Source organism: Manis javanica, chromosome 4 (assembly GCF_040802235.1).
Source record: "Manis javanica isolate MJ-LG chromosome 4, MJ_LKY, whole genome shotgun sequence".
Lineage (NCBI taxonomy): Eukaryota > Metazoa > Chordata > Mammalia > Pholidota > Manidae > Manis > Manis javanica.
This window is the reverse complement of record NC_133159.1, coordinates 113,884,058-114,026,908: the sequence shown is the minus strand read 5'-3', so window position 1 is coordinate 114,026,908 and position 142,851 is coordinate 113,884,058. Positions and strand designations below refer to the sequence as shown.

Sequence of the window (142,851 nt, the reverse complement as noted above, 5' to 3'; positions counted from 1 at the left end):
ACACCCTGGTGGCCAAAACATCACAAGCGCCCCCGGTTCCCATCGGGGTCTCCGCAGCCACTCCCCCATCCCCAGTCCTGGGGCCACTGAGTCCATCCACCACCTTGCTTTGCTTTGTAGTGCAAGTCAGTCAGTCAGTTTCCTCTGCAAACAGTACCGTTCAGAGGCAAATGCTCCTATTTCCTGGAACCCTTTTGGAAACTGACCATCTTAGCCGTGGGGTCAACGAGAAAGGGGCTCTGTGGAGGCCACAGGGAAGGCAGGTGGCAAACCGGCCCCTCAGGTTCCTCTCCAGCCTCCCACTGCCAAGACGCCCTCTGCTTCTTCCCCGCCCCCTGGGCAGCCCAGGCTTGGTTGCCCTCCCGGAGCCCTGGCTTCCGGAGGGATCACAGGTACAGGGGCTGAAGTTCAGAGGGGTTCCTCATTAACCGTACTCACCGTTGTTGCTTTTTTTTTTTTTTTTTTTTTTGAGAGGGCATCTCTCATACTTATTGATCAAATGGTTGTTAACAACAATAAAATTCAGTATAGGGGGGTCAATGCTCAATGTACAATCATTAATCCATCTCAAGCCTAATTCTCGTCAGTCTCCAATCTTCTGAAGCATAACAAACAAGTTCTTACATGGTGAACGAATTCTTGCACAGTGAATAAATTCTTACATGGTGAACAGTACAAGGGCAGTCATCACAGAAACTTTCGGTTTTGATCATGCATTATGACCTATAAACAATCAGGTCAAATATGAATATTCGTTTGATTTTTGTACTTGATTTATATGTTGATCCCACATTTCTCCTATTATTATTATTATTTTTATTTTTAATAAAATGCTGAAGTGGTAGGTAGATGCAAGATAAAGGTAGAAAACATAGTTTAGTGCTGTAAGAGGGCAAATGTAGATGATCAGATGATCAGGTGTGTGCCTATGGACCAAGTATTAATCCAGGCTAGACAAGGGCAGCAAGACATCCACGGATGCAGAAGATTTCTCTCAAAGCAGGGGGGGTGAGGTTCTGAGCCTCACCTCTGTTGATCCCCAAATTCTCACCTGATGGCCCCCCTGCGACTGTGCCTGTCTTAGGTTGTTCCTCCCTTGAGGAATCTTACCCATCTCTGGCTAACCAGTCATCTTCCGGGGCCATACAGGGAAATGTAAAGTTGGTAAGTGAGAGAGAAGCCATATTGTTTGCAAAGGTTAGCTTTTTACTTCTTTGCAGATTTATGCCCTGTGGCTTCTATGCCCAGCACTTGTCTCGAGGTATCTTTACCACCTGGAGGAATTATGATACTCGGTAAATTCGATATGAGGCACGAATTCTATTTAAGGGTTGTAATTAGGAAGGAAGAAGAAAAGCTATAGATGTAGCATATGAAGGAAACATGGGAGGATTGATTATTTCTTTGACATATCTTCTTGTATAGTACCTTAAGTATGTATAGGTTTTAAACTACTAACTAATTTGCACACACATATTAACATAATAGGAATACGGTGACATAAACAAAGCAAATCTATAATTACCAGCCATCTCCAGTGAAGCCAAGAAAACCATTTAGGCACCCTAGGCATTTGTGAAAATTTATCTATGATATGATGGATATTGTCCAACTGTACTTGAATCATCAGACAAATTAAAGCAGCCCATTTCTGGGATCTGTTCACATCCCATATGTTCTTTTAACCATAGATAGTCTATAGTCATGAGATTTTGGAGTGCTACAACTTGCACCCCTCCCAACTCCTGGTTGAGTTCCAACAGTACAGATCCGGTCAAATTCGTTGTCTCACTGTATGCACATGCCAGCCTAGACATCTCCCTCCTCATTCCTATGGCAAGTCCAGGAGACGGTGGGCTGGGTGCAGCCACATCCGCAGCATCGTCCGGATCCCTGTGGAGGCTTTTTGATGATCATCCCCCGGCACAAGTCCCCCAGAGAGTGCTGATGCCGGAAGCTCCTCCTCATATCGTATCTTAGTTCATTTTCTGGGTATCCAAGCTAGGCCTTGATCTTCTGCATAGCAACAAACAGACCCTTTGCCCACACTTTGACATGCCCTCTATACCACTGTGCAGAACTCATTGGAGGTCAGCACACAATAACTGCTTTTTTTTTTTTTAAGAGAAAGGAATATTATCAGAAAAAAGTACCTCCATAGCTGATCATCTGACACCCTTTAAGTGATCAACATTAAGGATATTTAAAGCATGCGTTGATCTTTGATTTACCAATAGTTTTATCCTGTTAAGGAGTAATCCCCCTTTTCTTTCTTTCTTTCTTTCTTTTTTTTTTTTTTTAATTTTTAATCTACACTTACATGAAGAATACTATGTTTACTATGCTCTCCCCTATATCAGGTCCCCCCTAACAACCACATTACGGTTACTGTCCATCAGCTTAGCAAAATGTTGTAGAGTCACTACTTGTCCTCTCTGTGTTGTGCAGCCCACCCTCCCCTTTCTCCCTCCCCCCCATGCATGCTAATCTTAATACCCCTCTTCTTCTTCCCCCCTCTTATCCCTCCCTGCCCACCCATCCTCCCCAGTTCCTTTCCCTTTGGTACCTGTTAGTCCATTTTTGGGTTCTGTAATTCCACTGCTGTTTTGTTCCTTCAGTTTTTCCTTTGTTCCTATACTCCTCAGATGAGTGAAATCATTTGGTATTTCTCTTTCTCCGCTTGGCTTATTTCACTGAGCATAATACTCTCCAGCTCCATCCATGTTGCTGCAAATGGTTGGATTTTTCCACTTCTTATGGCTGAGTAGTATTCCATTGTGTATATGTACCACATGTTCTTTATCCATTCATCTATCAATGGACATTTAGGTTGCTTCCAATTCTTGGCTATTGTAAATAGTGCTGCGATAAACATAGGAGTGCATCTGTCTTTCTCAAACTTGATTGCTGCGTTCTTAGGGTAAATTCCTAGGAGTGGAATTCCTGGGTCAAATGGTAGGTCTGTTTTGAGCATTTTGACGCACCTCCATACTGCTTTCCACAATGGTTGAACTAATTTACATTCCCACCAGCAGTGTAGGAGGGTTCCCCTTTCTCCACAGCCTCGCCAACATTTGTTGTTGTTTGTCTTTTGGATGGCAGCTATCCTTACTGGTGTGAGGTGATACCTCATTGTAGTTTTAATTTGCATTTCTCTGATAATTAGTGATGTGGAGCATCTTTTCATGTGTCTCTTGGCCATCTGTATTTCTTTTTTGGAGAACTGTCTGTTCAGTTCCTCTGCCCATTTTTTAATTGGGTTATTTGTTTTTTGTTTGTTGAGGTGTGTGAGCTCTTTATATATTCTGGACGTCAAGCCTTTATCGGATCTGTCATTTTCAAATATATTCTCCCATACTGTAGGGTTCCTTTTTGTTCTATTGATGGTGTCTTTCGCTGTACAGAAGCTTTTCAGCTTAATGTAGTCCCACTTGCTCATTTTTGCTGTTGTTTTCCTTGCCCGGGGAGATATGTTCAAGAAGAGATCACTCATGTTTATGTCTAAGAGGTTTTTGCCTATGTTTTTTTCCAAGAGTTTAATGGTTTCATGACTTACATTCAGGTCTTTGATCCATTTTGAGTTTACCTTTGTATATGGGGTTAGACAATGGTCCAGTTTCATTCTCCTACATGTAGCTGTCCAGTTTTGCCAGCACCATCTGTTGAAGAGACTGTCATTTCCCCATTGTATGTCCATGGCTCCTTTATCAAATATTAATTGACCATATATGTTTGGGTTAATTTCTGGGGTCTCTAATCTGTTCCACTGGTCTGTGGCTCTGTTCTTGTGCCAGTACCAAATTGTCTTGATTACTATGGCTTTGTAGTAGAGCTTGAAGTTGGGGAGTGAGATCCCCCCTACTTTATTCTTCTTTTTCAGGATTGCTTTGGCTATTCGGGGTCTTTGGTGTTTCCATATGAATTTTTGAATTATTTGTTCCAATTCATTGAAGAATGTTGCTGGTAATTTGAGAGGGATTGCATCAAATCTGTATATTGCTTTGGGCAGGATGGCCATTTTGACGATATTAATTCTTCCTAGCCAGGAGCATGGGATGAGTTTCCATTTATTAGTGTCCCCTTTAATTTCTCTTAAGAGTGACTTGTAGTTTTCAGAGTATAAGTCTTTCACTTCTTTGGTTAGGTTTATTCCTAGGTATTTTATTCTTTTTGATGCAATGGTGAATGGAATTGTTTTCCTGATTTCTCTTTCTATTGATTCGTTGTTAGTGTATAGGAAAGCTACAGATTTCTGTGTGTTAATTTTGTATCCTGCAACTTTGCTGTATTCCGATATCAGTTCTAGTAGTTTTGGAGTGGAGTCTTTAGGGTTTTTTATGTACAGTATCATATCATCTGCAAATAGTGACAGTTTAACTTCTTCTTTACCAATCTGGATTCCTTGTATTTCTTTGTTTTGTCTGATTGCTGTGGCTAGGACCTCCAGTACTATGTTAAATAACAGTGGGGAGAGTGGGCATCCCTGTCTGGTTCCCGATCTCAGAGGAAATGCTTTCAGCTTCTCGCTGTTCAGTATAATGCTGGCTGTGGGTTTATCATATATGGCCTTTATTATGTTGAGGTACTTGCCCTCTATTCCCATTTTGCTGAGAGTTTTTATCATGAATGGATGTTGAATTTTGTCAAATGCTTTTTCAGCATCTATGGAGATGATCATGTGGTTTTTGTCTTTCTTTTTGTTGATGTGGTGGATGATGTTGATGGATTTTCGAATGTTGTACCACCCTTGCATCCCTGGGATGAACCCCACTTGGTCATGGTGTATGATCCTTTTGATATACTGTTGAATTCTGTTTGCTAATATTTTATTGAGTATTTTTGCATCTACATTCATCAGGGATATTGGTCTGTAATTTTCTTTTTTTGTGGGGTCTTTGCCTGGTTTTGGTATTAGGGTGATGTTGGCCTCATAGAATGAGTTTGGGAGTATTCCCTCTTCTTCTATTTTGTGGAACACTTTAAGGAGAATGGGTATTATGTCTTCTCTGTGTGTCTGATAAAATTCCGAGGTAAATCCGTCCGGCCCCGGGGTTTTGTTCTTGGGTAGTTTTTTGATTACTGTTTCAATTTCTTTGCTCGTAATTGGTTTGTTTAACTTTTGTGTTTCTTCCTTGGTCAGTCTTGGGAGGTTGTATTTTTCTAGGAAGTTGTCCATTTCTTCTAGGTTTTCCAGCTTGTTGGCATATAGGTTTTCATAGTAGTCTTTAATAATTCTTTGTATTTCTGTGGATTCTGTCGTGATTTTTCCATTCTCATTTCTGATTATGTTGATTTGTGTTGACTCTCTTTTTCTCTTAATAAGTTGGGCTAGAGGCTTATCTATTTTGTTTATTTTCTCAAAGAACCAGCTCTTGGTTTCATGATTTTTGCTATTGTTTTATTCTTCTCAATTTTGTTTATTTCTTCTCTGATCTTTATTATGTCCCTCCTTCTGCTGACTTTAGGCCTCATTTGTTCTTCTTTTTCCAGTTTTAATAATTGTGATGTTAGACTATTCATTTGGGATTGTTCTTCCTTCTTCAAGTGTGCCTGGATTGCTATATACTTTCCTCTTAAGACTGCTTTTGCTGCATCCCACAAAGTTGGGGCTTAGTGTTGTTGTTGTCATTTGTTTCTATATATTCCTTGATCTCTATTTTGATTTGTTCATTGATCCATTGATTATTTAGTAGCATGTTGTTAAGCCTCCATGTGTTTGTGAGCCTTTTTGTTTTCTTTGTAGAATTTATTTCTACTTTCATACCTTTGTGGTCTGAAAAATTGGTTGGTAGAATTTCAATATTTTGGAATTTACTGAGGCTCTTTTTGTGAGCTAGTATGTGGTCTATTCTGGAGAATGTTCCATGTGCACTTGAGAAGAATGTATATCCTGTTGCTTTTGGATGTAGAGTTCTATAGATGTCTATTAGGTCCATCTGTTCTAGTGTGTTGTTCAGTGCCTGTGTGTCTTTACTTATTTTCTGCCCAGTGGATCTATCCTTTGGGGTGAGTGGTGTGTTGAAGTCTCCTACAATGAATGCATTGCAGTCTATTTCCGTCTTTAGTTCTGTTAGTATTTGCTTCACATATGCTGGTGCTCCTGTATTGGGTGCATATATATTTAGAATGGTTATATCCTCTTGTTGGACTGAGCCCTTTATCATTATGTAGTGTCCTTCTTTATCTCTTGTTACTTTCCTTGTTTTGAAGTCTATTTTGTCTGATATTAGTACTGCAACCCCTGCTTTCTTCTCACTGTTGTTTGCCTGAAATATGTTTTTCCATCCCTTGACTTTTAGTCTATGCTTATCTTTGGGTTTAAGGTGAGTTTCTTGTAAGCAGCATATAGATGGGTCTTGCTTTTTTATCCATTCTATTACTCTATGTCTTTTGATTGGTGCATTAAGTCCATTTACATTTAGGGTGACTATTGAGAGATATGTACTTATTGCCATTGCAGGCTTTAGATTAGTGGTTACCAAAGGTTCAAGGTTAGCTTCTTTAGTATCTTACTGCCTAACTTAGCTCGCTTATTGAGCTGTTATATACACTGTCTGGAAATTCTTTTCTTCTCTCCCTTCTTATTCCTCCTCCTCCATTCTTCATATGTTGTGTGTTTTGTTCTGTGCTCTTTTTAGGGGTGCTCCCATCTAGAGCAGTCCCTGTAGGATGCCCTGTAGAGGTGGTTTGTGGGAAGCAAATTCCCTCAGCTTTTGCTTGTCTGGGAATTGTTTAATCCCGCCATCATATTTAAATGATAGTCGTGCTGGATACAGTATCCTTGGTTCAAGGCCCTTCTGTTTCATTGCATTAAGTATATCATGCCATTCTCTTCTGGCCTGTAGGGTTTCTGTCAAGATGTCTGATGTTAGCCTGATGGGTTTTCCTTTATAGGTGACCTTTTTCTCTCTAGCTGCCTTTAAAACTCTTTCCTTGTCCTTGATCCTTGCCATTTTAATTACTATGTGTCTTGGTTTTGTCCTCCTTGGATCCTTTCTGTTGGGAGTTCTGTGTAATTCCATGGTCTGTTTGATTATTTCCTCCCCCAGTTTGGGGAAGTTTTCAGCAATTATTTCTTCAAAGAGACTTTCTATCCCTTTTCCTCTTTCTTCCTCTTCTGGTATCCCTATAATACGAATATTATTCCTTTTGTATTGGTCACATATTTCTCTTAGTGTTTTTTCATTCCTGGAGATCCTTTTATCTCTCTCTATGTCAGCTTCTATACGTTCCTGTTCTCTGGCTTCTATTCCTTCAATGGCCTCTTGCATCTTATCCATTCTGCTTATAAATCCTTCCAGGGATTGTTTCACTTCTGTGATCTCCTTCCTGACCTCTGTGATCTCCTTCTGGACTTCATCCCACTGCTCTTGCATTTTTCTCTGCATCTCATCCCACTGCTCTTGCATTTTTCTCTGCATCTCATCCCATTGCTCTTGCATTTTTCTCTGCATCTCCGTCAGCATGTTCATGACTTTTATTTTGAATTCTTTTTCAGGAGGACTGGTTAGGTCTGTCTCCCTCTCAGGTGTTGTCTCTGTGATCTTTGTCTGCCTGTAGTTTTGCCTTTTCATGGTGATAGAGATAGTTTGCAGATCTGGTACAAGTGACCGCTGGAAGAGCTTCCCTTCTTGTTGGTTTGTGGCCTCCTCCTGGGAGAATAGCGATCTCTAGTGGCTTGTGCTGGGCAGCTGTGCGCAGACAGTGCTTCTGCTTCCTGCCCAGTTGCTTTGGGGTTTATCTCCGCTGTTGCTGTGGGCTTGGCCTGGCTGGGGCTGTTCCTCCAAAATGGTGGAGCCCCGTTGGAGTGGGGAGCGGCCGGGAGACTATTTATCTCCGTAAGGGGCCTCTGTGCTCCCTGCTGCCCAGGGGGTTAGAGTGCCCAGAGATCCCCAGATTCCCTGCCTCTGGTCTAAGTGACCTGTCCTGCCCCTTTAAGACTTCCAAAAAGCACTCTCCAAACCAAAACAACAACAGCAGCAATGAGAGAGGGAACAGAAAGGAAGAAAAAAAGGAAAAAACACGCGATTTTTTTTTTTTTTTTTTTTTTGTCCTCAGGTGCCGGTCCCAGGCACCCGCTCACTGGTCCTGCTGCCCTGTCTCCCTAGCACCAGGGTCCCTGTCCTTTCAAGGCTTCCAAAAAGCACCCACCCACCGGTCCCGCAGGGAAGGAACGCTCGATATTCTTTGTCCTCAGGCGCTGGTCCCAGGCACCCGCTCACCAGTCCCGCCGCCCTGCCTCCCTAGCACCGGGGTCCCTGTCCCTTTAAGGCTTCCAAAAAGCACTCGCCAAAAAGAGAGAAAAAAAGGGGAAAAACGTGCGATTTCCTCCGTCCTCAGGTGCCCGTCTCAGGCTCCCGCCCACCAGTCCCACAGGGAAAAACGTGCGATATTCTTTGTCCTCAGGCACGGGTCCCAGACACCCGCTCACCAGTCCCGCCACCCTGCCTCCCTAGCACTGGGGTCCCTCTCCCTTTTAGGCTTCCAAAAAGCACTCGCAAAAAAGAGAAAAAAAAAGGGGAAAAACGCGCGATTTCCTCTGTCCTCAAGTGCCGGTCTCAGGCACCTGCCCCCCGGTCCCGCAGGGAAAAACGTGGGATATTCTTTGTCCTCAGGCGCCGGTCCCAGGCACCCGCTCACCAGTCCTGCCACCCTGCCTCCCTAGCACTGGGGTCCCTGTCCCTTTAAAGCTTCCAAAAAGCGCTCGCCAAAAAGAGAAAAACAAAAGGGGAAAAACGCGCCATTTCCTCCGTCCTCAAGCGCCGGTCTCAGGCACCCGCCCGCCGGTCCCGCAGGGAGAAACGCGGGATATTCTTTGTCCTCAGGCGCCGGTCCCAGGCACCTGCTCACCGGTCCCGCCACCCTGCCTCCCTAGCAACAGGGGCCCGTCCCTTTAAGGCTTCCAAAAAGCACTTGCCAAAAAAAAACCGCTCCGGTTTCTTTCCACCCGCCGGGAGCCGGGGGGAGGGGCGCTCGGGTCCCGCCGGGCCGGGGCTTGTATCTTACCCCCTTCGCAAGGCGCTGGGTTCTTGCAGGTGTGGATGTGGTCTGGATGTTGTCCTGTGTCCTGTGGTCTCTATTTTAGGAAGATTTTTCTTTGGTATATTTTCATAGCTCTATGTGTTTTTGGGAGGAGATTTCCACTGCTCTACTCACGCTGCCATCCTGGCTCCGCCTCTCACCGTTGTTGCTTTTAACTGCCGATAAAGCTAACTCAGTCCTCTTCCACCTAAAATGGTCTTCTTTGGCCCCTAACTCAGGCTCTTTTAGAAGCACCTAGTTCAGAGACCGCAGTCCTGGGGGCTGATGTCCCCACTCATCCCTCAGAGGTCTCCCGCATCCTTACCGCCTGTCAGGCCCGTCTTGGGCCTCTGCCCTACCTGCTTCCCCTGCGGTGGGGTAAGGGGGTCTGCTCTCCACCCAGCCACACCTGGTGGCCCCCTGCAGCCCTCAGCCCCAGGGTCATCTTGCCCCTCCCTGGCGGTCACCCACCGAGCTCCCAGCCCCTCCACGGGCATTCGGGGACTCGGATTCTTTCCTTCCAGCGCCAGAGGGAGAGGCGGGCGGGGGTGACCTCGGCCTCATATGCTCAGCGGCTCCCCTGCTGTGTGGGACCCCCAGCCCTACATCAGCCCCCAGCCAGCTGGGGCTCCTGCTGGGATTCCTACCCTTTCCCACACCCCAGCACACACACTTCGGGGAACACTCTCAGCTCATCCCTCACTCCAACCCATGGTCAGCAGGTTGTCTTCTCTCTAGTGGGGCCTCACTCAGGGCACCTGCTCCGCATTCTTCCACCCCATGGGCTTCCTGTTTTAGAGGACACAGGCCCTACCCCTTCCTGAGGCGGGAGGCAGGTGTGCAGGGAACACTGCCAAGCGGATGATGGGGTGCTCACAGACCGTGGTGGTCTCCACCTGGCTTCTGGGAACCCCGTGGTTCTCACCTGATGCTTTCTCACGTCTGGTCTCTGCTGCAGGCAGAGTGCCTGAAAACTCACCTGCAGATGGAAGCACAGCTCCTGGGCCCAGACTCTGCTGCGCCCATGGACACCTGAGCCCTTGGGGAATTCTGGCTGGAGAACAGTGTTGCGTAGAGGTCACAAGCAAAAGCCCCAGAACACGGCTGTGGCTGTCTGGGCTAAAATCCCAGCAGCACCCCTGACGGGCATGCCCCAGGGAAAGACACCCGACCCGGTGCAGACCACAGCCCTTTCATTAAGCGAGAGCCACCATAGGGGGTGGTAGTGAGGCCACATAATGCTCCACGGCGCGGGGGACCCAACTGCGAGCTAAGGAACTGGCTTTGCTTGTGGTTGTGATTTGGAGATGGTTCCAGTATTGGAAACCAGGACCCAGAAGTTAAGAAACTATCTAAGACTTTCTGCCTAAGACCCCTGACTGACCTGGGCTCCAGCCCCAGGGCCCGGAATATTGCCAATATTTTCCAAAGGGGCAGACCTCCACTTGTGACAGGAGCTGGGGCATCTGGAGGGCAGCCGGCGAAAGCCAGGGCCCAGGCTGGCGCACCACCCCGTCTCGGGCAGGCCAAGACCAGCCACCCCACCAGGAGGCACGCTCCCTTCTCTGCTGTTCATTAATTGGCTCTGAAGCAAAGCATGCTTCTCAGGCTTTGAAGGAGTCGCCTTCATTTCACTTGGGCGTGTAACATTTGAGAAAAGGAATATCACAAAATTCTGTGGTCCTGGCCTTCGTTGTCAGCTGTTCCATGGCCCCTGGGAGCACTGCCACAGCACGCTGCTCCCGACGGCTTGTCTGGGGGGCCACCCTCTGAAGCGCTGAGCAGAGCATCTTGGCCCCGCAATCACGTTTTTCTCCTTGAAACTAACCAGATGGCTGAAGTGGCTGCTACCTCAGGGTGAGCGACTCTAGCTGAGCAGAGGGCAGATGCGGCAATTCACAGCGTTGGAGCATCTCACTGGCCTCTAAGACTTAATCAGTTTGCAAGGAAAGGCTTTAGCGGAGTCAGCCTCCCCAGGACTCGGAGCAGGGCACCCTGGCCATAGCTTTGTTAGGGGCAGACATGGCATCAGGCGCCCCCACAGGCTGGCAGATGCAAGGGAGAGGCTGTCCCCAGGGGGCTCTAGGCCTGGGTCTCCCCACCCTTGCTCCTGCCAGGGGCCCATCACTCCCTGCGTTCCACTGGGGGCCCCGAGCACAGGGAGGAGATGGCTGCAGGGGTGAGCTGGCGCAGGGGTCTCACCACTCCCAGCGACAGAGCACAGCTGGGAGCCGCTGTCCCGCTGTGGTGGAGGCACATGGGATCTCTAAGCTGACCGCAGGGAAACAGGCTGCCCCTGCAGTTCCGCCCCCGCAACACTGACACTGACACCCTGCAGGAGGGAAATCAACCCCTGCCCCACCCGGCCTCGGACACTCCCTGGGGAAGGGGAGGAGGTGGGACAGGAACAACAGCTGGGAAAATCTGCTGGTTAAGTTTGTTACCAGCAGAACAGCAGAGAACTAAGTGGCTTATTGTTTTGAGGCTGGCTGGGGCTCCTGGTCCCCTGCTGAGGCTTCTGGCAGCTGTTCATCCTCCTCCCACCCAGGCCCAGTCCAGGGGAGGATGCGGTTCCATGAGACTGGAGGCTGCAAGGCCCTGACAGTCCAGAGCTAGGGGCCCAGGGAAATCAGCCATGAGGACTCTAAGTAGGGAGGCTCTTTGAAAAGAGGGACCAGGTGCTGCAGGCCACCAACTGAACTGGAGTGAAGGCAACGAACAGGAGCCCGGAAGGGAGTGAGGCGCAGCCTCCCAGCCCTGAGATGCTGTGTCCTCCTGGGGCAGCCAGGGCCACAGGCTGGCACGGCCAGGACTCCACCCTACTTGGGCCACTGGTCACGAGTCCTTCCTTCCTGATCTGGGGTGACCAAGCCCAGGCTCAGGGTCTGAGGGCCAGGAAGCCAGGAAGCTCAGTCAGCCTAAGCCTTGGACACTGTTTTGCCCACCTGCCTGCCAGCCCTTCCTCCCACCACCCCCAGCCACCCTGCTCCAGGCTGAAAGGCCAGCCAGGAGGACCCCAGAGAGAGGACAACTGGGGGCTTGTGCAAGGACAGTAATGGGGAGGTCAGTGGGGGACGAGAGGTGACAGAGGGGAGGCCAGGCACTTTCTGAGAGCGTACGGGGTGGGAGCTGCTCAAGGCGCTGCTTCCTGCTGGGTCCAGCCCGCCCCTCTTCACAGGGCTCCTGGGGTCATAGAGGGACTTGGCTGTGGGGGGCGGTGGGGGTGCTGAGGGTCAGGGCCTGGCTTAGACCTGGGTGCAGGTGTGGGAAGGAGGCACTCAGGAGGGCTAGGGGACCAGTCAGCACAGCACAGGGCCAGACCCCAGGGCCACTATGGCCACCAGCTCCATGAAGCACCTGAGGTGACGTGGATGGTGAAGCCACGCCCTCCTCAGCCTCTCTCGTCCATGCAGGGACTACCTGAGATGTGCAGCTGGTGCTTGGGGCCAGACACCAAGAAACCTTCAGGCCAGGCTGGAAGAGGCCACAGCCTCGGGTGACACACAAACAGCATTTATTTTTCATGCCTTCAACCAATGTTCAACCCTACTAACTCTGCTGGGCCCTGAGCGGGGACAGAGGTACTGGAAACCTCTGAGCTGGTCACAGGCAGGGCCAGGGGTGGTGCCCCCAGCACGGAGCCTGTCATGGCCTGCTCCCAGTGTTTGCTGAATCCACGGGGCGCACTAGTGGGACTGACTGGGAAGGCAGAGCAGTGAGGGGCTCACCCCCAGCCCTGCGCCCTGTTCTGCACCCTCTCAGACCAGGAGCACCTCGGCCAGCCCAGGGTCCAAGGGGGCGTCCCTGAGGGGCGTGGAGGACTACTGGCACTGTGCACAACGCCCTCGGCTACCCCACTGTCTGTGGCCTCTGCCTCGGCACAGCCTGGCCACATATGTCTTATCCAGGGCCACGGGCCAGCCCTGCCCTGAGATCAGTTTAAGGCCTGGCAGGGCTGGGAAAGGGAGGAGACATGCAGTGGGCCCGGCATGTCTGAGGGGCCCCCCAGGCCCTCAGCTGGGAGCCCTGAGGTCAGGGGCCCTACAGAGGAGCTCAGAACACAGTCCAGCTCAGCGGGGCCGCTTGCTGTCCAGAATGGCCTTCCAGTTGTCGGCCCACGAGCGCAGCCTGCGGCCGGGGGGCTGCAGCTGCACATGCTGGTTGTGGCAGGCCGTGAACAGGACGTGCTCCCAGCTGGGGTTTGGCTCAGCCCCTGTGGGCAGAGAAGGAGCATTTCAGTCCTCTGTCATGAGTCCCGGAGCTTGGTCACCGGACACCAACCCCAAAGAAGCCTCAGGCCGATAAAGTAGCACCTGTCTCATGGTGGGGTGGGGGGTTCACGAGGATTAAATGACATGGCCACACACAGCACTTAAGGCAGCAAACAGTAAACACGGTGGTCACCATTGCCACCGCCACAGGAGGCTGAGCCTTGCTGACAGCCTGCCCCGCCCCCTCCCACACCCAGCCATCATGCAGTGCCCCGCGTCAGCACCACAGCTCACCAGCTAGTAGCATAGCCCTGCAAGACCCCTGAACTCTAGTCCCTCATGTCCACACGAGCAGTGGCCCTCCGTTACAGCCTGGCCCCCTGGCCGTCCTGCACAGGCCTTTCCCCTGCTCCCCATACCGGCAGACAAGGCTGAGCAGGTCTCTGGGCCCTTCACAGCCCGCACCCCCAGCGCTGTGCTCAGATTACCCCTGGGAAACGGCACGGTTTGGGAGGTCAGCGATGGGCCCACCCATGGATTCCACCCTCTGACACTGTGATTAGAGTAGAGATGAGCATGTGTCCAAGCCAGCTTCAAAGCCATTAGGGAAGAAATGTTCTGTATTTTCCCACTGAGGTGCCTGAAAGAATAGTATTTAACCCTGAAACCCCTGACAGCGGCCAAGAGGCGAGCGCCTGCCTGAGTATAGAGGCAAACCAGGGCAGAGCCAGGAGAGAAAGGGTGGGGTTCTGACTGGCGCTGTTTGAACTCTTAGCTTCAGCCATGCCTGAGGCCTCCTACCCCACTTTTCAGCAAGAGCAACTAGAAATTTCCCGTCCTTTTTAAAGCCAGCTGAAGGTTTGTTTGTTTGTTGAGAGGGAAACATCTTCAGGCAAAAGGGACAAAATTCAGCCCCCCAACCACCTTCATCTAGAGGAATTAGCTGTGCTTTCCTCTCTCAACTCTTAGGTTCAGTCTAAATTGCTTTTGGAAAAACATTGTTCTGCTGCTAAAAACAAACGTTTGGAAGCCAGAATCTTGCCCTTACTTCATAAGAGGAAGGGGAGGCTTGGAGGTGTGAAGGGGCTCATCCAAGGCACCCCCTCTTCTCGCCACCCCCAGAGGCATCCTTCAGAGACCAGATGCTCAGAAGGCCCTCGCCATCCCAACAGGGAGGAGGCTCAGCACTGGGCTCAAGGCTGGAAGCAGAGGACATACCTGGTGACTAAGTGGGGACCGCTTAGGACCAGGGCCATGGAGCCCAGCCCCGAGGGCTGTTAATCCCAGCAGCTCTCAGCCCTCTGCACTCCTCACCTGCCGCAGGCCACTTGCCTGTGATGTCTGGCCGGTCGTCTATGAGAAGGTCGGCGGATACCACAGTCTTGTCTCTGGCCAGCACAATCTGCTCCAGAAAATCAGGGCCAAAGTGCTTCTCCACCCAGGCATACTGAACAACGCACGGGAGAAGAACGCACCATCAGACCTGAGCACAGACCACAAGCTGGGGCACAGCCAGGATTCTCAGGAAAGGAGGGCCCCGCGAGGGAGACGTGATTATCCCGCTGGCAGCAGGGAGACAGTGCTCAGGGAGACAGCGTGACTTGTCTGCATCCCGCCCAGCTCCAGTCCTGCACAGCTCCCTCTGCTCAGGACAGGTGGCCTCCGCCATCCATCCAACCCCGTGCCAGGAATGCTGCCCAGGATTCCCTAGGGCATGGGCTCTGTCGGCCTCTAGGGACAAAGGAGAACGGGGACAGGGCTCACAGGTACATTGAAGTCCTATCCCCAGTGAGTCAGAGGGCTTTCTTCAGGAGGCCACACGTAAACCAAACACGCCCGGGATCAGTGAGAGTGTCCCAAGCAGACGGCGTATGAGATTCTAAGAAAGGGGAAGGCATCCGGGGAGCTGGTGGTGAACTGGGAGCCCTGGCGTAGGGAGCACTCGGCCAGGTGGGCCACGCAGACGGGGCCTCTGCCGCCACCAGCTCTCTTCCACCCCACCCCCGGTTCTCTGCGGGACGTGGTCCTGGCAGGGGTGCCCTCCCACAGCAGAGGATGGGTGCTGGCTGTGCCCTCCAGGTCCTCCTTCCTCTCCCCAGCTGACACAGCCAGGCTATGCGGACCAGGGCAGCTGAGGGAGCCTGAGGGATGGAGGTCAGCAGGCCCCCTGCAGAGCTCCAGGCTGCCCCACCCTACCGGTCTCCCAACACCTGCTGTTTGCAAACAAGCACCATAACCAAAAGACCCTGTCAGGACTGTGGACTTGAATCAGGAATGGGTTTTGAATGGGGGAATCCAATGTGCTTTTCTCAAAAGCCTCCTCTGGTCTTGGTGAGGACAACCAGAGGCCGCAGCCCAGCAGGTGTGGGCCCAGGCCTCTGAGGGAGCTCCGCGTGGCCTACCACAGCCTGGCCACACGGCTCCACCCAGGCCCTGCCCTGCACATCTCCCCATGGGCGCACCGAAGGGAAGAGCGCTCTGTTGCTGCGGATGGCTCCTTCCTGGGTGAGGGCACTGTGCTGAGCCACACAGCAGCCCCCTGGAGCCCTGCTGGGAGCAGCGAAGGCTGTCAGCTAGTGAGGCCGAGAGGAGACGCATGGGCCCCGACGCTGCAGGGCTCCCATGGGGGCTGTCCCCTCAGTTTCTGCGACCCACTTACAGGGATCTTCTTGAGGTTCCTTCCTGTGTTATGCTTTTCCCTGATGGCAGCTCTTCCGGCCACTGTTCCTTCATGTACACACGCACAGGCAGACAGGCACATGCACACACACACACGAACACACGAACACACACATGTGCACACGCCTCTCCTTCCCACCCAGCCAGCTCCTGCCTCTTCTGACGCTCTCACCCCTCCGCCTTCCCCAGCTCACATGCTGACCGACCCAGCGATGCCCACACTTGGAGCTATGTATCTGTCTATTGCTTGTTCCACATGTAGCTCCCCCCTCCACCACCACAAGTTAATTCCCTGAGGTTGGGGACCATGTCTCAATGAACACTAATTAAATGACAAAACGAAAAATACGTGAACGGGTCAGTTTCAGCTGGCGCTGCCCTTGGGAGAAGTGCTCTGGTTCTGGGCCAGCCCCACAGCTACCTGCTGATGACCGGCTGCCCCCTTTGCCCCTTTCTGGCCCAATTCTGAGTGACCTTCTCCTGAGTGACCTTCCCCAGAAGATGAAGGACCCTAAGCAAATGACTATGCTGGCCATCTTCTCAGAAAGACCCATTATAAAATAACAGGTGCCACCAGGTTCACAGAAGAGCTTAGCAAGGCCCGAGTCACCACGCACTAGCTGGGCGGATGGTGCATGAGCTGACTGCCTGCACGCCCCCCTAGTGAGGGCGAGGATGCGCCTGGCCCACTCCCAGCACTCCTCCTCCACCCATCATCTCATTCCAGCCTCACAACAACCTCTGAAGTGGCAGTATTGCCCTTATTCACAGACATGCAGCCAGTACTGACTGAGCACCACAGGGAATTGGGGAGATGCTGCATGGGACCCACACGCTAGTGGGAGGAGACACAGCACATGTAGACAGGCGACGTCAGGCAGGACCAGGCTCGGGGGCAAGAACACAAGACGCTAACAGGGCTGGCAACAGAAGGCCTCCCTGAGAAGGGACGGCTGCGTCAGGACTGTGACAGGGCAGAGCCTGGTGATAAGGGCCTGGGACTGTCCACACAGGGGGAACTTTGTTACAGCAAACATGCTACAGCAAGAACATGCTGTGGTGTTTATTGGCATGGCTGGAGGGCAGAGCGCCAGGGCAGCAGCAGGGAGAGTGGGGCGGTGGGCAGGCCAGGTCCTGTGGGCCTGCAGGCCGGGGTGGAGAGAGACAGGGCTTCATTCTAAGCCCACAGAGCATCCGTTAAAGCTGGACCCGTTCTTTCTTTAAATTTCCAGCTCACTGTGGACTGATACTTTTGTAAGGTAAGAAATCCAACCACATGCTTGGAGGCCACATCTGAACCAAATGGCCACGGAAACTCCAGTCACTCAGACCTCATTTCTGTTTCTCTTGTCTTGGCCTTAGCACCTGTCTATAGACCACAAGTACAGCAACTCCAAACAAAATTGATTTAGGAAAACGACTCAACTAGATTCAGATTTATGTTTTCAAAGGGTCACAGTGGCATATGGGTTCTGTGCAGATAAAGAAGCTGAGGTTCAGAGAGGTTCAGCAAGTGGCAGAGCCCCGTTCAATACCACCTGGGCCTCCAGAGCCCGCACCCCGGGCCCCCGCCAAGTGGCCCTCCCAGGGGCAGCCCGTGACTGTGGCTGCCGACTCTCCTAAGCGGCAGTGCTGGTAGTCGAGTCCTATCTCAGTGGGTTGCTCAGGCCCCCTGTGGTGAAAGAGGGGCACCAGTACTCCGTCACGGGACTCTATTGGGGACTGAGTGGGAATGTACATGGAAGTCCTGGCACGGCGCTCATTACATTGAAAGCTCGGTACAAGGCAGCTGGGCCAAGGGTTCTAGATTTCTGTCTATCCCTCCTCACCTGTGGTTCCGATGGTCAGTGCTGCAGGACCTCGGACAAGCCTTCTAAGACTCAGGGTCTCCACAGTGTGTCAGTAGGATAAAATAAAATAAAATCTACGTATGACATTAGAGTAATGTCTGCCACATAGTAAGAATTCAGTAAATGTTACTATAAACTTTAGTAGTCCGAGTAATATAAAAAAGCTACCTGAATCTGCAAGTTTATCAAGGTAGCAGGGTACAAGGCCAATATACAAAAATCACTTGTATTTCTATATATTTGGATATTGAAGTGAACAATACCGTTTATGATAGCACCAAAAATATGAAATAAGCTAACTGGACACTTAGAAATGATGAATGTAGTAAATTTTATGATATATGTGCTTTACCACAATCTTTAAACATTAAAAAAAATAAAGATAGGCTCTATGCAAAAAAAAAGGGATAAATTTAACAAAATATGTGCAAGATCACCAAAAACTACCAAACATTGCTGAGAGAAAATGTAAAAGATATAAATAAATGAGAATGTATGAATGCTCATGGATCAGAAGAGTCATTGTGGGTTAAGCTCCACAGAAATGATGCAATACCAATCAAATCCCTACTAGTCTTTTTGTAAAATTGACAAGCTGATTCCAAAATTTATATAGAAACACAAAGGACCTAGAATAGCCAAGACAATTTTTTAAATGAAGAAGAGAGAACACTCACAATGTTTTCAAGAGTTATAAAACTACAGTAAACAAGACAGTGTAATATGCACAGTATAGATATTTAGATAAAAGGAACAGATTATATTTAAGAAACACCCAAAGGTGCCAAGGTAATTCAACAGAGGAAGGACAGCTTTCTAACAGAAAGACAGCTGGACATCCATAGGTAAAACACACACACACACACACCCCTCTATTTTTAACTCTTACCATATATAAAAATTAACTTGATGAATTGCAACCTAAATACAAAAGCTAAAATTTTATAATGTTGCTCTTCAAAAGCCACAGTTAAGAAAATGGAGAGACAAGCCATAGACTGGGAGAAAATATGTGTCAGACACATTATCTCATAAAGGACTTGTATCAAGAATATGTAAAGAACTCTCACAACTCAACATTTAGACAAACAACCCAATGAAAACAGTCCAAAAATGTGAACACTTCATCAAAGAAGGCACACAGAGGGCAAATGCACACATAAGAGATGCTCCACACGAGGGAAATGCAAACTACAGTCACAGTGAGCCTCCCCAGGCACCCGCCTGAACAGCTGTGCCTAAAGGGCTGACAGCGCGAGGAACAAGCCAGGGCGCAAAGGGTCTGGGGCACTGCTGGGGGCCTGAGCCCAAGAGTTGCTCTCAGATTCCATCTGACAGCTGCTCAAAAAGTTAAATGCACACCTACCATAAAGCCCAGCTGTCCCACTTGAGGCATTTACCCCAGAGAAACGAAAGCATGTGTCCACCCAAAAACATGGACATGAAGGTTTACAGGGACTTCATTCACAAAGCCCAAAGTTGGAAACAATGCAAATGTCCATCAGTTGGCAAATGGATAAACAGATTGTGATGCAGCATAGGGCAGAATTCTACTCAGCCAGAAAAAGGAATAAACTACTGATAACATGCAACAATATAGATAAATCTCGAAAGCATTATGCTAAGTGAAAACCAGACACAAGCGGCTGCATACTGTATGATTCTGTTGTGTGGCATTCTGTAAAATGCAGAGCACATCAGCAGTTCACCCATACAAACAATGCCCACAGGTGGGGGAGGACTGATTGTAAAGGGACATGAAGTGTACTATTTTTTTAAATAGACTTTATTTTTTTAGAGTAGTTTTAGGTTCACAGCATATTTGAGCATAGAGTACAGAGATTCCATATACTTCCTGTCTCCAAACACGCACAACCTCCCCATTATTGACATTCTGCAACAGAGAGATGCATTTGTTACATTCAATGAATCTACACTGACATCATTATCACCCTAAATCCATCACATTAGGGTTCACTCTTCATTTTGTACATTCCATGGGTTGGGAGAAATGTGTAAGGACATGTATCCACCACTATAGTACCATTCAGAATTGTTTCACTGCTCTAAAAATTCTCTCTTCTCCACCTGTTCAGCCCTCTCTCCCACTAATCCCTGGCAACCACTGATCTTTTACTGTCACTGCAGTTTTGCCTTCTAGAATGTTATATATGTGGAATCATACAGTCTTGTAGCTTCTTCTGACTGGCTTCTTTCACTTAGTATCTGCATTTAGGTTCCTCTATGTCTTTCATGGCCTGATGGCTCATTCTTTTTAGTGCTGTATAATATTCCAGTATCTGGGTATACCACCATTTATTTATTCATTCACCTATTGAAGGGTATTTGGCTTCTGAGTTTTGCAATCATGTATGAAGCTGCTGTGCAACCTGTGTGCGGGTTTTTGAGTGGACGTATGTTTTCAACTCATTTGGATAAATACCAAGGAATGTGATTGGTGGATCACATGGTAAGAGTATATTTAGTTTTGTAAGAAACTGTCAAACTGGCTCTTTCAAAGTGGCTTTCATTTTTTTTGCACCCCAAAAAAGAGTGAAAGGGCATTCCTGTTGTCCCACAGCCTCGCCAGTGCTTGGGGCTGTCTGCCCTGGATCCTGGTCACTCTGATAGGTGTGCGGTGGTGTCTCACTGCTGTTTCAGTCTGCGGTTCCCTGATGACATCTGCTATTGAGCGTCTCTTCATGTGCTGACGTACTATCTGTGTGTCTGCTTTGGTGAGGTGGGTGCTTGTGTCATAAGACGATTTCTTAATCAGGCTGCCCATTTTCTTATTGTTGAGTTTTAAGAGTTCCTGGTACACCTTAGATAACAGTCCTCTGTCAGGTGTGCCTTGGTTGATGTTCTCATTCTCTTGACATTGTTTCTTTCAGTACATAAGTTTTTTCATTTTAATGAAGTCCAGCTTATCAATTATTTCTTTCACAGATCATGCCTTCAGTGTTGAATCTAAGAGGTCATTGTCTTATCCAAGGTCCTCTAGATTTTCTCCTATGTTATCTTCTAGGAGTTTCACAGCTTTGCATTTTTCATTTAGCTCTGTGACCTGTTTTTTGTGAGGGGTGTGAGGTCTGTGTATGGGTTCATTTTTTTGCACATGGATGTGCAGTTGTTCCAACACCATTTGTTGAAAAGACCATTTTTGCTCCATTGTGTTGCCTTTATTCCTTTGCACATATCAGTTGACTATATCTATGTGGGTCTATTTCTGGGTTCTCTATCCTCTTCCATTAATGTACTTGTCTATTCTCCCACCAGTACCACACTGTCTGGATTCCTGTAACTTTACAGTAAGTCTGAAGATGTGTAGTATGAGTCCTCTAACTTTGTTCTCCTTCAACATCATGTTGGATGTTTTGAGTCTTTTGCTTCCCCAAAAAACTTTAGAATTAGTTTGTCAATATCCACAAAATAACTTGCAGGGACTCTGATTGGGATTGCATCGAATCTATAGATGGAAAGAACTGACATCTTGACAATATTGAGCCTTTCTACCCATGAACATGGAACAGCTCACTATTTCTTTAGGTCTTCTTTGATTTCTTTCATTAGCATTTTGCAGTTTTCCTCACAACAGTAAGGATACAGTCAGCTTCATTTATTTCTTCCCTGATGCTCTTTCTCTCCTTAGGTAAATGTGAGTTTCTGGTTTATATCATTTTCCTTCTCTCTGAAGAACTTCTCTTAACATTTCTTGCAAGGCAGGTCTACTGACAATAAACTTCCTCTATTGTATGTCCAAGAGCAGCTGTATTTCCCCTTCACTTCTGAAGGATAATTTCGCAGGGTAAAAAAATGTAGATCAGTGGGTTTTTTCTCTCAATGCTTTAAATATTTCACTCTACTCTCTTCTTGCTTGCATTGTTTCTGAGAAGCTGTATATATATATAATTCTGTATATAATTATACATATATATATGTACATATACATAATTATATATATATATATATATAAATAAATATACAATAAATGTATATAATTCTTAAATTTGTTCCACTATAGGTAAGGCTTCTTTTTCCCTCTGGCCTCTTTCAAGAATCTTTATATTTTATTTTCTGCAGTCTGAATATGACATGAACAGGTGTGGGTTTTGTACTATTTTGGTTTGCCTTTATGGTACCTGGTGTTCTTTAAGCTTCCCAGATCTGTTACTTGGTGTCTGACATTAATTTGGGGGAAATTCTCATAATTATTGCTTGAAGTAGTTTTCTGTTCCTCTCTTCTCTTTCTGGCACTCCTATTATGCATATGTTATACCTTTAGTAGTTGTCCATGGCTCTTGATATTCTATTTCAGGTCTTTTTTCTTTGCTTCTCAGTTTTGGAAGTTTCTACTGAAACACCCTCAAGCACAGAGATTATTCTTCAGCTGGGTCCAGCCCACATAATGAGCCCATTAAAGGCATTCTGCATTTCACTTTACCTCTAGCATTTCTTTTTTATTCTTAGAATTTTTACCTTATCCACCTGCTTTTGTATTCTGTCTACTTTTTCCAGTAGAGCTCTCAGCATACTGATCGTGGTTGTTTTACACTCCTGGTCTGGTAATTCTAACCTTGCCATGTTTGGTTCTGATGTTCACTCTATCTCTTCAAGCTGTGTTTGCCTTTAATATTCCTTGTGAATTCACACATGGAATACGTGGAATGCAGTTTCATATGGGTAAAAGGAACTGCGGTAAACAGGCCTCCGGTTTGTGGTGGTGAGGTGGGGGAGGGGGGTAGACTCCCCCAGCCCTGTGGTTGGGTCTCAGCCTGTGGACTGAGGACTGTAGCTTCACCATTGCTTCTGATTTTCCTTCCGTAAGTGGGACAGGACAGCTAGGCAGGGTATTTCCCTCCGCCAGGCCGGCTGGGCTCTGATAACACCCCAGCAATGTAAGCTCTAGTAAAAGTTTCTCTTGAGGGCAGGCCTTATTAAGAATAGAATATTCTGGTGTACTTCAAAATTAGTTACTTTTTTCCTCCCCCTACCAGAAGTATGAGGCCATTCTTCCCTAAGTTTCACTGGGCCCCCAGGGAGCCTTTTGGGGTGATGGAAATGTTCTCTGTCTTGATTGTGGTGGGGAGTATCCTTTAAGGAGGTCAATTTCATTGATTTTAAAATATATTTTAATAAGCCTGATGCAAAAATAAAATAGTAGTAAGGGTGATTTTTAAAGGCTATTCAGATTTCTGCCAAATTGCTGAACAGAAGCTTTAATCAGTTTATTTCCATCATCCATATGTGAAAATGCTGGTTTCACCAAACATTTACCAATGCTAGTTGTTATAATTTTTAAATGCTTATCATTCTAATAGGAAAAAATCAATTTCAAGTATAATTTCTTTACAATAAAGTTAAGTAATCCATGCCCAGGTTCAGTGTAGCTTCTTGCTCTCAGAGAACATCCTATTGTGTCCACAGCCAGCTCTCTACGGGGTGTCACTGTTTCCCACCGGTGTAAGTCTTTCAAGTCACCTCCATGGCAATTGTTAACCCCGTCTGGACCTTGGTCATGTCCCAGTTTCGGTCCTCATCGTATCCCATCTGGATCACTGCAGCAGGCACCCGGGCCTTCACAGAGTTCCACCGACGACCTCCCCCAACAGGGACACGGCGGGTACTCAGAAACACAGCGGGATTTAGGATGGCTTTGCTTAAAAACCCACCAAAGGCCTTGTGGAGCTTGTGGCCTAAAGTGCGCACTCCTGGTTCCTGAAAGCCCTGCCTGCCCATTCAGCCTCATACCTCCTGACCCCAAGCCCCACCCTCCTAGGGTCCCCACTCATACCCCACTCACCCTCCAAGCTCCTTTCCATGCCTCTCTCCTGAAATCCCTCCCCTGCCATGCCTCATGACCCTGGAGTCCCTCTCCCCTGCAATGCCTCCCCTGCATCCCTATGAAGATGATAAAACGATCTCGTCTAAGCAGAAGAATAGGATTAATTTTGGAATTACCAGCCATCTGAACAGCCAGTTTTTTTTTTTTTTTTTTTGAGAGGGCATCTCTCATATTTATTGATCAAATGGTTGTTAACAACAATAAAATTCAGTATAGGGGGGTCAACGCTCAATGTACAATCATTAATCCATCTCAAGCCTAATTCTCGTCAGTCTCCAATCTTCTGAAGCATAACGAACAAGTTCTTACATGGTGAACGAATTCTTACATAGTGAATAAATTCTTACATGGTGAACAGTACAAGGGCAGTCATCACAGAAACTTTCGGTTTTGATCATGCAATATGACCTATAAACCATCAGGTCAAATATGAATATTCGTTTGATTTTTGTACTTGATTTATATGTTGATCCCACATTTCTCCTATTATTATTATTATTTTTATTTTTAATAAAATGCTGAAGTGGTAGGTAGATGCAAGATAAAGGTAGAAAACATAGTTTAGTGCTGTAAGAAGGCAAATGCAGACGATCAGATGATCAGGTGTGTGCCTATGGACTAAGTATTAATCCAGGCTAGACAAGGGCAGCAAGACATCCACGGATGCAGAAGATTTCTCTCAAAGCAGGGGGGGTGAGGTTCTGAGCCTCACCTCTGTTGATCCCCAAATTCTCACCTGATGGCCCCCCTGCGACTGTGCCTGTCTTAGGTTGTTCCTCCCTTGAGGAATCTTACCCGTCTCTGGCTAACCAGTCATCTTCCGGGGCCATACAGGGAAATGTAAAGTTGGTAAGTGAGAGAGAAGCCATATTGTTTGCAAAGGTTAGCTTTTTACTTCTTTGCAGATTTATGCCCTGTGGCTTCTATGCCCAGCACTTGTCTCGAGGTATCTTTACCACCTGGAGGAATTATGATACTCGGTAAATTCGATATGAGGCACGAATTCTATTTAAGGTTTGTAATTAGGAAGGAAGAAGAAAAGCTATAGATGTAGCATATGAGGAAACTTGGGAGGATTGATTATTTCTTTGACATATCTTCTTGTATAGTACCTTAAGTATGTATAGGTTTTAAACTACTAACTAATTTGCACACACATATTAACATAATAGGAATACGGTGACATAAACAAAGCAAATCTATAATTACCAGCCATCTCCAGTGAAGCCAAGAAAACCATTTAGGCATCCTAGGCATTTGTGAAAATTTATCTATGATATGATGGATATTGTCCAACTGTACTTGAACCATCAGACAAATTAAAGCAGCCCATTTCTGGGATCTGTTCACATCCCATATGTTCTTTTAACCATAGATAGTCTATAGTCATGAGATTTTGGGGTGCTACAACTTGCACCCCTCCCAACTCCTGGTTGAGTTCCAACAGTACAGATCCGGTCAAATTCGTTGTCTCACTGTATGCACATGCCAGCCTAGACATCTCCCTCCTCCTTCTTATGGCAAGTCCAGGAGACGGTGGGCTGGGTGCAGCCACATCCGCAGCATCGTCCGGATCCCTGTGGAGGCTTTTTGATGATCATCCCCCGGCACAAGTCCTCCAGAGAGTGCTGATGCCGGAAGTTCCTCCTCATATCGTATCTTAGTTCATTTTCTGGGTATCCAAGCTAGGCCTTGATCTTCTGCGTAGAAACAAACAGACCCTTTGCCCACACTTTGACATGCCCTCTATACCACTGTGCAGAACTCATTGGAGGTCAGCACACAGTAACTGCTTTTTTTTTTTTTTTTAATTAAGAGAAAGGAATATTATCAGAAAAGAGTACCTCCATAGCTGATCATCTGACACCCTTTAAGTGATCAACATTAAGGATATTTAAAGCATGCGTTGATCTTTGATTTACCAATAGTTTTATCCTGTTAAGGAGTAATCCCCCTTTTCTTTCTTTCTTTCTTTTTTTTTTTAAATTTTTAATCTACACTTACCTGAAGAATACTATGTTTACTATGCTCTCCCCTATATCAGGTCCCCCCTAACAACCACATTACGGTTACTGTCCATCAGCTTAGCAAAATGTGGTAGAGTCACTACTTGTCCTCTCTGTGTTGTGCAGCCCACCCTCCCCTTTCTCCCTCCCCCCCACGCATGCTAATCTTAATACCCCCCTTCTTCTTCCCCCCCCTTATCCCTCCCTGCCCACCCATCCTCCCCAGTTCCTTTCCCTTTGGTACCTGTTAGTCCATTTTTGGGTTCTGTAATTCTGCTGCTGTTTTGTTCCTTCAGTTTTTCCTTTTGAACAGCCAGTTTTTAAAGGTGTAATTCACATGACATAAAATCCACCAATTTAAAGTGTACAGTCCGGTGGTTTTTAGTATTTCCCCCTTACCTACGTATGGCCCATCTTGCTAAAGGTCCCATGTGCAATGGACAAGAACTGGTATCTGCTGGTTTTGTGTGGGGTGTTATATAAATGTCAATTCAGTCAAGCTGGCTGCCAATGCTGTTCAAGGCTTCTACATCCTGGCTTACTTTTGTCTATTTATCCTATCAGTTATTAAGGCAGGAATATTAACATCTCCAACAATTCTGAATTTGACTACTTCTCCTTGCAGTTCAGTTTTTTTTTTTTTAGTTTTTACTCAGTTTATTTAAACTGAAAGCAAGACAACAAAACCCACCCCCTGCCTCTTGCAATTACCAATCCATGCTCTATATATGAACTTGGGTTTTTATCTTATTTTGATTTTTAGATCCCACATATGCAAAAGATTATATGGTATTTGTCTTTCTCTGTCTGATTTATTTTATTTAGCATACTCCCTGGAGGTCCATCCATGTTGTTGCAGATGGCAACATTATTTACATGTTATATATGTATATATATTTCATTATATACATTCCATTATATACATGTACCAAAATTTATTTATCTATTCATCTGTCAGTAGACACTTAGGTTGTTTCTAAATCCTAGCTATTATAAATAATGCTGCAAAGAACATAGGGGTACATATATCTTTCCAAGTTAGTGTTTTTATTTCTTTGAACACCCAAAAGTAAAATTGCTGGATCATATGATGGTTCTATTTTTAATTTTATGAGGAACCTCCATACTATTTTCCATAGTGGCTGCACCAATTTACATTCCCACCAATAGTATATGAGGGTTCCCTTTCTCCACATCCTCACCAACACTTGTTATTGCTTGTTTGGTTTTTCTGCTATAAGAGCCATTACAATAGCTGTAAAGTGATGCCTCATTTTGGCTTTAATGTGCAGCTCCCTGATGACTGATGATGTGGAACATATTTCCATGTGCCTGTTGGCCATCTGTATGTCTTCTTTGGAAAAATGTCCATTCAGGTCCTGTTTTAATTGGATTATTTGTTTTTTGATACTGAGTTGTATAAGGTCTTTTGGATATTAGCTCCTTGTAAGACATGATTTGAAATTATTTTCTCCCCATCAGTAGGCTGCCTTTTCACTTTGTGGACAGCATCCTTTGCTGGGCAGAAGCTTTTTGATCTGATGCAGTCCTACTTGTGTATGTTTGCTTTTACTGCTTTTGTTTTGGTGTCAGATTAAAAAAATCACCACCAAGACCTCCACCTACATTTTGTTCTAGTAGTTTTATGGTTTCAGATGTTATATTCAAGTCTTTAATCCATTTTGAGTTAATTTCTGTGTATGGTGTAAGACAGTAATCCAGTAGTCATTCTTTTACACGTGGCTGTCCAATTTTCCCAACACCATTTACTGAAGAGACTGTCCTTTCCCCATTGTATATTCTTGACTTTTTTAATTGTAATTTAACTGAACATATATGCATGGGTTTACTTCTGGGTTCTCTATTCTGTTCTATTGATCTGTGTGTCTGTTCTTATGCCAATCATGCTGCCTTAATTACTATAGCTCTGTAATAGAGTTTGAAATCAGAGACCTTGATGCCTTCAGTTTTGTTCTTCTTTCTCAAGATTGCTTTGGCCATGCAGTCTCTTTTGTGGTTCCATACAAATTTTAGAATTATTTGTTCTATTTCTGTGAAAAATACCATTGGAATTTTGATTGGGATTGCAATGAGTCTGTAAATTGTTTAGGGTATATGGACATTTTAAAAAATTAATTCTTCCTACTTCCTACACAGAGTATCTTTCCATTTATTTGTGTCTTCTTCAATTTCCTTCACTAATGTCATGTAGTTTTCAATATACAGGTCTTCCACCTTCTTGGTTAAATTTATCCTTAGGTATTTTATTCCTTTTGATGCAATTGTAAATGGGATTGTTTTCTTAATTTCTCTTATAGTTTGTTATTAATATAAAGAAGCACAACAGATTCTTGTATATTGGTTTCATATCCTGCAACTTTGCTGTTATTAGCTCTAACAGTTTTTTGATGGAGTTTGTAGGGTTTTCTATATATAATAACATCCTGTCATCTGCAAATGGTGATAGTTTAACTTCTTGCTTTCCAATATAGATGACTTCCATTTCTTTTTTCTTGCCTAATTGCTCTGCCTAGGACTTCCAATACTATGTTGAATAAAAATGGTGAGAATGAACATTCTTATCTTGTTCCTGCTCTTGGAGGAAAATCTTCCAGCTTTTCGTCATTGAGATTGAGGTAGCTGAGGGTTTAACATATATGGCCTTTATTATGTTGAGGTACATTTCCTTTGTGCCTGCTTTATTAAGAGTTTTTATCATAAATGGGTGTTAAATTTTGTTAAATGATTTTTCTGCACCTACAATGATGATCCTATGATTTTTTATCCTTCCTTTTCTTAATGTGCTGTATTACATGGATTTATGAATGTTGCACCATCCTTCAAGCCCTGGAATGCATCCCACTTGGTGGTGCTGGATGATCTTTTCGATGTATTTTCTAATTCAGCTATTTTGTTGAGAATTTTTGCATCTGTGATCATCAGGGATACTGGTGTCCGATCTTCTTTTTCTGTGGCATCCTTGTCTTTAGTTTCAGAGTAATGCTGCCTCATAGAATGTGTTTGGAAGAGTCCTCCTCCTTCTATTTTATGAAAGAGTTTGAGAAGGGTTGGCACTGATTCTTCCTTGACTGTTTGGGAGAATTCGCCAGTGACACCATTTGTCCCAGACTTTTGTTTGCAGGGAGGTTGTTGATTACTAATACAATCCCCTTGTTTGTAATCAGTCAGTTCAGATTTTCTATTTCATCATGTTTTAGTCTTGGTAGGTTGTTTGTTTCTAGGACTTTATCCATTTCTTCTATTGTCCAATTTGCTGGTGTATAATCATTCATAGTAATCTCTTACGATCCTTTGTATTTCTGTGGTATCGGTTACAACATCTCTTTCATTTCTGACTTTGAGTCCTCTCTCTTTTCCTTAGTGTATTCTTTTTTTTTATACCACTGAGGACTGTTTCCTTTTATTCCACTTTATAGTCGCTTTTGATATATAACTCACATACTGTAAAATTCACCAATTTAAAGTTTATGATTCCATGATTTTTCAGCAATCCACTATGTTTTGCAACCATTACCTATTTAATTTCAGATATTTACAAATCTAGTGCCAAAAAGAAACCCTATGCCAATTACCATGAACAGCTAGATTTTTATAAATATGGGTTGGGCCAAAACATGCCATGAGCCTCAGCCTTAAACTACTGGGTGGCACACAAAGCGGGAGGTACAACCAGACACAGGCTTTGAGGTGCCAGAAGCACAGCTCTCCCACTGCTCCCCAAAGAACCTATGGTTTCTCTTGGCCGCAAATGGAAGTCATGTGCCTTTTAGTGTAAGTCTTACAAGAGGCCCATATGCTGGGAGCAGATGTGAAATACATGATAGAATTTAATTTTTTATCTTCTTAAATTTAAAAAAATGGACTTTTTAAATTTAAGGTTCAGGAAAGAGGCTCAGTTAAGGGGTGGAAATGTTTAACCACCATAACATTCCAAGCATCTCATTTAATCCCCCTTGTTGAAGTAATAGTAAAATGTCATGCCTTAATTTGAGGAATTTACCACAGAATTTTTTTAATCTCTACTTGGGGAAAGAATAGTAGTTTCATGCTAGTTAAGTTCCAACTTAAGGGGCCTAAGAAAAGGGAGGCAGTGCAGCACAGAGGCTCAGAGCACAGGCTCTGGAGCCAGGTGGCCTGAGCCTGACTCAACATTTCTTGCTGCTGACCTTGAGCAAGTGCCTTGACCCCTCTGCCTCGGTTTCCTCATCTGTAAAATGGGAATAATGAGACTACCTATTTCAAAGGGCTACTGTGAAGATTAAACAGGTCATTACAGGTAAAGCCCTTGCCTGCGTATACTACCAGCCCATGAGTTAGCTAGTATGGAGCAAGTTTAGGTTTAAAATGTCAGCAAGCTCCAGGCAGAAAGAAGGTCCTGATACCCTGGATGTCACCCAGCTTTGACTCCCTAGATATGATAAAGAAGTTGAGCTCATAGCAATTAGTTTTCCCTCCTTTGATTGGGTCTTGAGAAGAATCAGCTAAGGAGAAAGGCTCCCACTTCTGAAGCCAACAGCTGATGCTGCTCTGGTGGGCAGGAGTGGAGGTAGGAATTCTGTGAGAGGCCTGGTTTTGAGCACCAACCTTGGCTGCCACTGGGGCAAAATACCCAACCTCTGCAGACAATGTCCTGAGACTGGTCCCAGCCCTTCAACACTCACTCCGCCCTAGGCACAGGGCACAGGAACCATTACACCCACGTGCCCCCAACCTCAGATGGATGGCAGCAGTGCCATCTACAAGGGACGGGGGGTGCAGAGAGGGGCAGAGGAGGTGGCTAGAGCTTCTTTTCCTTTCCTGTCCTCACATGACAGAGTCAGCCCACCTTCCCCTCTGTCTTAGTTCCAGGAGAGAGGTATCAACATGACAGTGTTAGGAGACAGGACAAGCTCACAGCCCCAGCCAACCCCACATGTTTGTGTTTTTTTTGAGAGGGTATCTCTCATATTTATTGATCAAATGGTTGTTAACAACAATAAAATTCTGTATAGGGACTCAATGTACAATCATTAATCAACCCCAAGCCTAATTCTCAACAGTCTCCAATCTTCTGAAGCATAACGAACAAGTTCTTATGTGATGAACAAATTCTTACATAGTGAATAAGTTCTTACATGATGAACAGTGCAAGGGCAGTCATCACAGAAACTTTCGGTTTTGATCACGCATTATGAACTATAAACAATCAGGTCAAATATGAATATTCGTTTGATTTTTATACTTGATTTATATGTGAATCCCACATTTCTCCCTTATTATTATTATTATTATTTTTATAAAATGCTGAAGTGGTAGGTAGATGCAAGATAAAGGTAGAAAACATAGTTTAGTGCTATAAGAGGGCAAATGTAGATGATCAGGTGTGTGCCTGTAGACTAAGTATTAATCCAAGCTAGACAAGGGCAACAAAACATCCACGGATGCAGAAGATTTCTCTCAAAACAGTGGGGGTGAGGTTCTAAGCCTCACCTCTGAGCCAACCCCACATTTTAGCCAGGCCCTACAGACACCAGTGAACATAATTCACCCAGACTTCCTCAAACACACTCCCCATTTTCCCATCTTCATGTCTTCGTTCAGAGTCCTGTTCCCTGCACTGATCGACCGTACATGGCCCAGCCTGGCCCCGTTTGGGCGGTGCTCTGCCCACTGCCAGCACAGACGTAACAATATATGCTCCCTGTGGTGTGTGTCACAATCTACCTCTCCTGTGGGACCCAGGAATTCTATTTCTTGGAATTAACACTATGGACATAATCATACAAAGATTTATTTACAAGATGACAACAGCTGTGAGCAATCACATTTTCGAAGAATATTTAGTGATGAAAAAAGGCTAAAAATACATTAGGTAGAAAAAGGATACTAAACCATATGAGATTTAAGATTTGTTAAAATATGTGTACTTTATTAAAGAAATACTAGAAACTGGCATCAAAGAAGAACTACAAAAACACATCAAAATATTAACAGTATTTCTGCCACTAGGTGCTAAGATTGTAGCCAGGGGCTTATGTCACCCTTTTTCCTTTGTCATAGTCAAGGCACCCACCATCATCCAACCTTTCCTCTGGCAACAGCGCCTCATTTTTTCTCTGAAAAGCCACCCCTCCCCCTTAATGGGACATCAGTCAGGATGCCCATTCTCCCCTGGCCAAGGATCAGGCATGTGGCCCAAGCTTAGCTGGTAAGCCTCTTTCCTGGTGAATCTTGGACCGAGGAACCCACGCACCATGAATGAACAGATGCTGGCATTCTGCAGACATGTGTCTGAGTCCGTCTGCTCACTGCGGCTCTCAAGGCACATGTCTAAGGCCCTCTTCTGCACATCTTCCTTTGATTTTCTGAGCAAACCAATATCTTCAAATCAAATTCTACTTTTGTTTAAGTTAGCCAGATGTATATTAAAGTTGCTTAAGACTAAAGAGTCCTAAGTGACATCCTCCTCTTCTTCCATGTTCTGGGAGTCCGGGCCCTCTCCAGCTGAGGGCATGGGCGCCGGTGCATAGATCGGGACCGAGCCCGGGCCTGCATGATCATTAGGTCCAGCAGATGAGCTGCCTCACCTCTTTCAGCTTTTCCTCAGCTGTGAGGTCAGAAGAGTTTCTATTCCACAGGTAGCTGCTGTAAGCCTTCAAAATGATAATAAAAGGATAGTGTCTGGCAATCTTACTACACTGATGGGCAGTGACTGCAAAGGGCTATGGCTGGGGGAGGGCTCGATAATAAGGGTGAATGTAATAACCACATTGTTTTTCTTGTGAAATCTGCATAAGAGTGTACATCAATGATACCTTAAATAAATAAATAAATAATCAGATTGCCAAAAAAAAGTATAGTGCCTGGCATATTAAAGGTGCCCAAGAAATGGTAAACATTGTTACCAAAATGTGTGTGATAACTATTAAACAAATGAATCTATTCACCCAAGAGCAAGTACTTAGTGTCACAGTGACCCAGGCCCCGCACCTGGCTGGGGTCAGCGGCAGGGAGGGCAGATGTAGCCCCTTCCTCAGGGGTCTCCAGTCCAGTGGAAGAGAGAGGGAACCAGGCAGACAAAGAAACCCACTTCAGTTAGTGTTATATGGGAAGCCAGGAACTGAGAGAAGAAGCAGTGAGGTAGGGAAAGAATAGACTTCGATCTGGTCAGGAGTTAGGGTGGGAGGCCAGCTGAGCAAGGCCCAGTGGGTGAGGAGAAACCAGGCCTACAGAAGGCCCAGCACATGGAAGCACACAAAGCAAGAACACCTGGCAACTCACGAACAGGAGTATGGGGCGCCACGGACATGTAGGACCGGGGTGTGGGGTGCCACGGAGGTGGAGGACAGGGGCACACGGCACCGTGGGCGTGGAGGACCGGAGTGTAAGGCGCCACAGCGGCCGAGGACAGGAGAGCAGGACGCCATGGGTGTGCAGGACTGGGGTGTGGGGCGCCACGGGGGCGGAGGTTGGGAACATAAGAGGCAAAAGGGACAGCCAGGTGAGGCCTCGCAGCTTAGGGTGAGGAGTGTGTACTCATTGTGTATGACTATTTTTAAGTGCAGTGGGAAGCCATTAGAAGGCTTTTAACAGGGGCTGGCATCATTGACTCTGTGCAAGACTCCTCTGGCTCTGGGTGGGGCTGAAATGAACACACAGGTTAGGAGGCCACCTCAGTGGTCCTGGGATGAGATGCTAAGGGGGTGCGACAGAGAGGGAGAACCCAGATGTCAAACTCTTGGCAGGAAATACTCGCTGACGCGCTGGATCCGAGGGGTATGAGAATGGCACCACCAGGAAAGCGCCCAGACATGCAGCCTGACAGGCCGGTAGGCAGTACTGAGAGGGACAGACACAGGGTGGGGACTTCACCACCCAAGGGACACACGTCAGGTCTGAGCTGTCGGGAGCTCCGAGGCGAGTCCTGGGCTGACGGTAGGCGGGGATGGCAGGCGCAAAGGTGCTCAATGAGTCACCTTCCCCAACTTACTGCAGTATGGTCAACCACCCTCACCACCCAACTATGGCCGCAGTGGAAACACTGTGGGTCTCAAACGTAAGGGTGCACCCGGAGGGCTTGTCAAAGCACACGGGGCTGCTCCCAGAGGTTCTGGTTCAGAAGGTCTTGGGAGGGGCCAGAGAAGACCCACTCAAGTGTCCAGGACACAGGTCCCACTGGTCTGGGAACCCAGCCCTGGATCACTGTTCCACGAGGAACAGCGGACCTGGCCTCCAGTCCTGATCCCACACTCACTGATGGCAAGTAAGTCATTTAACCAAACTACCGTCCAAAGCGGAGAGGGACACCCCAGAACGGCGTGCCGTAAGCATGGAGTGAAGGGGTGGCCTCGCACATCACCATCATTATCGCGCAGCAAGTGTGAGCTCCCATGCCTTTTAAAGCACACAGAGGCCACTTACGTTGGCTGGCTTGTACATTTTGTTTCTCATGTGGAGCTGGAGAGAGGACAGGTCATGTGAAGACAGAACTCCTGCCTGAAGGTCTGTGCCAAGCCCCCTGAGCAGGGGGTCCTGGGCTCCTAATCCTGCCTTCCTGGACTTGCGAAGGCTGCTCTGACTTCCCCGGTGGGAGGTGCCAGGCCCTGAACCCACCTCTGGAGGGAATGCCTGCCTCCTGGACAACAGACCGCTCCTATGAGTTCAGCAACCACAGGTTCTCAAAGTCTAGAAAAGTCACAGTTTTACATAATTCTATTTCTTTTCAATAAAGATGATAGAGTGTACAGCAAAATGCAACTTAACTGTTTCATCTTTGTAAGAATTTTCATGTAAATAAATTCATGTGCCCTCATATTTGGGTTTGGATCGCCTCCAGACCCTCCCCTGACCTTCTCTCTCCTTGTCCCATCCTTTACAGATGACACTTCACTAATGCGAGGATGGTCAGCCTTCCCAGGGAAGCTGGCGTCTTCACCAGGCTCCATGCAGAGAATGTCACAGGATTTCAGACAAGTGTGACTGAAGGTCTTTGGGAGAGGAGACCCTGGCGCAGAGACAGGAGCGGTCACAAGAGAAGAGACAGAAACCGCCAGCAGCTGCACTGAGGGTCTGTGCCCTTCCCACTGGGCATGCTGAGCACCAGCACCCCTCACCTGCTACACGTGGGGCAAAGGTGAGAAGACACAGAGCATCAGGCCCTCTCCAAGCAAACTGTGTGTCTTACCTTCTCATAGGGACAGTACTTGTACATCTTGATGGGGGTCGTGCAGATGAAGACATCAGTGCTGCAGGAAGGGAGGCAGAGTGAGTGAACAGCTCGCACCCTCGCGGCTTCACTACCTGCTAACTGAGCAGGAAAACCAGTGCCCCGAGCTGCTCTCTATACCAGACATCTGCCCTGTCCACCGCCCTGAGCAGCCACATGTGACCCACCCCATCCCAGGCAACCAGCTCAGCGGTTGGCATCTGACGTACAGCAGTTCTACATGGCCGGACCCAAATGTCTGTCAACTGATGAATGGGTGACAAAATATGGTATATCTGTACAACGGAATGTTATTCAGCAATGAAGTACTGATTTGTGCTGCAGTGTGGATGACATGCTGAGTGAGGGAAGCCAGCCCCACAAGACCACATATTTTATGAAATGCCCAGGATAAGCAAATCCAAAGAGACAGAGAGTGGAGTGGTGGCCCGGAGCCGGACGGAGCGGGCGGGAACAGGTACGCGCCTGCCGGTGGGCACACAGCTTCTAGGAGTGCTGAGAATGCTCTGGGACTGGCTATGGCGATGGCCGCACAGCTCTGTGAATGTACTGACAGCCAGTGAATTGTACGCTTTAGGTGGGTGTATGGCAGGTGAACGGCATCTCAATGAGGCAGTTGAGGGTGAAGTCCTCAGGGCAGCACACTGTGGGTAAGGGCTGATGGATTTCAGTGGGGGTGTGCGGTGGCTAGCGGGAAGGGCTTCTGCTCACAGGACCAAACACTGCATTAGCACAAAACAAACACCACACAGTGTTCCTGCTTCCTCACAACCCTCTCCTGTGAGACCTCCTATTATACCCTGTACACCTTACTCTTTTTCTTCCCAGCACTTATCACATCTGCTCTCTAGGGGAACTATAAACTCCATAGGGCAAGGACCATGTTTTGTTCATTTCTGTATCACTGGTGTCCAGCAGTATCTAACAGTCAGTCAGTTCTCAGATATTTGTGGAAAAAATGAACTTCCAACACCCAGCTAACCAGATCAACTTAGACTCAATATTTGTTCAAGCTGCTGCATTGAGACATCTTAATACCCTGCAAAATGAGTCTGTTTTATTCAGCTAGGCTTTTACCTAAGGTCCAGTGACTATGAAACAAGCACAGCAGGGGTGAGGCAGGGAGGGAGGGAGGGAGGGAGGCGGGGTAGGGGGAGCAGAAGCAAAAGAGAAGGAGTAATGGCAGGAAGACACTTACTTTTTGAGGTTGGCCATCTGCTTCACAGCTTCCACAGCCCCTGGGAGAGGCTCGAGGTCAAAAAAGAAGTTCTCTGACTCCCATATGCTGATGGCCTTCTCCTGAGAAAATAGGCAGGTAACTTGCAGGGCATTCAGCACATTGCCCCCCTCCTCCCCCAGAGAGGATGTTGCAGCAGATAGGGCTACTGACAAGAAGAGGGTGGGCCTGCCACATTCCCTCCCCAAACACACCCAAGGACACATGAGGGTGGGGGTGCAGATAACAGGGAGCTTGTGCACATTCCAGCCCCTCCCGTTCTGCAAGGATGCAGCAGAGACCAGCTCAGGTACCAGGAGCTGTAGATTCTGAAGACTGCTCTGCTAGATGCATGGATGCAGCCATCTGAAACCAAAGGTCAGTCATCATGAACCACGTATGTGCTTGATTTTAATTGCCAGAGGCATCACAGAGGCTCTTAGGGTGGGCCAGATCATGCTGTGGCACTAGCGTCCTGAAATTCAAGAGCTGGAGGAACCCAGAGATCCTGGGAGCACAGCTGTGCCATGCAGGAGAAGGGGCTGAGAGGCAGGCAGGAGGCCAGCTGGGCAGAGTCCGGGCTTCTCACCCACATAACCAGAGCAGCTCTTTTGTCTGTTTTTTTGTGTTTAGGGTGTTAATACTTTGTTTAGAAAGAAGTATCCTGCTACTTTTAAAGCTTAAAAACCAAAAACCCAGAACCTAACATTATATATGAGAAAAATCAAGCCTTAAAATAGGGAAGGGATTTACCCAATGTCACACAACAAAAGAGTGGCATTGCTGAGGGTAGAACCCCATCTCCCACCTGCCACACTAGGCTAATATCAAGTCTGCAGAATCCCACAGCTTTCCAGGGCCAGGGTGAGGGGGAAGTGACAAGGGAGAAAGATCCCAGGGGCTGAAAAGTAAGAACCTAAGTCCCACGTGCACAGTACAGGAAGTGCCTGTGCCAGGGGAGGAGCGTGCACTCCAGAACAAGGGCTGCCACCACGTCATGGGCAGGGTGTACTGCAGTCACACTGGCAATATACTCTTCTCAGCTACACAGGGTTAGCAAATGAGTGCTTATTGCTTATGTATGTTCTCTCCTGTTTGACCCTCACATTCCACAGGGTGCAAGAATTACTATCCCCAGTTTACAGATGAGGAAATTGAGACTCATAGTTTTTCAGGGCCACTTATGGGTGACATTGCTACAACTTGAATTCAGAGTTTCTGACTCACATGGAAGCAGTGTGGAGGGGTTTCCATTCACTCTGTGGAGGAGTCAGGCCTGGCCCTTGCTGTGTGACCCTGGGTTAACTGCCTCACCTCCACAGTCAGCACCCAGTGACCCTCCCTCCCTCCTTCATTAACTGCTCTGAAGCTCCAGTCAAGGGACTTCCTCTCTGTGGGCTGTTCCTCAACTGTCCGAACAGTAGATTCTAAGTCAGTTAACATGAGCTTCGCCTCCCACCTCTGCCCTGCTTGCTTCAGAGCAATGTCAAGGTCAAAAGAATTTGGATAGCAACGTGTTTTGTAAGGTAGAAATGCTATATATGTAAGCCAGACTGGCCAGCTGGTTGTTTCTAATCAGAGATGCTAGGCCCACTTGGCCAAGGGGAGATCCAGGGATGTCCTGCTGTGAGCTTGCTGGGGATGAAGGGCATGTGTTCAGTGATTACAATGTCACTTGCTGCAGTGTTCCCAGCAGAGGACATCAGATTTACTCTCAGAGCACCCTTCTTTGTGTCCCAGGAGCTCAGTTCCTTTGCCTCTACTTAGAAAATGGTGATTCCTGCACTTAGACCCAGAGTCAGCACATCTGTACAAAGGAGTAGAAAAGCCACCGTCCTTTTCAGAGGTGGGGGTGGGCTTCATCACCTTAACACACTGCTGGGAAGAAGTGCTGATAGGAAATAAGGTGTCAATATTGTGCGCTGTTTATGAATGAACACACACACACAGCAGGGGAGTATGTTACTGAGGCTGCAAAAATTACTAAGATGTTTTCTCTGCTTTAAAGTTTTTAATTAGGTATCAGAGCTGGTAAGTCAGCACACAGAGCTCTGAGAAAGTCACCTTCTGAATGCCTGGTGTTAATGATTAGAAACGGTATTTGATTTCCTTTTTAACACCTGCCTCTCCACAAACCAAATTATGTTGAGGTAGCTTTTTAAAGTCAAGTCACTTGTTGGAGGCAGGACAGGGAACAGGACTTTCAGGTGGGGAAAGCTGACTGTGCTTGGAAGGCAGACACACTTGGGTCTGGATCCTGGCTGAGGCCTTTACTATCCATGTGACTGGGGGCATTTCCTCACCTGCAAAATGGAGACAGCAGTATCTACCTTGAGAGGATGCCGGCAACCTACAGCTGCAAAACAGGCTCTAACAGCATCATCGTCGTCACCAAATCCTCTGGCTGTCTTAAGTGGACAGCTGAGGGATGCCAGAGAACACCCAGCCTCTCTAAATTTGTGCATGGCAACATACCGTTCCTTTCAAGGAACAGTTTAAATTTACAAAGCGAGCTATTTGTCTATAAACATGCCTGGATACTTCCCCTCCATCCATCATGGACTCAGAGCAGAGCACTGGGGGAGGGGAGGTAGTGAGCCCGGCTGTTCAGCAGGGCCAGTAGAGCAAGGGTAAGCCAAGAAATCGACCCCAGCCTGCCTGGACCACTGCCTCGCTGTGTGTTGTCCAGAAAGTCAGTCAACCCCTCTGGGCCTGAAATACCAGGGGGAGAAACGCTTTCCATGGAAAAGGGCAAAAAAGAACAGTAAAGACACTCATTAAATTCATGAGGATGAAGAAATGGGAATGTGATTGTGGTAGGGATCAAAGAGGACTTTACTTGTAACGCTTATTTTATTAAAAAAAATAATAAAAAACTTGAGGCCAAATACACCAAAAATTTTAAAGTCAGCTGAGGACGGAGAGCGGTATGTTCCGCCTCAGTTCCCTGAATTTTGATAAGCCGCCCATGACGGTTAGTGAGCGCGGCGCTGCGCCCTCAGACCTCCCAAGGACCCTGCCTTACAAGCGGGGCGCCCCGCGGCTCCGGGCGAGACCCACCCAAGGTCGCGCGGGCTCCCGGCCCCGGGCTCGGCGGGGCGCGGGGCGGGAACGGCGGCGCCCGGGGGCCGGGCCGGGGGATGCTCACGCTCAGCCCGGGCTGCAGGCGGCCATACTGCTCCGACACCCAGAAGCCGCGCCGGTCCTCCAGCGCGATGAAGGGCTGGTCGGGAAAGCGCGCGCGGAACTTCCTGAGAAAGCCGCCCTCGAAGTCGGCCAGCACGCCGTCCATGTCCACCAGCACCCGCAGGGAGCGGCCGCCCGCCCGGCCCACACGCCCGCCGGACGCCCAGCGTCGCCCCGCCGGGCCCGCCGCGCCGCGCGGCCGCCGCGCACACCAGCCGCCAACCCGGATCATGGCCCCGCGCGGTCGCTCGCCCCGGACGCCGGGCGGGGAGACATAACCGCCCGGAGCCAAAAGCCTGCCGGCAGGGGCGCGCGAGGCGTGCAGGGGGCGCGGGCGCGCAGGTTCCGCCCCAGAGCGAGGTTGCGGCGCGCGCCTCCAGTGGAGGCGGGGCCCGGGGACGGGGCTTTGAGCGCCGAGCGCGGCGCCGGCTGCTCGTTCGTCTCTCCTCCCGGGCGCTGGGCCTGCGCTTCCTGCTCCCGCCGCAGCGGCGAGGAGGCAGAGCGGCGCGCGCCGGCGGATCAAGCCTCTGCCTGAGACATTCCCGAGCCCTTACTGCGTCGGGCTGTGCACAGAATAGACACGGTTCCTGTCCTTCTGGATCTTACCGTTTAAAGGGGGGGGGGGGGCAACTAAACGCGAGGAAACCGACAATATAGACAAAAATCATTGCAGGGAGTGACAGTAGTAGGACGGAACCAAAACAGGTGCTGTGCACTCGGAAAGCCCGCCTGTTTTATAGTGAGTATCTGGGGAGATCAGCAGAACAAATAAATACCTTACAGACATCACAAGGCCTTTGAAAAGGTGACTTTAAAATATATCTACGAATCCGTATAGTTACGTACTCTGGTGGAGGTTGGTGGGTTTTTTTCTTTTACAGGAAACAAAAAGCAGGCTGATGGGACGATGGAGAGATGGGGGTATTGGCGGGCGTTCAGGAAAGGCCGCTTAAAGGGGGCGATGCCGGAGCAGAGGTGTAGATGATGAGGAAGGGCGTACAGAACCCCAGGAGAGGAGTGGTGCAGGCAGCAAGGGCGGCAAGCTCACTCGTGTGGGCAGGGAGGGAGGCCTGGGAGCCGAGGCCGGCGGGACCAGTTTTCATCCTTAGAATTATTTGGTACATACTTGCTGAGCGTACCCTATGTGCTCAGCTTTGAATATCTAGCCGTGAACAAAGGCCCCACCCTTGTGAAACTGATAGTTGAGAATCTTTCTAAAAGTATAGTGAAGGCGATGTTAGGTGGTCCAAACTGAGGTCAGACACGATCAAGGGCCAGCGTGGCACAGAAGGACAAGCGCGTGAGCTGTGGCGTCCCCCTGACCCATGCCCCGACGAGGCCCAGAGTAGGCCCCTCAGTGCCCTGGAGCTCCTGGCGACTCACGGCATCTCCCGGATTCAAAGGCGGAGACCAGGTCCGATGCATCCCTGCATCCTGAGTGAATGAGTGGGTGAATGTGGTCCTTTCAATAACCTTTTCCCATTATTCTCCGACCCCCTAAGATTTCCCACTGTGCTTCTTCACCTTGATGTTCATTCTTCAGTTGCATCACATGTTTTCTTCATAACTTTATTATGAATATTTTCATAAAGAAAAATAGATTTATGCAGTGAAGATACATCACCCATGTGGGTAAAATTGTAATATTTCCAGAATATCTCGCCTGGCTTTAGTGCATTTCATATCCTCAGGGGTGGAGAGAAGTTCATCTCCGTATCAATGGGAGGTGAGGGGGAGGGCTGATTTTGCTTCTGCCAGAGCAGGAGAGATAAACGCCCCGGACTTCAGTATGTAAGCAATAAACAGATTTTAAACCTTTATTTCTCCCTTTGACTGATTCGGTTTTAAAGATATTTTGCCCCGGGATTTTCTCTCTCCAGACTTAGAACCCACCACCTGGGTTCTGAGTTAACAGTTTGCCGTATTTGCTTTTAACATACATCAGTGCATCTCTCCATTGGTCCATCTCATTCTTTGAGGCATTTCAAGGTTAACTGAAGAAAGCAACACACTATACCCCTAAACACATCAGCCGAGAGAGCTTTAAGGGCATTCAATATATCTAAAGGTAAATTTTACAAATGAAATCCACAAGCCCTAATTTTACCATTCCATGAGTTTTGACACATGTATCCCTAGCAAGGTACAGTACAATGCTGTCCCATAGAACTATCTGCAGTGATGGAAATGTTCTGTACTGTCCAGGTACAGTAGCCACTGGCCACATGTGACTATTGAGTAATTGAAGTGTGGCCATTGGAACTGTAGAAGCATATTTTCCGTTTTTATTTAATTTTAAATAATTTAACCCAAGCGACTGGTGACTAGTGTGTCAAAAAGTGCAGCCATGGAACATCTGTTTTCCCAGAAAGTTCCTTCCTGCTCCATCAGTCCCTTCTCCCACTGTTCTAATTTTTTTCACCATAGATAAGTTTTGCCTGCTCTAGAATTATAAATGGAGTCATACACTATTACTTTTTTATGACTTCTTTCATGCACATGTTTTTGAGTCATTCTTGTATGTTTGAGAAGTTTGTTTTTTTTTATTGCTGCATTCTATTTAATTGCATGAATATATCTCATTTGTCCATTCTCCCATTGGTCAAAATTGGGCTGTTTCTAGTTTGGGGCTATTGCGAATAAAGCTGCTATAAACACTCTTAGGAGTCTCCTTGTAGATGTTTTTTTTCTATTGGGTGAACACCTAAGAGTGGGATCAGTGAGTCATACAACAAGTATTTGTTTACTTTTACAAGAGACTGACGGACATTGTTCAAAGTAATTGTGCCATTTTACACACGCACAAGTGGTATATGAGGATTCTGTTTGCTGTGCATGCTCACCAGCATTTGTTGTTAGTCTTTTTAATTTTAGCCATCCTGTTGGTTGTGTAGTGATACCTCATTGGGTTCTGTTTGGCATATATCACCATGTTTTATTTTCTAATTTTTGAAGTGTAAAGAAAGTATTATGGACTTTTTATGGGCTACAGTTTAATGAGCTTTAACACATGTGTAGGTTCCTATAATTGCTACCAAATTCAGAATACAAAACAGTTCTTGTGCTGCCCAGGTGGTCAAACACTTCCTCCACCCATAACCCTTGGGAATCACTGATTTGTTTTGCATCCCTACAGATTTCCCTTTTATAGAAGGTCATAGAAATGGAAATGTATAGCATGTTATATTGTGAGACTAGCTTCTTTCACTTAAGTTAATGCCGTTGAGAAGCTGCCAAATTGTGTGTATTGGTCGTTTGTCTCTTTTTATTATTGAGCGGTAGTTCATGACATGGGTGCACCACAGTCTGTTTACCCATTCATACACTGAAGGAAATTTGACCTGTTTCCAGATACAGATGATTATGAGTACAGCTGTTATAAACATTCAGGTACATGTTTATGTGTGAGCTTACATTTTCATTTTTGGGGGTAAATATCTACGTTCCAATCAGGGGAAGTATAAGCGAACTGAGTGAGCCCCAAAGAACAAAGGGGCCGCGAAACAAAGCAAGGGGCCGATGTGTTCAGCCTGAGTTCCGCAGCAGTTTATGGAGGGGATCTTACCTGTACAAAGTTGCCCTGAGCCACAGGATGGGTATATCTCTGTGCCACTTTGGGCTGGGGACACTATAGAGGCAAGAAGGAAACGTCTACATGCAAGCGGAGGCGAGGAGGAAGGGTCTGTAGGACAGCCAGTTGTGTGCACAATGGAGCAGGGACTGACGTTCCCTTTTCTCTGGAATTTGGAACAAGGAGTCTTGTCCCAAAGAACAATGTTAATTGTTCTAAGCTGGATATCATTTAAGGAACACTTTTGTGTCCAATCCGCCTGCAATTGTCACGTGGATTTGACGCAATGGTGTTACTCTTGCTCACCGACAGTCTAGGAGTGGGATTGCTGGGCCATATAGTAAGTGTATGTTTAACTACATAAGAAAATGTCAAACTGGTTTCCAGAGTGCATGTACCATTTTCATCCCGACCAGCAATGCATGAACGTCCCCACTGCTCAGCATCCTCTCCAGAACTTGCGTTGCCAGGTTTTTGTTTGCTTGGTGGGCTGGTTTCTGTTCTTGCTGTAGTAACCATTCTAAATAACAGTGGCACTTGGTGGTTTCAGTGTGCGTTTCCCTGGCGGCCAGGGATGTTGAACCTCTTCATGGGATTATTTGTCACCCTTCTATTTTCTTTGGTGAGGTTTCTATTGAAATCTTTTGAAAAATTTTAGCGGGTTGTTTTTCTTACAGCGTATTTTAGAAGTTCTTTAAATATTCTGGATACATGTTCTTTGTCTGATATGTGACTTTAAGTATTTTCTCTCAGTCTTGTCTTTTCATTCTACTAACAGTTTCTCTCCCTGAGCAAAATTTTAATTTTGATGAAGTTTGGTTCATCTGTGCTTTGTTTTCTATGTTTTCTTTTATGAATTCCTATTTTAGTGACCAGCTAAGAACTCTTCTCCTAACTCAAGGTCACAAAGATGTTCTATGTTTTCTTCTAAAAATACATAGTTTTACAAAGATCTATGATGCATCTTGAGTTAAATTTTTTATAAGATTTGAGGTTTACGTTAGGTTTCTTTTTTTTATTAAGGTATTATTGATATACACTATTATGAATGTTTCACATGAAAAACAATGGGGTTACTACATTTCACCCATATTATCAAGTACCCCACAATACCCCACAGCAGTCACTGTCCATCAGTGTAGTAAGATGCCACAGATTCACGATTTGCCTTCTCTGTGTGACACTGTCTTCCCTGTGACCCCCCCATACCATGTGTAGTAAACATAATGCCCCTCCATCCCCTTCTCCCTTCCTCCCCAACCACCCTCCCACAACCCTCCCCTTTAGTAACCACTAGTTAGGGTTCATTTTTAATTGTGATAAAATACACATAACCTAAAACTCACCATTTTAAGCATTATTAAGTGTACAGTTTGGTGGCATTAAGTACATGCACATTGTTGTGCAACTATCACCACTATCCATCTCTAGAATTTTTTCATCTGCCCAAACTGAAACTCTATATCCCCTAAACACTAACTCCCCATGCCATTTCCCCACAGCCCTAGAAACTACCATTCTACTTTCTGTCTATGAATTTGACTGCTCTAGGTACCTCATAAATTGAATCCTACAGTATTTGTTTTTTTGTGGCTGGCTTTTTTTCACTTAGCATGTCTTCGAGATACATCCATGTTGTAAAATATGTCAGAATTTTCTTCCTTTTCATGGCTGAATAATATCCCACTGTATATCACCTTTTGTTTATCCATTCATCTGTCAATGGACACTTGGGTTGCTTGTAGCTTTTGGCTATTGTAAAATAATGCTGCTATGAATATGTATATATAAACATCTGTTGGAGACTCTGCTTACAATTTTTTAGGGTATATACCCACCAGCAATGCACAAAGTTTCAGTTTTACTACATCCTCTCCAACATTTGTTATCTTCTGACTTTTTTATTATAGCCTTCCTTACTAACAGGTGTGAAATCATTTTTGCTTTTGCATGTAGATGTCCAATTTTCAAACACTACTTGTTGGAAAGACTATCCTTTCTTCACTGAGCTGACTTTCAACTTTTGTAAAAAAAAAAAAAAATCAGTCAGCCATATTTCTGTGGGTCTATTTTAAACTCTATTGTGCTCCGTTGATCTGTGTCCTTTTCCCTATGCCAATACCAAGCTGTCTTGGTCACTCTGACTTTGTGGTCAGTCAGTCATAAAGTCAGGGTGAGTCCTATAACTTCTTTTTTTGACATATCTTGACTATTCTGGTTCCATTGTCTTTCCATATAAATTTTCAAATGACCTTCTCTATACCTGCAAAGAAAAACCCTGCTGGGTTTTATTAGAATTGCACTTAAACCCATGAACACACAATGTCTCTCCTAAATTTTCCTTGATTTCTTATATTGGCATTCTGCAGTTTTCAGTATACAGACCCTGCACAATTTTGTTAGATTTATACCAAAGTATATCAGTTTTTGGTATTTAAAATGTTTGTATTACCAAGTGTTCATTGCTACTATGTAGAAATATGATTGATTCTTGTATGGTGACCCTGTATCCTGCTAATTTTTAATTAATGAATTTTTAAATTAATGAATTTTGCTAAATTCATCAGTTTTAGGAGCTGTTTCATAGATTTCTTGAGATTTCCTGTATAGACAATTTTGCTATCAGTGAATAGGGACAGTTTCATTTATTCCTTTTTAGTCTATATGAGTTTATTTCTTTTCTTTGCCTTATTGTACTGGCTTAGATTTCCAGTATAATGTTGAATAGGAATGATGGGAATAGGCATACTTGTCTTTATCCCCATCTTATGGGGAAAGCATTCAGTCTTCACCACTAAGAATCATGTGAGCTTTCTGCAGATACTTTTTATCAGATTAAGGAATTATTTTCTATGCCTACTGTTCCGAGAGGTTTTTTTTTAAATCATGAATGGATGTTGAATACTGTTACATGCTTTTTCTGCATGTATCAATTTATGAGAGTATATGGTTTATCTTCTTTGGGCTGTTAATATGATGGATTATATTACTTTTTAAACAATGAACAACTCATGTATTCCTGGGATAAATCCCACTTAATCAAGGTACATGACATTTTTATATATTTCTGAATTCATTTTGCTAATATTCTGTTAGGGGTTTTTGTGTCTATGTTTATGAAGAATATTGGTCTGTAGTTTTCCTGGAAGTTTAGATTGTTGATTTAATAATTCTTTTCTAATATAGCCTCCAATACTACATGATTTCTTCTAAGCACTGCTTTAGCTGCATCCCACATATTTTTAAATATTGTGTTTTAATTTTCATCCTGTTCAAAATATTTTGTAATTTTCCTTGAGACTCCTACTTTGACCCATAAACTGTTTAGAAGTGTTCTTTAATGTTTAAGTATTTGAAGAGTTTCCAGTTATCTTTTTGTTCTTGATGTCTTCTTCTATTACATAGTTTAGAGAACATGCTTTTTATGACTCCAACTGTTTTTAATTTGTTAAGGCTTGTTTTATGGCCCCCAATATGATAATATGATGGTGAATGTTCCATAAGCACTTGAAAAGAATGTGTATTCTGTTATTGGGTGAAGTGTTCTATATATGTCAGTTAGAAACAGTTGTTGATGGTGTTCAGTTTTGTTATTTCCATGATTTTCTATGTATTTGTGCTACCAATTACTCACAGAGGAATATTAAAGTCTCCAACTCTAAGTATGGATTTGTCCATTTCAGTTTTTTGTCAATTTTTGCTCCATATATTTTTAGGTTCTCTTAGGTTTATACACACTGGAGATTGTTATGTCCTGTTGGTGAATCAATTCTTTCATCATTATGCAATGCCCCTCTTCATCTCTGTCAATTGTCCTTGTAGGATCACTGTGAATCTACAAATATAATAAGAATCATTAGGGAATACTATGAACAACTCTACATCATACCTGATGCTAATACAGCCATCTCCAACTTTCTTTTGATCAGTGCCTGCACAACATATCTTTTCATATCCTCTTATTTTTTATCTTTGTATTAGTTTGATGTGAGTTTCTTACAGAAAGCATATACTTGGATCTACTTTTAATTTATTCTGGCAGTCTCGCTTCTCTAAATGCTGTGTTTAAATAATTCATATTTGATGTAATTATGTGTATGATTGGGTTTATGTCTACTATTTCATTATTTGTTTTCTGTTTGTTTCCTGTTTTCACTCCTGTTTTCCATTTCCTGACTTCCTTTGGATAAGGACCCTAAATTTTCTCAAGTACTTTTAAAGTATCTCTTGACCTTTCTTAAAATTAATTTTGTTATCATTAATCTACAATTACATGAAGAAACATTGTGTTTACTAGACTCCCCCCTACCCCAAGTCCCCCCCACAAACCCCATTACAGTCACTGCCCATCAGCCTAGTAAGATGCTGTAGAATCACTACTTGTCTTCTCTGTGTTGCACAGCGCTCCGCATGCCACCCCCATGTTATACATACTAATCGTAATGCCTCCTTTCTTTTTCCCTGCCCTTATCCCTCCCTTCCCACCCATCCTCCCCAGTCCCTTTCCCTTTGCTAACTGTTAGTCCATTCTTGGGTTCTGTGATTCTGCTGCTGTTTTGTTCCTTCAGTTTTCCTTTGCTCTTATACTCCACATATGAGTGAAATCATTTGGTACTTGTCTTTCTCTGCCTGGCTAATTTCACTGAGCATAATACCCTCTAGCTCCATCCATGTTGTTGCAAATGGCAGGATTTGTTTTCTTCTTCCAGCTGAATAATATTCCATTGTGTATATATACCGCATCTTCTTTATCCATTCATCTACTGATGGACACATAGATTGCTTCCACTTGGAATTTGTAAATAGTACTGTGATAAACATAGGGGTGCATCTGCCTTTTTTCAAACTGGGCTGCTGCATTATTAGGGTAAATTCCTAGAAGTGGAATTCCTGGGTCAATAGGTATTTCTATTTTGAGCTTTTTGAGGAACCTCCATACTGCTTTCCACAATGGTTGAACTAATTTACATTCCCACCAGCAGCGTAGGAGGGTTCCCCTTTCTCCACATCCTCGCCAACATTTGTTGTTGTTGTCTTTTGGATGGTGGCAATCCTTACTGGTGTGAGGTGATATCTCATTGTGGTTTTAATTTGCATTTCTCTAATGACTAGCGATGTGGAGCATCTTTTCATGTGCCTGTTGGCCATCTGAATTTCTTCTTTGGAGAACTGTCTATTCAGCTCCTCTGCCCATTTTTTAATTGGATTATTTGCTTTTTGTTTGTTGAGGTGTGTGAGCTCTTTATATATTTTGAATGTCAACCCTTTAGTGGATCTGTCATTTATGAATATATTCTCCCATACTGTAGGGTACCTTTTTGTTCTATTGATTGTGTCCTTTGCTGTACAGAAGCTTTTTAGCTTGATATAGTCCCACTTGTTCATTTTTGCTTTTGTTTCCCTTACCCAGGGAGATATGTTCATGGAGAAGTCACTCATGTTTATGTCCATGAGATTTTTGCCTATGTTTTTTTCTAAGAGTTTTATGGTTTCATGACTTACATTCAAGTCTTTGATCCATTTCGAATTTACTTTTGTGTAAGGGGTTAGACAGTGATCCAGTTTCATTCTCTTACATGTAGCTGTCCAGTTTTGCCAGCACCATCTGTTGAAGAGACTGTCATTTCCCCATTGTGTGTCCATGGCTCCTTTATCATATTTTAATTGACCATATATGTTTGGGTTTATGTCTGGAATCTCTATTCAGTTCCACTGGTCTGTGGCTCTGTTCTTGTGCCAGTACAAAACTGTCTTGTAGTAGAGCTTGAAGTTGGGGAGCAAGATCCCCCCCACTTTATTCTTCCTTCTCGGGATTGCTTTGGCTATTTGGGGTCTTTGGTGTTTCCATATGAATTTTTTAACTATTTGTTCCAGTTCATTGAAGAATGCTGTTGGTAATTTGATAGGGATTGCATCGAATCTGTGTATTGCTTTGTGCAGGATGGCCATTTTGACAATATTAATTCTTCCTAGCCAAGAGCATGAGATGAGTTTCCATTTGTTAGTGTCCTCTTTAATTTCTCTTAAGAGTGTCTTATAGTTTTCAGGGTATAGGTCTTTCACTTCCTTGGTTAGGTTTATTCCTAAGTATTTTAGTCTTTTTGATGCAATTGTGAATGGAATTGTTTTCTTGATTTCTCTTTCTATTAGTTCATTGTTAGTGTATAGGAAAGCCACTGATTTCTGTGTGTTAATTTTGTATCATGCAACTTTGTTGAATTCCGATATTAGTTCTAGTAGTTTTGGAGTGGAGTCTTTAGGGTTTTTTATGTACAATATCATGTCATCTGCAAATAGTGACAGTTTAACTTCTTCTTTACCAATTTGGATTCTTTGTATTTCTTTGTTTTGTCTAATTGCTATGGCTAGGACCCCCAATACTATGTTGAATAACAGTGGGGAGAGTGGGCATCCGTGTCTTGTTTCCCGATTGCAGAGGAAAAGCTTTCAGCTTCTCGCTATTCAATATGATGTTGGCTGTGGGTTTATCATATATGGCCTTCATTATGTTGAGGTACTTGCCCTCTATACCCATTTTGTTGAGTTTTTATCATGAATGGATGTTGAATTTTGTCAAATGCTACTTCAGCATCTATGGAGATGGTCATGTGGTTTTTGTCTTTCTTTTTGTTTATGTGGTGGATGATGTTGATGGATTTTCGAGTGTTGTACCATCCTTGCATCCCTGGGATGAATCCCACTTGGTCATGGTGTATGATCCTTTTGATGTATTTTTGAATTTGATATGGTAATATTTTGTTGAGTATTTTTGCATGTATGTTCATCAGGGATATTGGTCTGTAATTTTCTTTTTTGGTGGGATCTTTGCCTGGATTTGGTATTAGGGTGATGTTGGCTTCATAGAATGAGTTTGGGAGTATTCCCTCCTCTTCTATTTTTTGGAAAACTTTAGGGAGAATGGGTATTATGTCTTCTCTGTATGTCTGATAAAGTTCCGAGGTAAATCCATCTGGCCTGGGGGTTTTCTTCTTGGGTAGTTTTTTGATTACCGCTTCAATTCCTTTCTTGGTAATTGGTTTGTTTAGATTTTGTGTTTCTTCCTTGGTCAGTCTTGGAAGGTTGTATTTTTCTAGGAAGTTGTCCATTTCTTCTTGGTTTTCCAGCTTGTTAGCATATAGGTTTTCATAGTAGTCTCTAATAATTCTTTGTATTTCTGTGGATCTCCATGGCCTGAGAGACTATCTCTTTTCCCAGATTGGGGAAGTTTTCAGCAACTACCTCCTCAAAGACACTTTCTATCCCTTTCTCTCTCTCTTCTTCTTCTGGTATCCCTATAATGCGAATATTGTTCCATTTAGATTGGTCACACAGTTCTCTCAATATTCTTTCATTCTTAGAGATCCTTTTTTCTCTCTGTGCCTCAGCTTTTTGTATTTCTCTTCTCTAGTTTCAATTTCATTTGTCATCTCCTCCACTGTATCCAACCTGCTTTTAATACCCTCCATTGTGCTCTTCAATGATTGGATCTCTGACCTGAATTCATTCCTGAGTTCTTGGATGTCTTTCCGTACCTCCATTTAGCATGTTGATTTTTATTTTGAACTCCCTCTCAGGAAGAGTCACGAGGTCCATATCATTTAAATCTTTCTCGGAAGTTGTATTAATAATTTTACTCTGGACAAGGTTCCTTTGGCGTTTCATGTTTGTGTTTGGCGCCCTCTAGTGTCCAGAAGCTCTATTCTGTAGATGCTCAGCCCCTGAAGCAATGTTGGGGGTCGCAGGGGAGTGGTACTTGTGCCTGGGGGTAGGAAAGAGCTGTTCCCCGCCTCTGGACTGCTGTGCCTGTCTCCACTGCCTGAGTCAGTGGGCCAGGCACACAGGTATAAGTTTTTGTCCCAGAGCAGCTGGATATGGATCCCTGCTTTCCACAAGCAGCCAGAATCCCAGTCTCCCCAGGAACTCCGCCTGTATTAACTTTCCAACCCAGTAGTCGTGCCAGTCTCATGAAAGCACCATGAAATGTAGGTTTGTGCTCCCAGAGCAGATCTCCAGAGCTAGGTATTCAGCAGTCCCAGGCCTTCCACTCCCTCCCTGCTCCATTTCTCTTCCTCCCGCCGGTGAGCTGGGGTTGGGGAGGCGCTCGGGTCCTGCAGAACCACAGCTCTGGTACGTTACCCCGTTCGCTGAGGTCTGCTCTTTTCTGCAGGTGTGTGCAGTCTGATGTGTCCTCTTTCCTGTTGCTCTCTCAGGATTAGTTATGCCAACTATATATTCTAATTGTATATGGTTTTAGGAGGAAGCCTCTGTCTCTCCTCTCACGCCACCATCCTTAATCCTTTTCTGTATCTCTTAAATTTTTTTACTACATCTCTTTGAATAGTTTTTTAGTGATTACTTTAAGGATTATAATACACATTTAACTTTTCACATACTAGTTGGAATAAATATTTTACCACCTCAAGTATTTACCTTCCCTGTCTCTGTTGTAGTTGTCCCAGTTTGCATCTACAAACACTGGAAGTCCTTTCAGAAATTTTAGTAAGTTTTCTTTCTTCTGAGCATGTCCTTGTTTCACCTTCATTCCTGAAGGATACTTTTGCTCCATGTAAAATTGTGTTGGCACAGAGAAGACAAGTAGTGATTCTACAGCATCTTACTACACACTGATGGACAGTGACTGTAATGGGGTATATGGGGAGGACTTCGTGAAGGGGGGAGTCTAGTAAACATAATGTTCCTCATGTAATTGTAGGTTAATGATACAAAAAAAAATTATGTTGGCAGTTCTTTTCTTTCAGTGCTTGGAAAAGTTTGTTTCACTATATGTCTTCTGGCCTCGTGTTTTCTGGTGAGAAGTCTGCACTCATTCTAGTCATTCTTCCCCTGTATTCAGTGCCTTGTTATTATTTGGCTGTTTACAACATTTATTTTTGTCTTTTATGTTGATGTGTTTGATGGTTTTATTATGATATGTCTGGTGGTGGATTTGTTTGAATTCATCCTACTTGGGGTTTGGTGAGCTTCTTCAAACTGTAAATCTAAATCTTTTGCAAAACTTGGGAAGTTTTCAACCATTATTTCTTCAAAAATTTTTTTCTACACTGCACTCTTTCTTCTGTCCTGGAATTCTAATGATATGAATGTTAGATCTTTTGGTATTGTTCTACAGGTCCTTGTTTTATAATTTTTTTTTCTGTCTGTTCTTTAGTTTGAACAATCATCCTCACCAATCCTTTCCTCTCTCATTTCCATTCTGTGTGTCTCATGCAGCATTCCCCCCACCCTCAGTTATTGTGTTGATTTTACAATTTCTAGGGGTTCTCTTCCCTATCTTCTATTTCTCTGCTGCAAATGTCTGTCTTCCCATTTGTTTGAAGGTGCTCACCTTATTTTTTGGGGCATAGTGATGATCGTCTTAAAGTCTGTCTAATATTCCCGACATCTGTGTCATGTCCTGGTTGGCATATGGTTGTCTTTTCCCTTGTGAGAATTTCACATTATCTGAGTCTTTAATACATTGAGTAATTATGGATTGAATCCTGAACATTTGAACATTGTATTATAGATGCGGGGTCTTACTCAAATCCTGTGGAGAATGTTGATATTTTTTTGTTTGTTTTGCTTTGTTTTAGAAGGCAATCGACCCAGTTAGCTCCAATTCACTATTTCCTACCAGCCTTTTGTGGATTATAGCTTCATTAGTTCAGTTTTCAAAGCTGTTACAGTGCAATTCAGGTCTGCCTTGTACGTGTACTACTACCCAGTGTGTCAGTCTCAGACCTGGGAAGTGGTTTACCCCATAGTTCAATTCCCAAAGCCTCTGGTGTGCAATTTAGGGTATACTTCATAGCACATTACTTGGAGCTGAGACCATGAATTCACACAGCTTTATGGAATCATGTTTTTGACATATCTGATTTCCTTAATACTTTCAGTCGCAGGGTATACACCCTGATGTAGTATTCTTCAGCTCTCTTGTGTTTGGAGTTTGTTGAGCTTCTTGAATCTGGATTTGTAGTCATCATCAAACTTAGAAGGTTTGGGCCTCTCTTCAAATATTCTGCTTCCTGACTACAGGGACTCCAACCCTATGCTGTAAATTCTGATATTGTTTCTATGTTATGTATGATTGGTGCTCCCATTGTTGGGAAAATTGAGACACATCATAATCAAATTGCTCAAAACCAATGATAAAGAGAAAATCTTAAAAGCTGCCAGAAAAATAAAGACACATTATCCACAGAGGAACAAAGGTAAGGAAGACAGCAGACTTCTTATCAGAAATAATGCAAGTGACATTAAAAAAATGTGCAAAGGACTGGAATAGACATTTCTCCAAAGAATACATATACATAGATGGCAAATGAGAACATGAAAAGATGGTCAGCATTGCTGATCATTAGGGAATTGCAAATCAATGAAATACCACTTCACACCCATTAGGATGGCTATTATAATTGTTTTATAAAAAACAGAAAATAGCAAATGTTGGTGAAGATATAAAGAAATCAAAACCCTTGTGCATGGTTGGTGGGAATGGAAAATGGTAAGTTATGGAAAATGGTATGGAAATGCATCAAGAAATTAAAAATAGAATTACTGTATAATCCTGCGATTCCATTTCTGGGCATTTACCAAAAAGAATTGAATGCAGCAGCTTTAACAGGTATTTGTACATCTATGTTCATAGCAGCATTATTCACAACCACCAAAAGGTGGAAGAACCCAAGTGTCCATCAATAGATGAATGGATAAACAAAATGCAACATATACATACAATGGAATTTTACTCAGCCTTGAAGAGGAGGGATGTTCTGACACAGGCTACAACATAGATGAACCTTGAGGACATTATGCTAAGTGAAATAAGCCAGTCACAAAAGACCACATAATGTAGGATTGCATTTACATGAAATGTGCAGTATGTAGGCAAATCTATAGAGACAGAAAAAGTAGAGAAGTCGTTATCAGGGAGGATAGAATTAGGACTAACTGCCAATAGGTGTGGGATTTCTTTTTGGGGTGATAGAAACTCTGTGGAATTAAGTAGTGGTGATGGTTGCACAACACAGTGAATATATTCAAACCCACTGAATACACTAAATATATTTTAAAATAGTGAATTTTGATATGTGAATTATGTATAGAAAATAAGTATAAGGGTAAAATAAAAGGAAATAGCCTTTTAAAATATATAAGTCTACAAGGAGAAATAGACAAATTCACAATTACTGTCAGAGATTTTAATTTCTCTGTCTTAAAAGCTCATAGAACTAGTAGACAAAAAGTGTGAAAGACTTGAACAATGCTGTCAACCAACATGACCTCACTCACGTCTGCAGAGCACTCCATGTGACGATGGCAGCAGATGCATTCTTGTCCAGCGCACATGGAACATTTACCAAGATAGGCCATATTCAGGGCCATAAATAAACCTCAACACATTTAAAAGGTTCCAAGTCCTACAAAGTAGATTCTCTGACCACAATGGAATTAAATTAGAAAATGAGGACTCAAAGATCTCTGAAAAATCCCCAAATGTTTATAAACTGAAATCACACTTAAAAATAACCCAGGGATCCCTGAAAACTACAAGATACTCTTAAGAGAAATTAAAAAGGACACTAACAAATGGAAACTCATCCCATGCTCCTGGCTAGGAAGAATTAATATTGTCAAAATGGCCATCCTGCCCAAAACAATACACAGATTTGATGCAATCCCTATCAAATTACCAACAGCATTCTTCAATGAACTGGGACAAATAGATAAAAAATTCATATGGAAACACCAAAGACCCCAAATAGCCAAAGCAATCCCGAGAAGGAAGAATAAAGTGGGGGGGATCTCGCTCTCCAACTTCAAGCTCTACTACAAAGCCACAGTAATCAAGACAGTTTTGTACTGGCACAAGAACAGAGTCACAGACCAGTGGAACTGAATAGAGTTTCCAGACATAAACCCAAACATATATGGTCAATTAAAATATGATAAAGGAGCCATGGACATACAATGGGGAAATGACAGTCTCTTCAACAGATGGTGCTGGCAAAACTGGACAGCTACATGTAAGAGAATGAAACTGGATCACTGTCTAACCCCTTACACAAAAGTAAATTCGAAATGGATCAAAGACTTGAATGTAAGTCATGAAACCATAAAACTCTTAGAAAAAAACATAGGCAAAAATCTCATGGACATAAACATGAGTGACTTCTCCATGAACATATCTCCCTGGGTAAGGGAAACAAAAGCAAAAATGAACAAGTGGGACTATATCAAGCTAAAAAGCTTCTGTACAGCAAAGGACACAATCAATAGAACAAAAAGGTACCCTACAGTATGGGAGAATATATTCATAAATGACAGATCCACTAAAGGGTTGACATTCAAAATATATAAAGAGCTCACACACCTCAACAAACAAAAAGCAAATAATCCAATTAAAAAATGGGCAGAGGAGCTGAATAGACAGTTCTCTAAAGAAGAAATTCAGATGGCCAGCAGGCACATGAAAAGATGCTCCACATTGCTAATCATCAGAGAAATGCAAATTAAAACCACAATGAGATATCATCTCACACCAGTAAGGATCGCCATCATTGAAAAGACAAACAACCATAAATGTTGATGAGGTTGTGGAGAAAGGGGAACCCTCCTACACTGCTGGTGGGAATGTAAACTAGTTCAACCATTGTGGAAAGCAGTATGGAGGTTCCTCAGAATGCTCAAAATAGAAATACCATTTGACCCAGAATTCCACTTCTAGGAATTTACCCTAAGAATGCAGCACTCCAGTTTGAAAAAGGCAGATGCACCCCTATGTTTATTGCTTGGGTTTATCACAGAACCCAAGAATGGACTAATAGTTACCAAAGGGAAAGGGACTGGGGACGATGGGAGGGAAGGGAGGGATAAGGGCGAGGAAAAAGAAAGGATGCCTTATGATTAGCATGTATATTGTGGGGGGGGCACAGGGAGAGCTGTGCAACACAGAGAAGACAAGTAGTGATCTTACAGAATCTTACTATGCAGATGGACAGTGACTGTGAAGGGGTATGTCAGGGGGACTTGGTGAAGGGGGGAGCCTAGTAATCATAATGTTCTTCATGTAATTGTAGATTAATGATACCAAAATAAAATAAAAATAACCCATGGATGAAAGAATGAATCAAAAGAAAAATTAGAAAATATCTTAATCTGAGTGAAAAGGAAATATAACATATCAGGATGCAACAAATACAAAAATTTTCAGGTTTCCATTAAAACAGTGGTACTTATTTAAACAGACATTTCACTAAAGAAAGCATATAGAAGGCCAATAAGCACATGAAAACATGTTCAATGTCATTAGTCACCAGGGATATGTAAAATAAAGTCACAATTAGATACCACTTTACATCCATGAGGACAGCTAAAATTAAAAAGACTGAACATAGCAAATGTTGACAAAGATGTGGAGAAACTGGAACTCTCATACACTTCAGATGGGAATGTAAAATTTCTCAAACACTTTAGAAAACAGCTCAGCAGTTTCTTAAAAAGTTAAATATACACCTACTGTTATTATCCAGCTATATTATTCCTGACTATGTCCCAAGAGGAAAGAAATATATTCTTATGAAGATTTGCACATGAATGGTTACAGAAGTTTTATTTATAGTAACCAAAAAGTAGAAACAACCCAGATGTGTCTATCAATGTATGACTAAAAAACAAATTATAATATGTCTGTATAACAGAATACTATTTAGCAAGAAAAAAGGAACAAACAAATGACAATTGCAAAACATGGATGAGTCTTAATTATGGTGAGCAAAATAGACCAGTCAAAACAGTATGATTCCGTTTATATAAAATTCTAATGAAAACTAGTCTATAGTGATGGAAACCTATCAGTGGTTTCCAGGGAATTGGGGATGTGGGGAGGGGAGAGATTACAAGATGACACAAGGGAACTTTTCAGGGTGATGGATATATTCACTACCTTGATTAAGGAGATAGTTTCACAGGTATGTATATAGGTCAAAACATATCCATTTTTATCAAATTTTTATCAAACTTTGTGTGAAATTTTTTGAATGTTAATTACATCTCAATTTAAAAACAAAAGTTTTACCCAAGAAATAGGGAGAAAACATGAGTGAAATGGAGATGACGTTCAGATTGCTATTCATATTCAACTTTTCCCAAATCTGCAATCAGTTCATCCCTTGAATTTTCCAGTGACATGGACTGATAAATTCCTTTTAATTAAACCAGTTTAAATTGTGCTTTCTGTCACTTGCAACTTGGAGTCCTTAATAGTACAATCCTGACCTCTGAGCAATTGGGATGCAGCCTAAAATGGGAATTGGTGTAGGTCTGAAGGAATCTGAGGCATCAGATATTTTTTTGAATTTTAAAAGTAGAAGTGGAAGGACCCAGGAATTCCCCTCCTAGAAATTTACCCTAAGAATGCAGGAGCCCAGTTTTAAAAAGACATACGCAGTCCTATGTTCATCGCAGCACTTATTTACAGTAGCCAAGAAATGGAAGCAACCTAAGTGTCCATCAGCAGATGAATGGATAAAGAAGAGGTGGTACATATACACAATGGAATATTATTCAGCCATAAGAAGAAAACAAAGCCTACCATTTTCAACAACATGGACAGAGCTAGAGGGTATTATGTTCAGTGAAATAAACCAGGCAGAGAAAGACAAGTATCAAATGATTTCACTCATCTGTGGAGTATAAGAACAAAGAAAAAACTGAAGGAACAAAACAGCAGCAGAATCACAGAATCCAAGAATGGACTAACAGTTACCAAAGGGAAAGGGACTGGTGTGGGAAGGGAGGAATAAGGGGGAAAATGGGGCATTACAATTAGCACACATAATGTAGGGGGAGTACACAGGGAAGGCTGTATAGCACAGAGAAGACAAGTAGTGATTCTATAGCATCTTACTATGCTGATGGACAGTGACGGTAATGCAGTATGTAGTGGGGACTTGATAATGGGGGGAATCTAGTAACCACGGTGTTTCTCATGTAATTGTATATTAATGATACCAAAATAAAAAAATTTTTTTAATTGGCTTTTAACTCTGAAAGAATAAAAAAGTAGAAGTGGAAGGAAAATCCTCCAGAAAACAGGTGAGTGGTCTCAAGTGTCCTTGATTCTGTCCATCTTCCCAAGAAACAAGTTTGACGTGGCTGTGGATAGAAACATGGACCTGCTGAGATGATAGGAGAAAGATAGTGAATCTGGGAATATAAGGTATTTTGAAGCCAGTAATTTACATCACTACATTGTAGAAAATGAAAACTGTTGGAAAACAGATTGCAAGATGGTATGGCATGTTTCTGTCTGGTTTCCTTTCTCTCACCCTCTCACCTCACATGGTCTGTAAATCCTTGCTCCTGTGGAGGGTTGCAGCTGTCCCACTGACTGAAATTGAGTGCTGTTTCCATCCCTGCATTTCTAGCCCAACCAATATATACAGTGAATAAAAGTTCAGGCTTTGGAGTCAAAGAGAAATAGGTTTGAATCCTAGTGCTGCCAGTAACTAGCTGTATCTTTGGCCAACTCCTTAAATCTCTCTGAGCATCAGTTTCTTCTTCTGAACAATTGGAAATAAAAATTGTATCAAATAAGGATAGGCTAGGTTAAGGTGCAGCAATCATCTACCCCAAAATCTCAGAGACTTAATAAAATTAATGTCTCACTCTTTGTAGTAGGCAGCCTTTAACCTGGCTCCTGGCCAGCCTTGCCTCCTGGGACTCACATTTGAAAAATTCCTGCTCTTGTGTATCAGCTGAACCCAGGTTACAAAAAGACTGTGATATCAGTGTTGCTTCTCTTTTCTCTCTGTCACTCACTCTCTCTCTCTCTCTGCTGTGTTGTAAGCAACAACCTCATGGAGAGCCCAGGTGGCAAGGAACTGAGAGAATCCCCAGCCAACAGCCATCAAGTGACTGAGATCCTGAAACCTGTGAGTAGCTGAATCCTTCCGAGAATCATGTGAATGAGCTTGGAAGGCAACGGCTTCCCTGTCAAGCCTTCAGATAAGACCACAGACCTGGACAATGCCTTGAGTGTATCCCTTTGAGAGACTTGAGCACAGGCACCCAGCTACGCCTGATCCACAGAAATTGTGAGATGATAAATGTTTCTGAAACTTAAATGTCAAGCCTCTAAGTTTGGGAGTCACTCGCTACGTAACTACCTGTCCAGTGTGGGTTGGGAAGGGGTGCTTGACCTACCCTAGTCAGGGTCCCAAGCTGATGGAGGCTCTATCCCAACCCTAGAAGGAAGTCCACACTGGCACTTAAAAGTACCACACCAGAATGACACATGCCACTTCTACTTGTGTTTCGTTGGCCAAATGATGTCACATAGTCATACCTAACTTTAAAGTGGGACGGCAGGAAAAGAAATGGAGTATTTGTGAATAGGTCCTTTGACTCTCGCCATAAAATCTGCCTTGAAGGACTGTTGTGGGGACACTGGTGTTAAATGCTGTATCACAATGCTTGAAGCTACAAGTAAGAGAAAACAGCACAAGGACTTAAACAATAAAAGCATAAATGTAAAGGGAATTTGTTGGCTCATATCCTTTGGCTGAAAGGTCTAGAGGCAAGATTGCTTAGGTGAGACTGAATTCAGTCACTCAACAATGCAAAAGGCTGGTTTCTTTCTGTCTCTGTTTTCTGTATTTTGCTATATTAGCTTTATCCTAATCCCTGCTCCCCTCAGTGCCCCAAGGTGGCTACCAGAAGGCCCTGTGACTGTGCACTTTCTTGCTCAACCCAGCAGGGAAGAGCAGTCACAAAAGTCCTGAGCTTTCCTCTGATGGAACCAGCCTAAGTCATATGCCCACCATGGCCTGAGGGGGATGGTGAAGTAATGTGAGGGTGGTTTCACTAGATCACCTGCTCAGATCTCCAAGTCAGGTTTCCTGGAACTGATTGGATCTCCAAACAGAAACAGAGTGTGTGGAAAGTGTTTACACTGGTATCTGACACTGCTCTTTTCTCCCTCAGTATTATCTATTACTCCTTTCTTTCAAGTGACTTCACTTGGTAAACATATTTCAGTGATAAATTTGTAAATACCTACGGGATCTGAAAATTGAAAAAGCTGGACAAATCTAAGAGATCAACAGTATTGTTATAATTAGCAGCACTCAACTGAGACATGCCAGGATCCTCCTCATTCAAGATATCTGGCAACACTGGCATTTCTCCTTTCCCAGAAACGCACCCAGCTTGTTTGGGTCTTAAGATCTTCACATACCACACTTGTTCCTCTTTCTCTGGAAATCTTGTCCCCCAGATCTCTTTTAACTCGCTCCTTTCCATCCTTCAGGTATCAGAAGCATTTCTTGACCTCCTTACACCCCATCATAATGTGATTTTCCTCATAGCATGTATTAGCTATCTGAAACTATTTTGTTTATGTGCTTGTTTATTGTTCTACTTCTCAAACCAGAACTTTATGGAAGCAAGGACTTTACTGCTTGCTCACAGATACACTCCCAGCATCTGGCACAGGGCTTGACACATATTAGACACAAAGTAAATATGTGTTCAAAGAATAAAAGAATAGATGATTAAATATAGCATCTCTACTGCTGTGAAACTGTTTGTTGTAAAGTGTCTAGAGTAATTGCCAGATTTTACAAATGACTGGCTTAAAAAATACAAATTAGAATACATTTGGTTATCCTTGTTACTGCATCTCTTTCAGTCACTTCATTCTTGAGTGGGGGAGAGAAGGGTGAAACCACTGTTAGCTGTTTTTAAATGAGTGTAATAGGTATCCAGGCTCCTCTGCATCACACACAGTCCAGATGTTCTCAAACTTCAGTGTATCTCAGAATCACCTTCAGGGCTTGCTAAAGTCAGATTTCAGGGCACCAACCTGAGTTTCTTATGCAGTAAATCTAGAGTGGGGTCCAATAATTTTCATTTCGAAGAAATTCCCAGTGAACACTGATGCTGCTGGTTGGGGAACCACCCTTGGAGCTTGGAACCACAATCTAAACAGGTAACAAATATTTAAAATATGATTAGTAGCTGTGGCTACTTTGAATTACTATAATGCTTTACTTTTCTGCAACACTTTTGACTTTCATTGAAATCCATCTACATCCATGGAAATGTGTCCTGTAAGTCAAAATGTCTATCTCACATGTTCCAAAAGATCAAAGATTGAGGACCAAATGCTATTACAGAACATTCAGGGGCATCTTCATCTTACAGTACAAGTCTAAAGTCATTCATCTAACCATGTCCTGAACTCACCAATTTATTTCTATCTCTCCTTTCACGGTACAATTATTACTATTATTATATTTCATGTCAACTATTGCAATAGCTTTGTAAATGGCTCTCTGAAGTTATTCTTGTGAAGCTAGACAATTTTTTCTAAATGTAAATCCAGTCATGCTATTTGCTTACATAAAACTCTCAGTGGCTTCCCAGTCTTCTCAGGGAAAAGCCCAGTATCTTTAACAGCTTACTTGACATGGTCCCTCTCTACCTTGCAGCCCCATCTCATACCACTCCTCTCCAATCACCATGACCTCCTGTCAGTTCCTCAGTCTCCCTTCCAACACAGGGTCTTAGCACATACTGTCCTCTCACTTAGAAAAAGTTCTTCTCCTTATCAACTTCTACTCTTTCTTCAGAGCTCAGCTTGTGTCATTTCCTCAAGAAAGCCATCTCTGTTGTTCCCAGGCTAAGTCAGTTTCCTCTATACAGGATCTTACAGAATGTTGTTGCTTCCGTCAGAGCACTACACTTATCGCGGGTCTTTGTTCATTATCTGCAAGCGAGAAGGATAATGACTGTTTTTAATCTGGTGTATCCTTAGCACCCAGCCCAGCACTTTGTAGATGCTCAATACACATACGTTGGATGAAATTTTAAAACCATGTTGTTTACTCATTTTTACTATGCACCAAATCCTGTGGTAGGCCCTGAAGGGTACGGAGATAGTAAGACAGAGGCTTGACCTCACGGGACTCCATGCCAGGTAAGCACAATGGATATGGTATGGATTCTGCAGACAAATTTCTACAACAGAGTGGCTATAGGAGAGGAACAAAGTGTTTTCGGAGTCAAGTGGAGGAGGGACAGATTGATTCCGGATGGGGAAATCAATTCATTCCACATATATATCTTGAACGAAGATAAAAGTTTTATGTGCTAAACTATAAGAATTTTTACAGAGGCCAAGTAAATTGTCCAAAGTCACACAGCTACAAAGCGGTTGGAAAAGGATTTGAACCCAGGCTGCTTACCTGGCTCAATCTACATTCTTCTGCTTCACAAGAAAAGCCTCACGGAAGAGGTAGCAATTAAGCTGTACTTGGAGAATTTGGCAAATCCTAGCAAAATGACTAACAAAATCCGAATTCCCAGTAGAATCGGGAAATTTTGTGCCCGATCATGAGTTTAGCTTTCTCGCTGCCCACCAGCCCCATTAACCAGAGAGAGGGTCGTCTCAGGTGCACAGAATAGAGGACAGAAAGCTAACTTCCGGCTCCGGCGACTAGCGGAAATGTTTCCATAGAAACAGAAACTCTTTCTCCGGTAGGTAAGATATCGCGGTGCTTGACTGGCGGAAGTGATGTAAGACGCTTTTAGGGGCCTGCAGGGGGACGACGCGGCCCCTCCTCCCAGAGCGGCTGCGTTTTCCCGCGCGAGGTGCATTTGCCGCTCGGGCCGCCGGGGGGAAACATGGCGTCTGCCCTGGAGCAGTTCGTGAACAGTGTCCGACAGCTCTCGGCTCAAGGTGAGGCTCTGGGCCGCTGGGTGGGTCCTCCGGGCGACGGGGACGGGCTCGGGGTGGCGGCGTGAGGCCGCGGCGGGACCGGGCGCGGCTGAGTTTGGGCAGCCCTCTCGCGGTCGGGCTCCGCTGCCCCAGCCGTCGGCCCGTGCACCGGGCGGCCCGTCTGCCTTCCCGCCCTGGGGCCGCCCTGACTCTCCCCGGCTCGGGCCCCTTCCATCCCGGAGCTCGGCTTGACAGTTTGGGGGCGGTGACTTCCGCTGGACACCTTCTGAGCGCCCGTTGGTTCCTCCGGCTCCCTTGTTCGCTGGGATTGGTGCAGCGTCTGGTCCGTCCCGGGCTCGCCGGGCCGCGCCGGCCTAGGCCGCGGCACGGGCGGCCGGCGAATCCTTTCTGGGTGCCTTGGCCCCGAGGCGCCTGGCGGCCCTCCGTTGCTTCATTCCGCTTGGGAGGCCTCCGCGCCTGTTTCAGTCCCGCGGAATGAGGGGGGAGCTCTCGCTAGCAGGGCTCCATTTCTGGGGGTAGAATTGTGACCATGATTACTTTGCCATTAATTTTCATGCTGTTTGGTTCATTCATCTCATCACCTGAATAGAGAGCCCTGGGCTCATAATTAGTAACTAGCTGCTGGCAGTGGAGGCCTCTCTAACCGCTCGGTTTCTTCAGCTGTGAGATAGAAATTAGTCACTACTTCACATAGAGTTGTTAGGACTGAACGAGAGAAACCATGTAAAAGCATTTGGAACAGTACCTATTAGATGGGGCGCAATAGATACAAATTACTGTTAACGGTCATTGATATAAAGTTCTAGGAACTGCTTGACCTTGGACATCGCCTTTAATCTGTTGAGTCTTAGCTCCCATTTGTAAAAATGGAGGGGTGCTGTCCACCTCACTATTGTTGTAAGGCTTAACTGATCAGGTGTGGAGTGATGCTCAATGAAATACTTCTCCCTCGTTTCCTTTATTATTAATAGAAACTAGGTTCACGGGTAAGGCAGAGACTTGCAGTCTCTGTGAGTGAAGAAACCATTCATTCATTCATTTATGCCATGAGCACTTAGTTTCTACGGATGTAGTGTGTTTAGATTTGGGTTGGGGTACTGTCTCAATCACTCCATGTGCAGAGCCACTTACTTTCCCTGGGGCAATTTCTCCTTTGCAAAATGGAACTAGGGCTGTTGAGCATCAAATGGGGTCACTTACCTAAAAGCTTCTATATTCATACTCTGTGCAAGACACTGTTTTAGGAAGAGTCTGCCAGGCAAAGATAAATATCTTACTTTAACTGCCTGTGTCTTCTCTGCCTCATGCTCACTGCATAGTAAATGTTTCCAAGTTTCTATTTTCTCTGCTTTTGTTCGGAGTTTCCTAACATGGACCTTTTTGGTGAGGGGGCATCACAATCTCCAACTTTCTCTGGAGGAAATTGTCATTGGTCATGTCTAAGGTTGGGCTCGTTTCAGATAAACCCTTAAACTTACTTCTGACTCTCTCCTCTTGGCCTGCGCTAGCTAGCCTGTGATTTCACAATGATCCAGCTTTTAAGTCTCAACTCTTCATTGGTTATTTAATTGGGGAAAAAATAATGAACTGAAATGTTTATATCTGGGTGTCTCATATTGATGGAAGTGTATTTAGAGTAGTGAGTAAGAAGAAAAAAGGGCAAATTATTTAACTGGAAGATGCTAGTCCACACCTACCAGTGATATCTAATACAATGATGATGAGTTGGCATTTCCAGTTCAACTTATGTTACTATCTTGAAAGATGATACCTAATAAGATGATGGATTTTTTAACTTCTTGTTTTGCAATGCAGGTGATAATGAGTATTTATTTTTGGCAAAATTTAAAGGTGTAGCATAGAAGTCCCAGAAGTTAAATTAATCAAAGTTCCTAGCTAGTCACTTGGATCTTAAACATTATACTACTAAAGTGTTTTTTGATAAGGAAAAAAATCACTCAGGTCTAAATAGAATAACTGACAGGTAGCTTGGAGTTCAAAATGTGAAAGAGAACTGTTGAAGGAGGAAACTTTAGAGGTTGGTATCCATGGAGTTATGTATACCATTTTCCCAGCACTATCAGTAAGGCAGCTAGTGGGGTTTGGAAGTGTGGAATGGAATGTGGCCACAGAGTCTGTCGTGAGACCTAAGGTATAGAATCTAATTATGCCAGAACTGATACTTTGGAACTCATCAAAATCAGTGAGTCTATATCAAAGTACCAGTTCCGTCCTAATTAAATCCTATACTTTAGTTATTAAAATAAAACACTGATATAGGGAAAAGATCAGTGGATCAGTTAAGAGATAAGCTAATTCACCAAGTGGCTTGTTGATTGCTCAGTGACCACTGTATTCTGAAGGTGGAGAAATGAGACTGTCCCTCCACCTGAGCTTACATTGAATTATCTACCACCACAATCCCAGAGGAGGCACAGAGAGAACAGATATGTGAAGTAGTCATGGAGAAGCAGAGGTGAAGTTAGGGTCCAGGGAAGGCCCAGGCTGACTGTTAAGTGAAGAGCTTAAGTCGGGTAGTAAAAGCTGTGGGAGAGGGGAAGTGAAGGAGGGAACACTAGCATGGGGACAGCATGTACAGAGGCATGTAGCTGAGAGAAAGTGAACGTTAATTGAATTTTCTGAGCTTGGTTTGACCAAAGAGGTATGTGAGGGAAGTAGCCGAAGTGATGCTGGGGATGCACAGGGACCGGTTACTGGCCTGAGGTATTTGGACTTCTTAAAGCCATTGGAGTAATTTGATTGAATCTTACATTTTAGAAAAATTAGACAGCTACCAATATGGAATAGGGATTGGAGGAAAGACTGAAATAGACCATTTAGAAGATTCAGGATGTCATCCAGTTAGGAAATGATGAGGATCTTAATTAAGGCAAGGGAGAGAGAAAGGAATGAAGCTGAGAGACTTAGGAAGTAAAATTATGTATTTGGTGATATTTTGGATATATAGAGAGAGGTAGGTGGTGGTGATAGTAACGTGTACATTCCTGGCATGGGATCCTGGAAGAGAATGAAGGAAAAGAAGAAAGTTTTGCAGGGGGTGCAGAGGAAATGGGAGGTTTAGTTTTGAGTCCATGGGCAGGATGTTTCATTTCTCTGGCCCTTCTGGGTCCTCATCTGCAATGTAAGAAATTATCCTGAGGTATTTATAGCTCTGACGTAGTCTGTCATTATTAGGCTTCTTATAGTTTGCTTAGTGTTATGACTGAATGATAATGTTATTCCTGTTTTCCAGGGCAAATGACTCAGCTTTGTGAACTGATCAACAAGAGTGGAGAGCTCCTTGCAAAGAACTTATCCCATTTGGACACTGTGCTTGGGGCTCTGGATGTACAAGAGCACTCCTTGGGCGTCCTTGCTGTTTTGTAAGGGGCATCATCTTTTATAGTTTTGTGCTTGCTAAAACTGACACTGTGCACTTTCTGACTTAATTTTCTGGTGTAGAAAGTAAACCATGTAAACAACATTGAACTCTTTTGTATAACTAAAGTAGTCACGTTGTAATGGTAGCATTTTATTTGACCCAGCTAAACATTGTTATAGTTTGTTCAGTTTTATCATTTTTCAACTTTTTCATGTTTATACAGATTTTGAAATTTATTTTAAAAAAATGAATGGCCCTCTCAATTTCGGAAAGCATAGTTTTGCATTTATCTGAATAGTTATATTCATATAATCTATCAGATTGTCCACATTTTCACTTGGAAAGAAGATAGGGATGAGGGACAGAAGAGGGCACAGTAGAATATACTGAGTGAAGTTACTCATGATCCAAAGCCTTTGGATTCCCTCCAAACAAGTTTAAGCTGTTTAAGACCAAATTAAATAGACCTTATTTCAGTTGGGGTTCCTTGTAACTCTGTGTACTTGACAGTAGCATTCTTTTTGCTGTTTTAGTATTTTAAGTTGGGATGTTAACGGTTGTCGTGACAAAGTCGAAATAATATAAGTAAACAGAAGAAATTGACCTAAAGTGAGGCTCTGGTTTCACTCATACTGGGATTCCTGAGACAAAGATGTGTGTCAGGAATAGACTTTAGAGAAGAAACTTCGTCAGAATGAAAGAGTCTAGAGCTGTGCTCTGCAATACAGTAGCCACTGGCCATATGTGGCTATTTAAATCTAAATTAATTGAAATTAAATAAAGTTAAAGATGCAGTTCTTGGTTGTACTGGCCACATTCCAAGTGCTCAGTAGCCGTGTAGCTACCTTTTTGGACAGCACAGATACAGAACATTTCCACCATTGCAGAAAGTTCTGTTGGATGGATGGTGCTGGCTGGTAAAGATTTTTACTCTGTTTGCTGGTTAAAGAAATGGATTGCATGCATATTTTATACACACATAAACTTACAGGTACATACATCAAGTGAGGTAACATACATGAAAGCATTTTGAGGCTTATCAGGTATTTTGCCATTCTATGTCAGTAAAAGAAACCTTGTTTCCTGTACCCTGGATTTCAGTTATGTTTTTCTAACAGCTACAGGATGTGGGCCCTGAGCTTCATATTTTTATTTATAAAATAGAAATCACAGTGCCTTACTGAACTACTGAACTATTCTGAAGCCCAAATGAGACTGACACATTTTGATAATTAGACAGTGTAATTATAGATGTAAGATGGCATTAAATTGAATAATACTATATAAATGAAAGTACAGATTGAAAGATGTAGGAGAAATTGTGATTAGGCAATAATGTCCATTTCCTTTCTCTTGAAATTAGTTTGAACAGTTCATTAAAAAAAAAAAAAAAAAAGATCTGGAAGCTCACTTGTAAGGAATGCCTGAGTGGTGGTAGCTTATGATTCCTTCCCCAAAACCTGTCTCCAACCCTCTCAGTATTTATTGTGGCATTTGAAAAGCCTATCTGCGAGGTGGCTCAGAAGAGTCAACAGAGTCTGCCCTCTTCTTCTTCTCAGCACCCCCATCCCTTCCTGTGCTGCCGATCAGCTAGTTTTTCTCCCAGATGGACTACAGAGTTGTCTGGATCCTGGCGGCAGCTTTAACCTGAACCACACTGCCACAGCCTCCAGGCAGTCCATAGCTCTCATTCTTTGTCCCCTGCGGCCTGCTGTCCTCAGAGCAGGAAAAGCAACAACTGGCTTTTAAATAAGTAAATAGTCCTGGCCTCAATGGCACTCAAAAATATTTCTTAAAATTTTTGGTTAAGAGTTTATATTCAGTTCCTTCACAAGTATTAGACGACCTAATATTGATTTTTGGCCTTTTAAATTTAATGGAATTTTCTCTTTTGAAAGTTGTTCTTTTAAGCGTATTTTTCTTAATCTCTGTTTGTGTCTGTGTTCTGTGTCTTGATTGTGCAAAGAACCAGGCCAGGAGAATCCCATAGACACTGCTTCTTAATTTTTAAATGCTGTGACTATTTAGTTTCACAGCATTGGAGGTAGGATGGATTTCTGGCCTCAGTTGCTTCTACATTTTCCCTTGTGAAATATAAGGATAAATTGATTCTTTTGTCTTTATTCCAGATTTGTGAAGTTTTCTATGCCCAGTGTTCCTGACTTCGAAACGTTATTCTCACAGATTCAGCTTTTCATCAGTACTTGTAATGGGGAGCACATTCGATATGCAACAGACACTTGTAAGCAAGTAGCATTTTGTTATTTTCTGTTGAATGTATTTTGCCTGGGTAGTTATTTCTATTTTCAATGTTTTGTCGTTATCTCTAGTTGCTGGGCTTTGCCATCAGCTAACAAATGCACTCGTGGAAAGAAAACAGGTAAGTAATGTTATCCAAGCATTTATAATTCTGTCTTGATACATCTGACTTACAGAGTGAATTATAAATATGTTAAGTTGCAGGTTGGTACTACATATCCTAACAGATACATGTGGTCGCTTCAGGGCACTCAAAGCATGTGCTAAAGACAGCCAGCCCTTACGTCAGGGAGGACTTGTGACACAGGGGGAAGTGCCTTCTGGTGCCTTCCGGGAGGCTGGCGGTGATCATGGTGGTTTTTGAAACTACCATTCCAGTGCCCTTTATGTTGTGATATGCTGGGGTTTTGTTTGTTAAAACTTTTAACTTTTAATTATGACATAATTTTATCTCTAATCAAAGTTGTAAGAGTAATATAAAGAATTCCTATATACCTTTCACCCATATTCTCCAGATGTTAATATTTTACCACACTTGCTTAAATTTTCTGTTTTTGTGAGCCATTGGAAAGTAAATTGCAGATATGATGTCCCTTACCCTAAATACTTCAGAGTGTTTTCCTAAAAATCAGGACATTCTCTTACATAACCACAATACAATGATCAAGGTCAGGGCATGAATGTTGATATAATTCTTTCACAAATCTGACCTTTTTCAGATTTTGCTAGTTGTTGCCATAATGTCCTTTATAACGAGAGAACTCTTAGATCGTGGGTTGTATTATGTTCTTATATTCCTTCATCTCCTTTAACCTCCTGGTTTTTGGTTGGTCTTTAACTTCTGTGATACTGACACAAGTTATAATTGGGTGTTTCTTTTTTTGTTTGAAATTGACCTTTAAGATGAATAATTTGAAGGAGACCAAAAACAGAAGGAACCATTTGTCATTTTGTAGGACTACTAAATAAATTATGGTTTAAAGGAGATGGTTTAAAAAAATTTACTCTTCTTTGAAAAATCTATGCAAGTTATTCAGCTATTTTATAGTCTCATCTCCTGTGCAGAAACTGACTATACCATTTGAAACTTGTTATTTGTAATCAGGGCAGGAAATGGTCCATTTGTAGCTTCTGGGGTAAGAAAATATTGTTGGAGAGAATTTACAAATAATATCTAGACTGGCTTGTCGAAAAATGCCAACATCCTTACACACAATTAAGTTTACTAAACATAGGCTCTCATCTATTGCAGATGATTTGGAAAATTGTTGTTTATTTAGATGGAAATAAAATGAGCTTTTGAGAAAGCAATGCTGCTTTTGTTAACTGCTTTTCATTGTAAAGTAAACTGTATGATTTAAACAGTGGTACTGAATTACTTTAAATATGACAAGAAAAAGGCTTAAGAAAACAGTTTCTGACTGAAGAGAGAGAGAAGTTTCCTGAAAGAGTATGGGAACCTAAGATTGTTATGTAAAGGAACCTATCAATTAGTGTTATTTTTTGTTTGTAAGTGACAACCTAAGATCCAATGTGCTGCCACCTTTGAGAACTTATCTGAAAGAGGTGTCATTTCCGACAGCCCCTGCGAGGAATCGGCATCCTTAAGCAAGCCATAGACAAGATGCAGATGAATACAAACCAGCTGACCTCAATACATGCTGACCTGTGCCAGGTAAGCAGCCAAAAAGTGAGTCACACTGAGTCAGAGATGGAAGGTTGGTTGTGTGTTTACTTAACACTGGGTAAGCTAAGTGAAGGCATTCTGGGGGAGCCTGATATGTTCTAGAAGTTGAAATGTGTAAGTACATCTGTTATCAGTAAGGGAATTTTCCTGTAGGCTACTGAATACGAACTGTGAATGGGGCTCAACTAGTAGATTTGTGATGTGAATAGAACAGATAGGGTTCTAATTAGTGTTTACAATGTTAAAAAAAACCTGAAGTCATTTTCTTTTTAAGGAATTGTGAATTTGAGAGTAAACACAGGTAACGTCTTACACCTTAAAATGTTACCCATTTAATTTTACATGGTTCAAAATCCAGAAACCAAAAGGGAGGGCACATAATGAAGTCTCCTTACCACCCTGGGCACTAGCCGCCTATCTCTTCTCTCCAAAGGAAACCAGTGTTAGGAGCTTCTTGTGTATCCTTCCAAAGCTGTTTTATGTACGTGCAAACACATATGTGTTTTTCTTTTTTTACACAATCTAGTGAAGTCTTATGTATCTTGCTATTTTCTGCTTCCTGTATCTTGGCGCAGATCGCATTATCAATGCTTTCTAGTTGAAGAAAATGCCATAATACGGGTTTAGTCAGTCCCTGTAGGGTATTTAGGTTATTGCCTTAATAAATAACTTGGCACATGGATTATTTCACATACATGATCTAGTTCACATGGAGATATGCTTGCTTTTCTTCCTGTGTTTTTTGTCTTATTTATTTATTTATTTATGTTTGTTTGTTTTTTGTCTTTTAAAAAACTTTTGTGATTGAGGTGTAACATGGATGCAGTAAAATGTACTGATCTTAAGTGTGCAGCTCTGAGTTGTACCTGTGTCTCACCCATGGCCCCATCCTCCAGGTACAGACATTGCCATGTGCCTACTTTCTTGTGTTGCATAGTTCCCTACACTTACATAAAGGATTCAGAAATTGAAAAGGAATTGAGGAAAATACTTCCATTTAATCATATCATGCTGGTCTATTTCTTTTCCACTGGTCAGCAGAGGGAATAGGACTCGCTTGTTTGTGCATCTATGAACAGAATGGGCCCTCTGTGAGCCGAGTGAGAGCTGAGCTCTAATTCATCTGTGGAGTGCCTTATCTCATCGCTGACTAATCTTTTATAAAGAAATGCTGTTTTGTTTTGAATGCTTAAGAAAATGGAGTAAAGTGTTGACATTTAAATTATTTTAATAAGATGTAAAACAAAGTACTATTTTCTTGAACTTCCTGGAATCTGTGAATTTGCTTCTTCTGCTAAATCCTGCCAAAGTGTAATTAAAATGACAATTTAAAAATTTTTCACAGCTTTGTTTGCTAGCCAAATGCTTTAAGCCTGCCCTCCCATATCTTGACGTGGACATGATGGATATCTGTAAAGAGAATGGAGCTTATGATGCAAAGCACTTTTTATGTTACTATTATTATGGAGGGATGATCTATACTGGGCTGAAGAACTTTGAAAGAGCACTCTACTTTTATGAACAGGTAATCATCTCTGTAGGTGCCCTTGAGGCTGTATGGAACCTGTGTGATCAAAGTGCACATCTGGAGTGGGTTGATCCTGGGCCTCTGAGGGTCAGGTGGCTGTCCTTCCCAAAGGCTGGCTGTCTGTGATCATGTAGGCAGTGGTAGTCTGTTCCTTCAATTGAAGAGCAGTATCTGTGGGGGGAGGTGCACTAGAGAGTGGGCTCTGACCTAGCCTGCCACTTACATCTGTCTGATTTGGGTTAAGTTCTGTAACTCTCCAGAGCCTTAGAGCTTCTTTTGCATATAGGGAAGAGGTTGAACTGAATGATCTTTGAAAGGTGGTATCTATTTATTGTAATAAGTAAAACATTTTCACTTCAAAATACAAAGGGTATTAAGGAGTCCACAGTAAAAATCCCCTCCAAGCTTTGTGTCTTTGTAATGGCCACTGGTCTGTGAGACATATGAGACACTCAGAATCTGAAAAACAGTACTGGCTAATACTTAGTATAAATTTATCAGATTTTTATAAAGTCCTATCTTATTCATAGCACATACTAAGTAATATAGGAGATGCTAAGCCTTCAAGGAGCTTGCATTTAGTTAAAACCCTGGCACGTGTACACACAGGCATGTGTGTGTGACTGAGCATTGCCTCAGTGAGTGGGGCGACAAGCATGACGAGGGGATCTGGGGAGGGTAGCCGAGGGTGCTGGGGGGCAGGAACGGGTCAGCAGAGGATGTGTCTAGTCAAATAAGGGCTTCAAAGTGACTTCTCTCTAAGAGTACACATTCAAAAAGTTTAATTCTTCAGAGAATTATAAACACGCACTTCATACCACTGAATGCATTATTGTTTACAGCCCGATAGAGTAACCAGTAAGCATACTGATGATCTAGAAATATCATGATGATGTGGGCATTAAAAAGTCAGGGAAGTATGCAGTGTACTTAGAAAAATATTTCTATCACAAATAACTAAAAACAAAACTTTTGATGTTTACAGATAGGAGCCTTTTGCCTGAAAATGTACTCGTGCCCTAATGACAAGCATTGTACAATGTTAGATTACTTCATGCAACTATGGTTTAATAATATGTGTGAAATTAATACCTTAATTTCAAAGGTGATAATATTTTTTTTTTACTGCTTTGAAAATCCCAAAAGAAGGGTCTACTTACTGAAGAAATTTCAGATCACTCAGTATTATGTAAACCAAGAAGTGAAAGGGCTCCATCTCCCCATGTGGTACACAGGTCAGCCCTGTGGTCTGCTAGAGGTCCGGTGTGATGGTGTGGGCTGGGCCTAGTGCAGTGAGGGTCACTGTCCATGTGTCCTTGTGCTTATATGAGTATTTCTGTAGAATGATCTCAAAGACGTATCTTACAGGCTCAGTGGTTTGGGTTTTGATTTGAAATATTTGGGCTGATTTGGGTATGGTACTTTCAGCTCTTAACCTCCATAAATCCAGGTGAAAGAAAATGAAAAGGCAGCCACATAATGGGAGGAAGGATTTGCAGGTCATAAACTTGACAAGGGATTTACATCTAGAATATAACAAACACCTCTTATAACTCAATAATAAAAATACTAAAATTTAAAAATGGGCAATGGATTGGAATAAACATTTCTCCAAAGAAGATAACGCACATGGCCAATAAGATACTCATCATCAGTCGTTACTGAGAAAATGCAAATCAAAACCACAACATGACGCCAATTCTCACCCATTAGGGTGACTAAAGTTAGAAAGAGACAGCTAATCTGAAGTGCTGATGATGAGAATTTGGAACCCTCATAACTGCCAGTAGGATTGTGAAATGGTGTGGTCACTTTGGAGAACAGTTTGGAATTCCTTGAAGTGTTAAACACAGTTATCACACGACCCATCAATTCCACTGCTACTAATATACCTGAGAGAAATGTGACATGTGTCCTCACAAAAATAAATGTGTGTGCTAATGTTCATAGCATCCTTATTCATAATGACTGAAAGGTGGAGACCACCCAAATGCCCAATTGAAGAATGAATAAACAAAATGCTATACATACAGTGGAATACTATTCCACCATAAAATGGAGTGAGGTACCAATATGTGCTACAACATGAATGAAAGAAGCCAATCACAAAAGACCACATATTTATGATACCATTTATATGAAATGTCCAGAATAAACAAATCCATAAGGATGTAAAGTAGATGAATGGTTGCCTGGGGCTGGAGGGAGGAGAGAATGGGACTGCTAATGGGTGTGGGTTTCTTTTTTGGATAGATGAAATTTCTGGAATTAGATAGTGGTGGTAGTTGTACAACATGGAGAATATACCAAAACCACTGAAAGGTGTACATTAAAAGGGTTATTATAGTATGTGCATCATATCAATAAAGATGTTATTTTAAAAAATAGGACACCTAATATGAGTATTGTTTTTTAGTTAAAGTAATCCACGTGGTTGATTGCTCTTTTTTGCTGCGATGTGCTCTCTACATGAAACATTCTTCTCTTGTTTAGGCTATAACTACTCCTGCCATGGCTGTCAGTCACATCATGTTGGAATCATATAAAAAGTATATTCTAGTTTCTTTGATATTACTTGGAAAAGTACAACAGCTACCGAAATACACGTCTCAAATTGTGGGTAGATTCATTAAGGTGAGTTTTCCAGTCCATACACCCTCTGATCAGGAGTGTTTCTTAGGAATCTGTTTTCAGACTTTTGTTATAGATGTCTTTAAAACTGTAGCTATAGATGGGTAAGTATAGCTGTAGATGTTTAAGCTCTCATATGGGTTGATTTTTTGTTATCTTCCTCATAATTTAGTGAAAGTACTGAAAAGGAGTACTTTTGAACTCTCAGGAGTGGATTTTTTTGAACTCTCAGTTTGCCCAAGTGCTGGGAAATCTTAGTAAAACCCTTGCATATAAAGACCACAAGTTCTCACTAAACTTTTGTGTGTTTTCCTTGAGGACCCAGCTTTGGGATCACATTAAAAAATGAATTAACTATTTAAAAATATATTTTTTAAAGACATGCTCCTGGTTTAAAATAAAATTGAGTAGTCCAAAAGCTTATGAAGTCACTGTCATTTTGACAAGTTTTACCCTGTTTCTCCTTACACAAAACTCAGAATTTGAGAATGTCAATTTGAAAATGTTTCTAATAAGATTTTTGTGCCATCTTGTTGACGACAGCCAAGTGTCCTTGGCCTAAGAGCCCTGTCATGGCTGCCTAGTCATAGACGAGGTGTGAAGGGAAGGTAGTTGAGAGAGGTCCCTCGAATCTCATGGAAGGTGGTAGGCAGGGTAGATTTAGGGTAGCCATTCTCAGATCATTTTGGAGAATCCCCAGGTTCTTCAGGTGGCTCTTGAGCTGACCTGTTTTAGAAGGAATGCTTCTATAAAGTGAGGTTTTCATGCCTGGCAGGCATCATTTTCAAGTGTTAGTATGTTTATGATACCATAAATGGTGAAAAGAACACAGACGTCAGAGCATCCAGTTTCTGCCTGTGTTCTTCATGACCGCTCTTAATCTCTTGGACCTATGTCCCAATTTCTCAGTAGTTAAAATAGAGGATAATGTATTTAAAATGCCTAAAGGGGTTCAAACTCTTAGTAGGCCCTCAGCCACTGTTTTCTTACTCCTGTCTTCCTGCTGCTTATCAGAAGTAGCTGACTGTCCCCTTGCATTTGGTGAGGCATATATGTGTGTGAGAACACGTAGGGGAGTTGAGAATGATGGATGTTTTGCCTGCCTTCTCCCAGTGTAATTTATCAGTGGAAAAAGAGCCACGGATAGAGAAGAGACATGCAGCCTTTGCTCATTATAGTGTACTTTTACCTGCTGTGCAGTTATTTGCTCTGTATTACAAAGACTTGTTTCACAAGTTACCCCGTAGTGAATTTCTGTCTTTGGTCTTAAAAACTAGGCATTTGCTTCGGGAAAATTGTAATTCATTATTAGATAACAATAAAAGGTATTGAGTGTACTGTCTACAAACACAGTACTGTGTTTTCTTTGGCTTTCTATACAAAAGGTATTCCTCTAATATTCTAATCTGACTTTTGTCTCACCTTCAAACCTTTAGCCTCTAAGCAATGCGTACCATGAGTTAGCACAAGTTTATTCAACCAACAACCCCTCAGAACTCCGAAACCTGGTGAACAAGCACAGTGAAACCTTTACTCGTGATAACAACATGGGACTGGTGAAGCAATGCTTGTCCTCTCTTTATAAGAAGAACATTCAGAGGCTAACCAAGGTGAGGCAGGTGCTGTCCTCAGATGCATCTCCTGATACCCCTGACCCCCTCTTCTTCCCTTCTCAGTGCTGAGGAGAAAAGTGAGGGCTGAAGTGCAGCAGGACACCTGTGATAAGAAGGGACCCTCGCAACTGATTTACCTAGAGTTTGACTTAGACCTTCTGGTCTTTTCAGAGCTAGAGTAGGGTATTCTAGAAGAGAAACATGTGAAGAGGAAGACCGGTAGAAGATACGGGTGCACTGGGAAGCAGAGAAAGGTAGCCTGAGAAAGGAGAACAGTTCCATGGGCAGATGGGGTGATCCCAGCCATGTAAACGGGAGTCCAGTGACCAGCCTGGGAAACTCTAAGGCTGTACTGGCCTCAGTTTGAACATCTTACTATGTCGTTATTACTCTGACATCCCCGTTTAGGCAGGATTAAATGAGCTGAATATAGTTGAACTGCAGGAGGTTAGCTAGTTACAATTTTTATTTTCAAAATGAAAATAACCTGATGGGTTTTGATTATGGGAAATAGGCTTATCAAGTGTTCAAACATTACAGAAAAGTATGAAAGAAAAATGAAATCCCAAGTGAGCTAGGAAAGCAAATGCTGCAAGTAAAAGGAAACTGACAGGGAGCAGCTTGCTTTTTTCTGTTGAGAAGTAGTCTGGTCACATGCTGCAGTTCACAGCTGGTAAGAGTGTGGGGAGTCGGTTCCTGCGTGCACCCCCTACACCGGGTCAGCATGTGAGGTGGGTGAAGAAGCAGCAAGAATAGAAGGTGTCTGCTAGGCAACATAACAGGGTGGGCCTCTGGGCCCTGGAGGAGGATGGTGAGCATGACAGGTGAGGGCCTGGAGAAGCCTGGAGAGTGGGGAGCAGGGGGTCGTCGTGGGGACAGGCAGGTCATGGGGACAGGCAGACCATGCGGGGGGAAGAGGAAGGAAGGTGAGGAGATGGTCACTGACCAAGAGAAGGGAACGCCTCCTAGACACTCGAGAGAGAGTAACTAGCTTCCTGACACCAGGTAGTCAGCAAAGAGTCTGTAAAAAGTTCATTTGTAAGAGGAAAGTGAAGGGTATGAAAGAGAAAACAACTCAAAAAGAATAAAAAACAAATGTAACCTCTCAGCCAGAGAAAAACCAACTTGACCCACAGGCACAAAAGATGAGGTTCTGAGACTCAAGGTGATCGGCAGCCTAATTTTCCCCACAAAATTTTCTGTTTGGTTCAGGTACCAGTAGAGCCACTCTAGGTGAAATCCTATCTCACCATCAAGAGGTAGCCATTGAAAAATGGCTGTACCTCATTTGTGACTAGTACTTAAGGTTTTGATAAAGGTAACTTTTTATAAAGGTAAAAGTATGTTTCAGAAAAGTATTGAATTGCAACACAAGAAAAGTGAAGAATTAGAACTTAAGAATCCAATTAGTAGGCATCACTGCAGAAGCCATCAGTTAGCTGTCTTGTGAAATAGTCAACCACAGCTCCTCACTTGGAAATAAGTCAATATCTTATACTCTGAGAAGTCAGTACAGGAAAGTGCACTTCTGGATCAGATAAAGCCAGAACAATAGTTTGACCCAACAGGAAGGGCCTCAAGACACTGGCCCGGGGCAGTGTCTCCATGGTCATCAGTGTCCTGGGTCCTGCATGGCCGACTCAGGGTTGATTGGGGTCTGCTGGACTGGTAAACACTGCATAGGGCCCCTAGGGGAGGGCCACCATAACTGCTTGTCAGCAGGACACTGTCATCAAAGGACATGTCTAGACAGAAGGTCGAATTTTTGATGGTGGCAGTTACACTTTTTGGCATCATGTCCCAATTCCAGAATAATAGAATGGGGGAAAAAATGAAAGGATTTTTCTAGCTAAACTAATCTCTCTTTTTTTTTAAAATTTTATGTTGGTATCATTAATCTACAATTACATGAAGGACATTATGTTCACTAGGCTCCCCCCTTCACCAAGTTCCCCCCACATTCCCCTTCACAGTCACTGTCCATCAACATAGTAAGATGCTGTAAAATCACTACTTGTCTTCTCTGTGTTGCACAGCCCTCCTCGTGCCCCCCGCACACTACACGTGTTAATTGTAGTGCCCTCTTTTTTTTTTCCCACCCTTATCCCTCCCTACCCACCCATCCTCCCCAGTCCCTTTCCCTTTGGTAACTGTTAGTCCATTCTTGGGTTCTGTGCTTCCGCTGCTGTTTTTGTTCCTTCAGTTTTCTTTTGTTCTTATACTCCACATATGAGTGAAATCATTTGGTACTTGTCTTTCTCCACCTGGCTTATTTCACTGAGTATAATACCCTCTAGCTCCATCCATGTTGCTGCAAATGGTAGGATCTGTTTTTTTCTTATACCACATCTTTATCCATTCATTACTGATGGACATATAGGTTGCTTCCATATCTTGACTATTATAAATAGTGCAGTGATAAACATAGGGGTGCATCTGTAAACCGGAGTGCTGCATTCTTAGGGTAAATTCCTAGAAGTGGAATTCCTGGGTCAAATGCTATTTCTATTTTTAGCATTTTGAGGAACCTCCATACTGCTTTCCACAATGGTTGAACTAATTTACATTCCCACCAGCAGTGTAGGAGGGTTCCCCTTTCTCCACAACCTCGCCAACATTTGTTCTTGTTTGTCTTTTGGATGGTAGCCATCCTTACTGGTGTGAGATGATATCTCATTGGGGTTTTAATTTGCATTTCTCTGATGACAAGCGACGTGGAGCATCTTTTCATGTGTCTGTTGGCCATCTGAATTTCTTCTTTAGAGAACTGTCTATTCAGCTCTTCTGCCCATTTTTTAATTGGATTATTTGCTTTTTGTTTGTTGAGGTGTGTGAGCTCTTTATATATTTTGGATGTCAACCCTTTGTCAGATCTGTCATTTATGAATATATTCTCCCATACTATAGGATACCTTTTTGTTGTATTGATGGTGTCCTTTGCTGTACAGAGCTTTTCAGCTTGATATAGTCCCATTTGTTCATTTTTGCTTTTGTTTCCCTTGCCTGGGGAGAAATGTTCAAGAAGAGGTCACTCATGTTTATGTCTAAGAGATTTTTGCCTCTGTTTTTTTCTAAGAGTTTTATGGTTTCATGACTTACATTCAAGTCTTTGATCCATTTCTAATTTACTTTTGTGTATGGGGTTAGACAGTGATCCAGTTTCATTCTCTTACATGTAGCTGTCCAGTTTTGCCAGCACCATCTGTGGAAGAGACTGTCATTTCCCCATTGTATGTCCATGGCCCCTTTATCAAATATTAGTTGACCATATATGTTTGGGTTAATGTTTGGAGTTTCTCTTCTGTTCCATTGGTCTGTGGCTCTGTTCTTGTGCCAGTACCAAATTGTCTTGATTACTGTGGCGTTGTAGTAGAGCTTGAAGGTGGGGAATGAGATCCCCCCGACTTTATTCTTCCTTCTCAGGATTGCTTTAGCTATTCGGGGTCTTTGGTGTTTCCATATGAATTTTTGAACTATTTGTTCCTGTTCATTGAAGAATGCTGTTGGTAATTTGATAGGGATTGCATCGAATCTGTATATTGTTTTGGGCAGGATGGCCATTTTGACGATATTAATTCTTCCTAGCCAGGAGCATGGAATGAGTTTCCATTTGTTAGTGTCCTCTTTAATTTCTCTTAAGAGTGTCTTATATTTTTCAGAGTATAGGTCTTTCACTTCCTTGGTTAGGTTTATTCCTAGGTATTTTATTCTTTTTGATGCAGTTGTGAATGGAATTATCTTCCTGATTTCTCTTTCTATTAGTTTATTGTTAGTGTATAGGAAAGCCACAGATTTCTATGTGTTCATTTTGTATCCTGCAACTTTGCTGAATTCCAATATTAGCTCTAGTAGTTTTGGAGTGTAGTCTTTAGGGTTTTTTATGTACAATATCATGTCATCTGCAAATAGTGACAGTTTAACTTCTTCTTTACCAATCTGGATTCCTTGTATTTCCTTGTTTTGTCTAATTGCCATGGCTAGGATCTCCAGTACTATGTTGAGTAACAGTGTGGAGAGTGGGCATCCGTGTCTTGTTTCCCGATCGCAGAGGAAAAGCTTTCAGCTTCTCGCTATTCAATATGATGTTGGCTGTGGGTTTATCATATATGGCCTTTATTATGTTGAGGTACTTGCCTTCTATACCCGTTTTGTTGAGAGTTTTTATCATGAATGGATGTTGAATTTTGTTGAATGCTTTTTCAGCATCTATTGAGATGATCATGTGGTTTTTGTCTTTCTTTTTGTTTATGTGGTTGATGATGTTGATGGATTTTCGAATGTTGTACCATCCTTGCATCCCTGGGGTGAATCCCACTTGGTCATGGTGTATGATCCTTTTGATGTATTTTTGAATTCGGTTTGCTAATATTTTGTTGAGTATTTTTGCAATTACGTTCATCAGGGATATTGGTCTGTAGTTTTCTTTTTTGGTGGGGTCTTTGCCTGGTTTTGGTATTAGGGTGATGTTGGCTTCATAGAATGAGTTTGGGAGTATTCCCTCTTCTTCTGTTTTTTGGAAAACTTTAAGGAGAATGGGTATTATGTCTTTGCTGTATGTCTGATAAAATTCCAAGGTAAATCCGTCTGGCCTGGGGGTTTTGTTCTTTGGTAGTTTTTTGATTACCGCTTCAATTTCGTTGCAGGTAATTGGTCTGTTTAGATTTTCTGTTTCTTTCTGGGTCAGTCTTGGAAGGTTGTATTTTTCTAGGAAGTCATCCATTTCTCCTAGGTTTCCCAGCTTGTTAGCATATAGGTTTTCATAGTACTCTCTAATTATTCTTTGTTTCTGTGGGGTCTGTCGTGATTTTTTCCTTTCTCATTTCTGATTCTGTTGATTTGTGTTGACTCTTTTCCTCTTAATAAGTCTGGCTAGAGGCTTATCTATTTTGTTTATTTTCTTGAAGAACCAGCTCTTGGTTTCATTTATTTTTGCTATTGTTTTATTCTTCTCAATTTTATTCATTTCTTCTCTGATCTTTATTATGTCCCTCCTTCTGCTGACCTTAGGCCTCATTTGTTCTTCTTTTTCCAATTTTGATAATTGTGACATTAGACCATTCATTTGGGATTGTTCTTCCTTCATTAAATATGCCTGGATTGCTATATACTGTCCTCTTAAGACTGCTTTGGCTGTATCCCACAGTAGTTGGGGCTTTGTGTTGTTGTTGTCGTTTGTTCCCATATATTGCTGGATCTCCATTTTGACTTGGTCATTGATCCATTGATTATTTAGGAGTGTGTTGTTAAGCCTCCATGTGTTTGTGAGCCTTTTTGCTTTCTTTGTACAATTTATTTCTAGTTTATGCCTTTGTGGTCTGAAAAGTTGGTTGGTAGGATTTCAATCTTCTGGAATTTACTGAGGCTCTTTTTGTGGCCTAATATGTGGTCTATTCTGGAGAATGTTCCATGTGCACTTGAGAAAAATGTGTATCCTATTGCTTTTGGATGTAGAGTTCTGTAGATGTCTTTTAGGTCCATCTGTTCTAGTGTGTTGTTCAGTGCCTCTGTGTCCTTACTTATTTTCTGTCTGGTGGATCTGTCCTTTGGTGTGAGTGGTGTGTTGAAGTCTCCCAAAATGAATGCATTGCATTCTATTTCTTCCTTTAATTGTGTTAGTATTTGTTTCACATATGTTGGTGCTCCTGTACTGGGTGCATATATATTTATAATGGTTCTATCCTCTTGTTGGACCAAGCCCTTTATCATTATGTAATGTCCTTCTGTATCTCTTGTTATCTTATTTATTTTGAACTCTAATTTGTCTGATACTAGTATTGCAACACCTGCTTTTTTCTCTCTGTTTGCATGAAATACCTTTTTCCATCCCTTGACTGTGCATGTCTTTGGATTTTAGGTAAGTCTCTTGTAAGCAGCATATGGATGGGTCTTCCTTTTTTATCCATTCTATTACTCTGTGTCTTTTGATTGGTGCATTCAGTCCATTTACTTTTAAGGTGATTATTGAAAGGTATGTACTTATTGCCATTGCAGGCTTTAAGTTTGTGGTTACCAAAGGTTCAAGGTTAGCTTCTTTACTATCTTACTGTCTAACTTAACTCACTTATTGGGCTATTATAAATACTGTCTGATGATTCTTTATTTCTCTCCCTTCTTATTCCTCCTCCTCCCTTCTTCATATGTTGGGTGTTTTGTTCTGTGCTCTTTTTAGGAGTGCTTCCATCTAGAGCAGTCCCTGTAAGATGCCCTGTAGAGGTGGTTTGTGGGAGGCAAATTCCCTCAACTTTTGCTTGTCTGGGAATTGTTTAATCCCTCCTTCATATTTAAATGATAATCGTGCTGGATACAGTATTCTTGGTTCGAGGCCCTTCTGTTTTATTGCATTAAGTATATCATGCCATTCTCTTCTGGCCTGTAGGGTTTCTATCGAGAAGTCTGATGATAGCCTGATGGGTTTTCCTTTGTAGGTAACCTTTTTTTTCTCTCTGGCTGCCTTTAGTACTCTGTCCTTGTCTTTGATCTTTGCCATTTTAATTATTATGTGTCTTGGTGTTGCCCTCCTTGGATCCCTTGTCATGGAAGTTCTGTGTACCTCTGTGGTCTGAGGCCGTTTCCTCTCCTAGTTTGGGGAAGTTTTTGGCAATTATTTCGTCAAAGACACTTTCTATCCCTTTTTCTCTCTCTTCTTCTTCTGGTACCCCTATACTGCGGATATTGTTCCATTTCAATTGGTCACACAGTTCTCTTAATATTCTTTCGTTCCTGGAGATCCTTTTATCTCTCTCTGCATCAGCTTCTCTGCATTCCTGTTCTCTGTTTTCTAGTCCATTAATGGTCTCTTGCATCTCATCCATTCTGCTTTGATGTCCTTCCAGAGCTTGTTTTATTTCTGTATTCTCCCTCCTTAGTTCTTGCATATTTCTCTGTAAGTCCATCAGCATGGTTATGACTTTTGTTTTGAATTCTTTTTCAGGAATATTGGTTAAATCTATCTCCCCAGGTTCCTTCTCAGGGGAAGATGTCGAAGATGTCTGGGTTAGTCTTGTGTGGATCAAATTTTTTTGCCTTTTCATGTTGATAGGTGCAGTGGTATGCTATTGACTGGTCTGTCAGCTGGGAGAGTCAAGACTTTTTCTACTTGCTCCTGGCCTTTCTTTACTGGGACAGCTGCGACCCCTAGTGGCTTGTGTTGGGCAATTGCATGTAGACTGGGTCTGTCTATCTTGCCGGGACTGGGTATTGAGGAAGCTCCCTTGCTCTGGGCGTGGCCAGCCTCAGGTGCTGGTCTGTTATGGCGGGGCCCCGAAAGGGTAATAGACGGGGGGCTGTTTGGCTGTTTACCTCCGTGAGGGGTCTCAGAGCTGTTGCTGAGGGGGTTGGTGTGCCCGGATTTCCCTGGAATTTCCAGCTGCTGGACTGTGACTTAGGATGCTTCCGTCCAGCTGTGGGGTCCCTGTCCGTTTAAGACTTTAAAAAAGCACTCGCTTTTCTTTGTCCCAGAGGCGCCAGCTGCAGGACCCGTTCACAGGTCTTACTGTCCTGCTTCCCTAGTTTCCAGCACCCCATGCATACACTGTGTGTCTGCTCTCTGGTGCGGATGGCTAGGGCTGGGTGTTAAGCAGTCCTGGGCTCCCTCTCCCTCCCCACTCCAACTCCTCTCCTCCTGCCAGGAGCTGGGGTGAGGGGCCTTGAGTCCCGCTGGGCTGCGGCTTGTATTTTACCCCTTTCACCAGGCGCTGGGTTCTCGCAGGTGTGGATGTAGTCTGGCTGTTGTCCTGTATCTTCTGGTCTCCCTTTTAGGGATAGTTGTATTTGTTGTATTTTCAAAAATATATATGTTTTTGGGAGGAGATTCCCACTGTCCTACTCATGCTGCCATCTTGGCTCCGCCCCACTAATGTCTTTCTTATTCAAGTTAGAAAATCAAAAGCTTTTCAAGAAGTCTCACCAGGTAGATGCATGTCAGTGTTGGTGATGTCTCATGGCCCTGCTGGCTGAAAAGCAGCTAGGGACAAGACCATCACATGGATATTAAACGTGCTCCATACCAATGTTTTCTGGATCCCTCTTGCTTTGTCTCTTTATAAGCAGACACTTTTAAATACAACTGGGATCGTATTCTGCATGCTATTTGGTACCTTGCCTTTTCTGTTGAGAATGCCTTAAACCGCTCTCCATGGCAACAGTTACCCTAGTCTGTTGAATGATGGATCATAATTTGTTCACCCAGTCCTCTACTGATTGACATTCAGGTGGAAGTTTATATTTATTTTGAAATAGGAAAATAATAATTCTATGTATTTAGAAATGTTCACTTCTAAGTCTCTATATTGTAAAGGCTATTAATATACTTATTAAAATTAATAATAATTTCATTGGTGCTAAACTAAAGTATATGTAGATTTTTTGGCCATTTGCTTATCAAGAATTTTCAAGATCAAGAGTTCTAGCATGCCCTGCTCTGAAAATGCCCTTGTGGTATAGGTGTCAACTTCCCTAATAAAGAGTTCTTTTAATTTGTTCCTGAAAGGGGACATTTTTATCAGTTCCCAGGTACAGCAGAAGTAAACACTGGTTTCTGTTGAACTCCCCATTTGTTTAGTCATGTTAGCTTTGACTTTTGATGGATGAATGCAGTATTCTCAATTTTATTTTGTTTTAATAGGTAATACATTTACCATACAAAATTTAAAAATTCAAAAATCTCCAGCCAGTTCCTATATCCCCACTACCCTTTTTCTTTCCCCAGAACCAGCCTAATGTTGCCAGTTTCTTGAGTAGTTATCTAGTCATCTAGAGATTGTTTTGCACATATAAGCACACATATGTGTGCTCTTGCACACTCTTGTAATCCTTTCCCTTTCCTTTACATGGATATTAGCATGCCATATACCCAGCTCTGCATCTTCCTTTTTTATAGTTCATGGTATGCATATTTTGGATTCTTTGAGTTCATAAAAAGTGTCCCCACTTTTTAATTTTTTTTACAACTGTATAGTAGTCCATTTATATAATTATACTATACTGTACTTAACCAGTCCTATTGATGGACATTTAGATGGTTCCCATCTTTTGTAATCACAAACAGTGCTACAGTGAATAACTTTGCAGGTGTGTCATTTCAGATGTATAGGAAAATACATGTAGGATACATTTCCAGAAGTCATTACTCCTCTGGAAAATGGATGACTAAAGCCATTGGGTTCATTCATTTCAATTGCCTTCACAACAAAAATTATTTTGTACAGTAATGAAAAGCAAATTTTCAGTGATTTAGTAGAACTCTGCACGTGTTTAATAAAATGTATTTCCTTATTTGCTTCTACCTGTGATAATTCTAAATTTCAGACCTTTTTAACCCTGTCATTACAAGACATGGCAAGTCGTGTGCAGTTATCTGGACCTCAGGAGGCAGAAAAATACGTCCTGCACATGGTAAGTATATACATACAAAGTTAATTAGTGGATATTTGTCCTTGTAAAAGTATCAGATGTTCACTATGGAAAATATAAAAAAGGAGAAATGGGGGTCATCCAAAATCAACCTCTGGACATTTGGTTTATTTCCTTGATCTATGATCTTACATCTATGATCTTATATACCATGAGTCCTGTTTGTGCTCTTAATTCATTCCATTGTCAGAGCTTTTGTAAACATTATTTAGGGTACTCATGAAATATTTCCGATACACAAAGAGGCATGAAGCAGTGCTACTCAAATGTGGTGGTCCATAACAAGGCAACAAACTTGTGCCCTCATGTAGGTCAGGGCACTGCTACATTCAGAGAGAGCCCTGTTTAGCCAGGCAGTGTACTTAGGGGCATCATTGAATGCAGTCTGACTTTGACTCCTTAACCTGTGGACCACTGTCAGTCCATGCCTATACTTCAGGTAGTTGAAGTAAAAAGGGTGCTGGAGCAGGCACCCACATGCTCAGCACCCAGCTTCAGGAATCAGCTAGTCCAGTGTACTTGAGACTCCCCACCCTCCAAATTTGGATAAGCATCATTTAAATGACTATATGGTATCCTACCAATCATTTAAATGACTATATGGTATCCCACCAAGTTGACATACCGTAATCTACCTACCTATTCAGTTATATAAATAAATGGCTCTGTCTGATCTGATCCACCAAAACACACCTCTGTCTTCAGCCCAAGTCAGGCAGATTTTCTTTCATGTAGTAAATCAACATTCTCTTTTTCTGCTGGGGATCTCCCCTGTGATTTCTATGTAAATAAAGAACACAGGATTAGGAATTATAAAACTATTTGCCTTTGTGGTACTGGAGTATTTTATTTACATAGTTCAGTTTACAAATGTTTTGAGGTTTTTTTGTTCCTTCAACCTAACCTAACCCTCAAAACACACACACAAATCCCAAACAAATAGAACCTGTCTGACTTGACCAACCTTGGAATGCCTGCTAAGAGCACCTTTCCAACCCCCTAGGAGTTATCCAGACTGAATAAGCTGCAGTGCCTGCCCCCGGGGAACTCGGTATTTAGTGGTGGGTAAGATGAAATCTATGAATTAGGTTATGACACCAACCAGGACACGTGAGCTGGAGAGAGGTTTTGAGGGGCCAGAGGAGAGGGATTGGTTTTAAATCTGGGTGACCAACCCAGACAGAGCCTGACAGGTTCTGGATCACCCCAGGGGACATTTGTCAATGTCCAAAAACATTTTTGTTGTCACAGTTGAAGGCACTACTCAGCTAGTGGGTAGAGGCCAGAGATACTGCTGAACATCCCACAACACAGAATTCCCTGGCCCAAAATGCCCTTACTGCCATTGGAAACCCTTGGAAACCCTGCTCTGGACTGTAAGATCTGTGTGTAAGGATTTTGTTTTTAATCAAGACTTTATTTTTTAGAGCAGTTAGAGGTTCATCGCAAAATTGAGGGGACAATACATAGATTTCCTGTATACTCCCTGCCTTGACACATACATAGCCTCCCCAGTTATCAACATCCCTGACCGTAGCAGGACAATTGTTGGGCCTGATGAAACTGCATTGACAGATCATCACTCAAAGTCTAGCTACACAAGGGGTACCTGGGTGTGGTTTATTCTGTCGGTCTGGACAAGTCTATGATGACATGTACCCATCACTAGGGTAGTAGTTCCGTTCATACGGAGTAGTTTCATTGCCCTAAAAACCCTCTGTGCTCTGCCTTGTCATCCCACCCCTGGCAACAACTGGTCTTTTACTGTCCCAATGGTCTGCTTGTCCCCGAATGTTGTATAGGTGGAATCACAGCGTGTAGCCTTTTCAGACTGGCTTTTTTCACTTTGTATCTGCATTTAAGTTTCCTCTGTGGCTTTTCATGGCTTGATGGCTCATTTCTTTTCGGTGCTGAATAATACCCATTGTCTGAATGTAGCACAGTTTATGCATTCACCTAGTGAAGGACATCTTTGTTCTTTCCAAATTGTGACAATAACGAATAAAGCTGCCATAAATATCCATGTGCAGGTTTTTGCATGGGCATGTTTCCATCTCCCTTGGGTAAATACCAAGGAGCTTGATTGCTGGGTCATATGGTAAAGAGTATGTTTTGCTTTTTAAGAAACCTGTCTTCCCAAGTGGCTGTACCATTTTGTATTCCCAACAGCCTGAATGAGAGCTGCTATTCCTCTACATTCTCACCAGCATTTGATGTTGTCAGTATTCCCGATTTTTGCCATTCAAATAGGTGTGTAGTGGTACCTCATTTTAATTTGCCTTTCCCTGGTGACATCATGTAGAGCATCTTTTCATAGGCTTGTTTACCATTTGTATATCTTCTTTGGTGAGTTGTCTGTTCAGGTCTTTGGCCCATTTTTAATCTGTTTTCTTATTTTTTAGTTTTAAGAATTCTTTGTGTATTTTGTGTAACAGTTGTTGTTGTTTGTATCTTTTGCAAATATTTTCTCCCTGTCTGTGGCTGGTCTTCTCATTTTTTGACATTGTCTTCTGCAGAGCAGAAATTCTTCATTTTAATGAAGTCCAGCTTATCGATTATTTATTTCATAGATTGTGCCTTTGGTATTATATCTAAAAATTCATCCTCATACCTAAGGTCATCTGGATTTTCTCTTATGTTATCTTCTAGGAGTTTTAGTGTTTTGCAATTTACATTTAGGTCTGTAAACTATCTAAATTAACTTTTGTGAGGGCTGTAAGGTCTGTGTCTGGGTTCATTTTTTTGCACGTGTATGTGCAGTTGTTCAAACACCATTTCGTGTTTTGCAGTTTACATTTAGGTCTGTAAACTATCTGAATTAACTTTTATGAGGGCTGTAAGGTCTGTGTCTGGGTTCATTTTTTTGCATGTGTATGTGCAGTCATTCAAACACCATTTTTTGTTAAGACCATCTCTGCCCCATGGTGTTACCTTTATTCCTCCTTCACCAAAGATCCAATGTGTGGGTCTAGTTTTGAGAACTCTGTATTCTGTTCCACTGATCTGTTTGTCTTCTTTTTTGCCAATAACATACTGTCTTGATTACTGTAGCTTTACAATATATTTTATAGTCAGGTATTATCAGTTCTCCCAACTTTGTTCTTCTCCTTTAATACTGTGTTGGCTATTCTAGATCTTTTACCTTTTCATGTAAATTTCAGAATCAGTTTGTCGATATGCATAAGATAATGTGGGGATTTTGACTGAGACTGTTGAAACTGTAGATCATGTTGGGAATAACAGACATCTTGATAATATTGAGCCTTCTACCATGAACATGGAACATCTCTCCATTTATTTTTTTGATTTCCTTTATCGGAGTTTTGTAGTTTTCCTCATACAGATCTTGTATATATTTTGTTAGATTTATTCCTAAGTATTTCATTTTTGAGGGGATGCTAATATAAATGGCATTGCTAATGTAAATGTTATCTCTCTCATGAGAGATAACTGTTCTGTAGTTTTCTTATAATATCTCTGCCTGTCTAGTTTGGTATTGGGATAATGCTGGCCTCAAAGAATGATTTGGAAGTGTTCCCTCTGCTTCTATCCTCTGAAAGAGATTGTAGAGATTGTTATAATTTCTTTCTTAATTGTTTGGTAGAATTCACCAGTGAACCCTTGTGGGCCTGGTCCTTTTTGTTTTTTTTTTGTTTCAGAACCTTAGTTATTTATTCAGTTTCTTTAATAATAGATTTAGGCCCATTCAGATTGTTCTAGAGACTTTTTTAATAAACATTGTATTGAAGTAAAACCTACATAGAAAAAAGTACACGTAAGTGTATAGCGAAATACATTTTAACCAAGTAAAGACATGTGTACAACCAACACCTAGATCAAGAATCAGAGTATTACCAGTACCCGGAAACATTTCTTGTGCCTGCTCCCAGCCCTACTTCTGCCTGGTGAAGTTATCATCTTGACTTCTAATATCCTATTTTAGTTGTATTTGCTTTTGAGCTTTATATAAAAAGGAAACATGTAGTATATTACTCTTTTGAGTCTGACTTTTTTACTCAGCATAATGAAATTCATGTACAGTGTTGAATGTAGTTTTAGCTCATTCATTTTCAGGGCCACGGTGCTCCACTGTGTGAATATAACCTTTCTGCTCTAATTAGATGGGTCTGTGGGTTTCTAGTTGTTTCTAATTGTTTGTGGTTTGGTGATTACAGAAGGTGCTACTTGGTGCTTGTGGGTTTACATTTTATTTGGATGTATCCCATCTGCTTTTTTTTTTTTTTAAGAGGGCATCTCTCATATTTATTGATCAAATGGTTGTTAACAACAATAAAATTCTGTATAGGGGACTCAATGCACAATCATTACTTCACCCCAAGCCTAATTCTCATCAGTCTCCAATCTTCTGAAGCATAACGAACAAGTTCTTACATGGTGAACAAACTCTTACATAGTGAGTAAGTTCTTACATGGTGAACAGTACAAGGGCAGTCATCACAGAAACTTTCGGTTTTGATCACGCATTATGAACTATAAACAATCAGGTCAAATATGAATATTCGTTTGATTTTTATACTTGATTTATATGTGAATCCCACATTTCTCCCTTATTATTATTATTATTATTATTATTTTTTTTTTTTTTTTATTTTTAAATAAAATGCTGAAGTGGTAGGTAGATGCAAGATAAAGGTAGAAAACATAGTTTAGTGCTGTAAGAAAGCAAATGTAGATGATCAGGTGCCTATAGACTAAGTATTAATCCAAGCTAGACAAGGGCAACAAAGCACCCATGGATGCAGAAGATTTCTCTCAAAACAGGGGGGGTGAGGTTCTAAGCCTCACCTCTGTTGACCCCCCAATTTCTCACCTGATGGCCCCCCTGTGACTGTGCCTGTCTTAGGTTGTTCCTCCCTTGAAGAATCTTACCCATCTCTGCCTAACCAGTCATCTTCCGGGGCCATACAGGGAAAAAGTAAAGTTGGTAATTGAGAGAGAAGCAATATTGTTTGAAAAGGTTAGCTTTTTACTTCTTTGCAGATTTATCCCCTGTGGCTTCTTAGCCCAGCATTTGTCTTGAGGTATCTTTACCACTTGGAAGAATTATGATACTCGGTAAATTTGATATGAGGCACGAATTCTATTTAAGGGTTGTAATTAGGAAGGAAGAAGAAAAGCTATAGAAGTAGCAGACAGAAGAAAACATGGGAAGATTGATTATTTCTTTGACATATCTTCTTGTAGAGTAACTTAAGCATGTATAGGTTTTAAACTACTGATTAAATTGTGCACACACATTAACATAATAGGAATACAGTTACATAAGCAAAGCAGACCTACAATTACCAGCCATCTCCAGTGAAACCAAGAAAACCAGTTAGGCACCCTAAGCATTTGTGAAAACTTATCAATGATATGATGGATATTGTCTAACTGAATTTGAATAGTTTGAGAAAAATCAGACAAATTAAAACAACCCATTCCTGGGAACTGTTCACATCCCATATGTTCTTTTAACAGTAGATAGTCTGTAGTCTCAGGATTTTGGAGCGCTGCAACTTGCACTTCTCCTAATTATTGGTTGAGTTCCAACAGTATAGATTCAGTCAAATTTGTTGTTTTACTGTATGCACAGGCCAGCTTAGATATCTCCTTCATTCCAATGGCAATTCCAGGAACCAGTGGGATGAATGCAGCTACAACTGCAACAGTGCCAGGATCTTTGTTGAAGTTTTTTGATGATCATCTTCTGGAATGACTCTTCCAGAGTATGTTGATGTTGGAAATTCTTCATATCGTATCTTAGTTCGTTTTCTGGGTAGCCAAATTAGGCTTTGATCCTCTGTGTAAACACAAACAGACCCTTTGCCCACACTTTGATATGCCCTTTATACCATTGTGAAGAACTTATTGGAGGTCACCACACAGGAACCGCCATTTTTTTTTTCTTAGAGAAAGGAATATTATCAGAAAAATATACTTCCATAGCTGATCATCTGACACCCTTTAAATGATCAAACTTAAGGATATTTAAAGCATGCAGTAATCGTTGATTTACAGTTAGTTTTATCCCATCAGGGAGTAGTACCCCTTTCCTTTTTTTTTTTTTTGTTATCATTAATCTACAATTACATGAAGAATATTATGTTTACTAGGCTCTCCCCTATACCAGGTCCCCCCTATAAACCCCTTTACAGTCACTGTCCATCAGCATAGCAGAATGCTGTAGAATCACTACTTGTCTTCTCTGTGTTGTACAGCCCTCCCCTTTCTCCCATCCACCCATTATGCATGCTAATCTTAATGCCCCCCTTCATCTCCCCCCCCCCCCGTTATCCCTCCCTACCCACCCATCCTCCCCAGTCCCTTTCTCTTTGGTACTTGTTAGTCCATTCTTGGGTTCTGTGATTCTGCTGCTGTTTTGTTCCTTCAGTTTTTCCTTTGTTCTTATACACCACAGATGAGTGAAATCATTTGGTATTTGTCTTTCTCCACTTGGCTTATTTCACTGAGCATAATACCCTCTAGCTCCATCCATGTTGTTGCAAATGGTAGGATTTGTTTTCTTCTTATGGCTGAGTAATATTCCATTGTGTATATGTACCACATCTTCTTTATCCAATCATCTACTGATGGACACTTAGGTTGCTTCCAATTCTTGGCTATTGTAAATAGTGCTGCGATAAACATAGGGGTGCATCTGTCTTTTTCAAAATTGAGTGCTGCATTCTTAGGGTAAATTCCTAGGAGTGGAATTCCTGGGTCAAATGGTAAGTTTATTTTGAGCATTTTGAGGAACCTCCATACTCCTTTCCACAATGGTTGAACTAATTTGCATTCCCACCATCAGTGTAGGAGGGTTCCCCTTTCTCCACAGCCTCGCCAACATTTGTTGTTGTTTGTCTTTTGGATGGTAGCCATCCTTACTGGTGTGAGGTGATACCTCATTGTAGTTTTAATTTCCATTTCTCTGATAATTAGCGATGTGGAGCATCTTTTCATGTGTCTCTTGGCCATCTGTATTTCTTTTTTGGAGAACTGTTCAGTTCCTCTGCCCATTTTTTAATTGGATTGTTTGTTTTTTGTTTGTTGAGGTGCGTGAGCTCTTTATATATTTTGGATGTCAAGCCTTTATCAGATCTGTCATTTTCAAATATATTCTCCCATACTGTAGGGTTCCTTTTTGTTCTATTGATGGTATCTTTTGCTGTACAGAAGCTTTTCAGCTTAATGTAGTTCCACTTGTTCATTTTTGCTGTTGTTTTCCTTGCCTGGGGAGATATGTTCAAGAAGAGGTCACTCATGTTTATGTCTAAAAGGTTTTTGCCTATGTTTTTCTCTAAGAGTTTTATGGTTTCATGACTTACATTCAGGTCTTTGATCCCTTTTGAATTTACTTTTGTGTATGGGGTTAGACAATGGTCCAGTTTCATTCTCCTACATGTAGCTGTCCAGTTTTGCCAGCACCATCTGTTGAAGAGACTGTCATTTTGCCATTGTATGTCCATGGCTCCTTTATCAAATATTAATTGACCATATATGTTTGGGTTAATGTCTGGAGTCTCTAATCTGTTCCACTGGTCTGTGGCTCTGTTCTTGTGCCAGTCCCAAATTGTCTTGATTACTATGGCTTTGTAGTAGAGCTTGAAGTTGGGGAGTGAGATCCCCCCTACTTTATTCTTCTTTCTCAGGATCGCTTTGGCTATTCAGGGTCTTTGGTGTTTCTATATGAATTTTTGAGTTATTTGTCCCAGTTCGTTGAAGAATGTCACTGGTAATTTGATAGGGATTGCATCAAATGTGTATATTGCTTTGGGCAGGATGGCGATATTTTGACGATATTAATTCTTCCTAGCCACGAGCATGGGATGAGTTTCCATTTGTTAGTGTCCCCTTTGATTTCTTTTAAGAGTGACTTGTAGTTTTCAGGGTATAGGTCTTTCACTTCTTTGGTTAGGTTTATTCCTAGGTATTTTATTCTTTTTGATGCAATTGTGAATGGAATTGTTTTCCTGATTTCTCTTTCTATTGGTTCATTGTTAGTGTATAGGAAAGCTACAGATTTCTGTGTGTTAATTTTGTATCCTGCAACTTTGCTGCATTCCGATATGAGTTCTAGTAGTTTTGGAGTGTAGTCTTTAGGGTTTTTTATGTACAATATCATGTCATCTGCAAATAGTGACAGTTTAACTTCTTCTTTCCCAATCTGGATTCCTTGTATTTCTTTGTTTTGTCTGATTGCCGTGGCTAGGACCTCCACTATGTTAAATAACAGTGGGGAGAGTGGGCATCCCTGTCTAGTTCCCGATCTCAGAGGAAAAGCTTTCAGCTTCTCGCTGTTCAGTATAATGTTGGCTGTGGGTTTATCATATATGGCCTTTATTATGTTGAGGTACTTGCCCTCTATTCCCATTTTGCTGAGAGTTTTTATCATGAATGGATGTTGAATTTTGTCAAATGCTTTTTCAGCATCTATGGAGATGATCATGTGGTTTTTGTCCTTTTTGTTGATGTGGTGGATGATATTGATGGATTTTTGAATGTTGTACCATCGTTGCATCCCTGGGATGAATCCCACTTGGTCATTGTGTATGATCCTTTTGATATCCCATCTGCTTTTTAAAGAGACACCTCTCTGTAGTCACAGAGCCTGAGAATTATGCATTCTACTTGATGTGTGTTGGGCTGGCTTCTCTCTCATTAAATAGCATGTATCCCTAACCAGGCTAGAAGGGAGAAGGCTGCTCAGTTCCACTGTAGCAAATGGACTAATAGCTGTCATCCAGTGGGACAATTTGTTCAGAATAACAAGACCTGTTTTGGACTTTTATTGGCTTTTCACTTTTTGGCTTCATGGACAGGATTTGTCTCTGAAGATCAATCAAATTCCCATTAATTCAAATAAAGAACATAGACCTTGAAACTACTTTGGAATCAGCATTGTCAGAAAAGTTTTCTTGATGGATTAGAAGATAATTTCTACTGTGATGGGACAGAAATTTGTTAGCATTTCACTTTTTAAATGCAAGGGCATGTATGTAAATTGAATCTCAGTGAAATTGATGTTTACAGATGCAAAGGAAGCACTATGCTAAGAAAGGCAGGATACACAGCGCATATTGCGTGGCTCCATTCACAGGAAACACGTTGGACAGGCAAATCCTTAAGTCGAAAGTAAATGAGTGGCTGTCAGGCTGTGGGCGTGGGGAAAGAGGGATAATTGCTTAACAGATACGGGGTTTCCTTTTGGGGTAATGAAAATGTTTTGGTTCCAGATAGTGCTGGTGGTGGCACATTGCAAATGTATGCATGCCAGTGAATTGTTCACTTTAAAATGGTTAATTTATATTATATGAATTTTACCTCAATAAAAAATGTTAGGGCAGGGATTTGTTTGTGTATGTTATTTTTGCCCCCTTAGCACCCATAATATTGCCTACACAAAGAAGTGTTTAATAAATACTTGTTGGGTAAACAGATGGCACTTAAAAATATACATTTGTTTATTAATTGCTCTTTGCTTTCCTCTGATTATATTGAATCACTGTGTAATCACATAGTGTTCAGGTCTAAACTGCTTTTCTGATCTCTTTTTTAATAGATAGAGGATGGAGAAATTTTTGCAAGTATTAATCAGAAGGATGGTATGGTCAGTTTCCACGATAACCCTGAAAAATATAATAACCCAGCCATGCTTCATAACATTGATCAGGAGGTAAATATGAGTGCCAGGTTTTGATTTTTCTGATTAATGTTTGGGGTGCTGTATTTGAAATACTGCCCCTATTCTTCAGGATAATTTTAGTTTTAAATACAGGTAGTTCCCAACTGGTTTCTAGGAACCTCTTAGTTCCTAGAAAGTTAATTTCAAAATGGGCTGCCTAAAACTCTTCCAGATTGTATGGTTATAAGTAAATGAAGGGTTAGCTTTCCCATCTAACTCACCAAAGCCTATTAACTCCTGAAACATTTGAAGGATCTTACAATTAGTGTAATTTTATCCACACCTAACCACCACATCTAATGTAGAGCCTCATGTCTGTGGTAAGGTGTACTCAGAGTTCAAGGTCAGGAGGTCGGAAATGCCTCTGGTGGGTGTGGGGGCTGCTGGGGTGGCTGGGGAGGAAAGGTGTTCCATGGTTCCCTGTCGGGGCAGTCGCGGGCCACAGAGTGGCCATCTCTGCAGCTTCTGAGGCCATGCTACTCCGGGGGCTTCTGTGGCTCTGGACAGGAGTGGGATGGTGTGGGCAGTCTGTGCCTCTCACCTCTGATTAAGGAGATGGGTTAAACCAAACATTAAATCTCAGAAACCTAAAAGCAATGCATAGTAGTGTAGTATACTTCCAACAGTCCCTTTTTTGCAATTCAAAATCCAAAAACCCTTGAAAACTGCAATTTTTCTTGGTAACTCGCTTGATGGCAAAGGTCACCTGAAATGATGTATAGTCAATATAGTCTTAACTTTGAATCACCATGTTTTGGTTTCACTGCAAAAGATACCTATGTGTTTGATTATGAGGCACTACCCTAGATCCTACTGGGATGTTAGGTAGTAAATAGTACTTGTACTGTATTCACTTTTTGAATTTAAAAATTCTGACTCCAAAACCTGTCTAGCCCTGGGGTTTCAGATCAAGGGCCTGTGAACCTGTGGCTCCCATGTCAAATGTAAAAGGATGTAGTTGGCCTAAATCCACTTACTGACCATCTTCAAACATGTCTGTCACTTAGATGCTGAAGTGCATAGAGCTGGATGAACGGCTGAAGGCTATGGACCAGGAGATCACAGTAAACCCCCAGTTTGTGCAAAAGGTGATGAGGGTTCCCCTGTTAACTAGGAGTGGGCTGGATGGAGAAGGACTTGTATTCCTACATCAGGAATGTGAACTTGATTTCAGGTTAAATGTTTAGATGCCAGTTCTTGAAAACCTTTATCACTGGGTTCACAGAGAGACTCTGAGTATTTTCAAGCCACAGCGTGAATGCACAGGGTTGTTATTAGGGGGATGATAGGATGGCCCCGGGAGTCGCCTCCTCTCCTCTGTGCACAGGGTGATGTTCTCCAGGAGGAATGGGCTGTGCTTGTTGGGGGCTGATGAGAAACCCTTGACAAGGACAGATAAAAACATACTGCCTCACTTTCTCCTTTACAGAGCATGGGATCACAAGAAGATGATTCAGGAAACAAACCATCCAGTTACTCTTGAAACCAACATCCACCCTGAGTTACAGGGGAGAAGCTGTCTCCTTGGCCAGTGGTGGTAGGAGGGCAGCAGGGAGGACCAAGCCTATTTCACCTGGACACTAAGAAATTATATTTTGTTTGACATCTTCAGTCCTATGTGCTTTCAGAAAACCATTCTCTCTGCAAAGAAAAGAAAAAAAAAATCTCAAACTTTAAAGTCTGTTATGGATTTATTTATCCTCAGATTAATGTTATTGCATTAAATCTACCTTTTTGTTTTAAATTATTTGAACATTGATGTGTCTTCTGTATCTGTATCACTTTTCCTTCCAAAAAGCTTTTAAAGAACACATTCATTGTGAACAGACACAGATTTTAGGATGTTTTGGAAGATTTAAATCTTTTTAAAAAGGCTGGGAGAATTCCTAAGGCAGAAGCTGATTTTTCAGTTAAAATTAAAGTGTGTTTTAGTGACTGACAGTGTGCCCTGTGAGCTCAAGGGGTGCTGTTGTGTTCTTCTGAACCCTGGGTGAGTGCTACATTCTCTTGTAGTCTTGAAAATGGCCTTTTTTTAGATAAATGTCAGACTTTTGCTTTTTCTTCTAGAAGCATTGTCAGCTGAGCCACACAGCTGCCTTTGAGCGCGTTCAGGGCCCCTCCACAACACTCAGGGTGTGCTGCCTGCAGGGAGTCAGCTCAGAAGGGGAAAGCTTTTGTGAAGTGTCATTGGCTTAAATTAGTTTGGTCCTTAAAACCCATTTCCATCTTGCTAACAATATTCACTTTTTAAAATGTGTTACATGTATAGTCAATCATATATTCATTATTTACAAAAAAGGAACTCTGAAACCTCATGGGTCACATAAAAAATTGTCCCCAATAGGCACTGGGGTCCATGCGGCTATGGAGGTAACTGCTCTGCTGCAGGGAAGCAGCCACCTACCTACCCTCTTGCTGGGACTAGAATGCTGCAGACCACATTTTTTTGCCAGCAGGAGGCAGACGAGGGCCAGGGAGGGAAAGGACTCCTCGCAGTCTGCTTCCTGTTGAGCTGTACAACAGCTCTTCACACTAGGAAGGGTGGTTTCTGTGGTGCAGTGAGCCCTGGGCTGAGTTTCTCACACTTCTAGCATCAGCCTGATGGCACCCGCTCAGAAGTACAGGCCCCAGGGCTCAGGCCTCCCCTACCTCCCCACACTGGTTGAGGACCTAGTTCTACTGGGCTTCTCCAACCTTCTAGATTCTGTTAATGCCAGTCTCTTCCCTGTGCCCCTCAAGCTCTAAGGGTGGTGTCTGCTTCCTGCAGTTACTACCTTGGTGAGATTTTTTTTTTCCCTTCTCCAATACCTGGTTAATGGATGTATTAAATTGTGTCTGTTATAGAAAGTGGTGAGTAGTTTTTGTAGACAGGAGTTACTTTTGAAGAACTTGGGTCCAGATCAGTGGCCTTGTTTGTCACTAGGGAGAGAATATAAGACCCCACACACACTGCCTCTGAAAGATGTTACCTATGTGTCTTGTTTTTTGTTACCAGAATCTGCAGTATAGTCTACTTGCATGAATAGTTAAGATAGCCTTAACTAGTCCTTTGAGTTAATTTGAGCAGCCAATTATTTTGTGAACATGTTTACTTATGAATCACTTTAGTGTTTTGGTGGTGCCAGAAGATGGTGAGTTTGCCTAGGGAATCAGGATGGTTTCTGTGGCCTGAGGATGTGGCCTTGGTTGGCGCTCCTTACAGTGGGCCCCCAGTTTTCTGAGGGCTTGGTAGGTGTGTCTGTCATGGTAACATCAAATGCTGATAGTACTCTGGGTTAGTGAAGATAATCCCCCTCAAGAGTTCAGTGCTTGCTTTGCATATGTGTTTCTATTTGTAATGGTACGAAAGGGACAGTGTTTAACCTTTTAGCACAGACATTCCTTTTTTTATTATCAGGCTATTATTGTTACACAATCTTATGAAGGTTTCACATGAGCAACATTGTGGTTACAACATTCACCCATATTATCAACTACCCTTCACACCCCATTGCAGTCACTGTGCATCAGCGTAGTAAGATGCTGTAGAGTCACTACTTGCCTTCTCTGTGCTGTACTGCCTTCCCCATGACAGCCCTACATTATGTTAACACAGACATTCTCAAAGGTGTGAGCTTGATCTGAGCAACCTCCAATTTAGGGTATACTGGTATAAGGTATTCTTTAAAGGAACATCTGGTTGTATGTTTTTGAAATGGCAGATGTTTCCTGAGCCAAAGAATGGTATCAATGGGCCATAAAGTGGGATTGTTCTGCCCTGTATGGATTGCACTTTCTTTGTTTAGTAAAAGGAAATCCTAAACAGTGCTAGAATATTACTGTGAAAGATACCAACTACCTTAGTAACTGAATAATGCCTGTGTAATCGAATCACAGACAATTACTTTTATAGCAAATGATTGGGCCAGAGGGGAAAGCTAAGTCTTAGGTTTTAGGTGTGCTGAGTTCTTGGTGTTCATTGGTAGACCTACCTTGTTCAAGTTCCCTCGTCTGTCTGCCAATAGTTGAGTTGTATTCTGTCTCCTGATCTTTGCTTTTCACAGATGCAGTTTGGGGTTTGTAAGTCCTAAGCTGCCAGGATGAAGTTGAAATGGTAGCCAATTTGAGAAGAAACGTTATCTATGCCTAAGTGTGAGCAGTTGCAAAAAGGCCAGAGAAAATAAATGACTGGGTAAATCAGATATTTGTGAATAGAAAAACAGTTGATGGCTACCCTTTTTACACAGTTGAATTACTTAATGATGGCCAACAAAGACAAAATCCTATCTGCCTAAAGTCAAAGGTTGAGAGCAGAGAACTTTTGTTAATTGGGAAAAGCATTTAATAAGCCTGCATCCATAATGAATTGCTAAAGTTTATTATTAGACTAAAAAACCACTTGATACTTAACAAGCAGCTAGTATTAAAGCACCAAAAGGCTATCAGTTGAATTCTAATTGGGGAAGGAGGGTTAGTTTTAAAAAGCTTCCTGAAAGTGCTATAGTAAAGAATGCTAAATTAACACTAGTGGGTTTTTTTTGTAAGAAAAATTATTAGACTACTAATAGTTCTTGCTTTGCAACTGGCTGGACGCCCTATAGGCAGAAGTGACTGTAATCGCCTAAAACTTCAAACTGAATTAGAGGATGTAGGTAAGTGCCACTCTATGAAATATCACCCACTGTTGGCTGCCTTTGAGCAAGCACCCAGCCAACCCCCCAAACTGTTAAGCACAGCTGGAAACAGAATGTTGTCTTGGTTGCTGGAAGAAAGTAAAGCCTAGATGATTATTTTATAACAGGCAATCTGTTGTAGAGCACTTAATGAGATGTTACCAAAAATATTAGATCCAATTGTTCACAAATGAGACATACCTCTGAAACTGAAAACTGATTCAGGGACATGGTGGTTTGACTTAAAAGACAAAGCCCAACTGTATTCTATAACTATGAGAGACCATATACTTGTAAGGCTACATCTGAAAACCTCTATGAGAAGTTTCACAATGAGACCTGACTTCACTTGGCTCAATGGTCTGGGTAAGTGGTATCCGTGAAGCACTCCGTAAGTGTGGATGCTCAGCTCTCAATACCTATCCAATTAAGCCTCTTGGTTTAGTAGTAGGAAGAAAGAAAAACATCAAGATATCTTTCATTCAGATGGAGCCCATTTCAGTGGTGAGCAAACATGTCAGGGCTATAAATGCCAAGCAGTTAAATCAATGGGAGTTATTGCCAGCTTCACTTTCTCACTGATAATGTGAGCAACATTTCCTGACTTCTGTCTCTTGTTAAATGCTCTTAAAAAGTTTATACTCTGTGAAAGCTCAGTTTAATAACCTACAGGACAATTTACTGGGAAAGGCATTGGCATGTAGTTACTATTTTTATTTTATTTTGGTATCATTAATCTACAATTACATGAGCATCATTAATTTAGAGTCACCCATCATCAAGTCCCCCCCACATACTCCATTAACAGTCACTGTCCATCAGCGTAGTAAGATGCTATAGAATCACTACTTGTCTTCTCTGTTGTACAGCCCTCTGCATGCCCCCACTACATTATGTCTGCTAATCATTATGCCCCTTTTCTCCCACTTATCCCTCCCTTCCCACCCATCCTCCCCAGTCCCTTTTCCTTTGGTAACTGTTAGTCCATTCTTGGGTTCTGTGAGTCTGCTGCTGTTTTGTTCCTTCAGTCTTTTTCTTTGTTCTTATACTCCACAGATGAGTGAAATCATTTGATACTTGTCTTTCTCCACCTGACTTATCTCACTGAGCATAATACCCTCTAGCTCCATCCATGTTGTAGCAAATGGTAGGATTTGTTTTCTTCTTATGGCTGAATAATATTCCATTGTGTATATGTACCACTTCTTTATCCATTCATCTACTGATGGACACTTAGGTTGCTTCCATTTCTTGGCTACTGTAAATAGTGCTGCGATAAATATAGGGGTGCATCTGTCTTTTTCAAACTGGGCTGCTGCATTCTTAGGGTAAATTCCTAGAAGTGGAATTCCTGGGTCAAATGGTATTTTTATTTTTAGTTTTTTGAGGAATCTCCATACTGCTTTTCACAATGGTTGAACTAATTTACATTCCCACCAGCAGTGTAGAGGGTTCCCCTTTCTCCACATCCTTGCCAACATGTTCATCTTTTGGATGGTGGTGATCCTTACTGGTGTGAGGTGATATCTCATTGTGGTTTTAATTTGCATTTCTCTGATGACTAGTGAGGTGGAGCATCTTTTCACGTGTCTGTTGGCCATCTGAATTTCTTCTTTGGAGAAGTGTATCTGTTCAGATCCTGTGCCCATTTTTCAATTGGATTGTTTGCTTTTTGTTTGTTGAGGTGCGTGAGCTCTTTATATATTTTGGATGTCAACCCTTTATCAGATCTGTCATTTATGAATATATTCTCCCACAGTGTAGGATGCCTTTTTGTTCTATTGATGGTGTCCTTTGCTGTACAGAAGCTTTTCAGCTTGATATAGTCCCGCTTGTTCATTTTTGCTTTTGTTTCCCTTACCCAGGGAGAGATGTTTGTAAGATAAATTCTAACTGAAATAAGCAGGCGACAAGAGGCAACAAAGGGCCAGGCAGTTTATTTGAGTGCAATCCCGGGCGAGGTTCACCAGTCTGTGTAAATACAGGCTGGAGAAGTCCTGCTCAGCAGGGCAGGCAGCGAGTTTTTAAAGAAGGTAGGGGGAGGCAGAGCTTAGATTTACAGGGGCGCCAGGATTGGCTAGCCTAAGGCACATTTTTCAGGTTGGGAAGGGGCAGCAGCCGGGGACTTTGGCACGTCATCAGTGTCCAACGTGCTCACCCCTCCCTCCGGTGCCTCCAACCTTACAGTGTTCATGAAGAAGTTGCTCATGTTTATGTCCAAGAGATTTTTTTCCTATGTTTTTATGTAGTTACTTTTAAACACTTGAAATTAGGTTAAATTGAAAAAGCACCTCCAAAAGAGATGAGGCCAGTGATGCTGGGAAAGATATCAATAGCATAAATGGAAATGGAATCCAGCTGTAGTATTTTATTGAAAGGAATCCACTTTGTATTTTATTGAAAATGGCAGTGGTTGGAATAATCTTCCTTCACTTGGGAACTTAGCCTGTCGTCATGGAAATAAGGGTAACCTGAGCAGGGTGGTGTCCTCCACTAACAGGAAATAAAAGTTACAAGACAGAAAAAAATTTTCTTGGCTTAACACCTGATCAACCAATGTTAGTTTGAAAAATACGTAGCACTATGAAAAAGGGGAAAAAGCGAGATTACCAAAAAAAAAGGAAAACCAACTTCCTGTCTTCCTGATTGAAGTGATGGAATATACAATTGGTTAGTTTTTTTAAAAATTCGCTAAATAAACAGCTGCAGTAACTGAAAATTTTTGTAAAGTTTTCTAAGTTACTTGCTTATTAGTGTGGAAGTCAGTTAATCAGATTTGTGTTCAGAATTACTGCTGGGTCCTTTTTTCAAAGTTAGTCACGTTCCGACAAATACTGGAAATTATGTTTTCTTCTAGGATTTGGAAAGGTACAAGGAGGCTGAAAATATTCCTTGCACTTTTCCACTAAGGCTTTCAAAACATTTTGCAAACTCAACAAAATTCACATATCTGAAATGTTGATGGCAAAGTAAAGACAGAATCCCACGTCAGCATACCCTTGGGTTTTGCAGTTGTTCGCTTCAGAAATTATCTTGTGATTTACTAGCCAATACACTGTCAGTGCTGCCCTGTATGAAGAACTGGATCGGTAAGAATAATTAAAGACATGAAGGCCATGCGTATCCTCATGATTTAAAAAACATAACCACCCACTTCTGTTGAGGCTTTTCTCCCCACGCCGCGGACAAGCTGCGGGAGCCGCAGCCCAGAACTCCGCGGTGTCGCCCACGGCCGAGGTAGCGCCCTGGGGTCGCAGCCGACACCAGGTGACAGCGCCTGCGCGCCCGCCAAGCCCTGTTCCTGCGGCTCTAGCTTTTCGCTCTGAGGACCCACGTTCCATCATGCACGGATGGCTTCAAAGTTAACTGTCAGGTAGACACGCTGGATGACAGGCGCCCAGGCTGTAACAAAAGCATTGCTCAATAATTGATTAATATTTCTTAAAAACGTAGAGGTACTGCTGAGGCAGGGAGCCAGGTGCTGAAACAAAAGCACTGCTCAATAACTGATTAATATTTCTTAAAAACGTAGAGGTACTGCTGAGGCAGGGCGCCAGGTACCGCTGAGGTAGGAGTGAGACACAGGACCCAGCAATCAGCACACACGCGGCCCGGCCCAGGCCACCCCCGCGCCAGCGACGCTCCTCCCTACGTCACGGGAGGACCGCAGGTACAAGTTCCACGTCTTTCCCCGCCCACCTGTCCGCAAGGTCCACCCGTCCATCTTCAATTTAATAAAAACGAAGGGTTAAACCAAAAAAATCACCGCTCTCTTTATGACGTCAAGGCGTTATCTCTCTTTTTCCCTTCTGTGTGAACCAAAAAGCCTAGGCTGGCTATAGTTACCTCAAATCTCTTTAAAAAAATACTTTTTAAATTTAAGCATTTCCCACCCTCCCCTTGAAATGGTTGCTTCCAGCAGCCCCAGCCGGGCGGTTTGGACCATTTCGTACTGCTCGGTGGGGGCGCCGAGGAGGGGCGGCGAAATAGCGAGGTGCGGGCCGCTGTTTCAGGCTCCTCGCCAGACTTCAGAGTTGCGGGGCTGCTTGGTCACTTCGAGCGCGGGACCTGGCAAGGCCTTGTTCCCCTCGCGGTGCAGAGGTGCGCGCGGACAGCCGTCCGCCCCCTCCGCGAGGTGGGCGGATGGTACGGTCCGGCCGAGTCACGCGGCTTGGGCTCGGTTCCCGGGCTGCTGCGGCACCGGGCGCGGGGCGGCGGCGGCTTCCCCGCGCGGGTGGGGTAGGGGCCAGTGAGCAGGCCGGCGTCTTGGCGCTGCTGGGCGCCGGGACAGCGACTGGAAGAAGCGTGCGGGGCGGGCCGCGCGAAGCTGACACGCTGTCGGGTGCGCGTGGCCGTGAGTGCCGGCCCGGCTGGGGCCTTCCCCGCTGGTCGGAGTTGAGTGCGGCCGGCGCGCCCGGGGGTCGGTGCGGAACGGAGGCCCAGAGCGGCGACGTGCTTGTCTAGCCAGTCCGAGGTGGGCCGAGGACTCGAGCCGGGGCTGTCGGGCCGCTGCCTGGAGGGGTAAGGGGATCTCGAGCTCCCGAGGAGGACTGAGGAGGGGGGAGCCGCTGCAGGCAGGACTGGGGGCGGCGAGGGGACTGAGCCCGTGTGCGGAGGTCGGGCCCGAGGACCATGGGGGACTCTGATGGCCTTGGGGTTGGCCGAGGGGCACGACTGAGTTTTGAGTGGGTGTGAGGTGTTAGTGACGGGGCCTGGGGCCAGAGCGGAAGGGCCTGCTGAGAACCCGAGGTGGGAGGGGTGCGGGGCAAACTGAAGGCGTGAGGAACGGAACCGGGGTTCAGACCTGGCGGCGCTGTTGATTCATTGTCCTTCAACGTCGTCACGACCCTGCACTCTGCTTTCCCCGCCCGGGTTTGTTCCCCTCTGGTTTGGCGGGAGGCGTGTGTCCTCATTTCTTTTCTCCGGACCTGGTGGTCCGAGGAGGATGGTCGGTGAGCTGGGCGGCTTAGATCGGTGTTCTGCGGGGAGGGTTCGAGACCACATTCCTCTCCGGTTGGGGGGTATAGTCAGAGGCACCCTTATCAACTGGAAATCGTGTAGCGCTGCACGCCCTCTTCCCACAAGGGATTAGCTCCTCGTGGGTTGAGCCTTGGTGGTCATTAGCAGCCACGGGAGGCAGAGGGCGAGGAGGAGCTTGCTGAACCGAGTGACTGGCTCTCCAGCCAATGGTGTCCAGCCTGGGTGGCAAGAGGGACTCCAAATCACTGCACAGAGAAAGTGTTGGAGACACTCGGTTATCAGCCCTGTCAGCGAGTGACTACTAGCGACGCGTGACTGCTGGCCCTTCTAGTGTGGTATCTCGCAGAGCACTGTAAACAAATCCAGGTGAAGCCAGTAGAAAGAGTGCTCCCTGTGAGTGGGTGTGAGCCAGAAGCAATCCCCTGTGGACCTTTCCTGCGTGCACTTGCTGGGATCAGGGGCTGACCTCGTGAGGCCCCCGTGGGAGACTAGTTACAGCAGAGCATTCTGACACTCTGGTTAAGAGCCATTATGGTACGTATTTATTAGCAAAATGCTCCTTGCACCTCCCTGGTCCTATGAGAAGAGCTCAGGAATAGAGCTGCAAACCGGAGTGTGCTGGTGGTATGGGGAAGTAGTTTGGACATCAGTGTTCAGACCTGCTAGCTCGGTGGGTGGAGACCCTGCCTCTTCAGGATATTTGGATACTGGCTTTGACTATGAAGTTTGGGAGACTGTCGGGAAGGTTTTTCCTTCTGCCTCGAATTCCAGAAATCCTGTAAGAAGAGGAGACGTGTTAGACATGCTTGAAGTGGTTTGTTTTTCAGCAAACATCTGGTAGAGACTGAAATTGGAGGTGAGTAAAGAAGTGACTCCACACCACCCAGGATCTTCTTCCACTTGCAGCAGTTCACCCTAAGAGATAGGGACCTCTTTCTCGGCTGAAGTGCTGCAGGAAGATAAGGTATTTGATGTCATCTGGCTAGTGAGGTGTCTTGCCAATGGGTTTCAGCCCCGGGCAAGTTCACTATGGATTCAGTGTGACCAAACAAATGACAGTAGAACATTCTTGGGGTGAAAGAGTTATACCCAACTTTATTTCCAGGTGGCAGGTCAATCATTAAAATCCCGTTCACTCACAGCGAGTCTGCATGCAGCAACCTGCTCTCTGCCTCTAGGCCCTTCTCTCTGCATGGTCATCCTCTGGGCTTTTCTGCAGTCTTCCCACACAGCCATCCTCTGGGCCTCTGTCCTTGGCACTGCCACCACTCCAGCCTGGGCTTTGCTCTCCTGCAGCCGTGCAGCCCTGCCACCCTGTCACGCTCAGAGCACTGGGTGGAGCTCTTTTTATAGCGTCAACAGCCATGTATTGCCCACAGGTGTGCAGTGAGCTAGTCAACCAAAGCCAGGTGAGAATCCTGGCCACAGGAACTCTCATTTTATCCACATGCCATCCCTCCAGGATTCTCTCCTCTCAATCTATGTGCCCTTAGTCCTCTGTAATGGTCCCTGTGCAAGGAAGCTCGAACATTGTTCTCCAGCCTCTCCAGCAAAAAGTCTTGCAGACGCACAGGCCGGATTCATGGCTCTGTCTCTGACCTCTGCCTCTTTGGTCTTAATGGCTGGAACTGCTGCTCTGGTTTCAGCTGTTGCCATAGCTCCAGTAAGATCCTGTTGGACTTCCCATCTAATGTCCTTCCATCTGCTCCTGCCCATATTAAATCAACCCACATCTGGGTCCTCGTAACCTTCATGGGGCCCTGTAAATTCTTCTTGTGAGTAACAGGTCTTTCTTTCCGGATTCTCATTGCTTCAGCCTCTCCTAAGTCTGCTACTGTACGTGTCACCTTGCTTATGGGATGCCCTACATGAGGGGAAAGAATGGCCACTAGAGACCCAAAGAGGGATGTAGGAGCCATTTGAAGTACAATATTTCTCATCCCAGTAGTGAAAATCTCTTTATCTGGGCCATAATTCTCTGGACTATAGATGGCATTTCTTATGCCTAGCTCTCGTAGCACCTGTTGGAGCTCAGCATACATCTGCCATCTAACAGGAGAGGATGGCAGATCACCCAGATTGGGCCACACAGCACGAAGTGCAGCCATAAGCCAGTCAAGGAGGGGGTGACTCCCTGGGGTCTGATGTGCATTTCGTAATCGCTGCCTCAAGGTGGGCTGCACTGTCAGGGAAGACAGCTTTCCCTTCTCTGATCCCGACAGAACAATCCCATCCACCCCTAAGTCCCACAGATGCAGGAGCCAAGCTGATATTGACTCCGAGGGCTTCTGCCTAAACTGGAAGGTCAAATCCACCAGCTCAGCCTGAGTATTGGGATGGACCATAGAGTGCTCCATGACCTGGGGAGGGGGCTGCTCCTCTCCTTGGGGAACTTTCAGCTGCTGGGTCTTTTATTTTCTGTACAACCACTGGGTGTGCTTTCAATACAGGAGGGACCAGTGCCTCTGGCATCACCCCTTCTTCCTGCTCCAGCTCCTCCATTTCTGGGGCTAAGGGCACCTTTCTCTCCCCTCCCCTGAGTGCCTCCTGTGCTACAACCTTTACCTTTTCTACTGTGCCTCTCAGCAATGCTACCTCAGTCTTCAGAAGGTCTCTTACCTTCAGCTCAATGCTTTGCAGCTGATGTACTTGTGCCACCTCCGCCTGTGCTTCCCTCAGGAGTTCATCTTTTTCCTTGATGGCCTCTTCCTCCTTCAGAGCACCTGGCAGTGCTGCCGTCTCGTCTCCAATGGCACCTTGCTGCTGGCGCTCTCATGCTGCCTCCTCTCATATCGATGCCATCTCTTCAGGGAATCCACAGAAATTTGCAGCTCACGTTCTCATGCACCTCCTCTCGCATCAATGTCATTTCCCTCCTCAGGGAATCCACAGAAGTTTGCAGCTTGCATTCTCATGCCACCTCCTCTCGCATCAATGTCATTTCCCTTCTCAGGGAATCCACAGAGTTTTGTAGCTTGTGTTCTCATGTCACCATTTCTTGGGTCTTTTCTGTAGACTTTTTAATACTATGAGAAGCAGCCAACCCACAGTCCCTGCTGCCTCCTGGGCACTCTGCTTCTCAAAGGATCTGCTTACTATACCAAGGGCCACCCCTACTGCCTCAGGTGTCACCTCCACTTGCCTCCAGTCCTGAGGTGGGGCCCAGCCTTCTGGGAGGCAAGCCACCTCAGACCACATACCCATTGGGGGACGATCTACTGTTTCCCCATTCACAGGGGCAGCCCACTGAAGCACCCCTCCCATAAGGGCAGCCTGTCTTTTTCCTTGGTCAACAATGAGTTCTGCTGACTATGCCAATTGTCTTGCCAATGGGTTTCAGCCCCAGGCAAGTTCACTGTGGATTCAGTGTGACCAAACAAATGACAGTAGAATGTTCTTGGGATGAAAGAGTTATACCCAACTTTATTTCCAGGTGGCAGGTCAGTCACTAAAATCCTGTTCACTCAGAGCAAGTCTGCATGCAGCAAGCTGGTCCCTGCCTCTGGGCCCCTCTGTCCACACAGCCATCCTCTGGACCTCTGTCCTCGGCACTGCCACGACTCCAGCCTCTGCTCTGCTCTCCTGCAGCCTTGCAGCCCTGCCACCCTGTCACGCCCGGAGCACTGGGTGGAGCTCTTTTTATAGAGTCAGCAGCCATGTATTTCCCACAGGTGTGCAGTGAGCTAGTCAGCCAGGGCCAGGTGAGAATCCTGGCCACAGGAACCCTAATTTTATCCACATGAGGGTAGCACACAGGCTTTTTCCAACCCAGCTGGGCTGTGTGACTCTGGAGCTAAGTGTCAGCTAGGGTACCTCACTGCCTCCCGGTGGCTCCTGGGTCTGGGCACTCATTTTGGGAAGAGTCAGAAGTCAGACAGGAGTGCTTTTTGTATTAAAAGAAAAACCTAATAAGGGTAGCCCATGTGGATCCTCGATGCCATGAAGAAGCATAGCAGCATCATTTCTGGGCTCTCCTTCTCGTTTGAGGGAAAAAACTTGCAGGCCTGTGGTCTGAAGGGTTAAGCTGGCATGGTGTGGGTGTTCCAGAGCAGCTCCTTTATAACCAGTAGTAGGAAGAATAACGATTTTATATCTTAAAGAGACACCAAAACAAATATGTTTAAAGTGATCACTTATGCAACATTGGTGTAAAGATATAAAACTTCAGCTAAACTTTGGGTGCAGTGTCACCTTGCTGTCAGCTATTGTCAAAAGTCAAGAGGCCTGCTAAGCCACTCAGAGCTGCAGGAATCCCCAAATCCTCTCCATGATGTTCTAATTTGAGGTTGGCTGTAAGCTGCTTGAATTATTTTCCCCACCTTAAAGCCCATTGCTCCTAGGATTAGCTGTGACAATTTTTATTTCCTTACCTAGGGAACACCAGGTCTCAGAGCTGAAGTGTGACTGCTGCCACCCTGCCAACTCATTTGGAAACGGCCTTGTGTGCTCTTGTCTAGGTGGACAGTGGATGCGAGATTCTGCTGAGTGTAAGGGTCCATGGTGATGCTCTTCAGGTGGGGTGGACCTTGGCCAAGTGCTGCTCTCCTGAGGATGGCTGGAAGGACCTATTTCTTTTCCCTTTTATGTCTCTCAAAGGAAGATGAGGCTACCTTTTCCAGGGTTAATGGCCCTGCCTTTGGGTTTCAATAACTCATCCTTCAAGGTTCTGATTCCGTCTTTCCACAGTGGATTTTTAAACCATCGTTTTCCTTGACCTCACTAAAGTAAGCCCTGTGGACCATTTATTTAAACTGGGTTTATTTGGTTCCTGTGACACTCAGACTCTGGCATTCCCTGTGGTTGGTCTCCTGCCTGTAGGTGCGCTTGATGACAGCTATCATTTCTCTGTGGGCTACTCCCATGGGCAGTCATTTATCCAGCACTTGTTAATTTGGTGCCCCCCCGTATCTGGAGCTGCTGGAGATAAAACAGTGTCTCCCCACTAGGGAGTCATTCATATAGGGGAGTACAAACAAATGATGAAGTTTCCAGAAGGACTAAAAGCAGACAGTGGAGTGAGGGAGCAGGTGGGGGTAGAGGCTGTCCTGGAGGTTGGTTAGAGAGGCCTCTCCTCAGGGGTCGTGCAAGGTGACCACTGAATGGTAAGGCAGAGTGAGCCAGATGGAGGTGTGTGGGGAGTGTTCAAGACCTTTACCCACAGCCCTGCCCTCTGACCCTGCCGTCCAGACTCTGCATGGAACTTTCAAGGCTTTCCAGCTGTCTCTTAAACTCTGTCTTCTGTCCCATTGGGAACATCCTGTGCCCTGGCTCTCAGTACCTGCCAGGCCTCCCTGTGTCCCCCTGTCTGATCCCCATGCCTGAGTAGCTGTCATCTGAGTGCAGGCTGGGTGGGTGACCTGCCTCTGCCGACTGGGAAGCCCTCTGACAACTACCAGTCCCTGTGCTCCAGAGGAGCTGGCAGGTTCTGTAGTGTGAACACACAGTGATGCCAGCCAGCTGATGGTGTTTCTTCCTCTCCCCCATGCAGGCCTCGTGCTGTCTCCCAAGGACCATGAATGCCATCGTTGCTCTCTGTCACTTCTGCGAGCTCCATGGCCCCCGCACTCTCTTCTGCACAGAAGTTCTGCATGCCCCACTTCCGCAAGGCGCTGGGACTGGGGACAGCCCTGGCCAGGGCGAACAGGCCGAGGAGGAGGAAGGTGGCATTCAGATGAGCAGTCGGATACATGCTCACAGCCCAGCAGAAGGGGCCAGTGCAGAATCCAGCAGCCCAGGGCCCAAAAAGTCAGACATGTGTGAGGTAAGTGTCTCCGGGTGATGAGGACTTTTCTTCCGGTACAGGGGTTTGTGTCTGTACTGTGTGTTTGACCTCCCAGGGGTGGACGGGCGCCCCCGGGGCAGTGGGCTTGGCCTCGGGAAGGGATGATCTTCAGGGGATGTGCACAGACTGTTCTCTGTGGGCCTGCAGAGGTCTTTGTAGTTCTTCCCCTTCATCGCAGCTCTAGCTTTTCCGCAAACTGGGACAGCAGCTGCCACCTTGTCCCATCTGCCTTCCAGCCCGCCTCACTATTTGCTCATGTGCACATGGCCCATTGGAGGCTCCAGCTTCCTTAGCCTGTTGTTCTTGGGGGCCTCCTCGTGGGGTCCTGGGTGGTAGTCTTGTGTTGTTCTATGGTTCTGGGAATGAAGTTGGAAGTTCCCTCAGCCAGTTGCTGCTTCGTGCAAAGGACCTGGATTGAAATCCAAAATGGGTAATGTTGGACCTGCCACTGTGGTGTGAACAGGAATCCAGCTGCTTTAGTTTGGTTTTGCTGAGAAGCAGATGGTGTGCATAAGGTTGACTTATTGCTGGAAGCATCTGTGAGGAATCAAGGGAGATTGAGTAGAGGTGGGGAGAGTCTTGCAGCTGCCTACAGATCTGATTACCCATGAAGGGGAGGGACTGGGCAGGGAGGTCTAGCCAGCGTCCCAGAGCTGGTCTTGCTGTGTGGGAGGAGTCCTGCCTAGCCACAGGCCCCTCTGGTCACAGGCCTGGGGTGGTGGCAGCCTCTGGCTGCACCGTTGTGATGGCAACTCTAGGGGGCAGCAGCCTAGGCTGCCCGTCCAGTCCACCCCGCCTAGCAGGGGGCTGAGCCAGTGTTCTGGGCTGCCACGCTAGCTCTGGAGTCTGTGGCGTCCTCCCGAGGTCCTGCCAAGCGGTTGTGGACAGACCAAGGATAGAGGCCAGCACAGAGCAATGCATGAGTCGTGTTGCAGCCCTTAGCCTATTGGGCCCTCTGTAAAGTGGGACATTCTCGTGGTACTTATCTTAGAGGGCTGTACGTGGGTTAAATGATGTGATGTATGCAGAGCTCTTCACACCTGCCACATTCCTGCTGGGTGACTTCTGTTTCTTATTCATGCCCCCTGACAACCTTTGATCTCTGTGCAGGAACATTGTGACCTTGAAATGAGTGTACCTCTAGAAGCCAGTTATTTTTGTATGAGAATTTGTTGAGTTTTCTAGTTTGGATGCATGTAAGGGTAGGGAAGTTTTTTACCTGCTTCCTAACTGACTGATTTTTTCCTTCTCACGGACAGGGCTGCCGATCACTTGCTGCAGGGCACCCGGGGTATATCAGCCATGATACAGAGACTGCGATTAAGTACGTCAGTCACCAGCACCCCAACCACCCCCAGCTCTTCAGCATTGTCCGCCAGGCCTGTGTGCGGAGCCTGAGCTGTGAGGTGAGCCCAGCAGCCCCAGATGGCCCCTCCCGGAGCCTCGCTGCAGGATGCCCCAGGCGAGCTCAGCGGGGCTGATGGAAAGGAAGGCAGGAGTCAGTCCTGTCTTCAAGGGGATGGGCAGGTCCATGAGTGGGGCAGGGGGAGCCCCAGTTCTCCAGAACTTCACAGTAAGTCATGCAGGGCTCTAATTGTCTAAGCGGTTGCTAGCTTATCATTTTAAGCACCAGGTTTTTGTTATGTGTCCATTCTTGGTGGGCTCATTTCTGAGATATGAGCTATTTCTAGGAAATGTAGCTTACTGTATCAGATGGCACCTTATTTGTTCTCAGTCATCATGTTATCCCTTAGTAAACATCATGTGCCCTCAGAACCTACTGAAGTTGTTCCTAAACTACGTTGCTGCTGCTGTTGAGATTGAGAATTCATAATCCGGTTATAAAACCTCCCACTCCTTCCCCACTTGATCAGACCACTGAGCCCCTTGCTGCTAGTTTTCACTTACGTTGCTGTCTACCTATCATCAACTTTTGCCCTTTTTATCTCCTGCTGCTGATATGGTGAAAGGTAGATGACCGTGTCTGATTGGATGGTATAAAAGCGTGAATGACTGTGTCAGGAGAGACCCCTGTATTCTCTCCAAAGATAAAAGTATGCAGAGTTTCTTCTTTGGCCGCTACAGAGACCACCTTGACCTGCCACTTCTCCAGTGTATTTCAAATGAGTGATGCTGGCAGAATTGAGTCTGGGGTAGATACAGTACTTGTTCAGGAGTCAGTCATGACTCAAGGGCAGGAGGGCACTGACACTACTTGCCCTTGTACTCCATGACAGCAGGTGTTGTCTTTACAAAGTCTGTTTCCAGGAGCAGAGAAAAGTAAAGGTTTCCTCTTACTCCTGCCTTTCTCACTCGGTATAATTAGTGCAGCCTAATGAGCGCTGAAAGGGAAGTCTGAGGAGGGGGGTTGACTTTGTACGGCAGGAGCCGGGAGTGAACGGTGTGCTGGGGGGCTGTCTTCCCTAGGTCTGCCCCGGCCGGGAAGGCCCCATCTTCTTTGGGGATGAGCAGCATGGCTTTGTGTTCAGCCACACCTTTTTCATCAAAGATAGCCTGGCCAGGGGCTTCCAGCGCTGGTACAGCATCATTGCCATCATGATGGACCGCATTTACCTCATCAACTCCTGGCCCTTCCTGCTGGGCAAGATCCGAGGGATCATTGATGAACTCCAGGGCAAGGCACTTAAGGTGACACCAGATGAATGGGGTGCAGGTGGCAGCTGGGGAGGAGCTCTGCAGCGAGGGCGGGTCAGAGCAGGGCAGTTTTGCTTCCCCCAGGGCTGCTGCGGCTGCCCCGCCTGAAGGGTCATCTCCTGGCGTCAGAGGTAGGGTGTGGCGGTAGGCTGCATGGTCTGCCCCGCTTGCTACATGGTCTGTCCCGAGTCCACTCTTGTCTGTGTCTCTTCAGCTTGGGTGCCTTTCCTGCAGCCAGGTGCCCTGGTTTTATCTCAGGACCTGTGTCCTCGGGCCTGCATTTCAGCAGTGTTGCAGGCTCACCCTTAGCCTCCGGCTTTGATAGGCCAGCGAATGCCCTCAAACCTCAGTGGCTTGAGACACAAAGCATCTTGTTCACATTGTGTGAACTTCATGGAAGAGGGGATCTGCCCCTCATGCCCACCTGGCCCGCAGAGCAGCAGCTGTGTCGGAGTGCCGCTCATTTCCCCTCAGGTGCACAGGGCACTAGAGAGCCTGTTTCTCTCTTGCCTTGTTGCCAGAACTGGTTGTGGGTCCCGCCCATGAGGGGTCTCAGTGAAGGCTTCCGTGCGCCTGGGAGGGGGGCACTGGAGGTACTTGGAGAACAGTGCTAGCGGCCCCTTAAGCACCGTGCCGCCTGAGTACCCATCTCATGCCCAGTGAGGTGGCCATAGGGGAGGGTACAGGAGAAATTCTCAGATTCCTCTTCTCGAGTGGCTTCTAATCGAGCTGGGAAACAAAAATACTCCATTTGGAATTGTGAAACTAGTGGCACTGTATGTACTCTGGGGAGCAGAATGTACAGTGCTTTGGAGGGGGATTTGGGAAGTTTGACTGACTGAGCTGGGTCTGGGCTGCTCGGCTGGTTTTGTTTGTTGAAGGGCTGCCTCTTCCCTTTGTGCCCCAGGTGTTTGAAGCAGAGCAGTTTGGGTGCCCTCAGCGTGCCCAGAGGATGAGCACGGCTTTCACACCCTTCCTGCACCAGAGGAATGGCAACGCGGCCCGCTCGCTGACATCCCTGACAAGAGATGACAACCTGTGGGCATGCCTGCACACCTCCTTTGCTTGGTGAGGAGGCTTTCAGAACTTGCAGCAGCTGTTAGGAGAGCAGTCACAGTGTGCTGCCTGGAGTCTGCGCCGACCTGGGGACCACCTGGGGGTGGTCGGACAGGTGCCCCGTGATGTGTGCTTGTGGGGGAGCCCTACCCTGGGCGGAGGGCCTCCTTTTCCTTTAGGTGTCTCCCCAGCCATGCCGAAACCACGTTTAGGTGGAACTTCCCAATGATACTTTTAAAATGATGTTCCCGTACAAGGCCAGTAATCACCGTTTTTTCGTAAACAACAGTAAACATTTATCTCACAGCTTCTGTGGATCAGGAATTGGGAAGTGGCCTAGCTGAGTGGTTCTGGCCTAAGTTCTGAGGAGTTCTTATCAGCCAGGGCTGTAGTCACCTGAAGATTTGACCCTTGTACAGGGCTGGCCAGTTGGTGCTGACTGTGGGCAGCAGCTCTCAGTTCCTCACCATGTGGCCATGCAAGCTGATTTCCCCAGAGTGACTGATAGAAGAGAACTAGGTGGGATCTGCAAGGTCTCAGCCCAGCCTCGGCCATCACACACGGTCACTTCCAGCATGTGTGGTTTGTTGGAAGTGCGCCATGTCGCTAAGCCCAGGCTGGTCAGGAGGGGATTAGCCTCTGTGCTTTGAAGGGAGGAGGGTCAGTGAATTTGTGGACATGCCTGAAAACCACCACAGTCTGTTCTTTGGCCACAAATTCTTTCTGTTTATGTCTTTGCAAGGTATACTTCTTCCAAAGATGCCCCAGGTTCTCATTCCTGTGCAGTGTCAGCTTGATATCTGGGTTTTCCATCTAAATCAACGCCGGGTGTGCTTGAGGCTCCCCAAATGTAGATCCTTGAGTGTAGCTCCTGAAGACTACAAACTAAAGAGAAAGAATATATCAGTCTCCCCACCCAACATAGAGTTGTTCCTGTCTTTTAAAATCATTTTTATTTGGGAAATTTCCAGATAGACCAGGAGTGGAATAATATGGTGGTCTGCACATCCCCTCAATTCAGCTGTTGTAGCTATCAATATTTTACTTTTCCATCTGTCCCTTTGCTGTGTTTTCTTAGAGTTTTTTTTTTTTAATTTTATTTTGGTATCATTAATCTAAAATTACATGGAGGACATTATGTTTACTAGGCTCCCCCCTTCACCAAGTCCCCCTGACATCCCCGTTCACAGTCACTATCCATCAACATAGTAAGATGCTGTAAAATCACCTCTTGTCTTCTCTGTGTTGCACTGCCTTCCCCGTGCCCCCCCCACACACTATACATGCTAATCGTAATGCCCCTTTCTTTTTTTCCCGCCCTTATCCCTCCCTTCCCACCTGTCCACCCCAGTCCCTTTCCCTTTGGTAACTATTAGTCCATTCTTGGGTTCTGTGCTTCTGCTGCTGTTTTATTCTTCAGTTTTCTTTTGTTCTTATACTCCACATATGAGTGAAATCATTTGGTACTTGTCTTTCTCCACCTGGCTTATTTCACTGAGCATAATACCTTCTAGCTCCATCCATGTTGTTGTGAATGGTAGGATTTGTTTTTCTTATGGCTGAGTAATATTCCATTGTGTGTATGTACCACATCTTCTTTATCCATTCATCTACTGATGGACATTTAGGTTGCTTCCGTATCTTGGCTATTGTAAATAGTGCAGCAGTAAACATAGGGGTGCATCTGTCTTTTTCAAACTGGAGTGCTGCTTTCTTGGGGTAAATTCCTAGAAGTGGAATTCCTGGGTCAAATGGTATTTCTATTTTGAGCATTTTGAGGAACCTCCATACTGCTTTCCACAATGGTTGAACTAATTTACATTCCCACCAGCAGTGTAGGAGGGTTCCCCTTTCTCCACAACCTGACCAACATTTGTTGTTGTTTGTCTTTTGGATGGTAGCCATCCTTACTGGTGTGAGATGATATCTCATTGGGGTTTTAATTTGCATTTCTCTGATGACAAGCGACATGGAGCATCTTTTCATGTGTCTGTTGGCCATCTGAATTTCTTCTTTAGAGAACTGTCTATTCAGCTCTTCTGCCCATTTTTTAATTGGATTATTTGCTTTTTGTTTGTTGAGGTGTGTGAGCTCTTTATGTATTTTGGATGTCAACCCTTTATCGGATCTGTCATTTATGAATATATTCTCCATACTGTAGGGTACCTTTTTGTTCTATTGATGGTGTCCTTTGCTGTACAGAAGCTTTTCAGCTTGATATAGTTCCACTTGTTCATTTTTGCTTTTTCCCTTGCCTGGGGAGATATGTTCAAGAAGAGGTCACTCATATTTATGTCTAAGAGATTTTTGCCTATGTTTTTTTCTAAGAGTTTTATAGTTTCATGACTTATGTTCAAGTCTTTGATCCACTTCGAATTTACTTTTGTGTATGGGGTTAGACAGTGATTCAGTTTCATTCTCTTACATGTAGCTAGCTGCCCAGTTTTGCTAGCACCATCTGTTGAAGAGACTTTCATTTCCCCATTATATGTCCATGGTTCCTTTATTGAATGTTAATTGACCATATATGTTTGGGTTAATGTTTGAAGTCTCTATTCTGTTCCACTGGTCTGTGGCTCTGTTCTTGTGCCAGTACCAAATTGTCTTGATTACTGTGGCTTTGTAGTAGAGCTTGAAGTTGGGGATGAGATCCCCCCACTTTATTGTTCCTTCTCAGAATTTCTTAAGCTATTTGGGGTCTTTGGTGTTTCCATATGAATTTTTGAACTATTTGTTCCAGTTCATTGGAGAATGCTATTGGTAATTTGATAGGGATTGCATCGAATCTGTATATTGTTTTGGGCAGGATGGCCCTTTTGACAATATTAATTCTTCCTAGCCAGGAGCATGGGATGAGTTTCCATTGTTAGTGACCTCTTTAATTTCTCTTAAGAGTGTCTTGTAGTTTTCAGGGTATAGGTCTTTCACTTCCTTGGTTGGGTTTATTCCTAGGTATTTTATTCTTTTTGATGCAATTGTGAATGAAACTGTTTCCTGATTTCTCTTCCTATTAGTTCATTGTTAGTGTATAGGAAAGCCAGATTTCTGTGTCTTAATTTTGTATCCTGCAACTTTGCTGTATTCCGATATTAGTTCTAGTAGTTTTGGAGTGGAGTCTTTAGGGTTTTTATGTACAATATCATGTCATCTGCAAATAGTGACAGTTTAACTTCTTCTTTACCAATCTGGATTCCTTGTATTTCTTTGTTTTGTCTAATTGCCATGGCTAGGACCTCCATTACTATGTTGAATAACAGTGGGGAGAGTGGGCACCCCTGTCTTGTTCCTGACCTCAGAGGAATAGCTTTCAGCCTCTCGCTGTTCAGTATGATGTTAGCTGTGGGTTTATCATATATGGCCTTTACTATGTTGAGGTACTTGCCCTCTATATCCATTTTGTTGAGAGTTTTTATCATAAATGGATGTTGAATTTTGTCAAATGCTTTTTCAGCCTCTATGGAGATGATCATGTGGCTTTTTCTTTCTTTTTGTTGATGTGGTGGATGACGTTGATGGATTTTCGAATGCTGTACCATCCTTGCATCCCTGGGGTGAATTCCACTTGGTCATGGTGTATGATCCTTTTGATGTATTTTTGAATTCAGTTTGCTAATATTTTGTTGAGTATTTTTGCAATTACGTTCATCAGGGATATTGGTCTGTAGTTTTCTTTTTTGGTGGGGTCTTTGCCTGGTTTTGGTATTAGGGTGATGTTGGCTTCATAGAATGAGTTTGGGAGTATTCTCTCTTCTTCTGTTTTTTGGAAAACTTTAAGGAGAATGGGTATAATGTCTTTGCTGTATGTCTGATAAAATTCCCGGGTAAATCCGTCTGGCCTGGGGGTTTTGTTCTTTGGTAGTTTTTTGATTACCACTTCAATTTCGTTGCTTGTAATCGGTCTGTTTAGATTTTCTGTTTCTTTCTGGGTCAGTCTTGGAAGGTTGTATTTTTCTAGGAAGTCGTCCATTTCTCCTAGGTTTCCCAGCTTGTTAGCATATAGGTTTTCATAGTACTCTCTAATTATTCTTTGTTTCTGTGGGGTCTGTCGTGATTTTTTCTTTTCTCATTTCTGATTCTGTTGATTTGTGTTGACTCTTTTCCTCTTAATAAGTCTGGCTAGAGGCTTATCTATTTTGTTTATTTTCTTGAAGAACCAGCTCTTGGTTTCATTTATTTTTGCTATTGTTTTATTCTTCTCAATTTTATTCATTTCTTCTCTGATCTTTATTATGTCCCTCCTTCTGCTGACCTTAGGCCTCATTTGTTCTTCTTTTTCCAATTTTGATAATTGTGACATTAGACCATTCATTTGGGATTGTTCTTCCTTCATTAAATATGCCTGGATTGCTATATACTGTCCTCTTAAGACTGCTTTGGCTGTATCCCACAGTAGTTGGGGCTTTGTGTTGTTGTTGTCGTTTGTTCCCATATATTGCTGGATCTCCATTTTGACTTGGTCATTGATCTATTGATTATTTAGGAGTGTGTTGTTAAGCCTCCATGTGTTTGTGAGCCTTTTTGCTTTCTTTGTACAATTTATTTCTAGTTTATGCCTTTGTGGTCTGAAAAGTTGGTTGGTAGGATTTCAATCTTCTGGAATTTACTGAGGCTCTTTTTGTGGCCTAGTATGTGATCTATTCTGGAGAATGTTCCATGTGCACTTGAGAAGAATGTGTATCCTGTTGCTTTTGGATGTAGAGTTCTGTAGATGTCTTTTAGGTCCATCTGTTCTAGTGTGTTGTTCAGTGCCTCTGTGTCCTTACTTATTTTCTGTCTTGTGGATCTGTCCTTTGGTGTGAGTGGTGTGTTGCAGTCTCCCAAAATGAATGCATTGCATTCTATTTCCTCCTTTAGTTCTGTTAGTATTTGTTTCAGGTATGTTGGTGCTCCTGTATTGGGTGCATATATATTTATAATGGTTCTATCCTCTTGTTAGACTGAGCCCTTTATCATTCTGTAATGTCCTTTATTATCTCTTGTTACTTTCTTTGTTTTGAAGTCTATTTTGTCTGATACTAGTACTGCAACACCTGCTTTTTTCTCCCTGTTGTTTGCAGGAAATATCTTTTTCCTTCCCTTGATTTTTAGATTGTGCATGTCTTTGGGTTTGAGGTGAGTCTCTTGTAAGCAGCATATAGATGGATCTTGTTTTTTTATCCACTCAGTGACTCTATGTCTTTCGATTGGTGCATTCAGTCAGTCCATTTACATTTAGGGTGATTACTGAAAGATATGTACTTATTGCCATTGCAGGCTTTAGATTCGTAGTTACCAAAGGTTCAAGGTTAGCTTCTTTACTATTTAACTGGCTAACTTAACTCAGTTATTGAGCTATTATAAACACAGTCTGATGATTCTTTATTTCTCTCCCTTCTTATTCCTCCTCCTCCGTTCTTCATATGTTGGGTGTTTTGTCCTGTGTTCTTTTTAGGAGTGCTCCCACCTAGAGCAGTCCCTGTAAGATGCCCTGTAGAGGTGGTTTGTGGGAGGCAAATTCCCTCAACTTTTGCTTGTCTGGGAATTGTTTAATCCCTCCTTCATATTTAAATGATATTCGTGCCAGATACAGTATTCTTGGTTTGAGGCCCTTCCGTTTCATTGCATTAAGTATATCATGCCATTCTCTTCTGGCCTGTAGGGTTTCTATTGAGACGTCTGATAGCCTGATGGGTTTTCCTTTGTAGGTAACCTTTTTTTTTCTCTCTGGCTGCCTTTAATACTTTGTCCTTGTCTTTGATCTTTGCCATTTTAATTATTATGTGTCTTGGTGTTGCCCTCCTTGGGTCCCTTGTCATGGGAGTTCTGTGTACCTCTGTGGTCTGAGAGGCCATTTCTTCTCCTAGTTTAGGGAAGTTTTTGGCAATTATTTCTTCAAAGACACTTTCTATCCCTTTTTCTCTCTCTTCTTCTTCCGGTACTCCTATAATGTGGATATTGTTCCATTTCAATCGGTCACTGAGCTCTTAGAATTCTTTCATTCCTGGAGATCCTTTTATCTCTCTCTGCATCAGCTTCTCTGCATTTCTGTTCTCTGTTTTCTAGTCCATTAATGGTCTGTTGCATCTCGTCCATTCTGTTTTGAAGTCCTTCCAGAGCTTGTTTTATTTCTGTATTCTCCTTCCTTAGTTCTTGCATATTTCTCTGCAAGTCCATCAGCATGGTTATGACTTTTGTTTTGAATTCTTTTTCAGGAAGACTGGTTAAAGCTATCTCCCCAGGTTCCTTCTCAGGGGAAGATGTAGAAGATGTTGAAGCTGTCTGGGTTAGTCTTGTCTGGATCAAATTTTTTTGCCTTTTCTTGTTGATAGGTGCAATGGTTAGCTATTGACTCTTCTGTCAGCTGGGAGAGCCAAGACTTTCCACTTGCTCCTGGCCTTTCTTTACTGGGACAACTGCGACACCTTGTGGCTTCTGTTGGGCAATTGCGTGTAGACTGGGTCTCTGTATCTTGCCTGGCCGGGTATGGAGGAAGCTCCGTTGCTGTGGGCGTGGCCAGCCTCAGGCTACTCTGCTATGGCGGGGCCCCAGAGGGGTAATGGACGGGGTGCTGTTTGGCTGTTTACCTCCATGAGAGGTCTCAGAGCTGTTGCCCAGGGGCTTAGTGTGCCTGGAGTTCCCTGGAATTTCCAGATGCTGAACTGTGACCCATGATGCTTCCCTCCAGCTGTGGGGTCCCTGTACCTTTAAGACTTTCAAAAAGCACTTGCTTTTCTTTGTCACAGGGGTGCTGGCCTCGGGGCCCCACTCAGAGGTCTTACTGTCCTTTTCCCTAGTTTCCAGCACCCCACGCATGCACTGTGTGTCTGCGCTCTGGTGCGGATGGCTAGGGCTGGGTGTTTAGCAGTCCTGGGCTCCCTCTCCCTCCCCGCTCCAACTCCTCTCCTCCCGCCAGGAGCTGGGGTGAGGGGCCTTGAGTCCCGCTGGGCTGCGGCTTGTATCTTACCCCTTTTATCAGGTGCTGGGTTCTCGCAGGTGTGGATGTAGTCTGGCTGTTGTCCTGTGTCTTCTGGTCTCTCTTTTAGGGATAGTTGTATTTGTTGTATTTTCAAAAATATGTATGTTTTTGGGAGGAGATTCCCACTGTCTTACTCACACCGACATCTTGGCTCCACCCCTAGAGTTATTTTTTAAAGCAAATCTTAGTTGTGTCATTTCAACCATAAAACCATTATCAAGCAAAACTGATTAATTCCTTAGCAACATTCAATCCAGCGTATATTCTGGTTCATTTTTTTCTTTCGGCAAGAACATGTCAGAGACAGTGCTTTGTTCCCCAGGCTCCTGAAAGCCTGTGGCAGCCGGCTGACTGAGAAGCTCCTGGAGGGCGCGCCCACCGAGGACACCTTGGTCCAGATGGAGAAGCTCGCAGGTGAGCTGGCAGGTGCTGGTGCTGATCCCTTGGCCTGTGTTGCCTTTGGGGGGCCATCTCCCAGCTACTGGCCTTCTGTTCCAGCAGAAGTTGCTGATGAAGGGGACCCTGGGGGGCATGGCCGCAGGACGGGCGTTCCCAAAAGCTTTCCATTTATCTAGGTGTTTTTATTTGGTTTCCTATCTCATTTTCCTTGATATTCATGTAAAAGGGTATTTGCCTTGGACCGGTTGGGAAGATCCACTCTTAACGACTGTCAGTCTGTGGAAAGGATCTGTTGATTGCAGGTTTTCTTGTCCTTATTTTATCATAGCCAAGTGTTGGCCTTCCCGGACAGCCTCTCATTCTTTGCTCTTTAACAATAAAATGTTGTGCTTTGGTTGGATCTCAGGTTTCCATCAAGGTCAGTGGTTCCCAAGCCTGACCAGTATATGGGCCGCCCTCCTCAGGTTTGCGATCAGACGTCCATGTCTAGGGCTCAGGCTTCTGTGTGCTTAAGTGTTTTCCTGGGGGTTCTGCTGCAGTGCACCCCAACCCAGGCACCTCTGATCCCAACCCTTTGTGGCTTTCCTTTAGAGATGATTGGATTTCTTAAGTCTGTGGTCTCAACTGTGGGGTTGGGTAAACCAGACTGTGATGCGTGTTGTACCTTGTTGCTAAAGTAATGCTTGATGTGCTTCACTTGGTGTATTATTGATCTTAAGAAGATTCAAGGGTATTCCTGTAGGCAATTGACTTATACCCACTTGCATTCAAACACTCTTAACTGGGTAGGGCAAAGTGAGAAGGGTTTCATCAAGAAGAGAACATCCTTGGAAAAACCAGACCTGGCAGTCTGCCTGCTCACCCTCGTGGGTCAGTGGCCCCTAGACCTGTTGATGATTGCAGTGATTACAAAGTTGAGGCTAGTGAGGATGGCCAGGATAGGCCATTAGTGGGATTTACTACACAGAGAAGCAAGTATACCAGAGCTTTGAAGAGAGGGAGACATTTTGGTTACAGAAAAGGTGAGCGTAGAGGTTTGGAGCACACATTTTGGAGTCAGACCAAGCTTCAAGTCCTGGCTCTGCTGCACCTGTGTTCTGTGTGCCCAGGCACAGCCACTTCTCTATGGGTCCCTGTCTCATTGGTGACACGGATTGAAGAAGCCATCATGTGTGGGGGTTGTCAGTGGAGACTAATGGAAATAACAAATATTTATCTGTAAAATGGGAAGAATAGTACTGACCTTAGGACAGTTGAAAGGATTAAATGGAATAGCATGTGGAAGCCCTTAGAATAATGCCCACCGAGGATGTGTTGGGTAAGTGTCAGCCATCACGCTCGTTGGTTTAGGTTCCCTATGGACAGTAAAGAGCTCCTGGCCATGCAGTGTGAGCTTCACAGTGCTGTAGTGCTTCAGGTTGAGAAGACAGCTGCTTGAATACCCTTCCCAGGCCAAGCCCAAACCTGAAGTCAGTAGCTGACTGGTTGGTTTAACCATGAGATACACTGGGCTGAAGTGGTCACCTAATGACTGCTGCGCCCAGGGGTTGAAGTAATCCAGGGGGCTGCATGCTTCATAACAGTCTTTGTTGTCCCTCTTGTAGACCTAGAAGAGGAATCTGAAAGCTGGGACAACTCTAAGGCTGAAGAGGAGGAGAAAGCCCCTGTCCCGCCAGAGGGTGCGGAAGGGTGGGAGCTGGCCAAATGCCCAACAGATTCTTCCTTGCTGGCAGACTGTGGAAACTGGCAGCCCCGAAAGCTGTCCATCTTCAGGTCCCTTCGGCACATGAGGCAGGTGGGCAGCAGAGGGTAAAGCCCAGTCACTTGCAGCTCACCTCTGTCCAATGCACTGTGCTTTAGGCCTGTCGTGCTCAAGACCCAGCAGGGACTGGTTAGGAGTAACCAAGAACCAGCCTGATGGGGGCTTGAAAATGACAGTGGGCATGTGGGGTGTCTTAGCTCCAGGAGCAGTGCTCCCCTTTAGTGATGATGCAGGTGTTCTTTTTAAGGAAAGGTCTGAATCGTGGCTTCTCATGGTCCCCTAATTTTGTCATTCCTAACGGAATTTACCAACACTGTTGGTTTGCACAGAGCCTAGCTGCTTCACAAATCCGTGTATCCAGCTGTAGTGATTACATCCAAACAGCAGACTGCCATTAAGTACAAGAGAGAACAAGCAGTGCATTGTACAGGGTGGTGTGTGTGTATACACGCGTAACAAAGATCATTCGCACAGTATTCACTGTGTCTGTACTTGGTCATATGGGAGAAAGTAACTGTAAAATCACAAAGACAGGTTGTGCTCTTTTTACGTTTTTCTTATTTTTCACAATGAGCATGAATTTTATCAGGAGATTATTTCTATCTTGGAAAATGGAGTAAACGGTGGATTTTAATGGCAGACACTCTATGGGGCTTCTAAATGAAAAACATTCACCCATAAAAATAATTCTGTTTGGCTGATACCATCCTTGTTGATTGCTTATGTGGATTAAAGTGAGAAGAATTGTGAACCCCAGTGGAGATGGAAGTGCTCTGAAGCTCTTAGGATTTGGTGGGATGTGTGTTGGAGGCTTCTTTTCTAAGCTGTGTTTACAGGCCATGAGGTGACACGCTGGCCTGTCCCCTCAGGCTGGTGTGGATGGGGGTATACAGGAGAAGCCCTGTGCTTCCAGGGTGCCGAGCAGCCGATGCCTACTCATGTTCAAATAGTCCAGCAAAAAAAAGCATGTAGGGGGAGGAGCCAAGATGGCGGCGTGAGTAGGGCAGTGGAAATCTCCTCCCAAAACCATATATATTTTTGAAAATACAACAAATACAACTATTCCTAAAAGAGAGACCAGTGGATACAGTACAACAGGCAGGCTACATCTACACCTGCGAGAACCCAGGGCCTCACGAAGGGGGTAAGATACAAGCTGCGGCTCTGGGGGACCCGAGTGCTCCCCACCCCAGCTCCCCAGCGGGAGGAGAGGAGTCGGAGTGGGGAGGGAGAGGGAGCCAGGACTGCTAAATACCCAGCCCTAGCCATCTGCACCGGAAGCGCAGACACACAGTGCGTGGTGTGCTGGATATTAGGGAAACGGAACAGTAAAATCTGCGAGTGGGACCCTGCTGTCCGCACCCCTGGGACAAAAGAAAAGCAAGTGCCTTTTGAAAGTCTTAAAGGGACAGGGACTGCACAGCTGGATGGAAGCGTCCCGGCACACTCAGCCTAGCAGCTCAGAATCCCGGGGAACTCCGGGTGCCCTAACCCCTTGGGTGGCAGTGCAGCTCTGAGGCCCGTCATGGTGATAAACAGCCTCCTGTCCATTCTCCCTCCGGCGTGGCCTGGCCATAGCAGGGGAGCAGCCTGAAAGCGGCTGCACCCACAACAACCACCCAGAGCCTCCTCCACAGCCGCCCAGGCCAAACTCAGAGACCCACTAGGATGTAGCTCCCCACCACAAGCTGCCAGGGGTTGCCGTTCTCACAGGAGAGGATGGTGATGAGCAAGTGGGGAGGGTCTCCCAGCTAACACATGCGCCAACTGCCCACGACTACCTCTATCACCATGAAAAGGCAGAAGAATTTAATCCAGACCAGAATCACATAGACAACCCCTGAGAAGGAGCCTGGGTAGACAGTTTTAACCAATCTTCCTGAAAAAGAATTCAAAATAGAGGTCATAACCATGCTGCTGGAGCTGCAGAGAAAAATGCAGGAGCTAACGGATAAAGATGGGAGGGAGAATACAGAAATAAAACAATCTCTGGAAGGACTTAAGAGCAGACTGGGTGAGGTGCAAGATGCTGTTAATGGAATAGAAATCAGAGAACAGGAACACAGAGAAGCTGAGGCAGAGAGAGATAAAAGGATCTCCAGGAATGAAAGAATATTATGAGAACTGTGTGACCAATCCAAATGGAACAATATCTGCATTATAGGGGTACCAGAAGAAGAAGAGAGAGAGAGAGATAAAAAGTGTATTTGAAGAAATAATTGCTGAAAACTTCCCCAAACTGGGGGAGGAAAAAGTCTCTCAGACCACGGAAGCCCACAGAACTCCCAAGAGAAGGGACCCAAGGAGGACAACACCAAGACACATAATAATTAAAATGGCAAAGATCAAGGACAAGGACAGAGTATTAAAGGCAGCCAGAGAGAGAAAAAAGGTCATTTACAAAGGAAAACCCATCAGGCTGTCATAAGACTTCCCAACAGAAACCTTACAGACCCAAAGATATATTTTATGCAATGAAACAGATTATCATTTAAATATGAAGGAGGGATTAAACAATTCCCAGACAAGCAAAAGTTGAGGGAATTTGCCTCCCACAAACGACCTCTACAGGGTACTTTAGAGGAACTACTCTAGATGGAAGCATTCCTAAGGCTAAATAGATGTCACCAGAGAAAATAAAATCACAGCAAAGAAAGCAGACCAACCAAATACTAACTAAAAGCAAAAAATACAATCAACTATTCACAAAAGCAGTAGAGGGAAACACAAAAGAGTGCAGAATACCTAACAAATAAGGAACAAAGGAGGAGGAATAGAAGGGAGAGAAATAAAGAATCATCAGACTGTTTATAATAGCTCAATAAGTGAGTTAAGTTAGCCAGGTAAATAGTAAAGAAGCTACCCTTGAACATTTGGTAATGGTAACCACGAATCTAAAGCCTGCAATGGCAATAAGTACATATCTTTCAGTAATCACCCTAAATGTAAATGGACTGACTGAATGCACCAATCGAAAGACATAGAGTCACTGAGTGGATAAAAAAACAAGACCCATCTATATGCTGCATACAAGAGACTCACCTCAAACCCAAAGACAAGCACAGACTAAAAGTCAAGGGATGGAAAAAGATATTTCCTGCAAACAATAGGGAGAAAAAAGCAGGTGTTGCAGTACTAGTATCAGACAAAATAGACTTCAAAACTAAGAAAGTAACAAGAGATAAAGAAGGACATTACATAATGATAAAGGGCTCAGTCCAACAAGAGGATATAACCATTATAAATATATATGCACCCAACACAGAAGCAACAGCATATGTGAAACAAATACTAACAGAACTAAAGGAGGAAACAGAATGCAATGCATTCATTTTAGGAGACTCGCTCCAAAGGACAGATCCACCAGACAGAAAATAAGTAAAGATACAGAGGCACTGAACAACACACTAGAACAGATGGACCTAATAGACATCTACAGAACTCTACACCCAAAAGCAGCAGGACACACATTCTTCTCAAGTGCACACGGAACATTTTCCAGAATAGACCACATACTAGGCTACAAAAAGAGCCTCAGAAAATTCAAAAAGATTGAAATTCTACCAACCAACTTCTTGGACCACAAAGGTATAAAACAAGAACTAAATTGTACAAAGAAAGCAAAAAGGCCCACAAACACATGGAGGCTTAACAACATGCTCCTAAATAATCAATGGATCAATGATCAAATCAACATGGAGATCCAGCAATATATGGAAACAAACGACAACAACAACACAAAGCCCCAACTTCTGTGGGATGCAGCGAAAGCAGCCTTAAGAGTAAAGTATATAGCCATCCAGGCATATTTAAAGAAGGAAGAACAATCCCAAATGAATGGTCTAATGTCACAATTATCAAAATTGGAAAAAGGAGAATAAATGAGGCCTAAAGTCAGCAGAAGGAGGGACATAATAAAGACCAGAGAGGAAATAAATAAAATCGAGAAGAATAGAACAATAGAAAAAAATCAATGAAACCAAGAGCTGGTTCTTTGAGAAAATAAACAAAATAGATAAGCCTCTAGCCCAACTTATTAGGAGAAAAAGAGAATCAACACACATCAACAGAATCAGAAATGAGAAAGGAAAAATCATGACGGACCTCACAGAAATACAAAGAATTATTTAGAGACTACTATGAAAACCTATATGCTAACAAGCTGGAAAACCTAGAAGAAATGGACAACTTCCTAGAAAAATTCAACCTTTCAAGACTGAACAAGGAAGAAACACAAAAGTTAAACACACCATTTACAAGCAAAGAAATTGAAACGGTAATCCAAAAACTACCCAAGAACAAAACCCCTGGGCTGAACGGATTTACCTCGGAATTTTATCAGACACACAGAGAAGACATAATACCCATTCTCCTTAAAGTTTTCCAAAAAATAGAAGAGGAGGGAATACTTCCAAACTCATTCTATGAAGCCAACATCACCCTAATACCAAAACCAGGCAAAGACCCCACCAAAACAGAAAACTACAGACCAATATCCCTGATGAACATAGATGCAAGAATACTCAGCAAAATATTAGCAAATAGAATTCAAAAATACATCAAAAGGATCATACACCATGACCAAGTGGGATTCATCCCAGGGATGCAAGGATGGTACAACATTTGAAAATCCATCAACATCATCCACCACATCAACAAAAAGGACAAAAACCACATGATCATCTCCATAGATGCTGAAAAAGCATTTGACAAAATTCAACATCCATTTATGATAAAAACTCTCAACAAAATGGATATAGAGGGCAAGTACCTCAACATAATAAAGGCCATATATGATAAACCCACAGCTAACATCATACTGAACAGCGAGAGGCTGAAAGCTATTCCTCTGAGGTCAGGAACAAGACGGGTGCCCACTCTCCCCACTGTTATTCAACATAGTAATGGAGGTCCTAGCCATGGCAATTAGACAAAACGAAGAAATACAAGGAATCCAAATTGTTTAAAAAAAGTTAAATTGTCACTGTTTGCAGATGACATGATATTGTACATAAAAAATCCTGGAGACTCCACTCCAAAACTACTAGAACTGATATTGGAATTCAGCAAAGTTGCAGGATACGAATTTAACACACAGAAATCTGTGGTTTTCCTATACACTAACAATGAACTAGCAGAAAGAAAAATCAGGAAAACAATTTCATTCACAATTGCATCAAAAAGAATAAAATATCTTGGAATAAACCCAACCAAGGAAGTGAAAGACCTATACTCTGAAAACTATAAGACACTCTTAAGAGAAATTAAAGAGGACACTAACAAATGGAAACTCATCCCATGCTCTTGGCTAGGAAGAATTAATATTGTCAAAATGGCCATCCTGCCAAAAGCAATATATAGATTCGATGCAATCCCTATTAAATTATAACAACATTCTTCAATGAACTGGAACAAATAGTTCAAAAATTCATATGGAAACATCAACGATTCTGAATTGCAAAAGCAATCCTGAGAAGGAAGAATAAAGTGGGGGGGGATCTCGTTCCCCAACTTCAAGCTCTACTACAAAGCCACAGTAATCAAGACAATTTGGTACTGGCACAAGAACAGAGCCACAGACCAGTGGAACAGAATAGAGACTCCAGACATTAACCCAAACATATATGGTCAATTAATATACGACAAAGGAGCCATGGAGTACAGCGGGGAAATGACAGTCTCTTCAACAGATGATGCTGGCAAAACTGGACAGCTACATGTAAAAGAATGAAACTGGATCACTGTCTATCCCCATACACAAAAAGTAAATTCGAAATGGATCAAAGACCTGAATGTAAGTCATGAAACCATAAAACTCTTAGAAAAAAACATAGGCAAAAATCTCTTGGACATAAACATGAACAACTTCTTCATGAACATATCTCCCTGGCAAGGGAAACAAAAGCAAAAATGAACAAATGGGACTGTATCAAGCTAAAAAGTTTCTGTAGAGCAAGGGACACCATCAATAGAACAAAAAAGTCCCTACAGTATGGGAGAATATATTCATAAGTGACAGATCCGATAAAGGGTTGACATCTAAAATATATAAAGAGCTCATGCACCTCAGCAAACAAAAAGCAAATAATCCCATTAAAAAATGGTCAGAGGAGCTGAACAGACAGTTCTCCAAAGAAGAAATTCAGATGGCCAACAGACACATGAAAAGATGCTCCTCATCTCTAGTCATCAGAGAATTGCAAATTAAAGCCACAATGAGATATCACCTACACCAGTAAGATTGCAACCGTCCAAAAGACAAACAACAACAAATGTTGGCGAGGATATGGAGAAAGGGGAACCCTCCTACACTGCTGGTGGGAATGTAAATTGGTTCAACCATTGTGGAAAGCAGTATGGAGGTTCCTCAAAATGCTCAAAATAGAAATACCATTTGACCCAAGAATTCCACTTCTAGGAATTTACCCTTAGAATGCAGCAGCCCAGTTTGAAGAAGACAGATGCACCCCTATGTTTATCGCTGCACTATTTACAATAGCCAAGATATGGAAGCAACCTAAGTGTCCATCAGTAGATGAATGGATAAAGAAGAAGTGTTACATATACACAATGGAATATTATTCAGCCATAAGAAGAAAACAAATCCTACTATTTGCAACAACATGGTTGGAGGTAGAGGGTATAACGCCCAGTGAAATAAGCCAGGTGGAGAAAGACAAGTACGAAATGATTTCACTCTTCTGTGGAGTATAAGAACAATGAAAAAACTGAAGGAACAAAACAGCAGCAGAATCACAGAACCCAAGAATGGACTAACAGTTACCAAAGTGAAAGGGACTGGGGCGGATGGGTGGGAAGGGAGTGTTAAGGGGAGTGGGAAACAAAGGGGGCATTATGATTAGCATGTGTAATGTTGGGGTGGCATGGGGAGGGCTGTGCAACACAGAGAAGACAAGTAGTGATTCTACAGCCTCTTACTGTGCTGAGGGACAGTGACTGTAGTGGGGTTTGTGGGGAGAACTTGGTGAAGGGGGGAATCTAGTCAACATAATGTTCCTCGTGCAATTGTAGATTAACGATACCAAAATAAATAAATAAATAAATGAAAGAAATAACAAGAAAAAAAGCATGTAGAAATGGGGGTGTATATGGCAAAAAGCTAACACTGTGTCTTCTTTACATTTCTGAAAATAAAATTGGACCAAGAGCTTTGGGGAGAAATATGGTTTGTAACCTGCCCCTTTCCGAGCTTGTGCAAGTCATCCAACCTCCCTTAGGAGATTCATGACTTCTCCCAACCTGTCTTCCTCCATTATGCAGAGAAGATTTCTAGGTGAATGCACACATGACTTCACTGGTGGGAGGAAAATTCAGTGCAGAAAACACCGAATTCTGTCTTGCAGGTCCTAGGCGCTCTGTCGTTTCGCACGTTGGCCTGGCATGTTCTCATGGGGAACCAGGTGATCTGGAAAAGCAGAGACATGGATCTTGTCCAGTCAGCTTTTGACGTTCTTCGGGTAAGATTATCTTTTTCCTTCTGTATTTTGTCGCAGGATCGTGTTTGCCTAGTGGGTTTTCTAAGAAATTTTGACCTGTGCGAACAGAAGGAGGTGTGTATGGCTTGGTACAAAGGCTCTCGCTTGAATCTGTGACCTGGGTTTTTGCCACTGTTAAAAATGAGTCATTAATGGTTTTTATTTCTAGTGGGAGGAGGTTATGCTGTCTTGAGAGACTGCTAACAACTCTTCCTCTCCCTGACCCCAAGTCCTGTAAGAAGCCTTTGGAGTGGTCCCCAGCTGCCTTAGGGGCAGGTGTGGGGTGACGTGGGTGCCATGGGTGCCAAGGTGTGGGTCTGGCTTTGATGAACTGACATCCTCAGAAAGCATGTGTGCGCCTCCTCCCTGGCCACCCCTGTGAGGGCGCAGAGTGAATGACAGTCTCTCAGAAATTTTACACTCCCTCTGTGGGGTGAGGGGAGAAGCAATCATCTGAGAAGTAACAGTGACAGAGGGATTCACACAGCAGAGCAAGAGGCAGCATGAGCAGCTGCCAAGGACGAGTGGGACTGTGGGAGGCACCCCATGGGGCCGAGTGACTGGGGTGCCTTCTGGGGGGAGGAGACTCACACCACGCTGCAGAGGGTGTGCAGGGTGGGGCTCTTGGAGCCCATATGGTTTCTGAGCCATCTGTTACCTCTAGACCATGCTGCCGGTGGGCTGTGTGCGCATCATCCCTTACAGCTGCCAGTATGAGGAGGCCTACCGGTGCAACTTCCTGGGGCTCAGCCCGCACGTGCAGATCCCCCCGCACGTGCTCTCCTCAGGTGTGTTCTTGTTCCATCTGCTTCCCTCACCTCAGGGCTCAGAAGTGGGTGTGGGTTTGGCCATGGATTCAAGGATGCTGCCTGCTGGCCGTGGGGGCAGGAGGACCAGCCTTCTCAATGGCTTTGGACCACTTAAAGAATTAGCGAGGGTCGGGCTGGACAGCCTCATAGTAAGGGTGGCTTGCCACAGTGTGGTTCTCGGGAGCGAGTCACAGTCTGCAGGGGGAGCAGCACAAGTGGGTGTCAGAGGCGAGCGGGTGGTGCCGAAGGTTTGGGAGCCTTCCGTGCCCCACAGTCTAAGGTCTTCCTTACCCCTCTGTGGTCTCCTGTCATACTCCCTTGTCCCCTCCTACTTTTTTCTTCTTTTATGCTTTAAACCCACCCTTGACACTCATCAGTACAGTGGGGCTTGTTCAGCCCAGCACCCCCTCCTCAGTGCTGATGGGCCTGCTTCTCTGGGTGGAGAACCAGGAAGCTAATGAGCACCCTCAGCTTTGGGTTTGGGGGGGAACTCCTGGGGGTAAATCCTGGCTTTCCCAGGCAAGGCAGTGATTTACTTGGGTGCATCTGTGCAAGGCAGTCACTGTGCTCACGGGCAGACAAGGCTGATTGGCAGAGTGTTTGGTGCTCAGCAGCCCTAAGCTGACCCCCACATTCTGCACCCCAGGCTGGGTCCTGAGTCCCTGAGAGGTAGTGCTTTTTGGGGGGTAGTGTTGAGAACGTAGGCTCAGGTTTCAGAGGTGGGCTTGCAGTTCTTACAGTTCTAGCTGTGTGACCATGGGCAAGTCACTTAGCTTCTCTGAGGCTGTTACCCTGTCGATAAGTGGTGGTGATCATGGGACTCCACAGGGTTGTTTAGTAGTAAATGTACTGAAGTATATAAAATAATTAGTAGTTACTGTGATGGGATACATGTGTAACCAAGACAAAAGCTTACCCTTAACTCTATCACAAATGAACTATGAAAGGTTTTAGATGCCAAAATGTTGATCTCAGGAGACTAGAGTTTCTCACCAGTTCATCTGGGAATAATTGGAGCAGCAGCTGAGGTGGGCTTGTAAGGAGATGAGGAGAAGCACACGGTGAGCAGCTGTTTGTGCTGTCACAGAATTTGCTGTCGTTGTGGAGGTCCACCCAGCCGCCCGCTCCAGCCTCCACCCAATCGGGTGCGAGGGTGACCAGTCTCTCAGGAAGTATGAGTTTGTGGTGACCAGTGGGAGTCCTGTAGCTGCAGACCGAGGTGGGTGCTGCCAGGCGGGCTCCCTGTGCCGGAATGAGAGCAGGAGCCGGTGGGTGGGGTGTGGCTGCTTGCTCCCCGTGCTCACCAGCCCGCCCCTGCTTCGCCCGGCTCTTCCCCAGTCGGCCCAACCATCCTGAATAAGATGGAAGCAGCTTTGACCAACCAGAATCTGTCTGTGGATGTGGTTGACCAGTGCCTCATCTGCCTCAAGGAAGAGTGGATGAAGTAAGCACTCGGCAGCATGGCTCCTAGAGTCTCTGCTTTCCCACTGGGGAGGGCTGGGCTGCCCACAGCAGGATCTTCTGCGGGGAAAGACCAGGAGCTGTTTCCAGAGAGAGAGCAAGGCCGCGCCTACCAGGAGGTAGGGTAGATGGGGGCTATGGGCCTGGGTTCAGGCACTAGTGAAGCTTAGGAGCAACTGGTTCCTTTTCTGAATTTAAGGAACATTTTTCTTTTTTCCCCATTTGGGTGCACCAGGGTTAGAATTAATGGGCAAATGCAAGGCCCCAGAGTGTGCAGGTGTGACCGCAGCTTCACTGCGCCATTGCTCACAGAACTGCTACTGGCCGCGAAGCTGTTCAAGCCTCAGGACCAGAGCCCTGGGGTGGTACTCTGGTAGCTGAATGTCTTGTTTTCGGTTTCCTACAGCAAAGTGAAGGTCCTTTTTAAATTCACCAAGGTGGACAGTCGGCCCAAAGAGGACACACAGAAGCTCCTGAGCATCCTTGGGGCATCCGAGGAGGACAATGTCAAGCTGCTTAAGTTCTGGATGACAGGCCTGAGCAAAACCTACAAGTCACACCTCATGTCCACAGTCCGCAGCCCCACGGCCTCAGAGCCTCGTAACTGACGCCTGTGGGGCTCCATCCCAGGATGTGCCTTCTGGGAAGCCGTGATGGCTGTACTTGCCACCAGGCGCAGAGATGGGCCTCTGGTTGCACAGATTCTCCTGTTTCTGAGGAGCTGGCATAGAGCTCTTCCCTGGCAAGTGATGGAAGCTGGGCAGAATCTTGCCCTCTGTGGGATTTGGGACTGGTGTAGTTTCTGGCATCACCAACCCACAGGCTCTTTGAGTTGCTCCAGCCTTGAACAGGGCAGTGGGAGACTTGTGGCGATGGGTCCCTGCAGAAGACTCAGAAATGTGCATCTCATGCCTCTCAAGGACTTGGACCTCAAAATTTATAGGGAAAACACATCAGGGCAGACCCAGCATTTATCCACAATAACAACACATCTTCTCTCAAGGTTAATGATCAGACCTTTTCTGTTCTGAAATGCAGCAAGAGTTGTCTGGGTTTTGAATGCATGCCTGTATATTTTGCCACAGTTGTGAATTTTTTAGGACATGCTTAGTCCTCTTTAGTAATCTGGTTTTGTGTGCATGCTCTGGGAAGGACTTTTGGGAATGGAGTGGATATTTTCCTCTTTGGATCCTCTGGGATTCACGTTCTGAATCATGACTGCCAAGGCTCTGGCCATGCTCTCCTGTGGTGGCTTTATAATTACGCTTAGTTGAGGACAAGGCCTTGCTGGATTTCACACAAAGGCGATACTTTGCTGAAATGTCAAATGGAGCCATTTGACTTGCCTAACTCACTGTATATGGAGAAGAGAAACCCGCTAGTTAATTCTGTGCCACTGTAAACATTTGCATTTGGCTGCAGTTAACTGTTTTCAGAGTACGGTGGTGTAAGAGTCTCATCATCCTAGTGTACATTTTTAATAAGGATCCATGGCTCGAAGGGATTTTCCAGCAGTTTTGTTGATTTGTTTATAGTTATTTGTGTTTAATTTAAATTTAACATAAAGACTACGTTTATATGACTAGGTGTCTATCATGTTAGAACATTAAAACACAATAAAGATGTATTTTTATAAACTGCTGACTGTATGGATTATTGGTTTGATACCTAAAATTGGGGGTGTTCAGTTACAGAAAATATTACAGTTAAAATAACACTAGTGATGCTGTAACCATTTTGGAACTCTGGAGACTTTTAAAGGCTTGCAACTTCCAGGGGAAGATGTGGATGGTAAATAGTGGCAAATTTCACTTTCAGCTCTTAGCACACAGCAGCCCTCCCCCAACTCCAGTTGTGGTGGAGGCAGCAGTGGAGTGGTGGTCCTGGAGCAGCCGTGCACAGCATATGGGAGCTGTAGCTGGCAGAAAGGGCTCCATCACTCTGCTGTTGGAGATCTGCTCTGATCACTGATTGCTGCTGCTGGTCACAGGTGCAAAGAGGTGTGTGGCCGTGGTCACACTTGTTCCCCTCATTGCAGATCCTGCCCCCTCCCTCCCCCCGGCTGAAGTGACTGCCAGGAAAAACAGAGCAGCTGCATATATGGGGCAAATGAGTGACTGCATGCACAAGGGAAGGCTCAGAAATGACCTGAGAAAAACAAGTTTACACCTGAGGCTGAGCTTTGACGAAAAGGCAGCTTACAGCAATAAAATAATGTGAAACAAAAAGCAGCAAATACCAGGGAAGGGAAGCATCTGATTTCCAGGGCTACCACATTAGACTTAAATGTCTAGTGTTCAAAAAAATAACAAAGCATGCAGGGCCTGGGACAGCATGGCCCATTCAAAGGAGAAAATAATTCAACGAGTCCCCCTGAGCAAGACTTAGTGGTGGATACACTAGACAAAGACTTCAATGTCTTGAAGATGTGAAAGATCTAAAGGAAGCCAAGAAAATGTGTGAACAGAATCAAAGTATCAATAGAGACAGAAAATCTAAAAAGAAACCAAAGAAATTCTGCAACTGAAAATTGCAATAACCAAAATGAAAAGCAGCCTGTAGGACTTGTGGGACACCAGTAGGACCAACACACATCAGGGGAGTTCCAGAAGAGAAGGGCAGAGAATTTTTTAGGAAACTGGCTGAAAGCATCCCAAATTCATTTAAAGATATGAATATAAACACTGAAGAAACTCAAAAAGGAAGATGAAAAGCCACAACAAAATGAATTATAATCACACTTTCAAAAGACAAAAGAGCCAATCTTGGAAGCAGTGGGAGGCAAACCATCACACAGAAGTGATGATCCTCAGAAAGATTATGTGCAGACCCCTCAGAAACTCTTAGGGCCAGGAGACTGTGAGCTGGTATTTTCAAAGTGCTAAAACAGAAATAGCACCAAACAAGAATCCTATCTCCAGCAAAACCATCCCTCAAAAGTGAGGGACAAATGAAGACAGTCCCAGATAAAAGCTGAGGGAGTTCATGACTGCTAGACCTGCAAGAAATTGTCAAGGGCGTCTGCAGGTTGAAATGAAAGGACATGCTAGACAGTACCTCAAAGCCTATGGAGAAATAACAGCCTCAATAAAGGGAAATAATGAGCAATTATAAGAGCTGATGTTACTGTAACAACTGTACTGTTTTCTACATGATTTAAGAAACATTTAAGAAAAAAAATCATTAATGTAGAAGCTAATATTACTGTAACTGGTTTATGTCTCCACATCTTGTTTTCTACGTTTTAGCAGACTAATGCTTGTAGAATAATTGTTTGTTTTATTGATGTATAAAGAATTAATGTATAAAGACGTGACACCAACTGAAACGGGTGGGACTGTCCTGTAAAGCAGCACACTTTTTGTATGTTTTTGAAGTTAAGCTGCTATAAATTCAAATTAGAATGTTACAGTTTTAGGCTGTTGAATATAATCCCCATGGTAACCACAAAAAATAGCTATGGAATATAGATAGAAAATAGATATACTATCAAAATATATTAAGTAAATCTTAAATAGCACATGTGTAAAATGCGGTTGATGTTCTGGCTTTTAGTCTGACTAGCTTTTGCAATATGTAGAAAAAGTAATTGGCGTAATCCTACTTTTGAGATGTACTTTTTGAACGTTTTAGTAGGGAATGATTTCTGGGGCAGCTGAGGGGTTGGTGCCATGGATGACATCTGAGGCAGTGGTGTAGAATTCTCTATTCCTGTTCTTTTTTTGTGTGGCCCACTCTGTGTCCTTTCCTAATCTCTCTTGTTGATTCAGTTTCCCCATTTAACAATATTGAGTGCTTATGATATGCCAGATATTATTCTAGGAGCTAGAAATACAGCTCCCTGCTCTCTTGAAACATCTTGTGAAGAAGGTGAACAATAAACAACTTAAAAACAAGTGAAAATATTCCCAATGAACACTCCCAGACAGGGAGTAGTGAGAGCAGTGCAATGTTGAATTGGAGGGAGAGTGAAGGTCACTCACCTCATAGGGAAGCTGAACCTGAATCATAAGAAAGAGTGAGCTGCTATTACAAAGCCACAGTAATCCATACAATTTGGTACTGGCACAAGAACAGACCCATAGATCAGTGGGACAGAATAGGGAGCCCAGATATAAACCCACACACATACGGCCAATTAACATACAATAAAGGAGCCATGCATATACAATGGGGAAATGGCAGCCTCTTAACAGCTGGTGTTGGCAAAACTGGACAGCTACATGTGAGAGAATGAAACTGGATCATTGTCTAACGCCATACACAAAAGTAAATTTGAAATTAATCAAAGACATGAATGTAAGTCATGAAACCATAAAACTCTTAGAAGAAAACATAGGCAAAAATCTCTTGAATATAAACATGAGCAACTTTTTTCCAAACACATGTAGGGCATAAGCAAAACATAAGCAAAAATGAACAAGTGGGAATACATCAAACTAAAAAGCTTCTATACAGCAAAGGACACCATCAGAACAAAAAGGCATCCTGCAGTATGGGAGAATATACTTGTAAGTGACATATCTGACAAGGGGTTAACATCCAAAATATGTAAAGAACCCACAAGCCTCAACACCCAAAAAGCAAATAACCCGATTGAAAAATGGTAGAGGATATGAATGGACACCTCTCCAAAAAAGAAATTCAGATGGCCAACAGGCACATGAAAAGATGCTCCATGTTGCTAATTATCAGGGAAATGCAAATTAAAACCACAATGAATGAGATAGCACCTCACACCAGTAAGGATGGCCAACATTGAAAAGACTAAGAACAAAAATCTTGGTGAGGGTGTGGAGAAAGGGGAACCCTCCTACACTGCTGGTGGGAATGTAAGCTAGTCCAACCACTGTGGAAAGCAATATGGAGGTTCTTCAAAAAACTAAAAATAGAAATGCCATTTGACCCTGGAATTCCACTCCTAGGAATTTACCCAAAGAAAATAAGATCCCAGATTAAAGAAGACATAGGCACCCTTATGTTTATTGCAGCACTATTTACAATAGCCAAGACATGGAAGCAACCTAAGTGTCCATCAGTAGATGAATGGATAAATAAGATGTGGTACATATACACAATGGAATTATTCAGCCATAAGAAGAAAACAAATCCTACCACTTGCAACAACATGGATGGAGCTGGAGGGTATTATGCTCAGTGAAATAAGCCAGGTGGAGAAAGACAAGTATCAAATGATTTCCCTCATCTGTGGAGTAGAACAACAAAGCAAAACTGAAGGAACAAAACAGACTCACAAACTCCAAGAAGGGACTAGCAGTTACCAAAGGGGAGAGGTGGGGTAGAGTGGATGGAGAGGGAGGGAGAAGGGGATTGAGGGATATTATGATTAGTACACATGGTGTGGGGGGTCATGGGGAAGACAGAGTAGCACAGAGAAGACAAGTAGTGACTGGTATCTTACTACACTGATGGACGGTGACTGCAATGGCTTGTGTATGTGGGGAGGACTTGATAATATGGGTGAATGTAGTAACCACAGTGTTGCTCATGTGAAACCTTCCTAAGATTGTAGATCAATGATACCTTAGTAAAAAAAAGAGTGAGCTGATTCTTCCTTCTTGTGTCTTTTTTCCCTTTTGTCTTCCACAGATTATAAAGTATGTATGTTAGAGCAAAGATAAATGAAATAGAGTAGGAAAACAATAGAAAATATCAAAACCTAAACTTGGTTTTTCATAAAGATCAACAAAATTGGCAAACCCATAGCCAGATAGACTGAAAAAGAGAAGACTCAAATTACTAAAATCAGAAATGAAGTAGGAACATTACTCCCTATTTTACAGAAATAAAAAAGTATTTTAAGTGAGTGCTATGAACAGTTGTATACCAACAAGTTGAATAACCTAGATGAAATGGACAAATTCCTAGAAAAGTGAAACTTAACCACATGTTAGTAAATCACAAAGGAATAGAAAATCCAACTAGACCTATAACTGGTATGAGATTGAATCAATAATAAAAAATCTCCCAAGAAGGAAAAGCTGTGGAGCTGGTGGCTTCACTGTTGAATTCTATCAAATATTTAAAGAGGAACTCAGACTTTTCAAAGAAACTGAAGGCATTATATGAAGACATAACTCATCCTATGGGGAAAGCATAACCCTAACACCAAAAAAGCCACTAAGACAAAGATAAAAAACTACAGACCAAAATCCTATATAAATATTGATTAAAAAAATCCTCAACAACATACTAGCAAACAGATTTCAGCAGCATATTAAAAGAGTGGAATTTATTCCTGGAATGCAACCACGGTTCAACATAGGACAATCAGTGTGATTGCCATGTCAACAAAATAACATGGTCATCTCAGTGCAAAAAATATTTGACAAAATACCCTTTCATGATAAAAATACTCAACAAATTAGGAGTAGAAAATCTACCTCCATGTAACAAAGACCATATATAAATACCTGAAGCAAACAAAATTCCCAATTATGAAAGACAAAGCTTTTCCTCTAAGATCAAAGCAAGAATACCTATTCTCACCATTTCTATTCAACATAGCTTTAGCCAGAGCAATTAGGCAAGAAAAATAAGTGAAAGTCACCCAAACTGGAATGGAAGTAGTAAAACCATTTCTGTTTGCAGATGATATTTTCTTACATAGGGCCCTAGACTCCACAAAAAGCTTTTAGATCTAATAAATGAATTCAGCTAAGTAGTAGGATACAAAGTCAACATGCAAACAGTTGTATTTCTAAACACAAAGAATGATCTAAAAAGGGAATTTAAGAAAATTCCATTCACAGTGGCGTCAAAAAGAATAAAGTACTTAAGAATGAAATTAACCAAGGAGTTGAAGACTTGTAAGAAATTATAGAAGACATAAGTGGAAACTCATCCCACATTCATGGATTAGAAGACTTGATATTGTTCAAATGTCACTATTACTCAAAGCAAACCATAGAATCAGTGCAATTCCTATCAAAACCAAAGTGGGTTTTTTGGTAGAAATGGAAAAACCCATCCTAAAATTCATATGGAACTTTAAGGGGCTCTAAATAGCTAAAGCAACCCTGAAAAAGAAGAACAAAACTGGAGGATTCAAACTTCCTGATTTCAGAACTTACCTCAAAGCTACAGTAATCAAGATAGTGTTGTATTGGCAGAAATACAGAAATACAGACCAGTGGAATAGAAGAGCCCAGAAATGAAGCCTTACAAATATGGTAAAATTATTTTTACAAGGTGCCAAGACCATTGAATGGAGAAAGAGCCATCTTTTCTACAAATGTGCTGGGAAAACTGGATCTCCATGTGCAAAAGAACAGAGTTGGATCCTTACCTGACACCGTATATAAAAACTACCTCAAAGTGGATCAAAGACCTAATTGTGGGGCCTAAGACTATAAAACTCATAGAAGAAAACAGCAAAAGCTTCTTTACAGGGGGCGGAGCCAACATGGCGGTGTGAGTAGGACAGTGGGAATCTCCTCCCAAAAATATATATTTTTGAAAATACAACAAATACAACTAATCCTAAAAGAGAGACCAGAAGACACAGGACAACAGCCAGACTACATCCACACGTGCGAGAGCCCAGCGCCTGGTGAAAGAGGTAAGATACAACCCCCAGCCCGGCGGGACCCAAGCACAACTTTCCCCAGCTCCCGGCGGGACGGAGAGGGAGCCCAGGACTGCTAAACACCCAGCCCCAGCCATCTGCACCAGAGCGCAGACACAGTGCATGCATGGAGGGCTGGAAACTAGGGAAATAGGGCAGCAAGACCTCTGAGCGGGTTCCGAAGCTGATGCCCCTGTGACAAAGAAAAGCGAGTGCTTTTCGAAAGTCTTAAAGGGACAGGGACATAACAGCTGGATGGATACAACACAGGTCACAGCCCAGTGGCTGAAAATAACAGGGAAAACCGGACACACTAACCCCCTGGGCAACAGCTCCGAGACCCCTCACGGAAGTAAACAGGCAAACAGCCCCCCAGTCCATTACCCCTCCAGGCGTTGCGAAAGCAGAGAAACAGCCTAAGGCAGAGCACACCCACAGAAAGGGAGATTCCTCCATATCGGCAGGGCAAGACACAAAGACCCAGTCTACACGCAATTACACAACACAAGCCACTAGGGGTCGCAGTTGTCCCAGTAAAGAAAGGCCAGTAGCAAGTGAAAAGTTTGGCCTCCCAGCTGACAGTCAATAGCACCTGTCAACATGAAAAGGCAAAAAAATATGATCCAGACAAGACTAACCCAGACAGCTTCGGCATCTGCTACATCTTCCCCTGAGAAGGAACCTGGGGAGATAGATTTAACCAGTCTTCCTGAAAAAGAATTGAAAACAGAATTCATAACCATGCTGATGGACTTGCAGAGAAATATGCAAGAACTAAGGAAGGAGAATACAGAAATAAAACAAGCTCTGGAAGGACTTCAAAACAGAATGGACGAGATGCAAGAGCCCATTAATGGACTAGAAAACAGAGAACAGGAATGCAGAGAAGCTGATGCAGAGAGAGATAAAAGGATCTCCAGGAATGAAAGAATTCTAAGAGAGCTGAGTGACCGATTGAAATGGAACAATATCCGCATTATAGGGGTACCAGAAGAAGAAGAGAGAGAAAAAGGGATAGAAAGTGTCTTTGAAGAAATAATGGCCAAAAACTTCCCCAAACTAGCGGAAGAAATGGCCTCTCAGACCACAGAGGTACACAGAACTCCCATGACAAGGGATCCAAGGAGGGCAACACCAAGACACATAATAATTAAAATGGCAAAGATCAAAGACAAGGACAAAGTATTAAAGGCAGCCAGAGAGAAAAAAAAAGGTTACCTACAAAGGAAAACCCATCAGGCTATCAGACGTCTCGATAGAAACCCTACAGGCCAGAAGAGAATGGCATGATATACTTAATGCAAAGAAACAGAAGGGCCTTGAACCAAGACTACTGTATCCGGCACGAATATCATTTAAATATGAAGGAGGGATTAAACAATTCCCAGAGAAGCAAAAGTTGAGGGAATTTGCCTCCCACAAACCACCTCTACAGGGCATCGTACAGGGACTGTTCTAGATGGGAGCACTCCTAAAAAAGGCACAGAACAAAACACCCAACATATGAAGAAGGGAGGAAGAGGAATAAGAAGGGAGAGAAATAAAGAATCATCAGACCACGTTTATAATAGCTCAACAAGCAAGGTAAGTTAGACAGTATGATAGTAAAGAAGCTAACCCTGAACCTTTGGTAACCACAGACTTAAAGCCTGCAATGGCAATAAGTTCATACCTCTCAATAATCACCCTAAATGTAAATGGACTGAATGCACCAATCAAAAGACACAGAGTAATAGAATGGATAAAAAAGCAAGATCCATCCATATGCTGCTTACAAGAGCACCACCTCAAACCCAAAGATATGCACAGACTTAAAGTCAAAGGATGGAAAAAGATATTTCATGCAAACAACAGAGAGAAGAAAGCAGGTGTTGCAATTCTGCTATCACACAAAACAGACTTCAAAATAAAGAAAGTAACAAAAGACAAAGAAGGACATTACATAATGATAAAGGGCTCAGTCCAACAAGAGGATACAACCATTATAAATATATATGCACCCAATACAGGAGCACCAACATACCTGAAACAAATACTAACAGAACTAAAGGAGGAAATAGAATGCAGTGCACTCATTCTAGAAGACTCCAACACACCACTCACTCCAAAGGACAGATCCACCAGACAGAAAATAAGTGAGGACACAGAGGCACTGAACAACACACTAGAACAGATGGACCTAATAGACATCTACAGAACTCCACACCCAAAAGCAACAGGATACACATTCTTCTCAAGTGCACATGGAACATTCTCCAGAATAGACCACATACTAGGCCACAAAAAGAGCCTCAGTAAATCCCAAAAGATTGAAATCCTACCAACCAACTTTTCAGACCACAAAGGCATAAAACTAGAAATAAACTGTACAAAGAAAGCAAAAAGGCTCACAAACACATAGAGGCTTAACAACACACTCCTAAATAATCAATGGATCAATGACCAAATCAAAATGGAGATCCAGCAATATATGGAAACAAACGACAACAACAACACTGAGCCCCA

At 43.7% G+C, this 142,851-nt stretch overlaps 3 protein-coding genes and 1 long non-coding RNA gene across 23 annotated transcripts; 2 read left to right on the top strand and 2 right to left on the bottom strand.

Annotated features, from left to right (window-relative positions):
* Window positions 1–12,489: 12,489 nt before the first annotated feature.
* NT5M (5',3'-nucleotidase, mitochondrial) lies at window positions 12,490–39,608 on the bottom strand. 2 transcript variants are annotated; one of them, XM_037019613.2, is made up of 5 exons: window positions 39,200–39,608; window positions 36,034–36,134; window positions 34,794–34,854; window positions 14,547–14,679; window positions 12,490–13,234 (listed from the first exon to the last, which is right to left on the bottom strand). In XM_037019613.2, the coding sequence occupies exons 1-5, from the start codon at window positions 39,467–39,469 to the stop codon at window positions 13,092–13,094; spliced, it is 708 nt and encodes a 235-aa protein (XP_036875508.1). In that variant the 5' UTR covers window positions 39,470–39,608; the 3' UTR covers window positions 12,490–13,091. The 2 variants fall into 2 exon arrangements, with proteins under 2 accessions (XP_036875508.1, XP_036875509.1); XM_037019614.2 differs by having other exon boundaries at window positions 12,494–13,234; window positions 14,565–14,679.
* Window positions 39,609–45,540: 5,932 nt separating this feature from the next.
* LOC140849004 (uncharacterized) lies at window positions 45,541–62,404 on the bottom strand. Of its 4 annotated transcripts, none has more exons than XR_012130416.1 (3): window positions 62,062–62,404; window positions 60,678–60,795; window positions 45,541–46,643 (listed from the first exon to the last, which is right to left on the bottom strand). It is a non-coding gene; the product is annotated as an uncharacterized lncRNA (long non-coding RNA). The 4 variants fall into 4 exon arrangements; XR_012130414.1 differs by lacking the exon at window positions 45,541–46,643 and adding an exon at window positions 57,829–57,990; XR_012130415.1 differs by lacking the exon at window positions 45,541–46,643 and adding an exon at window positions 57,829–57,987.
* On the top strand, window positions 62,399–96,498 carry COPS3 (COP9 signalosome subunit 3). Of its 4 annotated transcripts, XM_017651196.2 has the most exons (12): window positions 62,399–62,555; window positions 65,809–65,938; window positions 68,067–68,179; window positions 68,268–68,317; window positions 69,779–69,871; window positions 71,229–71,408; window positions 73,905–74,045; window positions 75,479–75,652; window positions 84,962–85,048; window positions 94,629–94,742; window positions 95,759–95,839; window positions 96,181–96,498. In XM_017651196.2, the coding sequence occupies exons 1-12, from the start codon at window positions 62,501–62,503 to the stop codon at window positions 96,232–96,234; spliced, it is 1,272 nt and encodes a 423-aa protein (XP_017506685.1). In that variant the 5' UTR covers window positions 62,399–62,500; the 3' UTR covers window positions 96,235–96,498. The 4 variants fall into 4 exon arrangements, with proteins under 4 accessions (XP_017506685.1, XP_036875513.1, XP_036875511.1 ...); XM_037019618.1 differs by lacking the exon at window positions 75,479–75,652; XM_037019616.1 differs by lacking the exon at window positions 84,962–85,048.
* A 6,867-nt stretch (window positions 96,499–103,365) lies between these two features.
* On the top strand, window positions 103,366–134,395 carry FLCN (folliculin). 13 transcript variants are annotated; one of them, XM_037019468.2, is made up of 14 exons: window positions 103,370–103,924; window positions 105,211–105,239; window positions 108,758–108,870; window positions 109,872–110,144; window positions 111,425–111,571; window positions 112,593–112,814; window positions 113,728–113,888; window positions 121,154–121,245; window positions 122,835–123,025; window positions 130,357–130,470; window positions 131,153–131,276; window positions 132,385–132,516; window positions 132,636–132,741; window positions 133,165–134,395. In XM_037019468.2, exons 4-14 carry the CDS (start codon window positions 109,896–109,898, stop codon window positions 133,364–133,366), a joined length of 1,740 nt encoding a protein of 579 aa, XP_036875363.1. In that variant the 5' UTR covers window positions 103,370–103,924; window positions 105,211–105,239; window positions 108,758–108,870; window positions 109,872–109,895; the 3' UTR covers window positions 133,367–134,395. The 13 variants fall into 13 exon arrangements, with proteins under 13 accessions (XP_017506679.1, XP_036875363.1, XP_073090796.1 ...); XM_073234695.1 differs by having other exon boundaries at window positions 105,211–105,347; XM_073234698.1 differs by having other exon boundaries at window positions 105,155–105,239.
* Window positions 134,396–142,851: the final 8,456 nt, after the last annotated feature.

What these genes read in the sequence shown, in the direction of transcription:
- NT5M (XM_037019613.2), bottom strand. Translation starts at nt 39,469, where the DNA reads ATGATCCGGGTTGGCGGCTGGTGTGCGCGGCGGCCGCGCGGCGCGGCG. An exon ending in GCCTGCAGCCCGGGCTGAGC is followed by an intron (nt 36,135 to 39,199) that starts GTGAGCATCCCC and finishes CTATTTTCTCAG; the next exon opens with GAGAAGGCCATCAGCATATG. An exon ending in AGGCAAGTGGCCTGCGGCAG is followed by an intron (nt 13,235 to 14,546) that starts GTGAGGAGTGCA and finishes CTCTGCCCACAG; the next exon opens with GGGCTGAGCCAAACCCCAGC.
- COPS3 (XM_017651196.2), top strand. Translation starts at nt 62,501, where the DNA reads ATGGCGTCTGCCCTGGAGCAGTTCGTGAACAGTGTCCGACAGCTCTCG. An exon ending in TCGATATGCAACAGACACTT is followed by an intron (nt 68,180 to 68,267) that starts GTAAGCAAGTAG and finishes CGTTATCTCTAG; the next exon opens with TTGCTGGGCTTTGCCATCAG. An exon ending in CACTCTACTTTTATGAACAG is followed by an intron (nt 71,409 to 73,904) that starts GTAATCATCTCT and finishes TCTCTTGTTTAG; the next exon opens with GCTATAACTACTCCTGCCAT.
- FLCN (XM_017651190.3), top strand. Translation starts at nt 109,896, where the DNA reads ATGAATGCCATCGTTGCTCTCTGTCACTTCTGCGAGCTCCATGGCCCC. An exon ending in AAAAGTCAGACATGTGTGAG is followed by an intron (nt 110,145 to 111,424) that starts GTAAGTGTCTCC and finishes TCTCACGGACAG; the next exon opens with GGCTGCCGATCACTTGCTGC. An exon ending in CAGCTTTTGACGTTCTTCGG is followed by an intron (nt 130,471 to 131,152) that starts GTAAGATTATCT and finishes TGTTACCTCTAG; the next exon opens with ACCATGCTGCCGGTGGGCTG.